Consider the following 144,179-nt stretch of genomic DNA (forward strand, 5'->3'; position numbering starts at 1 on the left):
TATACCCACCGAGGCTATTTGAAAATAGCCAATAGACAAGCTCACCTATTTTCAAACATTCTGTACTTTTACTTTTGGTACTTCAAGTACATTTTGATACCAATACCTTTGTACTTTTACTTAACATGTGAGTACCTTTTCCCCACCACTGTCCAATACCACCACCCAAACCCCCGTCTTTACGCGCCCTGCGCCCCTGACAAATGGGCGCATGCATCCACTCACTGGCCGCTCGATCTTCTTGCGTCTCTGCCTTGCGCTCAAGGACGCCGTGCAGAGAACAGGTACAGGTACAGGCACTCGTTTAGTTCCTACTGTATAAGCGGCTTTACGCAGCTAATTTGGATGGAGTGGACCCGATAAGCCTTCTCTCTCCTCGCTGGAAATAAATGCACTGTTGAGACGCACGGAACACCGCTGCGCTGTGCCAAACTATCTCGTTGAACGAACCACGGAGTCTCATATGCGTGGGAACTGGGAACGTGGATGCTGGATGGACTGCTTGGTTGTTGTTTTCTGGTAATGCATAGTACATCACCAAGAGCTCTTTCTGACATTTCCTAGGAAATTAGGAATGAAACTTGGGAATGTCAAAGGAAATCTAGAGGTTACGAACGTAACCCCGGTTATTCGATAATATGAGCGAGAATACTCGCTGCAGAAATGCCAGCCAACCTCACCGTCTCAGACAACAACGCCGAGGAACTCCTGGAAACTCATGGACACAACTTCCCCGCCCTCATATTCGGAGTGTTGCTGATCGTGGCCATCATCTGTGGAAATTTGCTCGTGTGCGTTAGCGTATACACAGAAAAGGCTCTGAAAACCACAACGAATTACTTCATTGTCAGTTTGGCCGTAGCCGACTTGATGCTGTCTGTTTTGGTCTTGCCCCTGTTTGTTTATACCGAGGTGAGTAGATGGTGATGGCAATTTGTCTGTTATCTCGATTACAAAACTTTACACTAGTTTCTTGTTGTAGCCTAGTAGTCACCAGTTTATAGGGAACCTACTGTAATAGATACTGTACACACACACACACACACACACACACACACACACACACACACACACACACACACACACACACACACACACACACACACACACACACACACATATATATAGGCTATATGATTTGAGTTTTTAATAAAAAAGGTATATCCTATCAATACATATAAGTAGACATATAGGTTGATTTCTCACCAGTAGGTGGATATGAATCTATTGACTATCATTGCTGTGTTATTTGGGACAGGACAGGTATTCCTGTACATTCTTATCTCATGACAATATGCTGAAAAGCACAACTGTGTGTGCTGTGTGGTCCCAGTCTGAACACAGACAAAATTACACACACCCAAGAGTGCAATATGAATAAATTACAGTAGTAACTAACATAAAACCAATGTGCACAAGCAACACACTACAGTCAAATCTGTTATTAAAAGACAGAAAGACAGATATCCCAGAGATACATATTCACATCCTGTCACATGAATGTTTTCCTCATCTCCACCTTTCCAATCTGAATCACAGTGCATTGTAAAATTTGAATGTTTGCAATCATCTAGCAATTGTAGATGATTACACACATTGTAAGAATAACAACAACAACTCAATGAGCATAATGTAATTGGTCGTGTAAACGTCTGAGCTAAGTATTGAGCATGAGACTCATCAGAAATTCAGAATTCCCTTCTGCATTTGTTAGAAGAGGCTTTTAATATAGCTCATGCTTATTTATATGACTAGAAGCTGGGCCGCCCTTTGGGCGGCCCAGCGTCTAGTCGGCGACCTGGCCAACTCGGGAACGATGTAAATAGAGAATGAATGCCCCGCCCTTTAATGCAAACCCCATTATACCTGTTGTCATAGGACCCGTTTTGACCATCTGTTTGCCTGTGTCCATTTATGCCCATATATGGAGATATCTGTATCTGTCTGTCTGTCGGCGTCCATTTTATGTCCATATATGGAGATCACTGCAGATATAGTTCTGGGTCCATTTTATGCCCATATGCCCATATATGGAGATATCTGTCTATTTGCGTCCATTTTATGCCTGCCCCACCCTTTAATGCAAACCCCAATATACCTGTTGTCATAGGACCCGTTTTGACCATCTGTTAGCCTTTGTCCCCACCCTTTAATGCAAACCCCAATATACCTGTTGTCATAGGACCCGTTTTGACCATCTGTTTGCCTTCTGTTAGCCTTTGTCCCCACCCTTTAATGCAAACCCCAATATACCTGTTGTCATGTTGTCATAGGACCCGTTTTGACCATCTGTTTGCCTTCTGTTAGCCTTTGTCCCCACCCTTTAATGCAAACCCCAATATATGGAGATCTCTGCACACACAGTACCGGTTGCGGAAAACTCTGATGTCAGACATCAGCTCCGCATTCGGGGATTCATTTTATGCCCATATCTGGAGAACGCGCGTGCCGGTGGGAAGAACGGTTCTCGAGATTCACATACATACATACACATTCACAGAGATTTTTTGTTGACTCCTGGCGTACGTGATGTCAGAGCCTTTTATGAAGTGATGTCACAATGAGTCAGCGATTGTGCCGATTTCCTCAGGAACAGCCTGATGTTAACAATCAGCTCCGCATAAGGAGATTCCGAACGTTTCGCGCCGCTTCGGGAAAACCGCATGCCGAGTCGGGCCGAGGCCCGGCACTGCACTCCGCGCGGCAGCGGGGAACGCGCGTGCCGAATCTGAAGCCGGTGGGACGAACGGTTCTCGAGATACGCGGATTACAAACAAACAAACAGACAGAGATTTCTCGCATTTATAGATAGATGATTCTATTGGTATGTGCAATACATTTGAGCCAAAAGGCTAGGCGTGCACGCACAAACAAGTGCACACGCATGCACGCACGCACACACACACACACACACACACACACACACACACACACACACACACACACACACACACACACACACACACGTAAGGAGAGGAGACATCAATACATCCAATGTATGTCCAGTGTAACCAGTGGAGTTGCCCAGTGTAATCAGTTGTTCTGGTGACCGCTGTAGTATGTCAAATTTAACCTTGAGTGTCTTGCTCAAAGGCACTTTGGCCTTATATACAGAGTTAAACAAGGGTAGGTTTGTGGATTGTGTCTTACTTACTGAAGCAGGAGGCATCTGTCGTCCAGACATTTTGGAGGTACAGAGGTACTACAGGGAATTGATCAAGGGCACTTGAATGGTAATTATTTGGAAGAGGGAGTTTCTTATTCACTTCCCCACTCAAACTTTCACAGCCCAACATAAGATTTAAGGGGGGTTCCAGATGGTACACGGTCACCGCCTCCTAGTAATTCATTTTCAATGGGAGGTGGACGGCTATTTCGGCCGCACGGAGAAGTTTAGAGGTGGCGAGGCGAGTGGGCGCAGTCCCGGGAAATCCCCACGAGTGGGCTCGTTCGTGCATGCGCACGCGGGCGGCGAGAGATGGATTGTGCTCATCTTTGTGAAATACCACGCAGCGTTTACTCACTGTCACTGAGCGAGTGTGTTTGTGTCTCATCTGAAGGGCCCCAAAACAGCTGATCCTCCAATTACTCGCCTGTCTTGGTCTGCTTCATGCGCTTGCTGCTCATAATTACGGCCCAGAATTGTTGCATTATATCATGTGTCATGTAATGTCTAATGTCTTGAGGTCACATTGGTTGCACACACCGTACAAGACCTCCCATTAAATGTTAGAAAACGCTATCAACCATCTCAGTTGTGATACTGTACTCAGTATGACCTGTCAGAGGATGGGTTAGGCTCGATAGGTTTTAGGGTTAGGTGTAGGCATAGTTTTACTGAGGTTAGGGTTTGGGTTAGGTTTAGGCATAGTGGTTAACATTCACCAGCGTCGGCAGGTTAGCATTTCACCAGGTTAGCATTCACCAGCGTCGAACTAATGGGACGTCGAACAAATGCTAAGTCGCAATATCAAATATAAATCATAGCTCCACCCTACTGGAGGACATGCATACCAGATCCAAACGTCTATGTCCATACTTGTCTCTTGCTCTTCATCTTGCAGTACAGTAATCCTGAGGTCCTTCCAGAGACCCCTCCACTATCCAGCCATCGGCTATGACACACATGCACGGATACACACACACACACGCGCGCGCACACAGAAAATATTACAATGGCAAAAACTCAGGGACCTCACATTCCATTCCCATGCTCTCCTCACTGTTTTCAGGGCTCAGGATAGAAGGCAATGAGAAAGCAGAAAGACTGAAGGAAGGTACAGTAACATGGTACAGTAACATCGTCATGCTGAACTGTATCATCATCATCGTGCTCCTCATAGACAGATTTAAGTTCCACATGAACCTACTCTACCTTCCCTGTTCATGGGCATGTCATTTGGTACATGTTGATGATTTGGTGGTGTAGCTCTGGGGACCGCAGTCAACAAAATATACAGGATTTGTATGCGTAATAAATTTTACTGCATTCAGAACCTTTCTTAACAGCCTTTGGTTCAGGGTGAAGAAGAGGGAGAAGGGAGTAATGTGAGGGAGGTTACCTGTCAACACATTGTTCTATCACAGAAGACCTTATTCCTGACGAGATATTCATATTCATTCATTCTTTAATATATACAAATCTTTCAAGTTAAATACAGGGAAATCCTGAGCGTTCGCTTGACTCTTACGGGTTCATTTGTACACTTTTGGGTTTAAATTGCATTCCGAATGTAAAGAGTGGGTTTGTGCTGTCCATTCATGTTATATTTGTCTTTATTGATACAGATTGTATGAAAGCTAAGACGGATACAATGAAGGGGGGGCGCCGGAGGAAAACTATTGTGGCAATTTGTGTTCACTGTTCACTTTCTATTTTTATGCCCAAACTGCACATATAGATTACACCTTCTGAATTACTTAGCCTACTTAAACCCTATAGTGTATTTCATTGTATGTAAAATTATAATAGCAGATCTACAAGCTCACAACATATCACAACACAAAATGCCCCATATTATGACATGCCCAGAATAGGGATGCGAGGGCACGTGTGGTTCTCAATGACTCTTTTAATCACTCTGCAATCCCATCAATGAGCAGACAAATAACACCACGTGCAAATCAGCTGCCAACGTTACAAGCCTGTGTTGCAAATTAGATGCTGGCTCGGTGCATTTCAGGAAAATATATTCATATAAACCAGCCTGTCATGCAAATATGGGTGAGAGTGGTCAGACAGGAAATATTTGGAAAAAGCCAATTAAAACGGTGCCCGATGACTCGAGCACACCAACCCGTGTGATACATTTGAGTCATTGTGCAGCAGCACTGCAATTTTCCTATTAGCCAGAGACAGCACATTAGTCCACTTATTATACACGACTTTGGACAAGTTTTTCTGTAAAGTGGCTTGTCCAAAACAATTTGGCTTGTTTTCATAGATCTGATTGCTTGTTTCTCTCGCAGAATCTGGCAACACCATTTGCAATCTGCCAGAGAGAACACACTAGACTAGAGAGAGCCAGAAGGGGGGGGGGGGGGGGGGGGTAAGAGCGACAATAGTATAAAAGTAACAAAGAATTCACAATCAGTTGGGACAGACTTCCAAGAGTAGGGAGGGAGTTCACCGCCAACCACTGCAGATGTGCTGGTTGTACCATAGATGGTGTGGCCGACTATATGCCACCATAGAAAGACAAGAGACAATGTGGACAAGAGTCAAGACATAGGCAGAGGAATGAAGGATAGCTGTGCCTGTGCATGCGTGCGTGTGTGTTTGTGAGTGCATGTGTGCGTGTGTGTGTATCAAACCACCCTGGCCACAATAGCCGATGTAAATGGCATGAATCTGCAGACACCGGAAGTGCTGCGGTTAACGGAAGTTACGTCAGGCGTTGCAGTCTTCCGGTGAAATTCTCCCGGCGGAAGTAGCACCGTTTCATGCCGTTTCAGCCTATGGTCGTAACCAGGCTTTTCTCTTCGCAGATGAGTAAGCCTGGCTTTGCGAGGCTAGTATCAAACAGAGATTAGGTTTCTTCTCATTGATCTGTAGTCTTTGAAGACCCATGTCTTCAAAGAGCTTGCGCATCCTCTACAAAACCCAGGTGTGCTGTGCCGGTCAGGATAAGCTGGTCAATAGGTAAAAAAGAAATACAGTCCTCACACTGGAATATGACTTTCCCCCCAGTCAGTTTATTAGCTGTAGGAGCAAGTCACATTCCATTGTGCAGATTCTTCTTTATTGCTTTGAAAGGTACTCACCGTGATCTATGCTATTCATTCCCCAGTTCCAGGATGGTACTTGGTCACTGGACATGACTGTCTGTGATGGCCTGATGACCATGGATGTGATGTTGTGCACAGCCTCCATCTTCAACCTCTGTGCCATCAGCGTTGACAGGTTGGTTCATGTTCGACTGTTACCTATAGCTCTGCTGATGGACTGTGAAACACTGAAGCCCGATTTATGCTACGACAAAGTGTTGTGCTACGTGTAAAAAAGAAAACATGACACAATTCAGTCTAAAATGTGTTATTTTTCTCTCGATACTCGCCAAAGCATAAATTAGGCTTAAATCAGACGTGAGTCCAAACGGTAGACAAAAACAATAATTCAGCTCAATAACGAGTCGCTTACTCCTATCTGCAATGCCCAAAGACAGGTAGTATATGCCAGTGGTTCTCAACCTTGTAGTATATGCCAGTGGTTCTCAACCTTTTCAGGCCGTGACCCCCGAAACAATCATATTTGAAATGGGGACCCCGGCACCCTGATGAGCACTAAGAGTAGAGGAATTTTGTATAACACGGTTTTATTGTGAAAATAGCCGATCTACATGATCACAACGCCTCGCGTTGCGAGGCATTGTGAGCATGTAGATCTGCTATTTTCACAATTTCTGCCTCTAATATTTGACAATTTGGCCAATGTTTAATTTGTCATTTCAGAGGTATTAACAAAATCAATAACCAAAGACATTTTTCCAGGACCTTCCAGGACCCTTGAACAAATCCAAAACTTTTCCAGTACTGGAAAAATATTTTTCTAATTTCAAAATATTTCCAGGAATTTCATGACCGTGGGAACCCTGTTTGAGGGAACTCATACAGAATGTATATAAGTTCAGAATGTCACATTATAAAGCTATGGGAAACCCCAAAAGCTCATATTTATGGTGAAAGGTCTCTCCAACCCACTGAAGGCTAAGGACACAATAACTACTGATACAAATAGGGATGGGATGATAAGTGATATTGTTGTTTATCGTGATTAAAAAAACACTCACGATAATCGTATTGTGAAGATTTCATTTATCTTGATTTGTGATATCGTCCTCCATCATGCACTGGGATCAATTCACCGTTTATTTGCTGAGCTGCATATCCGGTACCACTTAAACCCTCTATAATTGGTAAAAGGTACTTATAATATACGTTATGTACTTGATACAGTCTTTCTTTCACTCTATCAAATGTCTTTGCCAAAAAATAGCCGATCTACAAGCTCACAACGCGTTGCAACGCGACACGTTGTGAGCTTGTAGATCTGCTATTTTTTGTCAAATTTTCCGCACCAGGATAATGGATGTTGATTATCGCGGCGCCGGTAATATCGTAAATCACGATTTATTTTGTCACAATGATCGTGATATGAAATGTTCATATGGTCCCATCCCTAGATACAATGTCACTTCTTATCTGCTCTGAGGAAGGCTAATGGCCAAAACGTGTTAACCACAATTAAAAGATTTTGTATCTGAGCCCTCGGGTCTTCTTTTATTTTTGGAATGCTGCCGTTTTCCACGTGGTTGGTTATTTTTGAACAATGGCACAAAGTAAGTAAATTCAGGTCAGGTCAGAGTCACTGGAAAAAGAAAACAATCACCCATTATCAGGGGCGTCACACCAAATTCTGGGCCCTGGGTACAAGGATTGACTGTGGGCCCCCCCCATGAATGTTAACTATTGAAAAATAGCAGATATACAAGCTCACAGCGCGGCACCGAGTGCCGCGCTGCAAGCTTGTAGATCTGCTATTTTTGGAGAAAAAAAATGTGAAAATGTGTGCAAGAAACCTATGTTTCCATGTCAGTGATGCTCAAACTCTTTCATGTCAAGGACCCCCAAAATGATATGAATTTGCATGGCCACGGACCCCCATCTCAAAATATTTAGCTCCAGGGACCATCCCCCATAAGCAAAATTTTAGTTACAAAAAAGATTTGCACACATTTTCATGACTTTTCAAAAAATAGCAGATCTACAAGCTCGCAGCGCGGCACTCGGTGCCGCGCTGTGAGCTTGTAGATCTGCTATTTTTCAATAGCTAAAGTTACTAGGGCCCCTCCACCTTGGGCCCCGGTAACTCAGCCCCACTTTCCTACCCCTTGTGACGCCCCTGACCATTATATTGCAATTTAACCCGTCAGCCTGTAAGGTTCAGCCCCACGGACATGAATACAAATGTATCCAGCTGTTCTCCTACCATACGTTAAAGGAGCTATAGTCAACTTTTTCTTGAAAAACGGACACTAAAATAAAAATAATGTTTTGAAAATATTTTATAAAAAAAAAGATTAAGCTTCATATATGTGTTTCTATTCAAAAATGACCACAAAAAAAGCTTAAAATAATGATAAAACAATCATTTTGGCCATTGTCAGACCGACTTTGTTTACACCCCTTATCAATCCATATAAAAGAATAGAAGAGGGATGTAGACAAAGTCAGTCTGACAACGGCCAAAATTATTATTTTATCATTATTTTATGCTTTTTGTGGTCATTTTTTAATAGAAACACATATGAAGCTTAATCTTTGTTATAAAATAGTTTCGAAACATTATTTTTATTTTAGTGTCCGTTTTTCAAGAAAAAGTTGACTATAGTTCCTTTAAGTCAACATACAGGTGCCATTCACATCACAGTTAAAAAGCCCTTGCTTTGTGTGCCCACATAATGACTTCTTGATTGGGAAGAATTATGATAAGCAGGAAGATAACCTTTAATATTTTCCCTCTAAAAGCACCAAGTTCTACAGAGGAAACATGGGAGCAGACAGAAGAATCCTAGAAGACGGCGTACGTTGGCGTATCCACTGTGATTAACATTTGCTTTGTGGTCTTTAGTTCCATACAATGCAATTATGTTCCCCTTTTTCTTGATGTTGGCGGACAACACTGTGACCTGACATTTTAGAGCTCACTCTGAAATTTGTATAGAAAATGGCATAGTCAGGGACAAGTGAACAAATGGATGTTTTAGAGGTGTCTGACTCTAATACTTATGAACGCTTAATGTTATACAATGTAAGCCAGTAAATAAATGACTGTATATCTATAAAAAACATTATGTTCCTCAGTGGATGTTGAGAATCTTGGGATGAGTTTGAGAGTCTCAAAATGACTCATAATCAGCTTGTACCAAAAGGCTTCAGGGGGCCTGGCCCGCCTAAATGAATGCTATGACCAACCCAAAAATAATTGTCTAATAAAGTGGAAAACGTGAACAGCAATTTTATATACGTTTTTATTTTTACATTTTACTATCAAATGCAATACATTGATGCAGTGTTTGGAAAGATGGGTTTCAGGTGCATATCATGTGGTTGTTTTTGTGTGTGGTCATTTATGGTGCCAGGACTGCACATCATTTTATAGTAACCCATAGTGTGCTTTATTTTGAACACTGAACTAATTTGACCTCAGAACCTACACAACAAAATTGATTTAACTGTGAGAGAGTAAAGAATCGCCTACCGTGCATTATGGACCTTTTACTGTATGTTCGAAATGGATGGTATGTCCTTTTTCAAACTCTGATAGTCAGGCACTTTCAACCTGGGGTCCCTATTTTGGACACGCCATTATAGGAAAAATCTTTCAGGGGGAAAAAATTAAGAAAAGAAAATAGTAACAAGCTTTTGACATGTTGTGAGCTTGTATAATTAGTTGGTGGTTAAATTAACACTCGTCTGTGCAACTCCTCTCAGGCATGTCTACTCTGTGTACCGCTGCAGGTTCATTGCCGTGTCCATCCCTCTCAACTACAACCGCAAGCACGTGGATCAGCGGCAGATCATCCTGCTCTCAGCCACCTGGATCCTGGCCTTAGCGGTGGCCTCCCCCATCATGTTCGGCATCAACAACATTCCAAACCGTGACCCCAGCCAGTGCAAGCTGGAGAACGACGACTACGTCCTCTACTCCTCCGTCTGCTCCTTCTTCATCCCCTGCCCCATCATGGTTCTCCTCTACTGCGGGATGTTCCGGGGTCTCCGGAACTGGGAGGAGGCGCGCAAGGCCAAGCTGAGGAACAGTATCCAGGCCTGTCGCAAGCTCCAGGAGGCCGGCGCCTCGTTGCCCCCGCTGGCGTCTCTACCTCCCCCGTTACCGCCCGTCATCGAGCGGGAGCTCACTGACAATACCATAGAGGAGCTGGAGCCCTATCCATCTCAGGACTGCCCCTTCCCCTCAGTGTACAAGGATGGTCCTGTGCGAACGCTGTCCTATAATGACATCAAGTTCACCCCGAACGCTCACAAGAAGAAGAGGCCCAAGATCAACGGCCGAGAGAGGAAAGCAATGAAGGTGCTTCCTATTGTAGTGGGTGAGTTGGTTGCTTGTTACATTTCAATTTTCGGCATTAAACTGATGCTCTTTTACAGATTCTGTCATAGACTGTAGAGAAACTTGGACTAAGGGAACGGTGACCGTAAATGAAGCCTGTTTGGCAAGCGTGTGCATGCCGCCATCTTTGTACATCCTGTCCTGAAAATAATAATGGTACCATAATTCTATTGGTTGGGGCAGAGCGGAGGGGTGGGTCAATACACGCTATTGGTTGGGAGCTTGTCAATCAAGGTAGCCACGCCCCTCCTACGGCATACACTATTTTATCATCAATTTTAAAATACATGGGACCATAATTTAACAAAAGGCATATATATCATGGTGATTGAAACAAGACTTTAAACTTGCGACTGGAACCATAAAGTATTTATGACAATGTTTATTAGGGTAATGAAATCAAGTGCAAAGTTCGGCAAAAATCCACTCTCTTGAATGGAGCACATAATGTTTTTGGTACCAGCAGCAGGGGGGAAAACAGCGAAACTAGCGGGCGTAGCAGCCATTCGTAAGAACTTGTTCTTCTGGGTTTGTTTCATCTTAATTCTGCGGAACTATCCCCCTGGTATAACCGTAGTCCTGTGTCCCATACCCATTTCCTTCTTCCGGTTCATTTCCCCATAGCTCTGTTCAATTGGCTCAGCGGCAGATTTGAACTGAAAACGCCTATGAAGGTGTGCTATGGTTTTCTGGGACAGTCAGTCTGTGGATGCTTTGCTCAACTAGACACTGAGCACAGCTTTCAGTGCTAAAACGAGGGCGGTCAAGCTCTCCGAGGGTCTTCGTCATGAAGATCCTTCCTGCGTCCTCATGGGAGGACGCAGCGTCCGACGGGTCCTCACTGTGAGGGCGTGTCTTCAAGACGAGGACGCTCAGAGAGCTCGCCCTTGCTGGCTAAAACTGGGTGCTTGGGTGGCAAAAATACAATGTATTTTAGGACAGCCATTTATATCATTGGGGTGGTGACATGATAAGCTAAAACAGTTTCTGCATAAATGCTCTCATTTAGCCAAGCTTACTTATTTCTGCAGAATCTGTAAAGATTAAGTGATTTTAGTTTTGTGTTAAAATTTGTGTTAAATATTATTAAATCTATATTCTCATAGCAATAATTGCTATATAGAGTGTTTGTTTAGCTCTTTAGTAAATAGAGAATACATTGTCAGGTTTTGATAATGCATGTAATCCAATCAGGAGAGAGAACTCATACAGGATACACACAGGTGAATTTGGAAATGATGAAACAAACTAAAAAGCAGACACACAATAAACACTATCAAATCTAAGCTGATAAATGGGTTCTCTCTCCTGATTGGATGAAATTGGTGACACACCGGAAAATGTATTTTCTGTTTATTAAAATGCTGGAGAGACTCCTACAGTGAGACACCTGTTACTTAAGAAACACCAAATAGCAATGAATATAGAGCTGCAACATCTTAGCAAAAAATACATAAAATAAAAACTGTTTGAGGACTCATTCAACACAACTCATGATGGTTAAAGTGTCACTTCCTTCAACATGGTTACTTTAACAGTGAACGTAAGACAAGAGTTTTTTTTTGTAATAGAAATTGATACTTACCGGTAGGTGTCATTAAATTCATTTGAATATAATAGACATTGCTGGAATCATGTTTGATAAAACAGCAAAGCCTCTTAAGTCACTACTTAATAGTCCTAATAATACTAAATTAACAAAGAAGGATCAGATGCTCAAGAGGATAGATAGTACACCAGTCTGTAGTAGGAGAAACGCCTTAAACTTTACTTTCCTACTGCTTCATTAAACAGTACACACCAAATGCCAGTATCATCTGCTGGCAAATCTGCCATTGACAGAAAGAATAAGATCGTGGATACAAGCGGGGGGCTGAAAATGTATATTATGTAGTATATATGTATAAAAAGAGTACATTTTGAATTCCGGACTTTCACTTGTAATAGAGTATTTCTACATTGCAGTATTGATACTTTTACTTGAGTAAAACCACCACTGGCCATATCTGATCCTAAGCTATATATGAACTGATGCAAAATTAAGTTATGCTAAACCTATTTGGTGGAGAAACAGGAAGCTGTCATACTGTGTGTGTGATGGACTAGTCTGCACAATCCCCAGACTTACCAGCATCCCAGAGTCGTCTTTTCACTGCTGCAGATGACATTGTTATTTGGTGTGTACTATAAATAATGAAGCAGCCATCTAATTCTCAAACTACACACTTATTTTCTGCTTGTTTTCCTGTCATGGTTAGATCCACTTAGGACAACTTTGTATGACATCTTCAGTTTCTTAGCAACGTGATGTGTTTGTTGATAAAGGTGTTTTTCTTTTTTCACAGCAGCATAATTGACACAGCTTGGCTGGTGTTTCTTGATAAAGGTGTTTTTTTCCCCCCCGACTGCATGAAAGCTTTCTGGCCTCAGGCTCAGCTGTGATTTTTGACATTTTTTACCTTTTCTTCCCCAATTTAGTCAATGTTGTTAATTCTCCCCAGGAGAATTAGACCCTGTCACTGTCACTTTCACTGCCAACCACTATTAGGGGGTAGACAACCCATATCTCCTCTCATATACAGTACATGGCGCTTCTTTTTGCCTGAAGTGAGGAGTTTCACCAGGAGGATGACGTGTAATGCTTGCAGGGGAACCCACTATCCCTCCCTGTCCTGTTCAATGGTGGAAAAATAGCTCAAATGTTTTACTTAAGTAAAAATATCAATACTGCAAATTTGCAGAAGTACTCTGTTAGGGTGCCCTCACACCAAAATACATATGAGAGTGGAATCCGCGTTCCGCCAATGCATTTCAATGAGAAGGGAGCGTTTTTTGCAGAAATCCTCTGCTGGCATGAAACCGCTTCACTCTCATTGAAATGCATTGGCGGAACGTGGATTCCACTCTCATAGGTACTTTGGTGTGAGGGCACCCTTACAAGTAAAAGTCCGGAATTCTAAATGTACTTGAGTAAAAGTATGACGTGTTATAAAGTGTTAGAGTCAAAATGTACTTAAAGTACTAAAAGTGAAAGTACAAAATGTTTGAAAATAGCCGATCTACAAACTTGTAGGTCGGCTATTTTCAAATAGCCGAGGTATAAAATAGGGCTAAAGTGCTTAATGTATGTTTTGTGATATTATAATTTTTATCTGCAAAGTAACTAGTATCTAAAGTCGTCAAATAAATGTAGTAGAGTAAAAATACAATATTTGGATCCGAGATGTAGTGGAGTATAAGTAAAAGTATTGGAATTTGTGAATACTCGAGTAAAATACAAATACCTCAAAATTGTACTTAACAGGCACTCTGACCAACCTGTAGGAGTCATCAATGCAGTAGCCTCTGGAACCCAGGCTTTAGTTTTATTGATCGCCCGTCCCTGCCGGCTTCTCAACCCACGAATATGCCCAATTGTGTCCTTTGATGCGCCAAGCCATAGCCATCTTTGCTTTCTTGTTAAAAGAAACTGGGCCTGTAATTGGGACCATTGTTAGTCCCAATAAGCAGACATGCTTCCCTTTAGCCCACATTGGCTTATCATCCAGCTCCTTAATCCTAAATCCAATTATGTAAGCCTTTCCCTGATGGCTGTAAGACCTTGGGGAGATTTGTGACGAGTGGCCACTGACCACTGGACTGCACCTTTCCTTGGTTGCATGAACCCTACAGCTACCTACCCTTTTAGATCCTCTTTAGATCATTATCTAAAACGATGGCCACTTTGACATCTTAGAAAATAAAGAAGAAAATACATTCTGAAATGACTGATATGGCTGTTCTCTTTGTTGCATACTGAGCCTTAGAAATGAGATTAGAGATTTTAGAGATTAGTGTGCACGCATTCAAGCTTTCACAGAAATGTGTCTACATCCACTACATGTCTGTGGAGAAAAAAAGAAAATACCCTGGGCCTTAATCCTCACAATACACTGTTATCGCATTTGTGCATGCTTGCACCCACAGTGCTAGAAGTGAAATGGGGAAGAATACTGAACAAAACCAGTATAGCAAGCTGGGTTTGTACAAGGAGAAGTGTGGCTCAGAGCAAGCAAATGTACAGTACTTGATCTGATATATAGTAGCTTATATTAGCTTCCTTCAATCACAATGAATAGTTTAAGTCAAGTGATTAAAAAGCTCTTCCAAAGGTAGAATCTGTGACCTACTCCAAGGGAAGGCAGCTCATGGTGAGCCAAGATGCTGGGGCAAAAGTGGCTTAAAGTTCAGAGAACCAGGTAGTGCCTGGAAACTCACCAGATCAGATCCATGGGCAGCAGGGAACTGTGGAGCATGAGGTGCACTGAGGTGGCCTTGTAAGGCACTTAACTACCCTTTGCCTTCGTCCAGTGGCTAATTGGCAAACAGCAGAAGACATGGTCTAAATACATGGTAAATGGTCCATTTATTTATATACAGTGTATCACAAAGGGGGCACGGTGGCGCAGTGGTTAGTGCTTTGCCTCACAGCCAGAAGGTCCTGGGTTCGACATTTCAGCTTGGCACCTGGCAGAATCTTAAAATATACCCTTTAAGGATTAAGAAAAAAAAGGTGGTGAAAAAAGATCCACCCTATGCGCGTGGACCCCCCTTTCCTACTAGACAAGAACCTTTTGGCTCAAGACCCAAAAGAGAAATCGGACGTTTTCCCGGGACCCAAACTAGTGAAAATTGAAGATCTACAAGCTTGCAGCGCGGCTCGATTTTCATTACTTCTTAAACATTTGTTTTCTAATTTAGGGAATTTTCTTTTTCTTTTCTTTTTTATGTTTGAATTTGATTTTGAAAAACTAAAAATAAATAGATATTCACTCGCGACTCACAAAAATGGATCTGTGATCCACAAATGGGTTGGGAAACCATGCTATATACTGTTGCGCCTGTACTGGACGGCTTCCAGGTGTGAATAACTGTGTTGTGAACCCCCTTTAGGGAACTGCAGGCCAGGGTCAGAAAGAGGATGTGTCCAGCAAAACCCATCCAGGGATAAATAAAGGTTTGACTTCTTAAGAGTATACTTGTCCGATGATCGGAGCATGTTGAGTGTTAAGGAGGGCATGCTGAACCTAATACCCAGTCCAAGCAAGTCCAAACCTGTGTAAACAAGCTAAGGAGATTAGTTACCCTTTGTCATCAAAGGATCAATCCAATACAAACGTCACCATCCTCCATCCCACAGCCAGAAGACATGATGTAGGTAGGGGATGGGGTTGGGCCTAGGTGTGATTATTAAGGAGTGGTATAGTTTCAGGAAAGAAGCTGCAAAGGTGGCATGTAAACAGGGTAGCACTGGACCTTTGAAATTGTGGTTTGTTGAAGAGGTGTCTGCTAGGGTGGGTGAGGTCAGGCCATGCCATGGCTGCTCTTTGCCATGGAGGTATACAGGTCATTGACTGCCAGTAGCTGACAACACATGATCCTTCCAGAAAAGTCCAGAATCTAAGTTTGCGTGACCATGATTTCTTGATCTGCCGTAGGAAAAACAATCTGTTTGGATTTCAAGGTGATGGAGATTAAGTGTTAGCTGACTTTTGATGGTGATCCCCAGAATTTTGAATGACTCCACCATAGACATGGCCTGTTCACTGATATCCAAAGGCAGGAGAATGTTTGCAGAAGTTGAGAAGCATTCCAACCATCTTGATGGTGTTGAGCCCAAGGTAATCTGAGTTCTCAGAAGTTCTTTTTTTTGCCACTAGGGGGGCGAGAAGAACTTCTGGGCAAAAAAACATTATATCTCTGGGTCGGAAATCAGCCCAGGTCAGAATCTGAGTTGCAGGAAGTTGCACAAGTATGGGTAACCAGAGGCAAAGATGGAGGAGGTTAACCATGTCTCAAAAAGCCCACATATTGAGGCAAATCCTCCAAGACTAAGCCCAAGGTTGTTATAAAACATCAATAGAAAGTCTCGTCGCTGTTAGAGATGAAACCAACTATAGCCATGTCATCCACAAACCTTTTTGCTGAATGTGTCATTATTATCTAGAGTGAGTACAAGGGGGTGCTTTTGCTGATGGAAATGGGTCTGACATCGGTAAGAGGCCCAGCATCCCAGCAATTTGGTGATCCAAAGACAGTGAGCCTGGTGACCTTGCTGTAGTGTAGAGCAAGTCAGGAACAATGGTGTTTAAGGCCACAACCAAGTCCCTGACATATGTTTGAGAAGTCTTGTGGATCCTTGAATGCAATTGATGTCAGCACGAATGACCGATCATTAAGATCAGTGATGTTGTCCTTCTTGGAACTGGGACGACCGATGATGGCTTAATTAATCTTTCTACTATAATAGACAGGCCAGCTCCTGGTGTTGTTTAAGCATGTCATTGATAGACTCTCACACCACTGCTTCTACAGATTCCTCCTTTCACACATACATCGCTGCATTTCCCCCCTACATTCCTAGCTGCTTTCCCTGAACGTATTGTACTTGCACGATGTACAATTAAACAAAACAATAATTTAATGCTATGACGTGAATTACATCATAGTACGTCCATTATAAACCTTCCGGCCGAAACACAGACTTACAAATAGTTCCACGCTGCAGTGTACTTACGAGTGTAGTAGGCCTACTGTGTCCCCTGGTGGCAGGAACAGTGTAGTGCAGACATTACGACACACACACACACACACACACACACACACACACACACAAAATACATGAAGAAACAGTGCTCTTTGGTGGGCAACATGGCTTGGAGCAGTTGTGCGTGTGTGCATGTGAGCACGCGAAGCGTGCGATTTCTAGATATGAGCGGCCGCGTCAGCGGCCGCGATTTTCTAGTATGATGAATACAGGAGTTTGCCAGTCATCACAGTGTCTCCGTACGTGTGTGTGTGCGTGTGTGTGTATTGACATTCTCTACGACATTCTCTACTACATCTACTACATTTATTCATTAAAATAGGTCTTCGACTGTACTTTTAACGTAGTAAACAAACCTCGACTTACAAAATTAAGTTGAAGTTGAATGAAGTGAATAAGCAAATTCGTTTACTTTTAAATGATAAAAGCCTCTCCATTACTGCTCTGCCACCTCCAGAAGAGAAGTGTGGTTTATTGAGAATTAATCTCAAATAGATTTACTCTAGACACGTATATACTGTATATGCATCTATGTACGTTCGTACCTACATTATGTATATATAATGTATGTATCCATACATACATATGAATGTAAGTATTTGTGTATTGATAACATGCATGTATATATACATACATACACATACATATATATACATAACAAATGTGGGGCGGCTGTGGCTCAGGAGGTAGAGCCGGTCATCCACGTCCAATGTTCCGTGGGTCGGTGGTTTGAATCCCTGCTCCTCCTGTCCACATTTCGAAGTGTCCTTGGGCAAGACACTGAACCTCACATTGCCTCCAATGGAGGATGTGGGAAGTGAGGACGCTGGCGTCGACTGTTCGCCGCTTGTTCTCCCAATGTATGAATGAATGGACGGACGGACGGACGTAAAGCAATTTGAGTTCGCAACTTGCTTAGAAAAGCGCTATAAAAATACAATCCATTATTATTAAACATATAAATAAATGTGAACTTCCTTCCTGAAGGAGTACAGCAAAGGGTGCTGAATATTACACACATGATAAAGTGGAATATTATTATTCTATGCCTTTGTGATGGAGCCATGGCCACTTTGGATGAAACCCCACCCTTACATTGGAGGAGCAGCAGTATTTCTTTTTTAGCAGAAGCACGAGCTTGGAGACACTGTAAATGGATTGCCTTTCAGCTTCAAGAGCGGAGGCACAGATACTGTAACTGGATTAGCAACCGCAGCTTCTAGTTGGAACCTCAACTTCATCACTGCATTGCTCTAGTACAGTGTTATGACATATGAAGAAGATACTATAGTCATAAAAACTAATGACTGCCTATATAAAGAATTACATAATCTAAATAACAATAAAAGATTGATGCTGTCAGGATATATAATATCGTTGTCGGGTAGACGTTTTTTTGTAAGGTAAAGCCCTGCTTCATCATACAAGACTGTTGCACAACACTAGTGAAAATAGCAGATCTACAAGCACACAACGCCTCGCGATGGGAGGCATTGTGTGCTTGTAGATCAGCTATTTTCACTATTTCAAATCATTTTTAAAATTATAAATACAAAATGCACGGTTTTGGACATACAAGGTTTCCACCCGACAAAAACAATATATATACTGTAGATATATATATATTATTATTTTTTAAATCCAGAATTATTTTCATAATAATAAATAACATTGGGAAATGTTTTGCATTGTAGAAACCCTCTAAATGCCCTGTCCTTTATTAGCCAATCATATTTCTGCTGAAATGGGCTTGCACCTTGCATTTGAAGCCTTGCAGAGGAGGCTGTCAGCATAGCTGGTGGTGCATAGGCCAGGTGGTTTGCTCCTCCTGATTTCCATACATCTGTACATCTGACACGGTTCTGTCAGCTGCTTAACTGATGACTACATCCAGTGGTGTGTTCTAGACCTTTTTTGAGGGCATACTATAATCTATGATCCGCGGCTATTCGTGTGGCCAGGGCATATGCCAGTGCATAATGCCTATCAAATACGCTACTTTGAAAGGTTCACGAGGGCAGACGCTATTCGTATTTGTATTTCCGACAGCAGACGCTGTATACGTGCATTACAGGTAGAACACAGCACTGACTACATCCAAGAGGTCACTGATCAATTTCCACTAACATATAAAGCAGAGGCATGGATGTGTTCACCCCATGACAACATCTGATAAACATTATTTATCATTTTTACCAGGAGAAGTGAAAATCCTTGGTGCCAGTGTTGCCATGTCGGCTTATTATAAGCGACTTTAGGCCTGTTTTTTGTAAAGTCGGTTGTCAATATTGGCATTTGTGGGTTGTGGTTAAGTTTGTTCACTTTGTTATAGCTTGTTTCCTAATGTTGTTTAAACCAGTGGTTCTCAAACATTTTCATGTCAAGGACCCCCTCAAAGTAATATGTATTTGTCCCCATACAAGATTTGTGTGGATTTGAAAATATTCCACACTTTTCACGTTCTTTTTTGTGAGCTTGTAGGTCAGCTATTTTCAAATAGCCAATGTAGGTTTAAAGTGCTCATGTGGCCTACAGTCGCTTCTTTTGGGCTTGTTTTCATAGACCTGGTTGCTTATTTCTCTTGCAAAATCTGACAACACTGCTTTGTGCACATGTTGTTCATGTACTACAGGCACAGCTTAGCATTCAACACCACTGTCCCCTCCACCTCCACCCTTGACACCAACCTCAGGTGCCTCTCAAAGCCAGCCTGTGCAGCTGGATACTTTATGTTGGATGGATGCCAGCAGGTGGTGAGGATGGGATCTAGCACATATGCTCCTCAACATGAGAGCAGTAGCCTAAGCTCTGGGAAACAGACATCACACTTTTGGCCCTACTCTTATCTCCAGCATCCTGCCAAACTTTGCACACACACTCCTTGCCTGGCAAACCACAAGCTTCGTCTTCTCACATGCCCCTATTCTAGCACCACCATGTGTATACATGCGACCTGGCGGTCGCTTATCTCCCGATTAGGGAGTCTTACTGGTATGCCTACTACAACAAACAGAGCTACACACATACACAGAGATGGGCAGAAATACATTATTTCTTTTGTAAATTGACTAGGACGGAAAACAATTGATGTAATTTGTATCATGATACTTTCAGATCTTGAAATGCCTGTATTTTAAATGCATAAATAATGTATGTTATGTCCTTTTATTCTCCAATTGACACATTTTACACAGGTTTATACTGTGGAATACATACATAAATATAAATAAATACATAAATATACCTCACCTCTGATTGGCTTACCCATCCTCAGAACAAATGAGAGGCAGAGTAGGACAGACTTCATAAGACCATGCAGAGAATGAAGCCTGGTGGAAATTTCTCTATGCATTGAAAACAGTTTACTTTTGTGATATTACATTACTGCAGAATCCATAAATGGTCACCTAATATTTGATTTTTTTGTGATGCTATGTGTCAGTATCTTGGTCAATATCTTGGTGTCAGTACAGTATCCTAGTATCAGTATCCTGGTGTCAGATATTATCCTGATGTCAGTATCCTGGTGTCAATATCCTTGTCAGTATCCTGGCCTGCATGGTGTCAGTATCCTGGTGTCTGTGAAGTACAGGCATAGAGGCAGCTCTGTATATGATTGTGCATTCAGTCTCATGCCATAGTTCTTGTCTAGCTTTCGCTGATAATAAGGTCACTCTGGCCTGCACTCACACAATGGGTACACATTAGCGAACCTGTCAGACTCTTTTGGCTAAGATTGACATCTAAAGAGGGCTCTCTCCCTATGACATAAAATGGGAACAAGGCTTCCGCATCAAGTTATACATAACAAACAGGTTCACTTTATCTAAATCTGGATAGGATTTTCAACATGGAAATGTATAGGCTTAAAAAGTAACTACAGAGTCATAGAGTGAAGCAAGGGTTCTTTAACTACATCATTCTCGGAATCCAACTGGTCTACTGAATTATTCTTCATACCGTGTAGTTATTTAAGCTCGCCCTCAAAATGTCTGGGACTATGCCAAGGACAATGGCACAGATGAGATGTGAATAACTTAGGAGTAATAAACATTGCACACAGCATATTAAGAGCTAGAACTAACAGTAAAATCTTTTCTCTCTGATCCTTGATTACCCCTTTTTTCTTATTTTCCCTGTTGTTATGTTTACTAATATTATTACTATTATGCTGCAGATACAATGTCTAAGGCACCAGAACAATTAGCCCTAGAATGTCTGTGATCATTACATATAGACTTTGTCAATATTCCATAAACACAGCCATAGATCGGTCCTACTGCACAGCGTTTGGCAGCTAATCTGCACGGCACTAAAGTGGTGCGCGTTACTTGTGTTCTCACCCAATAATACATTCCTCAAATTTGGAGACAGATATTGTCCTCTAGTTTTATATGCCTTTGAAAGTTCTGGCTGAAAACATGTATTTAGTCAAATATCTGCACTTTTCCACGAGCTTTCTACACGGATGACCTTCCGACCGGGCGAGGGGCTCGGAATGACTGCTGGACTGAATATATCAAAACTTCCTTTGGGAAGCACAAACGTACAGGGCAGAGGGCACACAATTGACAGGGGCGTTGTGATTGACGTGGGGTGATTAATCACACCACCTGTGTGACTGTGTGCCCTGTACGTTTGTGTTTCCCAAAGGAAGTTTTGATATATTCAGTCCAGCAGTCATTCCGAGCCCCTCACCCGGTCGGAAAAGTCGTCCGTGTAGAAAGCTTGTGGAAAAGTGGAGATATTTGACTAAATACACGTTTTCAACCAGAACATTCAAAGGGATATAAAACTTCCCCTGCTTCCTTTTACAGTAGATATGGATGATGTTTATCTGCCCGACATAATTTGACATTTTTACAATCTCTCAGATTTTTGACATTATTACAATCTCTCTGATACATCCATGGAATTTAAAGTGACCACCGGCATGTTTTCAGGAATCCCAAGTGTTTAATCACGTTACTTATTTTATATTAAGTCCTGTTTTCTGTCTATTTTCTTCTTAGGTGCCTTCCTGTTTTGCTGGACACCCTTTTTTGTGGTTCACACCTTGAGGGCTCGCTGTCAGTCCTGCGACATCCCTCCCAGTCTGATGAGTGTGGTGACGTGGCTGGGCTACGTCAACAGCGCCGTCAACCCAATCATCTACACCGTGTTCAACACAGAGTTCAGGAACTTCTTCAAAAAATTCCTCCACAGTTGCTGCACCTAGATTCCACCAGTGAGCATCTGTCCACTAAAGGCCGGGCATCTCGGAATGGACATGGGAAATAAAGATCACACCAGTGTGAAGGGAGCGGTGCCTTTGGTGGCCACTTGTTATAGTTATAGTGCTCAGTGTGAATGGCCCTTTAGGCTGCTCAACAGCGCCACTTGAAGGTAGGTCACCGCTGAGGCACCGCTCAAACATAAGAGACAAAGCTCAAACATAAGAGACAAAGCACAACGAAAGAGACACTACAAATATCAACAGTGAACAATCAATAGACTCTAGGACTATTATGTCTGACCACTGTAAAGATGTGTTGTCCTTTTGACTTATCCTTGTGAATCATTTTATTGTGACAGCAATGTTTGTTTTCAGCAGCCGAGGCAAATGTCATTTCCATGTTGTATGTGGAAAGGCTTTGCTGTTAGGAGTTGTGTTTCCCTCTTCCCCACGTGTCTCCCGTTTTCATCTCTGTCTGCCTCCGTTTGTATGATGTATGGTGATGCTTAGCATGTTTCCTTGTGCCTCCAGAATCACTACTGTCTGGTCTCCCTGCTTGCCTGCTCACCTCACCTGCCAACTCCCTGAGCTTATTCCATCCATGTAGCCAACACTCAGCTCAGCTCTGGCAGCTAGCATCCAGCTCAGCTTAGCTCAGCCATCACCTCTCCATCCTCAACCCTGCCTGTTACCCTCACACAGTGTTGATTTCCTAGACTAAAACTAAAAGTCCGACGCTACGATGACTAAAACTGAGACTAAATTTATTGACAAATTTTTGCCAAAGAATAAAAACTAGATTAACATGTTAGGGAGGGACTAGTGGAGAGATCCAATAGAGCTAAAAGACAAAGTCGTTTTATGTTTGGTTGCGCTCGGGTGTTGCGCTCTGGAAATAGCAGATCGGCTATTTTCAGCATGCAACAAAGTGTAAAATCAGGCATTATGACGCTATCAAGTCAAATAAAAAAAATCTTTTTTGATGACAGAATCAACTGCAGATTTAGTCGACTAAAATCGTATATTTAGTCGACTAAAACTAGACAACTAAAACTTTTCAGATGACTAAAATATTACTAAGAATAAAGTCAATTGTATTCAAATGACTAAAACTACATAGAAATGTCCTGTCAAAATGCTCAACACTGCTCCCTCTTACAATAAACCCCTTGTATTTGACTGCTTTCCACTTTCCATGTCTGCATTTGGATCACTGATCAGTAAATACCGGTGATGCATACCAGATGTTTGTTTGATGTTTGTGTGATTTATTTAATACATTGTGGCGCTGAGGTTAATATATTTCAGAATAAACTATTTTTTCATTAAATGTTAGCAGGCATGTTATTGGATTTCTTTTGTTCAATAAGTCATAGAGTTACAGCAAATCCATATACCTGTGTTGTAGTTATAGCTTACTGACCAAACACGCATGAGAAGTCTTAGATGGTGCATGGCTTCATCACTGAGAATACAGCTCATTACACTGGAAGGAGCAACAAGACTCCTCTGTGAACCAGATGCCGTGGATGTACAGTAACATAGAAAACAAACCCCATACGCTAGGCATGCCACGATTCATGAAAAAATCCGGTTCAATCCCGGTTCAGTCCCCGGCTCCGCCTGGGTTTGTGTCAAAGTGTCCTTGAGCAAGACACTGCCCCTAACTGCTCCCAATGAGCAGGTTGATGTCTTGCATGGTTTCCACCGCCATCAGTGTTTGAATGTAATGCCTAGGCCTATATAAATGTACAATATCGTCGTTGTCGGGTGGAAACCTTGTATGTCCAAAAGCGTTCGTTTTGTATTTATAATTTAAAAAATGAACTAAACTAGTGAAAACAGCCGATCTACATGCACACAACGCCTCGAGGCATTGTGTGCTTGTAGATCTGCTGTTTCCACTAGTTTTGTGCGACGGCCTTGTATGATGAAGCAGGGCTTTACTAACGAAAAAACGAGGTACGAGGTTTCTGCCCGACAGTAACAATATAGTACCAATGACCACTTTGCCCTCCAGGAGAAACCAGAATAAAAAACGTAATGTATACTTCATCACACAATGGTGTCACTTTCCAAAAATAAACCGAGTTTCGGATTAACCTCTACTCTCCTCTGAGAGAGACTGTAATTTGGACCCTCTTAAAGTTATTTCAAGTTTCGGCTCTCAGGTGCACTATGGCTACTGCATTACAGCTACTACAGTATGGTCCTGAAAATAACCTATGGCTTTGATGTCTTTTTCAAGAATGGTAGCCTGATGTAAAGTCAAATTATGACAGAGATGGGTGGAAAACACGAGTGGAGGCTCTGTTAACCACTTTCATCCTATTTTGGGCATGTTATTATAGACGGAAGTTAAAATAATTTGGTTTGGAACATCTCCAAAAATAGCCAGCATCTACACAAGAGGTTGCACCACAGAGCTTTGTGAGCTTGTAGATCGGCTATCCTTGCCACACTGCACCTTATAAGGTAGGGATTATTAAGTGTTTAAAGAAGACCTTTGCGTGTCATGCCTCATTAGAATCAAAGAGCCTGAAAGCTTGGACTGCCTGCCAAAAGACGCCCAGTTAAAGCTCCTTCAAGTCCCTCACCATAGTCCACAGACTACCAGAGCGAGTGCCAACAGTGTATATGTCAGAGCACCAATAAATGCAAGCGACAGCACCCAAGTGCACACGCACAAAATGAGATAGACAAGGCAGGTGAGATGAGGCAGAAATGGATTCAAGCAGACAGACATACAGTATTAAATAGCAACACGCACACGCACGCACGCACGCACGCACGCATGCACACACACTTAAAATAGTCTCGAGCAAAACCAAGCATGGATAATTGGAGGTTCTGAATCTTAAATGACAAGACCAAAGCAAATCAAATATTCCAGCGATAGATCTTTTGGGACAAACACGTGACCTGCGGTTGGCTGCTCAAGCTGCCAGTTCACTGAGGTAGCAAATGTGTAATTGCAGTCTCAAACACTGCCCATGTAAATGTAAATACTGCAATAAAATGCCCTCAGCTCCCTTAAATGATCCTTCACTAATGTGTCGGCCGGCATTATCAGAAAACACCTGCTTCACCCTGTTCATGCACCAATGAAGTCATTAATACTGTAATTGGCTTATGGTTGAAAGACCTTTTGTGGTGCTACAGTATACTTAGTTGTGTGCCGGTGTCTCATGCCAAAAACAGCAGATCTACAAGCTCACAATGCGAGATACAGTGCACGGCCAAATGACCATCCACGAGAATCAACAGAGCACCAGGAGAAATACGAATAATAAAAGGCTCAGAAAACATAATGAATCACCTGAAATCAACCTAGACAGCTGTACTACAAATCTTTTACTTTGGCAGCGCGAAAAAAAAAAAAAAGCTTTTCAATTTGGGCATTATCATTTTAGGTTCACAAATTACATAATGATATTCATGCCTATGAACAGGGGCGTCACAAGGGGTAGGAAAGTGGGACTGAGTTACTAGGGCCCAAGGTGGTGGAGGGGCCTTAATTATATACTTTATATATACTTTAGCTATTGAAAAATAGCAGATATACAAGCTCACAGCGCGGCACCGAGTGCCGCGCTGCAAGCTTGTAGATCTGCTATTTTTGAAAAGTCGTGAAAATGTGTACATATTTTTGAATATTTATGTATTTTTTAAGCGAACATTTGTAACTCAAGTTTTGCTTCTGGGGGGTCCCTGGAACTATATATTTTGAGATGGGGGTCCGTGGCCAAATACATCATTTTGGGGGTCCTGCACATGAAAAGGTTTGAGCTCCACTGACATCGAAACATAGGTTTTTCAAAAATATTTGAAATATTCAAAGATTTTCATGATTTTTCCAAAAATAGCAGATCTACAAGCTCGCAGCGCGGCACTTGGTGCCGCGCTGTGAGCTTGTATATCTGCTATTTTTCAATAGTTAAAGCACAGGGGCCCCCACAGTGAATCCTTGTACCCGGGGCCCAGAATTTGGTGCGACACCCCTGCCTATGAAACACGTGATAGTCCTACCTACTGGACACCTCTGACCTTTGGTCCATTCGCTGTCCTTACGTAGAATACATACAACGGGTAGAAAAGTGTGAGGACCATGTATATACCCCAAGACACCTTCCTAACTGGGGTCACTCTCCAGAGCATAATTATAGCCTACTCTAAGTTAACTAAAATTAAACTATGTTTACTAAGTTGATCAGCAGCTGGACAGAGCACCAAGGCATCACACATTGAAATTGTTTGGCTGGTTACATTTCAGTCTAAAGTCAAAGGGATTCTAATTGCCAGGTCCAAGCAGATAGTGGCTGGATGCAAATAGTAAGTAAAGTCTGAATATTTTGAGGTTTTAGATGTTAATCATTAGTGACCTACATTCTGTACTGTGAAGTCAAACTTCACTGTAGTACTCGGATCTCTCCTCTTTTTCAAGTTTTGGTTCCCTTTAATCCTAGAAGCACCAATGTAAGTTTTTAACTAAGGCTATCTCCATTGAGCACCTGGTTGATCTCTCTCAAGTCAATCTTATGTTGGCATTTCTTATCTAGTGCTGTCATAAAAATGATGTAATTCCATAATTGTAATTTGGATCTAAGAGTTTACCTAGAGCTGATGGAATCAGGTGTTCAGTGCGATACACTGCTTATTTCATCCTTGAGGCTCAGTTTCTGGAGTTCATGCTGCTTTAAAAAAAGGTAAAATAAAGAAATGGGTTCAAATTGCTTGCTCTACTTCTAATTACATAGATTATTTCTCAACCTATCTTTTTCCCCTTAAATTTCCAATCACTGATGAGCCTATTACTTAGTTTAATCTTTACACATGTTGCAATTAATCACCCATGCTGTGAGTTTTTTCTTATCACAAAGAAATCAATAAAAGTCCACCCTTTGTTCATAAGTAGGTGTTTTTGTTACTGGCGATTGCCTTTTCCTGGTTGCTCAGAGGAATCATGTTATAATCTGTCGTCTTAAAGGCATACAAAAGAGACTTAATTGCATCTACTACACCTCTGGTGAACACTTGTGCCTCAGGTTAGTGAAAGAATGAAACGCACGCACGTACGCACACACACACACACACACACACACACACACACACACACACACACACACACACACACACACACACACACACACACACACACACACACACACACACACACACACACACACACACACACACACACACACACACACACACACACTTTCTCCCGGTGTGTGCAGCTTGCAATTTGAGCTTTTCTATTTCTGCAGCCAGCAGGGGAGTGTAGAGTGTACTCAGAGAAAAGTGGTGGGGGTTGCTTTCATTCTGAGCCACGTCAAAGCACACAAACCCCAGCAAAATCCTGGGTCTCCGTCAGAATGACTGCTAGATCCCAAATGGCTCCAAAAGGCCCACTCCTTTCAGATGAGTTAACAAGGCATTTTCTTCTGCTGGGACACCTGTGTCTAGTTGGAATGGGTTGGCTGTCAGGGGCACCATTACAGAGCATCTGTGAGAGAAAATCCATAGATTATACAAAACAGTGCAATTATGCTATGTATGTGTGTGTGTGTGTGTGTGTGTGTGTATGAGTTCATTGCGACCACGGGTCGCATTTAGTATGAAAACCTGATCATGTCTGTCCATCCGCGCGTGACGACTCATGTCACACTCCATATATGCCCAAGATCCCTAATGTCATCAATATTAACTCTTATTGTGCCTATCCCGAACTGACCTTATTAACGTTCGGGGTGCCAATCCCGAACTAGTTCGGCTTTTTATAAAAAATTAAAAAAAACATCCAGAGGCCTTACCGAAGCCAGGGCTCCAGGGTACGACCTATTAGGTTGCATACGACCTAATTTCAAAAAGTGCGAGTTAAAATTTAACCAGGTCGCGCTGGTGCGACCTGAAAAAAAAAAGAAAGAAAAAAGAAAATCCTCAATCGAGGATCGCCTGACGCCTCTTCTCTCTCTCTCGCTCCGTCTCTCTCTCTCCCTGTCCCTGACTGCCTGCCTGCTCCGCCCCTCCCCTTCTCTCTCTTTCACTCACATACACACACACTCACACAGTACACACACTCTAGTGTTGGTCGGTCCAGTGGTCGAGCCACACACACAGACAGATTCTCTCTCTCTCTCGCTCACCTTGGATAGATATCACACATACTGTATACTAACCTTTCTTTGTATAACCATGCTTTTTCTGTTGTCATCTCGAACTGGATAATAACCACAGGGCTGTGGGTTGTTTGTTTGCTATTAGATTAGCTATTGATTAGCAATCGCTCGTGGATGTTTCCACCGTTGGTTACATTAACCTACTGTTACGTGCGAAAACAGCTGTGGCTCGTTTAAGTTCCTCATTGCCCAAAATGCGCTTTTCACTTCATAGACAATTAGCTCAAATTAATGGCACCTGTAAACTTTTCTGTCTGTTGGTGTAGCGTGTGTTCTGTGTGTGTGTGTGTGTGTGTGTGTGTGTGTGTCTCCAACTTAAGTGAACGTTTTCTGTTGATCAAGCAGCTCACTTCCCAGTATCTCACTCCAAAACCATAAGGACAATTTTATTTTTCCATCCTGCATGAAAGCAGGCCTATTGCATTTAGTCTACGTTGTGCAATTTGAAAGTCATAGTTCTATATTGCCTTTGTTAGCCTAGATATTCGTAAATTTCTTGAATTAATGTCTTTAGTTTGCAAATATTAACTTGAAGCAAAAATACATAAAAACTAGGCTACAGCTTTTTTTTTACTTATCATGAGACATATTGTTATCAGGGTATTCAACAACATTATATTGAATATCAAAGGCTTTCCTAATATCACACAGCCTTGGTGCTGACCCATTTTGTCAACTACTGCTGCTCATGCAGAGAAACCTAAAGTTCAGATTAAAATATTTAGCAAATATCAAGTTTGGGTCATTGTCAATCATTACAAGGCAACCTTATGGTATGGAAATGAACACAACTGTCATCAGCATAATAAAGCTATGTATTAATACCACGCTAATACGCTATACAAAGAAAAAGATGGTGCTACCTAATTTCTGGTGGTGCTACCTAATGAAAATGTAGGTGGCACCAGTGCTACCTGTGATAAAGTTAGTCTGGAGCCCTGACCGAAGCACCGGGCTAAATTTTCGAGCCGGGCCGCCGGCCGTCATCTGTTTACACGGCCCGCGAGAGCGTCGCGCCGCCGATATTTGTCATCCACTCCAATGCAATCCAGGATCTTTAGAGCTCATTTTCTCTGTTCCATGCATATCCATGAGGTGTGCAAGGTTTAATCACGGCTAAATCGCCGAAAATAGGGCTTCTAAAATGCTTGGTAGCCAATAGCTAACTTCAAGCTAACTTCATCCTGTTCCTGTTCATGCACAAAGGAAAGTGTTCAGGCGCGTCATGGCTGCGCACGCTTGTGCATATACAGCGTATGTCTATGGTGGATTCTATGGCCATTGGGCGCCCTCTAGTGGTGATTCTGGGCACTGAAAGGGTTAAGCCCATATCTGGGAATGCCCATACATGGTCTATGCTCATGTAGGCCTACGCTCAATATATGGCCAAGAATAAGATCCATGATGTCATCAATATTAAGCCTATATCTGGGAATGGACATATTGTGTCAGTCTCATGATAAGCAGTGCGGTTGTCGTGATGCGAGTCGTCACACTTACAAAGTCCTTGTCCCTTTCATGCCGATGTATGGAGATCCCTGATGTCATCAATATTAAACCCATATTTGGTAATGCCCATTTATGGACATATTGTGTCAGTCTCTGTTGTTTCAGCACGACCTCGCCCGAGGTTGCTTCTCGCCCTTATGGTGTCTTACTGGTACAGTACGGTAGCCTATACTGTATATCTAGTATATCTATATATCCATATCGATACAGCATATAATGTGTGAGGTTGTGCGTGCCAAACACACACACACAACTGTGCGTGTCCATGTCCTACAGTAAATGACTTCAGTCGAAGCATACAGTATATCTAGCTTGCTGCTTAGCAGAAAAGGACATTCAAAAATGTATTTAAAAATATATTTTCTTGAGCGGAAACGCACCACATCTGTAACCGCTTTCAGGGGCCGTAGTTACAGACTCGATGTAGCATTCAAAGATTGTGGAATAGTTGTCTGCCTTGAGAGAATAAGGCAAGGCACACAGGATACACAGTAAGTACTGCACCAAGAAGTTCTATCCAACAAGGACAATGAGGTGAAGATGAATACCCTCTTGGGGGTCATTGGAACAGTATTGATCAAACTAATCTACAGAATGAATCTTCTTCCGACAGCTCTTTTATTGCGAACTATAAATTTACTGACTGGGAACTATAAATGTACAACGGTGACTTTGTAAAAGAATCGACAGAAAGCTGTCAATACTTCATCTGGCTTTTTAGATTATATATTTTACAAAATCACTTCCTCAGTTAACAACTCTTGACATGTGGCTCAGTTGATGAACTGCTTAAATTACCCCCAACTCATTTTCTGACATCTGCACTATTACTTAAGTTGTGGTCGGGGACGTGCTGGGCCCCTGATTCAGCCCGGGAAAAAGGAGGCCTTCATTGCGCGCTATAGAGAGAAATCTCTCTCTATAGCGCTGCTGCTGCTACTCAAAGATTTTCCATTTCAGATCATGACAAGTGACAAGCCAGTGGGCCAATTACTGTACATGAGTTATACTTCGTCATTGTCGGGTGGAAACCTTGTATGTCCAAAACCGTTTGTTTTGTATTTATCATTTAAAAAATGATTTAAACTAGTGAAAACAGCCGATCTACAAGCACACAACGCCTCGCACCGCGAGGCGTTGTGTGCTTGTAGATCTGCTGTTTTCACTACTTTTGTGCAACAGCCTTGTATGATGAAGCAGGGCTTTGCTTTGCGAAAAAAAATATTTTTAATGTTTTTCCTAATGGCCGGCCTGGACCGGCTGGGAATGAAGCGGCCGTTCAGGAGTTGTCCCGCTTTTCCCAATGGCCAGCACGTCCCTGGTTGTGGTGGAGGTCAGAATCCCTTGACAAGAAACGGAGAGGAAATTACTCATAACAGAGCAGCTTCCTATCACCACGGGCACATGGCCCTCTAATCACGGCTGAGAAAAGCCTACATAATCTCTCTAATGCAGGGGTTTTCAAAGTGGGTGACGGGGCACCCTGGGGTGCCGTGACGGCAGTCCAGGGGTGCCGCGAGATAATTTGATAATATTTGGAATTTATTTGGACACTTGAAAAAAATATTTAGTATCATTTTAAACTTGAAGTACAAAGTTATTTTCAGTCAGTTCTAACCAAAATGGCTATTATCTCAAGTTTTCCTCGCAACATAATCACTAAAATATCGTCACTGTCGGGCAGAAACCTTGTATCTCCAAGTTTCAAATGTGTACGTCTTTTGGCAAAGCAAAGCCCTGCTTCATCATACAAGACTGTCGCACAAAACTAGTGAACACAGCCGATCTACAAGCACACAACGCCTCGCGATGTGTGCTTGTAGATCTGCTGTTTTCACAAGTTTAGTACATTTTATAGATGATAAATACAAAACGAACGGTTTTGGACACAAGGTTTCCACCCGACAACGACGATATGCTATAAATATAAGGTGCTGGAAGTGAAAATTATAATGTAGGGGTGCCTCGGATTAAAAAAAATATTTATAGGGTGCCCTGAGACAAAAAGGTTTGGGAACCCCTGCTCTAATGTACACTCCATTAAATAACAACATGGCCTTAAATGACCATATGAAACAAACATAACATAGGAAGACACTGGATTGGCCAGTGGAGCCGCAAGTCAACACCACCCCCATATTATGTGAGAAAGCTTGCCATAACTCCACTGCAAGAACTGTCTGGGTTTATAGAAGTACCTATAACTAAAATGTCTTATAATATAACCATTACTGTTACTATGCAAGATTACATATTGTTATGAAAACCCAAATGATTTATTTAACCACATATCCTATATCATGACATAACTACATGTCTGACATTTCTAACAAACCAAACTAATTGGTTGAGAATTCAGTGAGTCACTGGAGCAGCTCAGACAGTTCTAACCTTTTATTCAGGTGACAGTATAGAAAAAGTTGACTAACGCTTCGATTCTAATGCATCATGACTCTGATGAAGATGCATTAGCATTGAAACATTAGTCAACTTTTTCAGTACTGGCACCTGAATAAAAGGTTAGACCTGTCTGAGCTGCTCCAGTGTCTCTCTCTTCTGCATACATCTGTCCCTGCTCCTGTGATGCACCAGACTAGCCGTGTAGGCTGAGGCGCGTTGTAGAACCCCTTTGTTCTCTTATGATTATCTTAATACTGGAGAGACCTCCTGCTTCAATAGACATACATGGGGCATACATGCTTAGGAGGTATGGCTCTCCCAGGGGGCCAGTTGTCCGGATTTAAAATGAAGAAAAAACTCAACTGAACTAAAAGTTCCTAGGATTGGCCGCTAGTTGCGCTGTTCTGGTAGCAAAAGCAACAGGTTCTCCATAAGATTCCATTAATTTCCCCGGAACTTTTACATTTGATGTTCTTACCTTAATAAACATTGTCATAAATACTTTATGGTTCCTGTCGCTAGTTTAAAGCCTTGTTTCAATCACCATGACATGCGTTTTGTGAAAATATGGTCCAATTTATGTTATAAGTGATCTTAAAGCAGGGTATGCTATAGGAGGGGCTTGTGATCATAGGCTTGTGATGGTTCTTCTTCGCATGCTTTATTTTCGGCAAGCTCAAGACAATGTCCCATGTATCCCTGCGATTGCACGTGACCGTTGGCAGCCAATAGCATTCCTGGTACCCACATTAAAACAATGATGGCGACACCCATACAAGGGCAAAAAGCTTAATTTTCGCCGCATAGAAACCAATGGGTTCCCACCGTCCATTTTTTACAGTATATGGGCTCTACCCATAAAATATGGTGGCAGCGATGATGCAATGTCACTCCAATGAACCGCAGTGGACAATGAGGTAGCTACAAAACTGATCGTGAACAGGAAATGGGTATGCCACCCTCTGGAAAGGGGAAGTAAAGTTATGCACAGTCTATTGCTGATGATTAGGAGTTCCATTTATTTGTAAATAGTTTACTGCATTTTCAATGGGAAGGAAGATGAACTCTGCATGAGTGATACAGTACTATTTACAAACACTTAATTTAGTCTAAAACTAGGATGAAATATTCAATTCTAGTCCCTTTAATGATTTAATTTAATGACTAGCCCTGGATTAAGGATTAGTGGACAAATGTGTAAATAAAAATATAATGATAGGTCATTTCTTTCTGAAAGCTAATGTCTCGGTCATATCATTGAACTATTGAATATATTAAATGAATATTATTTCTCTGGGTCATAGCTGCTTCTCCAGTTTTTATTACTGGCATCTAACCAATGATGTTAATCCATAGTTCTACTGCACTGCTTTAGCACATATTCTACTATTCTACTAAGTATTTAAATTAAACTATTCCGTTTTGCCTGCAGCCCAGCTAAAATGTTAAGTCTTGACAGCTAAGGGACTCTTCCCGAAGTTCACAATCAGCCAGGTAAAACATTGTTTCATAAACAATCCAAACTTTGCCCCTCATTTAACTAAAAGTGCCAAAAGATTTAATTAGTTTCCCATATGAACCAGGGGGAAAAGGAAAAACATCATCAAATAATGCTGTTATGCCTTTGGTCTAACTAATATGTACACATTTTCCGTCTCAAACAATTGAAAACTCTGTTGACACATTGACTGGGTAAAGTATTTTCTTTTCTAGGTAGGAGTTAACACAGTGATACTGTTGTTATCATGGGGCACACGCTCCAGGGCAATGACAAACCAGCCAACTTCAGCCCTCCTGTGTGCACAGAGCCGACTCCAGGTTCCATCCCTTCCCGGATAGTCTGTTTCATACCTTTCCCCCATAATTAAGAACAGTGTTAAAGTGTTGAACAGCAGGCTGTGCCCTACACCTCAACCCAGTGAGTGTTCTTCCCCATGTAAAGAGTGGCGTTGGTGTGTTAAACCATGCATGTCCAATAGACTTTGACTTCAAGTCTGTGTTTTCCTGTTTTCCAGACAGTGTTTGTTGTTGCAGTTATAAAGACCAGTGTTGCTCTGGGGAATTATGTCTGTGTGCCAACTAGACCTTGACTTTTTCTATGTCTATGGTTGATAAGGGCACTTCTTCCTGGAGCGTCATACTTCCTCCAGTCTGGCAACAGTGCTGGTGCTCCTTCCAGTCCTGCAGGGACAACAAACCACTGGAATGAGCTGGGGTCTGGGGAAATACAATATTGTACTGCAAAACAATGGTGATCAGCTGAGTGAGACAACCACCCACATAAGGTACAGAATCAAGCAGTGCGTCAGTAAAGTAAATCTTTATGTTTCATTGTATTTCACTCACGTGTGCATGCGTATACTGAAAAGGGAATTGTGTAGAAGCAATTTAAAAAAGCAAATACGATTTATGGACAATAGCATAGCCCTAGCATGGACAATAGCATAGCATGTTTATGTGGACATGTGCGTGTGTATGTGATGATTTGCTTGAAAAAGAAAATGAAGATAATCAATCAATCAATAAAAATTGCTGCCAAACCAAACCCTAAGGCAATAATGAGGTGTCTTCTGAAGGATAATGATGTCTTACCTTCCTCTGGCAGAAGGTAGAGCAGTAGTTGACCTTGTGACAGCCTGTGCATTCACTCATGGCCACCCGCCCGCAGTTTACGCACATTTGCTGTGAAGTGAATGTAGGAGTGTATGAATATTTTAACTTAATATATCATCCAACCCTCCGGGAAGAAGATAATCCACACACAGAGCTCCTGAAACAACCTCCGGGATCACCATAGATATATTATAAAACAACACATACTCGGCTAATGATGCCAAATGACAAACACAAGGTCACACGTGTGCCACCCATAATGTCTAATTTATAGTTTATTGCACTGCCATGTCGCTGTGTTGCATTGCAAGCTTAAAAATCTGTCATTTATGGTGAGCGACACCACCCAATGACAGAATAATACATTATGCTTCAAGCATTTCCTTTGATAAGATCACACATAAATCATGCTACAGTAGATAGTTCCTACTGCAGTGACACTATAGCTGTCACTGCTCTAGCCTCTGATACATCAAGACAAAAGACAGGCTCCAGGGACAACTAAGGGACAGGACGTGTCAATGTGTCCGCTATATCCATGCTCCTCTGCTCCAACCGCTTCCCACACACACACACACACACTAGTTATCCGATGTTAAACGTCAACCAGCTTCAAGGTTGTTTGTTCCCATGTATCCTTCCATATTGTTTATGTGTTGGAGGCAGAGATATTTTAAGTCACGCTGACAGATTTACCCTTTGAGAGGAAAAGAACCAATTCAAAATTGGGACCTACTTTACATAATAGCGGCCCACACAGAGCAAACGGGGTGTGAATAGAATGCAGCCTCGCTGTAGGGATGGGATGATATTAAAATGTCATATCACGATTATTGTGACAAAAGAAATCGAGATTTACGATATTATCGCGATTAAATCCATTAAACTGGGGCGGCTGTGGAACATTTGCCAAAAAATAGCAGATTTACAAGCTCACAACGCGTGGCAACGCGACGTGTTGTGAGCTTGTAGACCGGTTATTTTTTGGCAAAGATAATCGATAGTGTGAAAAAAGACGGCATAAGACTGTATCAAGTACGTCTATTACCAATTAAGTAACGTTTACAAATTATAGAGGGTTTAAGTGATACCGGATATACAGCTCAGCAAATAAAAGGTGAATTGAACCCAGTACATGACGGAGGACGATATCACGATACATTAAATCTCCACGATACGTTTATCGTGTTTATCATCACGATAAACGATAATATCGCTTATCGTCCCATCCCTAGTCATCTGGTAGAGTCCTGCCAGCTGTGGGCTGTACAGGAAAGCCTTTGTAATTGTTTATTTGTGCAGTCCTTTGTTCTGTTCTCCCTGAGAATTTAAGCTTACTTAAAGTAATAGTACACACAGTTTTATATATATTTGGCTTAAGTTTATTACATGAGGCAAATAAGGATGATGTTACTATTGCTATCATTTATCTATCTATCTATCGACAGTATTCATTCACGAAACCTGTGTCTGTCTGTACCAGGAATAACTCTGGTGGCATGTGAGTATCATGACTACATCAGGTAAAGGGATTATGCAGACAGGTGGGCATGTAATCCCAATTTGCATCATTACCGATTTGTGTGCTACCCGAGTAGGCTGGCTAACGGCCTGCCAGTCTACTTATTATTAATAATAGAACTATGGCAAGTTAAAAGGTGGCAACAACGTGTATAAATAATAAGGCCAGCAATTACCTGCAAATTTGCAAATTTGTTACATAAAATACCTCAAAATACTTATACAAAGGGGTGAGCAAAGACGATTTCCCAGCTGATCTTGACAGGCTTGTACACAAAATGATTGCCCTCCTGTGCTGGGATTATTATTTATTTGTATTTTTTTTTACAGAATAGCAGCTCATTGAGTGCAATATATTTATTCTGTCAGACAGTTACACAAGGCCTGAACAATGGCCTGCCACACTGGTCTGGAACACTTTCCTTTAAGATAGACTACTTTTCTTTATGTTGCACTACTTTCCTACGTGGATTTACCATGTGGATTTTACCTTAATGCAGAATACCTTCCTATGTAGACCTACTGATAGTATATATTTTTGGAGCGGTGAAACCGGCTCCCTATAAACAGCTATGTCCATGGCCGGCTACGTGTGTGGGTGTCCGGCAGACTATGTCTGTAGCCTGTCAATACCTCTGCTGACCACACACACACACACACACACGTTAAAGGAGGGGCGCTGCTGAGCAGAGCAGGCACACAACATCTTTTCTTTGTCTTTTTTTTATTTTTATTTGTACCGACACACAGGAACAGATTGAGAAGAGGCTGTTGTGCAGACCACACACATATTTATCTTACCTTTATTATTCATATTCAATTATAGAAAAAAATATTTACTCATGCACTCAATGTTTATGAATATGTACGGAGCCCCGCAGTGGCCACTGGAGGGAAAAAATATATATAATGCTAATTCGTGGCCACGAAATAGTAATTGGTGGCCACGAAATACTAATTCGTACCCACGAAATAGTAATTAGTGGCCACGAAATAGTAATTGGTGGCCACGAAATACTAATTCATGCCCACAAAATAGTAATTGGTGGCCACGAAATAGTAATTGGTGGCCACGAAATACTAATTGGTGGCCACGAAATACTAATTGGTGGCCACGAAATAGTATAGTAATTGGTGGCCATGAAGTAGTAATTGGTGGCCACGAAATAGTAATTGGTGGCCACGAAATAGTAATTGGTGGCCACGAAATAGTAATTGGTGGCCACGAAATACTAATTCATGCCCACGAAATAGTAATTGGTGGCCACGAAATACTAATTCATGCCCACGAAATACTAATTCGTGGCCACGAAATACTAATTCATGCCCACGAAATACTAATTCGTGGCCACGAATTAGCGTTATATATTTTTTTCCCCTCCAGTGGCCACTAGGGGGCTCCGTAAATATGACACTGTGTGATGGCTGTAAAATGGAAGGGGGAGATTCAAACTGAATCTTATCCCTTAAGTCCATGTCCAAGTATTTTCAAATGTACGGTGGCAGGACTGCATCCCTGGGAGGATTTCTGTTCTTTCCAAATAAATATTTAATTTTCCCTAGGATGACGGGACGGTGTTACTCAATATCAAGAACGCAAAGACAGGAGTTACGACCTCGGGAAGAAATCAAGAATGTACGGTACTTGTCAAGTTAACTCACAGAGAGAATGCTCTCTCAAGGTCACAGGACCAGAGAACACATCTGTCATTTGAGACGGATTTGTACTTGAAGCTGCGTGATCGCCAGGTGGAAATTAGCGTGGCCAAGGAATCCAGGGTGTGAAAAAAATGATTACGGTTGAAGAGTTATACTGTAGGTCAAAAATGAAGCGGCTTTTATAGCGTCACCTTGAGGCCAGTGTGTGTGTGTGTGTGTGTGTGTGTGTGTGTGTGTGTGTCCCATCTGGCTATACCTACATTGATGATGATCTCTTGTCCTTGAAAGTTAACCTTGACCTCAGCGATTTCTGAGCCCCTCTTGGGCTCTGGGTCGTCTGGCTGCTGAAATGAGATCTGGCTCTGGAAGGAAAGGCCAGGTGGACACTGGAGGAGACAAGAGACATTACATATACAAACAGTTGGCATGAAATCTGCGAACCCAAAGCTGGGCTACAACTATTTATATATATTTTTTTTAATTAAGTTATCAAAACTGATTTTATACACATAAAACACCGGCCATTGCTCTCTTCAGCGCTGTATTTTTTTACCTTCTTAAACGCTCTCAAACTTATTTCTTGTGGCACAGAATTTACTTAAGATATTTTAGGATAGTCTGCGGGATGTTCGTATATCCAAATAATATATAGACGTAGTTTGAACTTTATGTAGCTATAATAGCCTGTACGTGGTTGTCATTTATTATACTTTGTTATGCTAAAGAAAACGACAAGTGCAACCTGATTATATAATGACTTTTCTAGTTTTTACTGTGCACACAGTTTTCACTAGTATAGCTGAGCCAGAGTGCAGCCTCTGCAACCATAGCAGCCGGTCCACTCACCTCCTTCCTGGTCACATGACCTTTGTCCTGCCCTGATTGGGCAGCTTGCTGCTTGGCCTGCTCGATGAGGGCCTTGAGCTGTTGAACGTTGCTCAGTAGTGTGTTGGCCATCTCGTCCAGGTAAAGCCAAGTGTTCTTTTGACTGTCGCCCATGGCTCCCACCTGGGACACCTCTAGCCCATTGACCAGGCTGGGGGGCGGGGAGGTCACTTTGGCCTGTACTGCCTGGGGGGGCATGGCCAGGGCTGGCAGTGCCGTCAACACTGGGAGTGGGGAGAGAGGGAGGATTAACCACTTTCAACCTGATGTCCTTATTTTGGCCATGTCATTATAGTTGGAACATTTTAAAAAGATTTCAATTTCACTTAAAAAAACAACAACAAGCAGAACTTGTAGATCGGCTATTTTTGCAAAAATAGTTGCCTCACTGTTGGAGAATGAGGGATTTTCACACAATGATAGACAGATATGCTACCGATCATGTGAGCTGCCAGATTTTGTATGGGCCATAGAAAAAAGATAGATATTTGTTGTTTGCTGGATGAATCAAGGAGACAACTGTTATTCAAGCGGACACAAAGTAGCAGAAAAACAAACAGGTACTGTACAGAATAACATCAACATTGATTGGCTGTCAAGATGTGAAAACAAACATCACCTCAGTTGGAATTTAACTGGAACAAAGACTCAGAAGCAACAGAATGCTTTATTTACATCACCCAGTGAATACACAATATACACCCCCCCCCCCCCCCCTCCCCCCATTGCAAAAATAATATTTTATTTTAGCCCCACTAACAAGAGTAAGTTCTAAAGATGGCAATGCTTGTCTGTGGTTCAACCAACTCGTAGAGAATAAAGCACATCCTTGGCAGGAATGTCATCATTCAGTAAATCAAAAAGAATGAGCCCAAAAAGAACACCGTCTGTCAAAGTTGTCCTTGCATCGACTGTTCATGTCAATTTCTGTGAAACTGGGTTGGAAGAAAGGGCGAGCAAAGGAAAAATAGGCCAAATAGTTGCTCCTATACAGCGCGCGCGCAAGCGCACACGCACACACACACACACACACACACACACACACACACACACACACACACACACACACACACACACACACACACACACACACACACACACACACACACACATCTCTGCAGGAAACAACTGGCAGTAACCTAGATTTGCCTTGCCAACTAATCACATACACTGTACTATATACCAAAGCACATGCGTTAGGGCATTATCCAACAACTCAATGTGTCTACGTCATTAAGTTAAGTCAACAAATCGCAGTTTTTTTATTCTTGTGTACAGAATGCAAACTGTATGTATGATTGGTTAATCGTAGGGCACAAGCGATTCTTCCTTTGTTCAACTAGGAAAGGTGTTACGCTGAGTTAATTTCAATGTGACTGTTGGCAGTTCTCAGATTGAATGTAAAACATTTATTAACAAGCACTTCAATATGTGAGGAGGTGCGCTCTGTGGCAGCTGACCTGCACTTTGTCATCCTGTTTGATTTATAATCCAACGTCCGCGCTCTGCTGCCGCAAGAAATTACATTTTCATTGTCAGGCCTAGAAAAATACAGACCACATGCTGTTATTACTGTATTTGTTTGTTGACAGTAATCAATCTTTAGTCAGGCCTGAATCATTCTGCACTTAACTGTACAATAACAGTTATTTAATACATTGCACAGCAGTGTTTTGATGATGTCATCAAACAACTCTTCCACAACACGACTTCGACTTCGACTTGCAAACATCAGAAGCCGTAAATGCCTTTTGTCGCCTCTATGAATGAATGTGTGCACAATGTGTACGTAACGTGCATATGCATCTGTCTGGTTTCTCTCTCCCGTCCTCTCTCTCTCACTGGGGTGATGGCTGCAGCAGCAGGTGGCTGAACATGAGGCGTGTGTGGCCTATTTCTGCTTCAGTGGAAAGTAAAGGCACTGGGTGAGCTAGGGGGGCCCGTGGGGAATACGCTGGCCTCTGGCACGCATCCACCACAGGAGCCTCGTGGCTCCTAATAAATATAAGGGTAGACTTGACAGTTAAAACACGTACCGAGCAACCAGACCTTACACAAAACGAGTAGTCTACACTAGAGTGTGCAATTGCGTATGCACATCAATGCGTGGGTATGTCATTATTCCAACAATTACGTGTACACTTTAGACACCTGCCCCAATGACCCGGAGCTTGCATCCACTGCAGGAGCCTCTCCACCCGGGGACATGTCAACTTGACATTTGGTTTAAGGCTCAAACTCATTTACAGTCATACCGTGGGACCAGAAAAAAGGAGCAGCCTAATGCACGGTGCCTAATGTATGTGTGCTCCCATTGACTGTCCAAAGAAAAAAGTAGAGTTGCAAGCCCCCCCTTTTCTGCTCCCATTGACTGGACAGAGATTAGCAGCTACATTTTTGTCCATGCCTTACCCCTAAACTTCTTTGTCTTTTTGTACTATTTTGAGAAACATTTTAAATAACTCAAAATAGAAAATCTATATCGACACATTGTGAGCTTGTAGAACAACTATTTAAAAATGATTTTAAAAATAGTAAAAATGGCAAAAGAGTTTAGGGATAAGGGGTAAGGCTGGACAAAATGGGGCCCTAAGAGTTTTGCCTGCCATAACTAGAAGACGAAAGGTCCAGAAGTTAAATATTAGTAGAATTTACGCTTAAGGGATTTTGCCATTTACTCAGCCCTCAAGACAAGGAAGCTTATTTAAGAACTTATGGCTACAGTTACAGTTAAATGATAAATGATGTGGTAAAGTCTTTTTGGGGACAAACCCACTCAGCATCACTAACAAGACTAGGAACAGCCTGTGCATGTGTGTGTGTGTGTGTGTGTGTGTGTGTGTGTGTGTGTGTGTGTGTGTGTGTGTGTGTGTGTGTGTGTGTGTGTGTGTGTGTGTGTGTGTGTGTGTGTGTGTGTGTGTGTGTGTGTGTAAAACAGACAGGCCCAAATCTGTCTGCAAGGGATTTTCCCATCACTGGATAACACAGCCTGATGTACACTGTCCTAAATTCACACTGCCACACAAGGCACTCAAAACAGATTTGGTGCAAGTGTGTGAGTATGTGTAATAATGCCCATTCACTCAGTGACATTCAGTAGGCTCTGCTCTACTGCTGTATGTCTACAACAACTGTAACCCTACAGTATACTATACTGTATGTACACTATGCCAGGGGTATGTGCCTTTAAGTATGCCTTGAAGTAGTTGGCGGGCTGCAGAGGGGTATTATGGGATATGCTTGGTGCGGTGTTTACTTTTTGTTCAGTGAGAGAAGAGGGAGGCCACACATTTGTACAAGCCGTGATTTCTTTTTAGTTGTTTACGAGTGATACAACCCTGGCTGATTTGGAATATATCTTTGTTATTAAATCATCAGTTCTCCTTTTTGTTTTAGCATAGAACAAGTTAAGGATTACTCTGCAACGAAGAGGAGGAAGGTGGTTATACAACACAATAACTCGTTGTGATAAAGTGATCTTAAGCGTGCCGCCTCCACCTGTCAATCAAGGTGCTTCTAGCGATCTATCTGACAAATCAGAGAGCTCACTGGGGGGACTTTTTAAGCAGCCAATCAAGGCGGCTCTCGACTGTTGTGCACCGCTGTGTGTGCACCGCTGTGTGTGCACCGCTGTGTGTGCACCGCTGTGTGTGAACGGCGAGCGGTGGAGAAGCGATGCGATCACAAATTGCTTGCTGAATTATTCATGCCACATGCACAATTCACAAGACTTAAACGACAAGTCATTGGGGATGGAAATCATCAAAACAAATCAATGGGAGATAGCGGGGCCATGAGATAATAACCCAATCACACCCAACCAACAGGAGGTATACCATAGGTGCTGAGGGTCAGGGCAAATGGGAGGATGGTTAGACGAAGAGAGTGAAACGTAGAGAGATGAACTACAATGTGACGGCAGAAAGGCAAAGGGCAGTTAGGCATATACAGTATAATTAATTAAAATGATGTGTGCTGAGAGAAAGTGAAATGTGAGCAAATATAGATGGAGAGAAAGTGCAGTTTCAGGCATTTAGCAGAGCTACTACGGGGGTCCTCTAAATCTTTTTCTCCTTTTTATATTAACCACCTGAACCCTAGGTCCATATCTGAGAACTTTAGCCAAAAATAGCAGATCTACAAGCTCACTAGATCGGCTATTTTCGGCAGAGGTTTGGTGTAGACGGGAAAAAGGGTCAAGTTTATTAAGTATTAACGGTTCAAGTGGTTAAATATCTGAAAACACAAATTGACATGAATCCAAAATACACTGATGATTGTGCTGTCAAACGATGAAACTATATGGAATCTATGAGCAGGTTGTGGGTGTCCCTGCTTCATCTCTCTCTCAACTAAGGGGTCCTTGGCCTGAACACGTTGAAGACCCCTACTCTAGGATCATAGGTACGGTATCTTGAAGAGAACAAAAGAGTGAGTGTGTGTGTGTGTGTGTGTGTGTGTGTGTGTGTGTGTGTGTGTGTGTGTGTGTGTGTGTGTGTGTGTGAGTGAGTGAGTGAGTGAGTGAGTGAGTGAGTGAGTGAGTGAGTGAGTGATGTGTGTGTGTGTGTGTGTGTGTGTGTGTGTGTGTGTGTGTGTGTGTGTGTGTGTGTGTGTGTGTGTGTGTGTGTGTGAGTGCAACCAAGTATAGCAGGCATTTCCATTACAGTTCCATTGTTATTGTTGCTGAGCCAATGCAGCCAGAGCCACACTAGAATGTTGTGTGCAGTACTTATCAGCAAGAGTGCACATGTTACCAACAAGAGTCTGTATGAGGAAATACCAAGGGTGAGCGAGAGGGTTAGGAATGAATGAGACTAGCAGGATACTGCCAAAGACACCAGGAGCTGCCTGCCAGCAAATTGGTGCTGTGAGAACCAACGCATGGGCAGTGGTCACAAGGGCCTCCCACACTAACATACGTGGTACTCAGGAGCGCAAAGCACAAACGAGCTGGAAAGTTGTATGGAGAACTGGGACGACTGGAAGCAACGATGGAAGGCTCGTCTGAGGGCGACCTAGAGAGAGAGTTTAGGTACATCCATCTGGGTCCTACAGTATATTCAGCAAAGACCATTTGGAACTATAATAGGCTGATGAAATCCATGTGCTTTTATCACATCGTTCTGTCCTGATGAAAAATACTGTATCTATAGACAGTCTCTAATATGTTTAAAAAAGAGAGTTCACTGAAAAGGTTGAAAACATTTCAACCGTTCAACTAAATCTCCAAGTGAACTTTCAATAACACATTGATTACTCTTGATTCATGTAATTCATTGATGAAAATCATTGTAAAAAATGTCTCCGAATATAACGGTAATTTTTGCCTCAAAGGTACCAGGATCTAGAAAAAAAAAAAACAGCACCAGCGCAGAAATGTTCCTTTAGAGGTACAGACAAGAAGGTACAAGAATGCACCATTGTTCAAAGGTACGGTAGTGCTCGGTACTGGAGCAACAAAGCATTTTGCACCCTTTTAGGTCCATTCCTGTACTGTGTGTGAATGTAATGCACAGTGTAAAACGCTTTGGATGAATGGTTACATTTGTACATCAACACTGGAGACTTACAGACTTTACAGTGTATATACTGTAGCGCAGACAGCCCAGACTTTAATCATGGTCGGAAAAAGGCTGATAAAAGTCACGGTTGCCTGAGGTGAACAGTCTGGGGCTTCAGACGGGCTCCTCTCCGCTTCTAGACGTCTCCTAAAATAACCAGGCATCCATCTTGAGCCCCGGGTCTAATTGTGTGAAGATTTTGCAGGCAGGTCAGCGGGAGCAACAAGAACAGCGTGGCACAGGTACAGTGGATATGTGAGCGTGGTGTGGATTGTGTTGACAAGCGTGTGTGTGTACTGTCTAGCGCTAGGTGAATGTCCAGCGCTGTGAGTGTGTGGCCCCTGACAAGTACATGCAAGGGTGTATGTGTGTGTGATCTTCAGAAATGGGGGAGTGAGCGGATGAGAGAGACAGACAGACAGAGTGCTAACGATATAGAAAGAGAGCAAGAGGGAAAAGAATAAGAAGGAGAGACAGAAAAAAGGGCGTAGGAAATCAAGGGAATGGCAGCATGACACCACGTCAGAGGGGGGGCTCTCTAAATGAGAACAGGGAGGGTGGGAGATGGCTCTCGCTGATCCCCGTCATCCCCAGATACTTGCTGGGTGTCTGAGACGTACAGTACAGTACAGGGCAGGCTGGAGGCTGGAGCAAGAGCAATGGGACCTGGTTCACGAAACCACTTAAAAGGTTCTACAACATGCATTTAAAAATAATCAATATCATATCTGCAGTCGTTTTTTTTCAAAAGGTTTGAGGCTAAATTACCACTCCTGAATACAGAGCCCCTGTCATTTCTGCCTGGCTTTCAGAGCTCACTATTGATCATACAACAAAGTACATAGGCCTGAAGTTGTTAACATCACACCGATCTGCCTCGGCTCCTAGGCACTACTCAAGGGCACCAAATCCGTACCATGGAATACAAGCTAGACCCCTCTGTCCACACAGGCTAAGTGTACGTGAGCAAGACACTTAACCCCTAGCTACACCCTGAGCACTGTATTAATAGTGCCCAGTGCCCACTGTTCCTCATAATATCTAGGAGGGGTAAATACAGAGGACACTTTGCACACACCATGTGCAAATTGTGCAGTGACAAAAAATACCCCAAAGGAGGGGGGAATATATTATTGAAAGTAGAGAGTAGCCGAGCTTCTCTCAAAGAAACCCCCCTCCCTGTTCCTCCGGTGACTCCGGTGACGTTCAGAACTAGACCAGATCACAGCCCATATGGGGATGATCTTGACGTCATTACCAGGACGTCATATGGATTTTTTTTATTATTATTATTGTTTGTAATGTTAGTTGAAATATGAGCATGTAAGGTTATATTCTATACATATACAGGTACATATACATATCTGACTAGTTATGGTATTTATCTGGTCTCGATCGGACCCTCTCTGATTAATCCAGGACGTCTGTTTTTGTGGGCAGGATTTATGTTGGTTGAAATCGGGTGATAATCTAGGCCAGATCTGACTAGTCATGGTTTGACTTCATCTGGCCCAATCAAGACGTCACTGATTGGTCCAGGTCCTGACCGTGCTTGCTGGGACGGCTCACTGAACCAGCGGAGAGTTTGGGTGACCAACCACCCACCTCAGCTAACAAAGCCCTGGGTACTTCATCAACCTTGAAGTGTGGAAGCAGGGCCATATGACAGAAAGACAATCTGGCTTTTATGCGTGATAACATTTAGCTTTTGAAAAGCTTTCTGCTGCTTTTTGGCGAAAACAACAATTCAACCACCCATTTCCCAGACTCTAGAAGACCCCTGTGCGTCTTTTGAGAACAACTGTTGGCGGATCATTGCGAAGCACAATATTCTATGATTTTTCAAAGGTGCTATAGACGATGTTTTAACTCTGGCATTTAAAGAGTAAAGACAATTTTAATATAGGATAGGACGTTGTGTGCACGTGACTCAATGAAATAACGTCTGACTGTGTCTGTATATAAAGGACACCCAAGAAGACACACAGTTTTCACACCAGGTTCAGGAGAGCCTTTGGCGCCACATCCACATCACAATCAGCACTGTTCTCGTGAAAGCAGACGGACAAGGTAAAGTAAAGAGTCGGACATGAAACAAGAGAGAGAGAGGCCCAGTAAGAGCTTATACTGTACGTTGGGGTTCCCCGGAAGAAACACGAGGCCGCCGTCTCTGGGGACCTTGTTAAATTGGACAGGAAGAGGGGACAGTATGTGTGTCAGCCAATAGGCATGCAGAAATGGGGACGCGGGCATCCCTGGCGCATGATAGGATGATGAATAGGCTCTGGGAGACACTCATGGAGACTGCTGGGATGTCTGGTGCAGGAACTGAGAGCCATTTTCTGGGGCGGGCGGGGGGGGTACCTCCACCGACATAGTTTAGGAACGTGACGCATGTAGTGGTGGGACACACAAGGTCAAAATGCCACTGTTGCTGGGAGCAGTACCTTTAAATATCCTGTGTGACCCACGGGAGGGAAGTGGGAACAGGTAATGTCACAGAGGGTTAGAGAACCCCCCTTACACAGGCTGTGGTTGAGCAAGAGGATGTGTCAGAAGCACTTTGACTCAGTTTCAACACAGTGATCGTACTAATGAGCAATTTCCACTGTATATGCAATATGTGTGCCCATGTCAAGCATTTTTTGCATGTCCTAACAGAAGGTCATGACTGATTATTTAATGTAAAAAAGGATTTATTGTTGTCCCCATGTGACTGCAGTAATATCTATCTTATTTTGTCAGGGTCAGTAATGCATTGTATTACAACTTTCTTGGCTTGTCATATACGCAAACATTCGGAAAACAACAAGCTCACGATGGGTTGTGAGCCTGAAGTTCGGCAATCTTTGGCAAAGACATTTGGTGTAGAGGGGGAAAAAAGTGGGGACACCGAAAATAGACCCCTAGGGGACCCAGGTCAACTAAGTATCAGGTGGTCTAAGTGGTTAAAACAGTTACACACACATTCACAACTGTTGAATCTCTGAATGTCTTTGAGGGGAAACGGAACGCATAACACTCTCCCTTACCCTCCTTAGATAATTCAACTTGCACTTGAGCTAGACCAGCGGTTCTCAAACTATGGGTCCCAACCCAAAGTGGGATCGCGGGGAGGTGCCGTTGGTTAATATATTTTAATCAAGAAACGTTTAAAAAAGTGAAGTAAGGTTGTTGCGACAAGCGTGAAGAGGATGGACACTCCTCTCCCTATAACACACACACAACACACACACACACACACACACACACACACACACACACACACACACACACACACACACACACACACACACACACACACACACACACACACAGCTCCTCCCCAACAAGTAGCAGAAGAGAGCACAAGCCATGAAGCCATTGAAGCCAACACTCGCATTCACAAGCCCTTGTAAGCAGAGGCTTAGAGACACAAACTGATTTTATTATAGAAGAGCGGGACATGGGGTCACGAAGGCCTATTCCCAGCAGACCAGTAATCCTACCGGTTCCCCGCTTGGCATATGTGGTGTTCAATACTCTGGCAAGCAACTAAGCTACTTTCGCCACCATGAATATGCTTACATATCGTACAGTTAATACAAAACTAAATTATTCTGGCACATTTTAGACAGCTTTTTTGGCTGCTAGAACCCCCGCCCTACTGGTTGATAAATATATGTGTTCCAGATGTGCTATTCTTCATTACATGAGGAGTAATTACCATCTTTAGCATAAAATGTCCCCCCGGTTACAAACCTGTAACCGGGGGGACATTCGTCCCATTCATGTGTAATGCATTTGGTCAAAGATTCAGGAAATAATGAATTAAGCTGGACAGGTATATTTTTCTGACAGCTGAAGATGCCCTCTTTTCCTGTGAAAGAATACTTTCTAGTTTTTCTAGGCTGAAATGGCACCGAATACTAGGAATGACCCATATATGAACATGTGGTTATACTGGGAAGCTCCCATCAGTCAAACCCTGCATTTGTGTCTGCATCTTTAGCACACTAGCTTTCTTTTTACTTAATCTTTATTTGCAGTTCGTTTCTAGCTTTCAAATCATACCTTGATCAATAGGTTAAAAAAAGAGAAAAACTAAACAAAATAAAATAAAAGCAGCAGTACCGCCTGATATTATCCTAGACCAGTAAGACTCCCTAATCGGGAGATAAGCGACCGTAGGTGGCTTATCTCCACAAATAGGGCAAACATTTGTTTTTCCAAAATCTTCCTGATCCATGTTGATGACATGAGTGTAGACATGCTGTGTAGTGATATTCGTGATTTTAGGGCAAAAACTGTAGGAGCAGTGTCCAAAAATGTGTTTTAAAAATCGGCCTGAAGGTGGCGCTAGAATAGGGCCATGTGAGAAATGAGGGGTGGGGTCTCCGCGTTGCCTTGGCGGACGAATAGGTACCGGCCCCGGCTCTCCCGGACGCTCCTAGCCCGAGTTACGGCATTTTATGTGCGCTGCAGTGGCAGGGGGTCCTCCACTGGGGGCGCCACCACTTTTGCATCCGTTCTGGAGCACCAGGAGTCGGTGGTCCCCGGGAAATCCCCGTGAGCAGCCCCGTTGGGGTGGTCATTTGGTCATTTTTGCACATTTGTTCATTTTTTACATCTGGGGGTCCCCCAGGGACCTGGGGGTCCCTGGGGCTCCGGGGTCCTTGGAGGTTGTAGTTTGGCAGGCAAGGAGTGTGTGTGTAAAATCTGGCATGGATCGGGTCAACGGGTGCTGAGATATAAGCAGGGAAAAAGTGTGACGTGTGACGTGTGAGCACATTTGGTCATATTTTACAGGTCCCTGGGGCTCCGGGGGTCCTTGGAGGTTGTAGTTTGGCAGTCAAGGAGTGTGTGTGCAAAATTTGGCATGGATGGGGGCAACGGTTGTGGAGATATGAGCAGGGCAAAAGTGTGACGGACTCACTCACTGACTCACTGACAGACAGACAGCCGGTGGAGGTTTGTCTGTCTTTCAATGTTATATGAAATACTTAACTCAATAGCTGCCGGGCGCCGCTAGGTGCCGCTAGAGTGCCAGCCATTCTCCCGTAGGCATTCACTATCACATCCGGGTCGCCAGCCTGAACTGGCTTGGCTTTTCACTCGAATGAGTGCTATGCTAGCGAGCCGGAGGAAGTTAGCTATCAGTTAGCAATCGACTATATAATTTTTTAGAAGAGCGATCTAAAGTTATTCAGCCGCCAAAATAACTTGTCTGCTGGCCTCGGAACACAATCCGGAGAAAATCCGCTGTAAAGATGTGTTTTTCTATAGGAGTGGGCGGCGTGGCGCGGCCTTTTCTTCCCATTACGTGCCGTGTAAACAGAATCGCGGCCTTGTGCTAGGATGCTAAATTAGACCGGGGCGATCGTTAATGCCTCCGATTATTTAATTCATTTTACTAAAGGAACCGAAAAATGTCGGTTCTTGTAATCCTTAATACGTCTTGCTGAAACAGCGTTTTTTTGGGGGGGCTCTAAACTTTTTTCTAAACCATTTTCAATGGAATAAATCATCGGGACAAGTAGAATGGCTCGCTGGGAAGCGGTGGAGGAGCCAGGACCACCCACGTCGCTACTAGCAGCTCAGGGTAAGCGAAATAGATTAAAAAATTAGTATTGGAATGGAAAAAAGAACCGATATTATTCGGTTTTCGCACAGAAAGAGTTAAAGTGTGGTTCTTGTGGAAATAAGCCTCGGCTTTCTAGGATCTCCTTTTAATAGACCTTGTACCAGTGATTTGTACTGTCATGAAACTGTACTTTTTTCTATTGCAAACTTCTAATAAATTCTTCAATCAATCAATCAATGAAGGTCTACTGTGGGCTTACCTGCAGTGCTGGTGAACACCTCGCTCTGGGACGTGCCCTCTGAGATGATGGCGGTGGCAGGTGTCCGGTCAAAGGTCAGCGTGCCTGATGTGGTGATCTGGCCCGACGGGGACACGGTAACTGCCAGAGAGAGGAAGGAGGTGGAGTGGACATGTTAAACATGTGTCGTTTTAATTAAGCGAACCTTAAAACTAAAAATGTAACTGAATCCACAGAAGGAAAGAAGAGAGTGAGCAGCCAGCTGAATGGCCCTAGTGGAAGTTGGATTTCTAGCAAGGGGCTGATTTGATTTAAAGAAAAGTGTATGTAATTTTGCACACAGTTATGGGATTTGCACACCACTGCACAAATGTTAAAACTAAAATGAAAATAAGATTTAGGGCGCATTCTCACATATAATTTGGTATACTCGGTGCGATTGGGAGGAGTGAAATTGCAACATTCTTGCCTATATTTAATTAATGCGTTTGCGCTCACACTGCACATTGTCAACCGCATGCAGCAAGGGACCGCATTAGATCAGGTCTCTCCACGGGACATCTCTCCTCTGTGTATAATGCCCTCTCCCCCTGTGTGTTTACAAATTCTTCAAACCCACATCCCTGCATCGGGAGCGGGACCCCGCGGTACCACCAGGGCCCAACGCAAAACTTGAGCACAGGTGGTATTTAAATATCTGCATTCGGGCACAGGCAGCCAAACCAATTTAAACAGCGGCGGGACTCACAAAATCCCACAATACAGGTATAGAGCTTCTATATTTATGCAGAGGAGAACATCTCTCTCTCTCTCTCTCTTATAGAGCTTATCCTCTTGAACCACAGGGGCAATAGGTGTTGACCTCTGAACAGCTGTCAATAAATGTCAATAAATCAATAGAGACCAAATCAAGCTACAAACTCATTGTTTATTATTGCTACAGTGGGCCTACAGCATATATAATCAGCTGCCATTGTATTTTCATCCATACATTACTCATATTACATTATTATTACACCTTACAATTTCTAAATTCACTTTACTGCATATGTTTTCAATGAGGTCTTGAGGCTCATTCACTATTCAGAATGCAAATTTTCGATAGGCAGAGTTCTTTTTCAATCATCTTTTCCTAGGTAAGTGATCAAAGCAGGACAATTTGGTAAGAGAAATGCGATCTTTTACACTGCATTTGTGAATTTTCAGGGGTTAGCTGACATTTGGTGGGTCAAGAGTAGCCACAATCATTGTAGTTTTGTGTCCACAACTGTTCCAATTTGGGTATACATTTTAGGTGGATTTTCCCCTGCCTGGACCACCTAGGGGTTCAAGAGGTTATATATATTTATGCAGAGGAGCGTCTCTCTCTTATAGAGCGTATGTAAGCAATTTACCCCGAGTGAGAGGACATTATGCTCTGATAATGTCCTGTGTGAGGGGGTGATCGGACGAGGCGAAGCCGAGTCCGATAACACCCTCACACAGGACATTATCAGAGCATAATGTCCGACCCCGAGTGGTAAATAGCTTTTCTACCACTTTTTTCCGTATACATGAAAGAAAACACATAGTTGTAACTTGCAAGGATATTAAGTTACAATCATTATTGCCTATAAAACTTCCGCGACGACAGCAAATAGTTCCACAAACAACATCTTCTACTCACCACCAGATGACGCCAACTCCATGCAGAGAAAGATGTCTAGCATACAGCTAAGCTAACGTCAGTTAGAAGGACCGTTCCGGCCGTAAATAGAGGCTGTTCGCTTCCAGAAAGGCATAGGTTCAGAGAAAAGGGGCTTTAAAGTTGGCGGATTGCATTGGATCCAAATAAATCGGCGACGTCGTACGCACGTTAGTAAACATAGGACCGCTACGACCGTCATATGTTGGTTGGGGGAAAGGTGTTCCGACTACCTCCTGAAGTCCCCGGATGTACACTGAGGCGCATTGATCTCGTCCTCACACAACTGCGGCGGTTGTTCTGCCATAACCTCCGGAATTTAGCCAATCAGAATCCAGTATTTGAACATGTGACTAGAAAAAGTGGTAGAAATATATTTATGCGGAGAACGTCTCTCTCTCTCTCTCTCCCTGCCTCTCTCTCTCCAAGCCCTGCACGTAAAGTACCATGCATAGTAGTACTTAAGGACCACAGGAATACACAAGAAACGGATGTAGAAGTGATTTAATCCGGTTCCTCCGGCCGTCCGGACGTAATTGATTGTCTCCGTAACCTTACGGACAACACTCAACCCGACGGATAAAAACCGATAAGAACGTACGTACACATGAACTACCCGTGGCGAACTTGTGTCAACCATGGGGGCAGTAGAGGGAGAAATGTTTCGTCTTTTTTTCTTGTATCCATTTCGTAGGAGGAAGTAAAAAAACAAACAAAAAAATCACAAGTACACGCTGAACAGTGAACAGGCCAGGACGCAGACCCGCATGTCAGCCTAATCAGCGCTCTCTACCAGCTGAGCTCTCTCGAATGCGTCTCTCTCCACTCCCGTGCACGCGATTTTTGCAGTTTTGGGTCGGTTTGGGTGGCTACCGTGGCTCATTAACTGTCGGCGGCGCCCCCCCTTGAGATTGCGCTCTAGGCGGTCGCAACAGCATGTGTCCACGCTCATCCATTCACGCTCATCCATTCTCCAGTCCTTTTTATATTATACCCAGACAGCACAGTGACTAGCGCCGATGGTTAGTGTCGTTCAATCCGAGTGTATCCTCCAAGGGTGTCTATAAACCTCTCTGTCAACAATGTAGGCGCTATGTATGTAGCATGTAGCATTTGCTCATTGGGAAGATGCATTTGGGTGCCATCTAGTGGATATAGTATGTACATATAGGCTTTATAACACAGAGACCGTACGGTAGTATGAATGTCAACGCAATTACCGTACGTACTGTCTCGCCCCCAAACGTACACAAAATCAACCATACGTAACTATAAATGGCCCTTAACGCGTCTCCATTTGGCACAGAGAAAGAGAGAGAGAGAGAGAGAGAGAAAGAGAGAGAGAGACTCACAAATAGGCCTATATTATATTATAGCCTATATGTTATATAGGATATAGAATAGTGACTCCTGTGGCACTTTCCCTTTATCTGTGACTGTGAGCAACTCCTCCTCACAAATAAACTATGCGGGAGGGATCGGCGGTCAGAAATGAAATCATTGAGGGGACAGGTGGTAATTGTCAGAAATCAAATTGAGCGGACGGTCGGGAGTGTGATTTAACCTGCGCAGGGCTCTACCACAATGTTTCATGGCCACACATTTTGCTTCATTTCCAGCATTTTACGTAGATCGCCTTCACACCAACAGTAAGCTGTTGCGCATCGAAATTAGAAACCACAGGTTTTTTTCTTTTTTTTTTGTTATTGCATTTGTTTGTTTGATCCGCAACAGAATACACAAGAGTCTTCACACCAGCCCAAACAATGCGCATTTTCCAACAATGCGCTTCAGGATTCATTTTAACCGCAATAAAACATGCCTGTGTGAATTCACCCTTAGTTGCTCGCTTCCCTTTGTGTTTATTTTTATTTAATTTTTTTATTGAATCCACAGAAGGAAAGCAGAGAGTGAGCAGACAGCTGAATGGCCCTAGTGGAAGTTGGATTTCTAGGCCAGCAAGGGGCTAATTTGATTAAAAAAAGGGTATGTAATATTGCACAACACTGCACAAATGTTATTGTCCTTTATTTATTGTGGCATGTTGACTGAACACAATTCCTGTGAACCCACACACAGTGATTCTGAGTTAATGAATGGATTTGTGGGATGAGAGCAGACAAAATTGCAGTCTGGGTTACCTACTGTAAATGTTTTTGTTTTGCTTGTGTGGCTTTTTGACTGGGGTAACCGCCCAGTCCCACATTTAGTAAGCAAAAAAGGGTGTTTCTTCAAAATGTTGGCGTTTCGCAGGAGTTTTCTGATGATTGGTTCGCCGTCGCTTTTTTCACTGAACAGGATAATAACGCGAGGAGGGAATCGATCACAGGTTTGGGTAAAACGTTCACGCCCCCAGGCTCACAATGCAGATACACTTAAACAACACTGAACTAGAGTAGCCTACAGATTATTATGAACTACACCTAGCAGCCCTTGTCTAATGTAATCTTGCAAATAATTATACATTAACACACACCTAAGAAGTCTACACAATTAGCGTGTGATTTTCAATACACATTAATTACAATTACTTTGGCTTTGGCAGAATAACGTAATTATTTACAGAATACAATACAGTTTTATTTACCAAAGAAATGTTTCAGTTTTTATTTACACGCGACCCGCTGTGTGCTGTCTGCAGAGTCAGGCTTGATGGAAGATTTCTCCCTTCGCCGCCTGTTGGTGAAGTAGTGACTGGGGGCGTGAATGTTTTACCCAAACCTGTGATAGATTCCCTCCTCGCGATAATAACAGCAACGATCGTCTGCAGGCCTTCAAAAACGTTGTATATCTTGTATAGCTTTAGCATATAGATCAGCAAGTGATGTAATGTAATGCTAGTGTGCTACCATCTAATCTGGCCCACAGTGGCTGGCCACAGCGATCCTCAGAGAGCACCCGACACTTTTAGTGGCTGAGAGAAATGGAAATCATTTTTGAAGCTTAGCAAGGACATCTTGCATACTACTAGGCAGAACAGCGACATATTTCTTGTGCATGCTGACAGTAGGACAAGGATCTCAATTACCAAATAATTTTTCAAATGGGTCAACGACAAAAATGTCATTTGTGTGAATTAATAAGTCACAAACCAGAACCAGAACAAGTTCAAAAGGATGCAAATATTAACAAACGAGCAACCTTTATCATTATGATCTGTCTGTCTGCCAGAGTGTAAAACATAAATCAACACGGCAATCATAGCAAAAGAAAGAGAAGGTTAACGTTTCAATCCATAAGATTGATATCCTACTTAGGATTCAAACACGGGTCTACCACATGAGGGCCGACATTTCTACACCTGAGGGCTAAGACGGCTTACCTGCTTGGGTAGGGGTGACATTGTAAAATGTCAAAGTTATGTGGGGATCGATTAAGGTCTAATTTATTAATTTGTGAAAATGCTAACAAAATCACTACTTCACCATCATCAAAAAACAACATCACTGCACTGTACATTGTGTGAAAGGTTCTGCTTATGCTAAAAGCATATCCGCCACAGACAGAGATCAGAGTTTGGCCAAGTTGTCCACAATGGACAAACGCAATGTAATTACTGGAGAAAAATCTGTGGATTGATGCAATTACTCCAGAGAGTGACAGCGATCTCTGTTCCCTTGGATCAATCAATTTCATGTTGGATAGGATGCGACTTACATGTGGCCCCTGGAGTCAGGGTGATGTTTTTGGGAGATGAAAGGTCCTTCTTATCTGGGGTGGTTGGCTGCTCGCTGTCCTTCTTCCTTCTCTTGTACGGTACGAACAGTCTCACCGGACCAGTCTTAACAATGACAAGTGAGGTAAAGATACTGTGATCGCTGTAGCACGTGGTGACATCCAAATGAAATGAAGAAACTGTGATTTTCTGTAATTTTCCAAATAAGGTCTTAAAAATACATCCTTTTTTCAATATAGAAGAATAATGTGCTCCTCTTAGCACAGGTCTCCGCCTGGCCAGGTTGCCTACCCAGGCCCTGAAAACTTTGGAAGGCAGTCTTAGCCAATTAGCCAGTAGCTATGCCCCTCCCCTAAAAGCTTTTGTCCAATGTTAGCTTAGCAACCGGCAGCTTGCCAAGGCTGTTGCCAAGGCAAACCTTGGCAAGCAGGAAGTTATTCTAAGCTTGCATTGGACAAACGCTTTTTGATAGGGGCATAGCTACTGGCTAATTGGAATGGGATTTGAAATATTGAACTCATACGTCTTGATCACATGACCCCAGAGAGGTCAAAGTTTCACGCAGATTGGTGCAACAGTGGCGGAGATTCACTACTCACAGACAGATGAACACACAGGCGGACAGGGGCGAAAACATAGTCTCAGGCATGCCTTTGGCCTGACGGAGACAGTTAAATTGCCCTTATCTATCCCTTAGCTAAAAGAAACAGCTGTCCCTGGCCTAAGACAAATACTGTATCATTCTGATTGTTATAAAAGCAAAAAATGAAAGGAGCTACCGTTTCTGAAGGATCTAGTTGATGAAGAGGTTTTTTTTTGCTTGTGAAGTACATGTCGGAGGACATTTTTTCAGCACTGAATTATTTCAATTGGCCTGGGTGCATAGCAATAATGGGAACTTTGAACTTGAAAAGCAACTTTTCAGCATCATCATTCTCGACAATAAATGAATTAGCGTGTCTTGCCGCTATCTTTCTGAAGTGATTCTTCTTATTAAGTCAGTAAATCAGATGAGGCTAAATGAAAACCTTGGCAAGAGGACTGGAAATGCAAGTGATAAATTCAAATTACCATGCCCATGTTCTCCCCTCCGAAAGAGTCATCCTCCTTGGAACACTAGGAAAAGAGTGTCACACAGAGAGAGAGAGAGAGAGAGAGAGAGAGAGAGAGAGAGAGAGAGAGAGAATAAGAAAGAAAGAAAGAAAGAAAGAAAGAAAGAAAGAAGCACAGACAGACAGACAGATAGATACAGTCACTGACAATCATTGCATAGGAAGTGGTCCCCAAATGAGCTGACCTACGGTAATCATGTCAATCCAGACTACAAACATATACTACACAACATACAACACACAAAACACACACACACACACACACACACACACACACACACACACACACACACACACACACACACACACACACACACACACACACACACACACACACACACACACACACACACACACACACAGATCCAGGTGATGATAGTCAGCAGTCTTGATTTGCATATGAATTCTTTCCTGGCCATATATGGAGCGTCCATATATGGGCATTGGGCATTGCCAAATATGGGCATTCCCAGATAAGTGTTTAATATTGATGACATTGGGACAGGGATCTCCATATATGGGCATAAAAGCGGACAAGGACGGAATTAGTTTGCAAGTGTGACTCGTGTCGCGTCAACCACACTGGTTAGACTGACACAATATGTATATATATGGGCATTCCCAAATATGGGCTTAATATTGATGAGCATAAAAGGGATTTTATTGTATGGGCATTTCCAAATATGGGCATAATATTGATGGGCATAAAAGGGATTCTATTAGTGTGGTTGGCCTAACAGGACATCATCTGGGAATCAGAGGTCAGCTACATATATGGAGATCTAAGTGATGATCCAGTTGTCTCCATTAGGGTGGATCTTAAATGACCTTTTTTAGATTTTCTTGAGTCTCACCCCCCAATTGTGTTCCAATGTACAAAAAACTGCTTTGGTTAAAATTTGGTTGAATTTCAAGCATATTTAGAGGTAGCTCAATCAAGTCAAAGATTGTAAATTTTATTGGTCAAAATCGAATTGCACTGCAGGCACATTTAAGTTATACATTACACATTATTCTTATACTAAGCACAGAAATTATATTTTTTAAGCTTACAAATCTAAACACAAATCTAATTACATGTTTGGCATATGTCAAACCAGAATTAATGTATTGTAGGAAATAGCAAAGCAAAGAATGACAAATTGCTATTTTTCATTTAACGTGCACACACTCTTCAATCATACTCACAACACACAACAAGCAAACAGCCCCACTTCCTTGTTTACTCCCAAAAAACCCAAAATACTGCAGTATAGTAATTCAGTAGTTACTGATCAATTAAAGTTTGTTTACGGCTATCGGGATACTTGTGCCGATGGTTCTGCACAATTTGCAGCAAGTATTGGAGTTGGGACTCATCTTTAGTAATGCGACCACAATATTCTTGTATTAGGTCTCATTACTAAATCGTGGTCTCATTACTAAAGATGAGTCCCAACTCCAATACTTGCTGCAAATTAGTAGTATCCCGATAGCCGTAAACAAACTTTAATTGATCAGTAACTACTGAATTACTATACTGCAGTGACTTTCAGGGGTTTTGGGGATAAACAAGGAAGTGGACCTGTGTGCTTGTTGTGTGTTGTGAGTATGATTGAAGAGTGTGCAATAAAGACATGTCATTGTGCACGTTAAATGAAAAATAGCAATTTGTCATTCTTTGCTTTGCTATTTCCTACAATACATTAATTCTGGTTTGACATATGCCAAACATGTAATCAGATTTGTGTTTAGATTTGTAAGCTTAAAAAATATAATTTATGTGCTTAGTATAAGAATAATGTGTAATGTATAACTTAAATGTGCCTGCAGTGCAATTCGATTTTGACCAATAAAATGTACAATCTTTGACTTGATTGAGCTACCTCTAAATATGCTTGAAATTCAACCAAATTTTAACCAAAGCAGTTTTTTGTACATTGGAACATAATTGGGGGGTGAGACTCAAGAAAATCTAAAAAAGGTATTACTGATCAATTAAAGTTTGTTTACGGCTATCGGGATACTTGTGCCGATGGTTCTGCACAATTTGCAGCAAGTATTGGAGTTGGGACTCATCTTTAGTAATGCGACCACAATATTCTTGTATTAGGGCAACCCCACGCTCTGCATGATCATTGACAACATTCATCGCCTTCACTACAGCCTGAGCCAGAGCTTCTTGGTAGTCCACCCTGGGCTCCCACTCATCGGGATCAACGTCAAGGAAGTCATCTGGGAGATCCATCATTTTGAAAAGCACCTTGGATTTGGGAAACACAAAATCTTCAATGTTCTTCCTTGCAATTGTTCCAAGGTCAACAGTAATTCTATTCATACACCCCTGTTCATCATTTTCATTTCCATCTTTCATGGCTCTCACCATCAGCCTCTTCGTTTGCGCGCTCACTTGACTGTCAAACAATGCAAGTCCGACGATCTCTGGAGCCAAATACCATAAGTGATTGGAACATTTTTGAGAAGCAGCTTTAGACACCTTAGCATTTATTGATGAATATTCCAGCAATGATTTTAACAGCTGCCAAGTCTTTTAGTGGAGCACTGACAGCAACAGGTGCCATCATCCATGCCTTCACATAAATGCAAATTGCAAAAATGCACAAAACCATGCATGCTTTTTTCTTCCCTGAGGGTCAGTTTGAATTGGCCATGAAACATCCAGATCTTCAAACAATAAATAACCTTTGCCATCCAACGGGCATGATGGGTAGCTCCTGGAGCTCTGAACCGGATAGGTATCCGGTTCATCAATAAATGCTGAGGTGTCTAAAGCTGCTTCTCAAAAGTTTTCCAATTATTTATGGTGAACAGGGGCATATGAAGAGAATTACTGTTGACCTTGGAACAATTGCAAGGAAGAACATTGAAGACTTTGTCTCCCATATCCAAGGTGCTTTTCAAAATGATGGATCTCCCAGATGACTTCCTTGACGTTGATCCCGATGAGTGGGAGCCCAGGGACTACCAAGAAGCTCTGGCTGTAGTGAAGGCGATGAATGTTGTCAATGATCATGCAGAGCGTGGGGTTGCCTTAATACAAGAATATCGTGGTCTCATTACTAAAGATGAGTCCCAACTCCAATACTTGCTGCAAATTAGTAGTATCCCGATAGCCGTAAACAAACTTTAATTGATCAGTAACTACTGAATTACTATACTGCAGTGACTTTCAGGGGTTTTGGGGATAAACAAGGAAGTGGACCTGTGTGCTTGTTGTGTGTTGTGAGTATGATTGAAGAGTGTGCAATAAAGACATGTCATTGTGCACGTTAAATGAAAAATAGCAATTTGTCATTCTTTGCTTTGCTATTTCCTACAATACATTAATTCTGGTTTGACATATGCCAAACATGTAATCAGATTTGTGTTTAGATTTGTAAGCTTAAAAAATATAATTTATGTGCTTAGTATCTATCTATAAATGCGAGAAGTCTCTGCGTGTGTGTTTGTAATCCGTGTATCTCGAGAACCGTTCGTCCCACCGGCTTCAGATTCGGCACGCGCGCTCCCCGCCGCGGCACGGAGTGCAGTGCCGGGCCTCGACCCGACCCGACGCGCGGTTTTCCCTAACCGGCGCGAAACGTTCGGAATCTCCTTATGCGGGGCTGATTGTTGACATCAGGCTGTTCCGGAGGAAATCGGCGCAAAATCGGTCATTGTGACATCACTGCAGTGCCGGGCGCAAGCGCTGACTCATTGTGACATCACTGCAGTGCCGGGCCTTGCCTCGACCCGACAGATATCTCCGTATATGGGCATAAGACTGAGAACTCCATATATGGGCATATGGGCAGATACAGAGATCTCCATACAGTATATGGGCATACATAGACAGATATCTCCGTATATAGGCATAAAAGGGACACAGACCCTAGACCCGACAGATATCTCCGTATACTGAGAACTCCATATATGGGCATCTTGCCTCGACCCGACAGATATCTCCGTATATGGGCATAAGACTGAGAACTGAAATCGGTGCAAGCGCTGACTCATTGTGAGATTTGTGACATCACCTCATAAAAGGCTCTGACATCACGTACGCCACATGAGTCAACAAAAAATCTCTGTGAGTGTGTATGTATGTATGTAATCCGCGTATCTCGAGAACCGTTCGTCCCACCGGCACGCGCGTTCTCCATATATGGGAATAAAATGAATGCCCGTATGCGGAGCTGATGTCTGACATCAGAGTTTTCCACAACCGGTACTGTGTGTCCAGAGATCTTCATATATGGGCATAAGTGGACAAAGACAAACAGATGGTCAAAACGGGTCCTATGACAACAGGTATATTGGGGTTTGCATTAAAGGGTGGGGCATTCATATATGGGCATAAAGTGGACGCAGACAGACAGATACAGATATCTCCATATATGGCATAAATGGACACAGGCAAACAGATGGTCAAAACGGGTCCTATGACAACAGGTATAATGGGGTTTGCATTAAGTTTGTCTCCTCCTCCATCTGTTTGTCTGTGTCCCTTTATTCCCATTATGGAGATCTCTGTATCTGTCTGTGCCTCCGACTGTGTTGCAGACACAGTGCCGGTTCCCCCTTTAATGCAAACCCCATTATACCTATTGTCATAGGACCCGTTTTGACCATCTGTTTGAAAAAGCGACAGAGATCTCATATATGGGCATAAAATGGACGCAGATAAACAGATATCTCCATATATGGCATATATGGGCATACAATGGACGCAGAATCACAAAGTTCTCCATATACAGGCATAAAAGGGACACAGACAGACAGATACAGAGATCTCCATATATGGGCATAAAATGGACGCAGATAGACAGATATCTCCATATATGGGCATATAATGGACCCAGAACTGTAACTGCAGTGATCTCTATATGGACATAAAATGGACGCCGACAGACAGACGGATACAGATATCTCCATATATGGGCATAAATGGACACAGGCAGACAGATGGTCAAAACAGGTCCTATGAAAACAGGTATAATGGGGTTTGCATTAAAGGGCGGGGCATTCATTCCCTATTTACATTGTTCCGAGTTGGCCAGGTCGCCGACTAGACGCTGGGCCGCCCGAAGGGCGGCCCAGCTTCTAGTAAGAATAATGTGTAATGTATAACTTAAATGTGCCTGCAGTGCAATTCGATTTTGACCAATAAAATGTACAATCTTTGACTTGATTGAGCTACCTCTAAATATGCTTGAAATTCAACCAAATTTTAACCAAAGCAGTTTTTTGTACATTGGAACATAATTGGGGGGTGAGACTCAAGAAAATCTAAAAAAGGTATTTTAAGATCCACCCTAGTCTCCATGTATGGATATGCAGGGTTTGATGAAACCCTCAATATATGGGCAATGCCAAATATGGGCTTAATATTGATGACATCAGGGATCTCCATAATATGATTGCCAGAACAGGCTGTCTTGGTCATTGAGTCAACAATGTGATGTCACAAAAGGTCAGCTATAGACATTGAGGCGTTACCCACCGACTCACTGACGTACAGACTGCGACTGCAATATAACACTTTTGTATTCATCATTGGTTTGTATCTTGACTCTTATGTAAGATCTCCTGTGTTTTACTCTTACTGCTGTTGCAGCTGTGAGACCTGAATTCCCCTCCGGGGAACAATAAAGGTTCATCTTATCCTAATAATAGATTGTCCACTAAGGTTGACGCCACTTGGGAGCCTTAAGCTATAAATAGACAAATTAAATCCATACAACCACACACACACACACACACACACACACACACACACACACACACACACACACACACACACACACACACACACACACACACACACACACACACACACACACACACACACACACACACAATACATACACACTTATTTATAAATAGACAGTACTTAGGATGCTTATCTGTTAATAATGGCAGTTATTGCATTGCCACCTACATATGTAACAGATGTACTAGCTACACAATCCAGGTTAGCTGGCTAGCTACACTAACAGCTGTTTACCTAATCTAAAGAGATTTAAAAAAAAGATAAATATGATAATTAACCTAGCGATTTAATGTTTATAGAAGGTTAAATAATACATTACTGATCAGGAGGCAAATACCAAGATTTCACTGATTATTACGTTGTCATAAATCCAGTTTTATGCCAGTGGGCCTAAACCCCACCCAGAAGCTCAGTATGGTGCCAACTCACCAGCTCCAGGTCATCGCAGCACGCCGCACACGTACATGAAGCAGCATGGGGATTCAGTATGTTTTCCTAGAGGAGAATCAAAACCATTCATCACATTAACCAGGTGAACCCTAGCATCCCTATTCTGGGCATGTCATAATAGGTGAACATTGGGCAAAAATAGTACTGTAAATCTACACGCTCACGGCCATTGCTGAATAGTTAGGGCCTGGGGAACCAGAGCCCCTGGTTGACCCAGGTTAGATTCCAGGCCAGGCCAGCAATGTCAATGTGTGTCCCTGAGTCTTAACCCCTAATTGCTCACACGCTCCTTGTGGGCAGTGAATCAGCTGGGCTGGGCTGAAAATACTGAATTTCCCTCGCGGGAGGTGTAGGTAACTATTATTATTATTATCAAGTTATGCGATGCATTGGGAGTTTGTAGTCAAGCTGTGTTCAGCAAAGAGATTTGGTATACTATAGACTAGAGGGAAAAAGGAGGGGGCCAAGTATAGGGCCCTCAGCCCAGGGGGGTCTTTGTGGTTAACAGTGTGACTCTGAACACAAAACACGGAGGGCAATCCAAAAAGGCCCGTCACTGACCAATGAGTCACTCAATTACCTGGATCAGACACTGCAGAGGCCGACCAGCATAGCGAATGCTCCGTTTCCAGTCCTTGCTGCTGGCGCGGCCGGCCGCTGCCTCGAATTCGGTAGGTGTGTACCACTTGTTGTTGTGCCTGATGCAGCGCCCCTTCCCGCCTGTGGGTCGAATGAAATCATACAAACATCCATTCGTTTAACAAGCTTCAAGGGTTCAGGGAATGAACAAGTATAACTTCAATTCATGTAAGAAATCAAATATATTAACATTGGCCTAACAGTTGTTTTTGTTTTATTTTACATGACAGTTGCATTGTGATTCCTGTATGGCTCTTCCACCTACAATGTTTTGAGTAAGTAAGACTTGAGTAAATGCCAAATTAGAATAAATGAAGATCTCAAAGGGACAGAAACCATGGAAAAACTACAAACCACACTGGTTTTCATTCTCTGCAACAAGCCATTAACGTGATTTAAAAAGTGAAACGACTAAATGCAGGTGCTATATAACGTTGGTAAATTGACTGCATTCATACAGTTCTTTTTTCTACTCTTTCCAACCACTTAAATGTACTTCATATTTCCGCAATGGTGGAACACATTACTGTATGTGATGGTTACACAAAATTGTAATTATATTGCAGTACACATTCACAAACCGCATCAATACAGCTACTCCTGTGCTTTAATTACCCATCAAACAAAAGACAATGTTTCATTTTAGGCTATCATGTCTGCTTAATAAGCTAGAGCCATGCAATTGATGATTTCACAAACAGAGACGCCCCCTTGTGGAAAGGCCCTGCCAAAACAACATTGATGTTCTTTTCTTATGGTACTTTACTTTCATATGCCATGTAAACACTTTGAAAACTGTGTAGACAAATGCTATGCAAAATAATGTTACACAGAGCCCGAATGGAAACAAGCTATTGTGCTTTCTTTGGTTAAATCCTTTTTAGCGTACACTTGTATAGAACTGTATTTTCTGTGCTTTTTTTTTGCAAACTGTTAAATAATGTCAATCAATCACTGAATGTTTATTTTCTGCCACAGCAAGCTGATGCAAAATGTACTGTTGGTGGAAGCAATATACTGTATATTTCAATGCCAATATCTCAACATGTATCCCACATTTCATACAAAAAAACACAATGTGTTTCAAAGGGAAAAAAAAAATACTAGGAAAAGTAGTAAATCGTAGAAAATAACAATCTTAATTATTACAAGAATTTATTTTTTCCTCCACTCCTAGTTTGTGGAGCATGTGTCTCAGAAAGTTAATGTATTCTGAAGGCAAGCTTTAACAACAAGTGATGTCCAAACTCCATCTTGTTTGTACAACAGAGCTCTTCTGTATCTGCGAGTCATGTGTCTCAGAAAGTGACACAAAGACACACAAAGGCACATGCACTGGGAAATGTTGACCCATGACTTATATTTGTGCCAGATTTGGAGGCAATTGTACTATAGGTCTGCCATGGAACGCGAACGCACAAACACGAGGCGCTTTGATCATTCTAAGAGTAGGATGTACAGTATATACCCACCCACTCACCCCGAGTGTGAAATAAGAGCAAAATGGCAGCATTGTAAATACAGTCAAGGATGATGTTTACGCAATGGGCCCTATTTTTGTTCATGCCTTACCCCTTATCCCTTTACTATTTTGATAAACATTTTAAAATATTTGAAATAGCTGTTCTACAAGCTCACAACGTTTCGATGTAGATCAGCTATTTGAAGTATTACAAAAATAAATAAAAAAGTTAAAAAAAAGGCAAAGAAGTTTAGGGATAAGACATGGACGAAAATGTGTCTGTATATGTATAGAAGAAAACACACTGGAACAACTGGGACAATTAAAGCCTCTTTTATCAAAGGTTCTAGTACAACGTTTCGATACTACTGCATCTTCCTCTGAGTCCTGGCTCTGAGGAAGTGTGTTGTCTTCTACAATTGCTTTGTTTGGCTGAGGTGCGGCAGTAGACTTCCTTTCCTTTGTGTCACTTTCTACTCTTCCCATCAAGGCACCAACCTGAGCCAAGTCTGTTCTTATGGAGTATGCCACTGGTGTTCCTACAGCGTACGGGGAGCTCGTTGTTATACACAGACGGGTCCCAGTTGTACTTGGTGCAGTTGTCCTTCTCTGGACCAGGACTTAGTGGGGTGGAAGGGGTCTGAGGGCCTAGAAGAGGAACACAGAACAAAACAAATGAGATGTCAGGTTCAATTTTGATGACAGACAATGAGTGTAGACAGGTGGTGGTGTGATTGATCTCACCATTTAGGCCCTGTCCACACGTACACAAACACTGCCTTTACTATGTGCTTGGGGGGATTTGTTGAAGGTGTTATTATTATGTTATCCCCTGAAAACCTTTGGGAAAACTCTGGCCACAGAGATTTTTTTAAACACAAAATGTATCATTGCTGTGTGCATAAAGATGAATGGTTTCTCACATTTTAAGTATGATGCAGTAGGAGTAATCATTTATTTTAATTAGGGCTGGGACTTTAACTGATTAATTGCGATTAATTAATTACAGAATATTAACGTGATTAAAAAAATTAACGCATTTTAATCGCACTTAGTTTTTGCACCACAGAACCTTCAGTTTCGGGCATACTGATCATAGCGATGCACCAACCAAGAAGAGACAACAAACGCGAAGGGAGAAGTAGCCGATCAGAGCGCTTTGCTTGGCCCAGTGGATGCGAAATTTAGATTAAAAAAACTCACTCGTTGATTCACTTATACAACAAAATGTGTTTTACTTGAAGATAAATGCTTCTCAGGTCAAATATCAATGTGCGATTAAAATGCGATTAATTGCGATTAATTAATCAAAGAGCCTGTAATTAATTCGATTAAAATTTGTAATCGCATCCCAGCCCTAATTTTAATATAATCCCCATAGTATTTTGCTGAATTCTGAATTTTAAAAATATCTGTGTAAACTTGCAACACATTTCAGAAAAACTATGTGATCCATAATAACAGGGTCAGAAATCTAGAATCTCTATCCTGTCTTTAAACATTTTTGCCAGACCCAGGGGGTCGGCCTACAAAAGGCTTTGTCGGTCTGTCGGTCGGTCGGTCGGTCCCTCTTTTAGTCCGGGAGGCAGGCCCAGCCCTCATAATGTCCTCTGCTAACTTTTTTTCACTATTATTTCCTGTTAGCATATACCTTGGGCCATCACAAGTTCATACTGAACACCCCCAACTCGGGGCCGTTTGGTCGCAGGGGCCCAAAAACCCATTTTTTGGTACCTGTCTCTGGCGAAATTATGTAAATGTATAAAATAATTCACTAAAATTACATACATTGTCACACACGTATGAAATTTGGTATGGAGTATCCTGACACATAGGGGTAAGTGGCAAAATAGGATTATAGTGCTTACTACCAATGTATTTTAAGATATCACCCTCAACATCCTCAGAAACACAATAAAATTGCTGTCCGCTTGACACATTATCATCAAATATGATCATTTTCAAGCAGGTTATGGTGAATATAATGACCTCTACTGTATATAGAAAACTTCCCACATTCATAAGCTTCAATTTGAGCCCAAGATGATCTTCTCATCTTGAGAATTACTGTTTCTGTAGCCAAAATACTGCACTATACCTCAAATCGGAGAAAATATAATATTCAGTCAGTAGCTTTACAGAAGCCTAGAATCCAACAATGGGTTCACAAGTACTGCTGTTTGAAGTTATAAACATGAAAAATGAGTACTAGCAGGGAAGTAAATGTTGTTAATTGTTATTAAAAAATATGTTTCATATGCACAAAATAGCTCTTTGCAATACAAAAATCGGTTCGACGTGGAGCGGTGAATCTGAGCAGCTATATCCTGTGTGTGTGTGTGTGTGTGTGTGTGTGTGTGTGTGTGTGTGGGGACAGGTTATTTAGACAAACTGTACTGTACTGTACCTTACTGTACCTTACTGTACTGTACCTTACTGTATTGTACCTTACTGTACTGTACCATACTGTACCTAAATGTACTGTACCTTACTGTACTCTATCTTACTGTACTGTACCTTACTGTACCTTACTGTACTGTACTGTACCTTACTGTACTGTACTGTACTGTACTGTACTCTACGGTAAGGTAGAGTAACTGTACCTTACTGTACTGTACTGTATCTTACTGTACTGTACTGTACTGTACTGTACTGTACTGTACTGTACCTTACTGTACTGTACTGTACTCTACCGTACTGTACCTTACTGTACTGTAAGCTCTCATAGCATAGAGTGGAGCATGTAAGCACTATAAGCCTATACTACTATAAACACTTTTGACCACAACAAATAGTGTAAAAGCGATAGCTTGTTTTGGTCAAAAGTGTTTTTATTTTTCATGAATCCGGTACTAGTTGTCGTTACAAACACAGACAAGCCATCAATCACACTCTGCTAAACAGATGTTATGCTTTTATGTATTTTGCCAAGTCCCGGAAAAGATGCCCTGTGATTGGCCATTACAGTCACTTTGACTGGCACTTGTGCCGAATACTCACCCCAAAACATTATTTATGAGATTGTGGTGGCTTGTGTGGGACACCCAAGCCATGGATGTGTTTGTAATGACAACTAGTAACACACTCATGAAAAAGAAAATCACTTTTGAACAGTAGTGTAAAAGTGATCTCTATGCTATGAGAGCTGCCGGGTTCTGCTGTGGAAACTGGACAACACCATTTCTACCTAATAGACCCCATGGTCTTTTGGGATCAATATAAGTAGGAAAATTAGCATAGAAGTGATTTATTTAGGGCAGAGTTGTCCTTTAAGTTATACAAGTAGATGAGTGGAACTATGAACTCATCACCATACCCCTTTCCCCCCATCAACCATAGTAGATGAGGGATGCAGTATGTTGGTGGTTGGTAGGTAGTTAGATGAGGGATGCAGTATATGGTGGTAGGTAGTTAGATGAGAGATACAATATGGTGGTAGATAGGTTGGTAGATGAGAGATTCAGTATGGTGGTAGGTAGGATGTTAGATGATGGATGCAGTTTTGTGGTAGGTAGGTAGGTAGGTAGGTAGGTAGGTAGGTAGGTAGGTAGGTAGATGAGAGATGCAGTATGGTGGTAGGTAGGCACAGTAGATGATGGATGAAGCATGGTGGTAAGTAGGTAGGTAGGTAGTTAGATGAGGGATGCCGCATGGTGGTTGGTAGGTAGTTAGATGAGGGATGCAGTATGGAGGTAGGTTGGTAGGTATTTAGATGAAGGGATGCTGTATGGTGGCAGGTAGGTAGTTAGATGAGGAATGCAGTTTGGTGGTAGATACTGTAGGTAGTTAAATAAAGTATGCAGTATGGTGGTAGGTACAGTAGGTAGTGCATCTGTAGACCACTTTAGTGCAACTGTAGAATGCTTTAGTGAATCTGTAGATCAAGTGCATCTGTAGTCCACTGTAGTGCATCTGTATACCACTGTATGCATCTATAGACCACTGTTCTCATATGTAGACCTCTGTACTATGGATGCGGTATCGGCACTCGAGGTATCGGTACTCGCCCCGATACCAGCCTATTTTGCTGTACTCGTACTCGTCCGATATTGCTCACAGCAGTGCCAGTCCATATACCATTTTGTCCTAAGACACAGTTTTGTGTATGTTAGTTCAACTAATGAACAGTGTTTTAACCTTCTCTCACTCTAGGCATGACAACATAATTATTTAAAGCATTTTATTTTGGAGCGCCACACACAAGCACTTGTACAGAAACGTAACTTACAGTATCGGTATTCGGTATCGGCAAGTACTAAATTAAGTACTCATACTTGTACTTGGTCAGCAAAAAAGTGGTATCAGGACATCCCTACACTGTACTACAGTACATAGACATTATTCCTGGCCCATTGCAGGAGGGATGCCCCGCTCCCAACTACCCAGTCAGTCTACAGGGTACTTCCGGGTTCTGTCAGGCATGCATGCATATGTTAAGTCAAATTATTTCCCTCAACTTTTATCTCGTTTTTTTAGCTGTACTGTACTGTACTATCACAACTGCCCCCCACTGGGGGCCCCAAGGCTGAGGAATATCTTGCCCCTACACGTCAGAGCTGTACAGTCAATTGGTATTTTTCATCTTTATCAATCAAATATAGTATGCCTTTCCTTTACTGGTGCTGATGTTTTCTTTTTGTTCCTTGTATTCTTCTTTGTATTTTATGCTGTTATCTTTTTATTATATTCTATTTGTTTTAACCTGTGCAGCACTTTGCGCGACCTGATCATGTTAAATGTGCTTTATAAATACATTTTGAGTGCTGAGTTGAGATGCAGTATACTCTAGTGATCTATACAGTAGATACGGTACAGTGGTCAATGTATGTGGTCTATAGATACAGTACAATGGTCCATATATGAGGTACAGTGGTCTATAGATGCACTACAGTGGCCTAGAATAGATGCAGATCTCATGCGGCTATTTCTTTTTTCATACCTCTCTCCCACAGGGGAACTTTTGCTATACTGTATTATTATTGTATTGCAAAGAGCTATTTTGTGCATATCAAACATATTTTTAATACCATTTAAAAACATTTGCTTCCCTGCTAGTATTCATTTTTCATGTTTATAACTTCAAACAGCAGTACTTGTGAACCCATTGTTAGATTCTAGGCTTCTGTAAAGCTACTGACTGAATATTATATTTTCTCCGATTTGAGGTATAGTGCAGTATTTTGGCTACATAAACAGTAATTCTCAAGATGAGAAGATCATCTTGGGCTCAAATTGAAGCTTATGAATGTGGGAAGTTTTCTATATACAGGAGAGGTCATTATATTCACAATAACCTGCTTGAAAATGATCATATTTGACGATAATGTGTCAAGCGGACAGTAATTTTATTGTGTTTCTGGGGATGTTGAGGGTGATATCTTAAAATACATTGGTAGTAAGCACTATAATCCTATTTTGCCACTTACCCCTATGTGTCAGGATACTCCATACCAAATTTCATATGTGTGTGACAATGTATGTAATTTTAGTGAATTATTTTATACATTTACATAATTTCGCCAGAGACAGGTACCAAAAAATTGGTTTTTGGGCCCCTGCGACCAAACGGCCCCGAGTTGGGGGTGTTCAGTATGAACTTGTGATGGCCCAAGGTATATGCTAACAGGAAATAATAGTGAAAAAAAGTTAGCAGAGGACATTATGAGGGCTGGGCCTGCCTCCCGGACTATTTTCCTCAGTGTGCCTGTGTTTGCCTCTGACTGCTCATCTGCCCCTCCCTTCCCTTGCTCGGCTGATTGCCTTGAGTGCCGTCACCTGTACAGGACCAGCTGAGTTGAGTTGGCTGACGAGCTGCTGACACTATAAATTCCTCAGCCCATCTACAAGCTCAGAAACATTTCCAGCTGCTCAGCCTATACAATCCTGTGTGTTCAGCCCTCTGCCTGTCTGACTACCACGTTCCTGTCATAGCCCTCTGCCTGTCTGACAACCACGTTCCTGTCATAGCCCTCTGCCTGTCTGACTACCACGTTCCTGTCATAGCCCTCTGCCTGTCTGACTACCACTTTCCTGTTTTAGTCCTCTGTCTGTCTGACTGTCACTGTCCTGTCTTAGCCGTCTGTCTGTCTGCCTGTCACTGTCCTGTCTTAGTCCTCTGCCTGTCTTACTGTCACTGTCCTGTCTTAGTCCTCTGCCTGTCTGACTGTCACTGTCCTGTTTTAGTCCTCTGTCTGTCTGTCTGACTGTCACTGTCCTGTCTCTGTCCTCTGTCTGTCTATCACCCCCCCCCCCCCCCCCCCCCTTCCCCATGGATCAACACCTTATCGTGGTGGGGAGGTTTGCGTGCCTTAAGGATCCCACGAGCTATACCAGCTGGAGTCTTGCACTCCTGCCAGCGTCACGCTTGCCGGACAGGTCAAAGGAGAGAGGCCAGACTAAGATTGATCCCCCCCCCCCCTTCCTTGCATTCTGATTTTCATTGCGGGTCTGGCAGAACCAGGTGACCTGGTCTAGTTTAAACAAACCTATGGGAATATACTTCAGCTGGATGGTGAATTTGAGTACATACAGCATTGTAGTTGGTAGTATGAAAAGGCTGCTTTTCCTAGCCTGTGGATAAAGCTACAGTAGGTTAAGCTGCAATTGTGAGTGGCAGTTCAATAGGGCAGGGGTCTTCAACAGGGGGTCCCCAGAGTTACAACAGGGGGTCCTCCAAATATTTGAATGATAGAAACTTTTTTCTCCTTTTTTATATTAACCACTTGAACCATAGCGTCCATATTCTGAGAATTTTATAGCAGATCTACAAGCTCAAGCTTATAGCAGATCTACAAGCTCACAACGCCTCGGCTATTTTCGGCAAAGAGCTTTAGTGTAGACGGGAAAAAGAGCAGACTAAGGGGGGGTCCCCACTTTATCTCTCTCTCTCTCTGAAAACGTTGAAGACCCCTGTAATAGGGCATTGAGCAAATCCAGGCCATAGTTTACCAGATGCGATGGCAGCGGCAGCGCTCTTCAGACCAGTTGCCTCTACTATGCTCCCGTCTGTGTGGACCACTATGAGGGTAGCCTTCTGGGTGTTGAGGCCTTCTCCGATCTGCAGCGTGGTCCTACCAGTCTAAACAGGGGAAGATCAAATATACTGTACAGGGTTCCCACACATCTTTACAAATTCATTTCCAAAACTTTTCCAGAATATTTAACCCGATTTCCAGGACTATATAACAATAATTCAGCTCAATAACGAGTCGCTTACTCCTATGTGCAATGCCCAAAGACAGGCAGTGTATGCCAGTGGTTCTCAACCTTTTCAGGCCGTAACCCCCGAAATAATCATATGTGAACTGGGGACCCCGGCACCCTGACGAGCACTAAGAGTAGAGGAATTTTGTATAACACGATTTTATTGTGAAAATAGCCATAGCTATTTTCACAATTTCTGCCTCTAATATTTGACAATTTGGCCAATGTTTAATTTGTCATTTCAGAGGTATTAACAAAATCAATAACCAAAGACAATGCCTAGCTATTTTTTCCAGGACCTTCCAGAACCCTTGATAAATTCCAAAACTTTTCCAGTACTGGAAAAATATTGTTCTAATTTCAAAACATTTCCAGGAATGTCATGATCGTGGGAACCCTGACTGTATCTAGGACAGTCACAACGCACTAGACCATTCTACCTGTCTGAAAGCATTTTCATCATCATTATCCAGCACATAATTTATGCTTTGTCGTATGACCTGCAAAAATAACCAATTTCAACAGTGGTGGCCAGTAACAAGGTACAGTATGTACACTTCCCAACTTAAGTATTCTATATTTTACTTGAGTTAAGAAATATATAAATTGAAACGTATGATATTACTCCACACATTTGAGATGGACAGTACAGTAGAAGTCATCCCCAAATGTTTACATTGGCTACAGAAGTACGCTCATCTTTAAAATCTGACTTGACATTTCTTCAAAATGAAGTATTTATATTGTGGTTCCTTGTCTGAAAGCTTTGCTTGTTTGTGAATGACTAAAATATTTAAGCAGTGCTGTTACTAGAACTAGAATTGGGAGTTTTTATGGTAGGTTGACTGTTTCATGAGACATCTGTATATACAGCTATTCCACTGCCTGATTAATGAATGAAGTGGATAAAAGCGTCAGCTAAATGCCTAAATTGTAACTCAAGTAAAAAATAAAATGACTGAACAACTTTCACTTTTAGTGGAGTAATTTGACCAGGAGAGTCTAGACTCCAGTAGAAAGGGATTGTGTACAAGGCCACCATTGACCACTAGCTCCTTTCGGAACCTCGCCCTCCGCTATGCAGCTCCGAGATGGGGTTCCTCACAGTGAGTCGTCAACCAGAATCTTCCAACTGGGTGGAAGATCTGCCGTTAGCGAACACTTCTTACCCTTTGTGAACATTCTATCCAAAAAGTGAACATCTAAACATTGTGGGCATCTAAACATTGTGGGCAGACTGGGCAATCAAAGTTAAATTGGCCATTTAAAAAAAACAATTATAATAAATAAATATTTGGTCTGAAGTATAATGTAAAGTATACAGGATTTGAACATGCTTGAACATTTGCCATTTAAGGTCTAAGATTTCAACAATTGCTGCAAATGGCTATAAACCTGTGTTTGTAGCATGTGAACACCAGAGGGAGCGCACACAATCATCTGATAACACAAACCCATAAGACAAATATGGGTAAATAAATTCTCCTTCTACAACACTGCCACCCAGGTGTGGAATTCCTTGACTACCTCCCTTAAAACATGTAGCTCGCTGGCATCCTTCAAAACTGCCCTGAAAACTCACCTTTCAGGAGGTCAGAGAAGGAGGTAGTTATCACTTCTCCCATACAGGCGAGAAGTGAGCACCCCCCCCCCCCCCCTTTACCATAGCCCCTTGTTTCCCCGATCCTGTACATATAGTGTTTTTACAACTGCGATATTATTGAACTATTCTTTGCTTGCTATTTATTATGTCCATGAATAAAATACTGAGGGCTATCAACATAAAAAAGACCGTAAAAGGTCTTATTTGAGATGTTCCTTTTAGGCAGGGTGTTTAACTGTACTTGTACTGTACTGTGCTACATTTCAATTGTATTGACTATACTTGTACTGTTCTCCATTTTTGTCTAATAAAATAATCAATCAATCAATCAAATGAATGCCAGTTATGGGCATAAAGTAAACACAAAGTCGAAGGGTACATTTAGGTCTGATAATGATGTACTATGCATGTTCAAATCATGTATAGACTACTTTACATTACTCCAGACCATTTTCCTATTTGTTATTCTTTCCTTTTTGGAATGCCAACAATGTTTAGTTAACCACTCTCTCTGTATATACCTAATGAGTGGGAACTTACAAACACATGCTCAGGGATGGTTCCTGAAGTAGAAACAGTTGTAGTGAACACATTGTCCTCTGCAGAATGCACATCACCCACAGTCACGGTTGTGACATCTGTAACAGACAGTTTAATATTATATTTCACTCATAACTGTGTGCATGCACAATGTATATAATTGGATAGCTATAATATATGAATGTATACTCTATGTTTGCATTTTGAGAAAAAATAATGCTGTTATTTGTTCCAAAAGCTTTATACCCTGTATATATATATAAAATGTCACAATGCGACATAGCTCTGTTTACACAATGCTGTACCCCCTACCAATGTATATATGTTCCCCATTTTCAACTGTTTTTATTTTATTTGTGACACTTGCTTTGGCAATGTAAACATATGTTTTCTCATGCCAATAAAGCTCCCTTGAATTGAATTGAATTGTATGTTATTGTTATCTCTACCTTTATGCAATACAACTGTGTGTTAAAGGCAAGCTCAGTCTCAGGTGGTGGAAAGTAACTAAGTACATTTACTCAAGGACTGTGTACTTAAGTACAATGTTGAGGTATTTGTACTTTACTTGAGTATTTCCAATTTCCAGTTCTTTTACTTCTACTCCACTACATCTCAGAGGCAAATATTGTACTTTTACTCCACTACAATTGTTCGCCATTATTTACTAATACTTTAGATATTTAAAAAAAAGAACATACATAAACCACTTCACCCTCTGCACTTTCGGCCATTTGAAAATAGCTGATCTACACAAGCTCATAATGTATAATAAGCACGCATTGTGAGCTTGTCAATCAGCTATTTTCAAAATATATTTTTTATACATTTGAAAAGTTGAAATGGGACATTCTGCATATTGAGTACTTTTACTTTTGGTACTTTGAGTACATTCTGATGCCAATACTTTTGTACTTTTACTCAAAAGCATTTTGAATTCCGTACTTGTAACAGAGTATTTTTTATATTGCAGTATTGATAGGCTACTTTTAATAATTAAGAAAATAATTTCCACCATCGGTGAGTCTCACGCTTGTCTAGCAAATGGCTCAGACGCTGGCTAATATGTAGCTATCAATGCAAACAAGTCTATGTCTGTATATATCAATGTGTGTACCGCAATTTTGAATACATCATTTGGCTTTTGTTGGGAATGTATGTGTATGCACATAATCCTAGTCAGCCTTGCCTGCAAACGCTGCCTCCTCGGCATCGTCAGAGTTCGGCAGGGACTCGATGCTCCCCGGCTCTCCCATGACCGTCATCGTGGTGGCTTCGGCCTCCGACTCGGTATCTGAACCCACCCCCTCCACCGCCGAGCCCACAGCAGCGTCTGTTTCGTCCATTCTTCCTACCGCTAACGATTTAAGCCGAATCTAACCGAGGTGTAATCGGTCCGGCAAGGTACCCTGCCGATTGCACGGTATAATAAATGGTTGCAAGAAAGGCTTATCTTTGCAACGCCTTTACATCTGTAACTCATGTAGACATGAGGATTAGCTTTTCAGGTTATTATAAATACACTTGCAAGCGCAACCGCGGTGAAATGGCGTCCAACGTTTGTTTTCATGAACAGGAAAGAGTGAGAGATGTGCCGGAAATTACCGAACGAACACGACACAGTACGAAGCGACACAACGGTCAAAAATGTTTTGAAAGCCTTTTGCCAAATAAGCCACTACAGGAGCTATATAAATATATATAACAAAATGTAGGGATTAAATAAGATCACAGGATATTTTTTTTAAACTCATTTTAATACATATTTAATACAAAACTTAAACCTCATTTAATGTGCTCAATCTATTGACCATGTTCTGCAGCCACCATCAGATAATGTGGAAGTATGCCAGACTTGAGTATGCTACATAATATGACATGTGCCAAGTAAATTGTTGTCAACTGAAAGAGATAGGCCTACCGGACGTATTGTAAAGGTGAATGAATGGGAGATGAATAACAGCAACAATAACCTTTTTAAACCGTTTTAATGAAGTAAAATATTGAATGTAAAACATTTAATCTAAAAATGAAATACATGTATGCACTGTAATCAATTAGGACGGTTACCACACATATCGTCACTGTCAGGAATCAGGATATTGTGTTAGTTACAGTTGGAATTTTGTCTGCTCATTTCTTTGCATCATCACTTCCAATATCACATGTTTATCCTGTATCCTGGGTGAGTTCTCTCTCCTGATTGGATAAAAGTGGTATCCCAACCTGCAAATGTGTGTTTACCAAAAAACTGGAGAGACAGGGAGGATCCTGTTACTAAACAAACACTCCATACAGGGAATAGCAGTGGGTGTGGTTTTTCTGGTGCCAATAAAAAAATCTGCCATTCATTTTACCTAATTTTACTGATTCTAGGCTTAAAATAATAGATATTTTATTTCTGGGGGAAATTAAGCTCCTATAGGCTATAGCAATGAGTACTATCAGAATATATAGAGCTATTTATCACTTACCCTACATTTAATACTTTTTCATTATGACATTGTCAGCCAAAAATAAATTGTTTAATTATTTTTGAACATTTTTGGAAGGTTTCACATATGACGACATGCCCAAAACAGAGACACCAGGTTGAAAGTGGTCAAGTCTGTCAGTGGGTTTTATATATTTAACAAATGAAATGTTAGCTTGTGACTATTAACTACACTGGATCCATTGGGGTTCTTTTTCCTATTTCCTGAAAAGTAACGCTCTTTTGTACATAAAAAGTGTCTGCCCGAAAGTGACAATGTGCAATTTAGGCCCTTCACAGGTAGTCAGAGTTTAGAACACAGTTAACTTGGTCCTGGCTGCACTAGCCAGAGGCAGTGTCTAACATATTGTTTGTTATTTTATCCCCTAAATAATGGATTGTCTGATTAACCCCCTTCTGAGTCAATATCCTAAATACAAATCTTACATTATCTAGCAAAATCTGACAACATATCATTACCACACCTTGAGAACTCAGTCACAATCAGTGGCACTTGTCAAATAACTCTAAACTAAAATTTAAATATTTGTATCTGTAGAATTTTCTACTACAGAATTCCTCAACGTTTTCCCTTTTCCTTAGTTAGGTCCTTTATTGTATTGATAACTTTAATACACATATAATATATATTTATATATACTGCTCTCATAGAACTGAGATGTAAGTTGCATGTACAAAAATTAACCATTGTCCCACTGGGTGAGCTACATCACAGAGGAATGCAACAGATATGTTATAACAGCAGTTCTCAACCTGTTCTTGATCAAGAATCACTTGAAACTCTCTCGAAACCCTTTGCGGGCCAAACCGCCTGACCACTTAACACAGCAGCCTTTTGGAGTGCATTTTGCCGCTATCACAATGACATTTATTTTTTAAAGGGAAATGCTATGACCTAAACCTAACCCTTTTGTATATATTTCTTATATTAATATTATATTATCAATAAAATCCTAATGGGGCCCACAGGTTGAGAATCGCTGTGTTATAATATTATCCCATCACAAGTAAACCTGAACTATTAATAGTAAACTTCCATGCCAGATGACTAATTAGAAAAGTGCCATTTTGGTAAAGCCATAATTGGCCACTGGCTAAATGAGAATTAGGTTCAGGTTATTTGTCGTCATCCTGATCAGCTCTGGAGTCTAGAAACCATATAGTAGAGCAGAAAAAAGGTCACTACAAGCCCAACTGAAACGTAGCACAGTATCTTGCGGTTGTCCCGGCTGGAGCGCACCATGCCGGTGAATCTCTTAACACTGCCAGTCAAAAGTCCAGTTGCACTTAGGAAATTGGAGTCCTTAAACACAGAAATAAGAGGGATAGGCATGCATCACAATTTTATACAATAACATTTCGTCTCCATAGTCAATCCACCTTACAGAAACACAAAAAACAACTCTCTGTGTGTGTGTGCGCGTGTGTGTGTGTGTGTGTGTGTGTGTGTGTGTGTGTGTGTGTGTGTGTGTGTGTGTGTGTGTGTGTGTGTGTGTGTGTGTGAGAGAGAGAGAGAGAGAGGTCCTCCCCACTAGACTCAATCTTTCCATCTTGTTACCCGGCACTCAGGCTCCTCATTGCTTGCATCACACCACAGAACAGATCACTGAAACACTGTCACACATCTTGAATGGCTGTTTTGCATACAAAGGGATGTACATAGCACGCCATGATAGAATAGTGGAACTCATAGCAAAGGACATATCGAAATATCATGCACCTACAGTGAGAATGTATACAAACATTCCTGTGTGACTTCATCCATGTTCCATCTCTGTGATAACTATTTGTCTTCATATTTGGCAGCCTAGGACATACCCACAGGCTGGTTGTTAGAGGTCTTCAACAACTTGGTATGCCCAAAAAGGAGGCAAAAGGGCTGGCAAAGTATTGTGCTGTGTCTGCCATAATTGGCAGCCGCCACATATGGCGGAGACGCTGTTACTTGTACTCATAGATTACTGAGTGACATGCCCATTGTATCACGAAAATATATTCCATGATTTTGTGAATGTACTCTTGCTGCACCAATAGTATTTGTGTCCCTGTATGTTTCTCTCTTATGTGGATATAAATAAATGGTTAAAATGTGTGTGTGTGTGTGTGCGTGCGTGCGTGCGTGCGAGCGTGCATGTGTGATTAGGCAGAGGCAGCACAGCAGTTAAAGAACAGCAGTTTGACTCTACAGTACGTTTAGGAACAAACACTGCAGATGGTGCATCCCAGGGTAACAATGAAATCTCATTATGAAGTAAGTTAGGGGTTTGTTTGTTTTTAGTTTTCGTTCATTTTTATGATGTGCTTTGGGGATTTTAAGATGATGATGTTTAGTTCTTGAATATTAGACAATATCTAGTACAGCCTATCTATAGAGTAAACTGACACACAGAATGATCAAACAGTCACTAATAAAGAATAGACATGTGTAGTGGATGTACTGTACTGTAGTGTAGGCCATATACTCTTACCATATTATCCAGATATATGTTCTGGTCCTCTGCTTCCTTATCGATGTCATAGGCAAGCTAAGATTAAGAAATACAAATATCAATAATAATAATAGACATCAATTTCATCTACAGCATACACAAACTCATGAACTTAAAATGTATTGACATATCACAGTTTTCCTGGTCTAATGTGAAACTTTCCATAGCATATGGAATCAGATGTTTACCAGTTAACATTATTAAAACAACATCACAGCAATAAGCCCAATCATAAAATAATAATGCTCTCTGTAATCGTGTATTTCTTTGATATTAACATCATTTAATTCAAAACAGTAAGCCAGGCGTATGAATATGATAACACATACCGATTTCAATCTGGAGACTTTGTTTGCCAAATTTTCAGCCATAAGCTTATTTTCGCCATCCAACATATCGTCCACAGCGCCATGACCTGCAAAAAGCCAGAGTAGAAAGTAGGCTATGTCACATAATATTACTGTACATACCTGACCCACCCCCATCATGGAAAACATATGATACATTAATAACTGAAAAGGCTGTTAGGAATACAAGGTGACATGGATTCTACTGTTGACTAGAGTTAGTTGTCTCTAAACCCAGAAACTTATTTTCGATAACGTTATGTACAAATTGCTATTTTTACACCCAGATCTCGTAAGCATAAGCTTGTTGGTTATTTCGCCAACTTGAGCAAATTACAAAATTTGACTTGGTTGAATGAAAGAGGATAATATTTTAGAATATTTAAAACTAAATACGTGTCAGAAGAACTACCTCGGTAGTCCGCCATATTGGTTGTTGACGTTCCAACAACTTCCTTTCTTGTCTTCTTCTCTCAGTTTATTAGCGGATAGCAAACAACGTAAAGGTGCATGCTGCCACCTACTGTACAAGCAATGCTTGTACAAATGCTTGTCAAGCATTTGTAATATGCCATTAAACAAACCTCAACAATAACCTTGTGTCTGTAACAGTGCCAGTGGTAACTAATTACATTTACTTAACCTGTTAACGGTCCTGACATCTTCTATTCCAGTAAGCTCAACTCAAACTTGCAAATATCAGTTGCACACAGAGTGATTAGTTTCCTTCAAAATTTGACCATATGCCCATGCATTAGGCCTACTCCAAATGGTTCAAAAGAAATAGTCTACTTTCGTTTACTTTGGGTATGCTGTGTATAGGCGTTTTTTGCAAATTATACAGGATTGTTTAGTAGGCTGTACTTAGGACGATTTCACAAATTTTCAACCCATCTTCATATAATTGGTCCTCAATAATGTTCATGATAAAATAGCATATTTTTTTCCTACTTGGACTGTGTCTCGGAGGAGGTCTGTGGGCAGGTCAGAAACCTATCATCGATGGGGAATCAATGCAGGCTTTCTATAGGGACTGTCGGTTATGACATCACCGCAAGATTCGGGGCTTAACTCCGCCCACTTTGGCGGCCATTGCCATTGCTAGGTCTTGGATGCATCAAGATCAGTCTGTACTAGTTCTACAACGATACTTTTACTTCAATTGCTCTAGGCTTTGATTGCATTTCAATAAAACCAAATTTGATCAACATAACGATCACACACATTTTACTGTTTATAGGGAATGTTATATTATTATAAACCGATCTTTATTTCCAAAGCAACGGATGAATGTGATGGCTGTTCTGATCTGCTTGTGCTCTTTCTGCGCTCATGCATGGACAGCCGAAGTCGCGATTTTAGCGTGATATCTTTTTATTGGGAGACAATAATGAGCACCAGCAAATGAAAGCAGACATTCCAGTGAATATGGACACGTTTAAATTTTAATTTTTTAATGAAAATTGACCAAGTAATGGCCGGGTCAAATTGCAAGTGGTCTTGGCAGTGGCCCAATAACTGGCTGTAGGCACGCTATGTGGTGTAAAGTAATTAAGTATATTTACTTAAGTACTGTACTTAAGTAGGCCTACACTTTTGAGTTATATGTAGGCCTACTTTGCCAATATTTTTACTTCTTCTCCACTACATCTCTGATCCAAATATTGTAGGCCTGCTTTTACTCCACTGCATTTATTTCAAAACTTTAGTTAGTAATGCTAGGCCTACTATACTTTTGATTATTATTACAAAACATCATTAACCACTTCAGCATATATACATATATTTTGACCATTTGAAAATAGACGATCTACAAGCTTACAATGTTAGATCCATGCTATTTTCAAAAGATGTTTTGATAACTTGAAAGGGACATTCTGCACAATGAGTAGGCCTACTTTTACTGTTGGTACTTTAAGTACATTTTGATACCATTACCAATACTTTTATACTTTTACTCATGTAAATTTTGAATAGGCCTACTGGACTTCGACTTCGACTTGTAATAGAGTACACTTGCATTGACCAATCCATCTTATCTACAACCAGCGAACTGTCAATGCTGTTCTCAGGTCATCGCTTCCTTTTATCCAAGAGTCTCACAAGAAAGATAGCAACGAACATGGCGGGCGGAAGTGGCCGATTTTTGCAAGGCCACGCCCAGTCCTCAACCCCTATTCCTGAACAGTTGCAATGTTAAAGTGGAAGCCATTGTTCCTGCAATAATAAAAATCTAAATATCTTTTCAAAAATATTGTTTTAAAAAAATAATCTGTCAAACGATGATGTTGGACCGAGTAGAAAAGAATTGTGCTATTTTATTTATGAACATTAGTGAAGGCCTATTATACTATATGAAGATAGGTTGAAAAGTGGCAAAGTCGTCCTTTAAGTATACACTTTTGAGGTAGGCTACCGGTATTTGTAGCCTACTTCACTTGAGTAGCCTAAGCCTTGTTCCACTTCCGATTTCTAATACTTTTACTTCTACTCCTTTTGGATCCAAATAGCTACCCTTTACTCCACTACAATTATTTGAACACTTTAGTTACTACTTTGCAGGTATAAATTGTAATATTATAAAACATACATAAACCACTTTAGCCCTATTTTATACACCATGGCTGTTTTGAAAATAGTTGATCTACAAGCTCGTAGATCTGCCATTACTTTTGTACTTTTGATGAATGAATAGGTCCTACACAGGACCACAATGGGTGTTATCCTTTTAGCATCATTGTATAATCTAGCTACTGATAATCTATTTGCAAACTGTTAATACCGTTTTCATTGATTTGGTGCAATGAGATTACTTTTATTTAGAATTCCATTCTTATTTTGACTCTAAAAATAAAATATAGTAGCCAGCCAATTATCATCATATTCATCTGCTTCTTCCTATTCCTACTGTATGGCGAAAGTTATCCAACAAGTTAACAGTCAGTGCCATCTTGTGGGAGAGATATCCATTCCATACCACACAAGACATTATAGCATAGCCTACTGTAGGCCTACTGCCCTACTACAGACAAGCACAAAATCATGTTAATGCATATGAATTTTGTAAATGAATAAATTATCAAAGGTGGATTCTATTACACATTTCATCAATGATTCAGAACTTCTGCCAACTTGTTGTGCATCAGTGTGAATACTATAGGCTGAGACAAGACTTTAATTGTTTACTGTCACCTCTGCAGTTGTAACTGCCGAGGTGATATTTGTATTTTTGTTTATGAAACAATAGCGTACTGTGAGGCTGGATACTGTTGAGTATTATTTATTTAGCTTACCATTAATAAACTATTATGAAGCAATGCGAATTACAGTAACATCTTTATCAGGATGGTACTAGGCTACTACACACACACACACACATGCACACACGCACACGCACACACACATACACACGCACGCGCATGCACACGCACACGCATGCACAAACACACATGCACACACACGCACGCACACACACACGCGCGCACACACACACACGCGCGCGCGCACACACGCACACACACACGCACACACACACTCACACAAATAGATTATAAAATAAGTTTGTCTACTGTAATTATCATTTAACTATTCACATTTCTAGGTACCATAAGAAAGAAGAATATGACCAGTAAGACTCCCTAAATCGGGCAATGGTAGCCAATCAGGAGGGAATATGGGAAATGGGACAGATCCATGTTGATGACATGACTTTAGAGATACTGTGTACCGCGTCAAACAGTAACAGTTTCCATAACTATTTCCCATACCCTTTAAATGACAAATAACGAGGAAACACTTACAGTCAGTTCTCATAGCAGAAATGACAGATAGCCTCAAGGAAGTTGATTGAACTGGGTACACACAATTATAAGTTATCTTCTGAAAATAAAGGGTATGGGCAATGCTGAAACAGGTGTGGTATTCAAACAACGACTGCCATGGATTATTAAACTCTACTAATTAACTCTATTTTGTCTTCTAACAGCTAGAGCGTGTAAAAGTAGAAAGGTGATACTGTTCCCCTGTCACCTGATGGGAGTTTGGCATTTCACTGAAGGGCTCTCCAGTATAAAATGTTAATGAGGTAAATTGCACAATGGTTCATACAGAACATGACTTCTGTTTTTGGATCTTTGTTTCTCTAGTAAACGTTTGTAGGAGTCAAGGCTATGTTATCCTCATATCGATTACAGTGGTAATGCTGAATAATTTTGAAAAATATGTATGCAACCCAAATATAAAGTACTACATCTCCAAGTGTCCCATTATGGCCATTGTCTAATATTGTATAAACTTGTTGACCATGCAGTTGTCAGGCCCTGTTCCTTTTTTTATTTTTTTAAGTTTACTACTTTATGCATTTAGTTTTTCATTATGTGGATTTCTTACGTTTTGGGTTTTGTATTAATTATAGTTTCACTTTTTTAATGAATGTATTATAATTATATTTAACATTTTGCACATCAAATAGAATAGAAGATGCACACATGATAACATTTATGTAAGAAAAACTAAATAAAAGTCCTTGTCTTTGCTAGAAGTAATTTCCACTTAAAAATGCATTCATAGGGAGATCCTGTCTGCTCACGTTTGCAATTTCCCCACTTTAAAATACATGTTAAGCATGCACATGAACCTTAGTGTCCCTGGGCATGTATTAATAAGTGAGCATTCTGCAAAAATAGGTGAATATTCTGTGAAAATAGCAGATCTACAAGCTCATAACCCCTGTGTGACACATTGTGAGCTTTATAGTTATTTTGGGCGAAGAGATTTGGTGTAGAAGGAAAAAAGGAGGGGACAAGTACAGACTGATGGGGGACTCCTGTCAACAAAATATATAGGATTTAAGTGGTCAATAAGGATGGTATGTGACAGCTGATCTCTAAGCATCACTCCAGGAGACCTCTGAATCAAGGATGTCAGTGTTTTGCTAAGTTGTGGCTTTACATGATTCCATTCAAACTACCGGTATTCAGTCTACCAATCCCATGGTGCTCATCTGTGCCCATTGTGCCCATTGTCCTTAAAAGTATTTAGCATCATCACTGAGAAAATGTGTGCGTGGTGTTGTGCATACAAAAAAAACGTACTGCCCCAAAACTCAGTTAAATTCCATTCAGTCCTGGGTTCAGATGAAATATTTTCTGCTTTTACTGAAATAGGGCACTGAAAGTGACCTGTAGCCTGCAGGAGAATGGTAATCCAGGAAAGCGATCATACAATTCTCAGCACGCCTCAGTGATTCACCATTGGCGCTGTTTGTAATGCCACAAGCATAATGTCATGTTATCTCATCTTTTGTTTTGGGTCAGTGGTAGACTATCATACCAATGGGAAAAGGATGATGTCATCATCGGCATACCTTTATCCAGGCACGTGCACACATAGACATCAAAGGGGGCTTGAGCCCCGGCTTTTATCCGCCTGTAAAAAGTGCCCTCTCCAGACCATGAATGCAGTTTTTTACTATGGTGAAAGAACCCGAAGGCAGCGTTAAAGGGAATTGTCCAGACTCTCCTGAGCTTGAATGCAGCATCTCATATTGAAAGCATTGTCCTCCTTGTTGATTATGCTTAGTTCAGTTTGGTATCACGCAACGAAAATAGCCGACCTCCAAGCTCACAACGCGCCGCGTTGTGAGCTTGGAAGTCGTCTATTTTCGATGTCTGGGGTCTTGAAAACCCTATGGGTTTCACTGACACACAGTCCATTGTATATCCTGAGCCGGAGCTGTAATGGACTGTGTGTCAGTGAAGCCCATATGGGTTTTCAAGACCCCAGACTCCGCTAACATGGACTGTTTCAGCTGCTACTGTCTGGCAAGTGGAACAGCAGCAACACTGCAGGACCAGCAGGCTCCAGCTCAGCTTTTTCCACCACGCAACCAGGATATACAAACACACACTCACACACACTCTCACACACACACACACACACACACACACACACACACACACACACACACACACACACACACACACACACACACACACACACACACAAACAAACGTGCTTGTGTGCGTGCGTGTTGCCCACTGCTTTGAAAACAAATCATATCAGCAAAATATATGAGGGACCATAAAAGCTTTCCATTAGTTCAGCAATGCAGTTATTTTTTATTAGTCCATACATTGAATTTAAATGTCACCAGACGTATCAGTAGGCAGAGATCTCTGATCGTCTGGTTACGCGAGTGTGTGTAAATATTTTTGTGTGCATGTGTGCTTAATCCTGCTGTCTCTATGTGCTATAATCTGCCTGTTTGCTTTCCGTATTTCTGTGTGTGTGTGTGTGTGTGTGTGTGTGTGTGTGTGTGTGTGTGTGTGTGTGTGTGTGAGAGAGAGAGAGAGAGAGAGAGAGAGAGAGAGAGAGAGAGTTTAATCCTCTTCCAACTTCGGCCATTCATGCACGTGACAGCGCGCATACGGTACGTGTGTGGACTGACCATGTTAGAGTGTCTATATGTGTGGCACGTGTGCATGCGCACAACTTCACCTCATCTTGCGCCACGCTCACAGCCATGCTGAGATGACGGCCAGGAGCAGAGGCCTCACCCAGTAGGGGTCTGTGCTCTACTGCGATGTCCACTCTGTCCATGTGAGAGGGAATGGTCTCAGTCCACGGGAGGGTCTGGGGGAAAGGCAGCTCTGTGTGGGATGGCAGAAGTGGGGTGGTGGCAGTGGGGAGCTCACAGCACTAGCCATGAGTATTTATTAAACCTCTTTGGCCTAAACCTAACTCTGTAAGGCCCTATTGGCAGTGGCCAACCCAACAGCAGGAGGGGGGAGGGGTGGTGGCAGAGAGGAGGGGGTCAAGTTCCGTGTTGTACTCCACTAGCACCCTACTGCCCAGAGAGACCCATAGTACACTCACTCAGGCAAAGGCTTGAGCTCGTGCCGCTACCGGCTGCAGCTCCCAGAGGATATGCACAACTATTTATAGCTAATCCTGTTTCGATGAGGTCGTGCTCTCTACCATCCCTGAGATGGAGCAGTCGGAGTTAAGTGGCGCGCTCGCGTGACATTAGTTGGTCAAGAAATGGATGAAGTTGAACAGCAAACCCTGCATCCATCATTCTTGTGAGAGAGCTTGTTTAGTGTCTATAAGGGGTGATGGGGTGTTGATGGAGGAGACAGGCGACCTTTGCTGGGAGGCGTGCAAAGATTTGGTGGACCTTCCTCACATCTGCATGCCTGCAAGTTGAGTCCTACTGCTGTTCACCTGTAAGTGACTCTGCCTTTTAATGCATTCATGTGTCAGTAATTTACTTTTTCTTTTTTTTATGTATTTATTTACTATGCATGGCATGGAAAGACAACCAACTAAGTCTGGACAACCTTCCCTTTTTTTGTCAACAAAACATATACTTTTGGGGCTTTTCTGCCTTTATTGATAGATAGTACAGTGGAGATTTGACATGAAACGAAGAAAGGTTCGAGGTGTGACATGCAGCAAAGGTCCGGAGGGGCTATAGGGAATCAAAGCCGTTACTCACTGTCAGGCTGCATCAGAGCCTATATGGTACGGACTTTACCACAAGGCCATCGGTGCCCCTGGACAGCCTTATCTTAATAAACATCTCTCTGTAGCTGTCCCCTGCACAATGCATTTTCAGTCTATTCAGCCATAGCCACACATGCACACGCTCGCACATGTGCGTCCACGCACGCACGCACGCACGCACGCACGCATGCACACACGCCATAGATAAGTTACCCTGGCAACTCAGATACTGTAGGTTATTAACACATTCCCTGTCTGGGGATGCATTTATAGGTTTATAGGTTAGCAGCACCACCATATTGAGATTAAGCATTTATGAAACTGCCACATACATGGCTTAAAGGGCAGCCATATGGCAGATCTGCACACCAGCCTGTATGTAAGTATGTGCATGTCTCTCAGTTTGGGCATCGATTGGGTAGTTATTGGGTAACTTTAACACTAGAGTTTCCTATAGTGCTTTCACAGCAATTCTGTCAAAATGAATTGCTTGTGCAGTAAGCACAAAACAGGTGAATGTTGTTGGGGGAAATTACACTTAGAAGTGCAGTACTAGGACCACCCTGCTCACACACCCCAACCCCCAACATCTCATGCTTAAGAAGATTTTCCAGATTATTCCACTGGATGTTCTAGCCCTTGACCTCTTCAATAAATAGTCTCATGGATGAGTTTGTTCAAAAAATGTTGCAATTGAGCATTTGTTTTTATGGAGAAACTGTTTGTAAATTGTATTATTATTACCATGCCGTGAAGTGTTGATAGCCTACTGCTTCAACAATTGCACAGCTCTTTCGATGCAGACGTGATTATGCTTTTTTTTGTGCGAGCTGACAAAAAGGCAACAATAACTCAAATAATCTCCATGGTTACAACTGAGCATCACTGAAAGCACATCACATTGGTCCTTCAGGCAGATGGGCTAGAGCAGCAGAAGACCTGAGGTTATCCAATTCGCAAAGGCTCACCAAAGTTGGACACTAGAAGATCTTTCCTTGTGTATTGAATAAGGAGGTCTCAATCAATTAAATTTAGTGTTTATGAGAAGAAAACATTTATAAAATAGATATTCTTCTCCTTTGTTGTGATGCCAGTATTTTACAGAGAAATCTCTGGAATAGGTCTCAAATCAGGCATACTGTAATTACTTCATTTGAGTGTCTGATCATGTGTTACTGAATGCACACTGGTTACTAGTTAATTAGAAGTTTAGTCAACGTTGACCTTTCCTTTTTATGCCATCTCCCTGTATCTGCTAGCCAGACTCAACTAAAGCCTCTTTTCCACTACGAGGTGGAACCAGAACTTTCCAGAACCTGAACCTATTTTTTTTGTTCTGGTTTTGTTTCCAAAGCGCACAGTCAGTTTCAGACTGTTCTGGGAACTTTTTTTAGGTCCTGCTCTTGATGTAGGCCTAGTACTAGAGTTCTGGGAACCTATGGGCGGGGCCAGCAGTGCTGCTGCTCTCCTGGTTAGGTTAGGTCTGGTTATATGGAAACGTAAGCAGAACTTGGAAATTCACAGGTTCTTGAAAGTTCTTGGTTCTGTAAAGTTCTGGTTCTAGTTCTGGTTTGGCCCTGTAGTGGAAAAGGGAGAGCATCCTCCTGGGCTTTGAAGTCCACTCAAATATTGATTAATTCCCTTTTATGCAAAGTCCCATCTATTCCATTCCATGGGTCCTCCTCAACAGGGGGTCCCAGGCCCCTGCAGGTCCTCACAGTTAGTGGAGATGATGCTAAATGTTAGGAACATTTGTTTTATATAACACTGATAGTTCTGTCAAATTAATTTACTCAGCAGGCAGTGGCACTAGAAGAAGTCCCCTCTCCCCTGCCTGTTCTGTGTTCATCTCTCTCTCTGTCATATACAGTTTTTTCCCTCTGTCCAGCCCGCAGTAATGACCATGATCATGAAAACAGTCAAAACAGCAACAACAAAAATCTATAGATTTGGCTTATTCAGTCGTTTAACTCGTTACCATAGGAACAGCACATTCGGGTCTGAAGAAAATAGAGGTAGGCCTTTTCTTTGACAGATAGCAGATTCATTATAGGCCTATTATTAAAGGGTTGAGCTGACCTCCAAAAATCTTCACTGTGTTCAGAGGCGACACCGTTGTACTAGTGTTTAATAATCATCATCATCCAATGGGTCTGGTGTGGGCGGGGTATAGGGAGTTGAGAGAGGAGTCAGGGGACCGTCAGAGGCGACGCTGCGTCGCTGCCAGCCCGCTGCCACCTGCTGATCCAACGATGTCACCAAATCTAGACGGATTGAGCGCAGACAGACAGATGATGCTGCACGACATAGGGTAAAACAAAAAATAATCCCGGCTATTATTGTATTTCTAGTGTCAAGTGTTGGTTTATAGGAAGCGTTCGTCTGGTTGACTGGTTTGAGCATGTTTACGATGACTGACTGATACCACATCACGAGCGAATCTGGTTGAGAGCAGGCTGCAGCCCAGCTGTTGCACGTGCATTTTAAGTACTTGACCATACTACAGTGGGTGACAGTGCACTCGTTGTTGTTTTTTTATTGTTTATTTTTTTTAGTTTTTGGGCTTTTAGTTTGTGCCTTATTGACAGGACAGTTACTGACCAGTGGCGTCAGTTCAGAAAAAGCCAAGGTATGGCAACATGACTGGTGTCTTGCACGCGCGCCAAGACACCAGTCATGTTGCCATACCTTAGCAACAGGCATGATACATTTATTTTAAGAAGTAATTTTTTTTTACCTGTTTCTACGGTTTCTTTGGCTGGATATGGCAGCCTGCTGAGCCTGGAATGGTTGTTCAAGTGCAACTAAACTTGGCATGTTGGTAAACGTGCCACAATTAACAATAATGCATTGCACCTGTGCAGCTGATCTGCGGAACTTGGGAATATACCATTTTGTCAAGATGGGTGAATACAGTGGAGAATATAATTATGATACCTTGATAAAGTGACCATTTTGTTACATTTTGCATTTGTAGTTATTTTACTGTAATTTAACAACATAATAATCAGCACAGATAGAAAAAGAGACATTCATTATATTTAAACGTAACTTTTATTTTCACCCCTGGACCCAGGGTATGGCAGCTGCATACCCCTGCCATACGCAATTGACGCCCCTGTTACTGATAGGAAATGGGGAGAGAAATGGGGAGTTACACGCAAAAGGTAGTCGGGTTCGGGACTCGAACCAGCTACACGCTGTCAGGCACTGAGAGCCTATGTGGTATGCGCCTGGACCGGTAAACTTGGTATTTTGCAGGGGTGGAAAAAGTACTAAAATGTTCTTTAAGTAAGTAAATTTAAGTAAAAGTATCAATACTGCAATGTAGGAATACTTGTTACTTGTAATACTTGTTACAAGTAAGACAATTCAATTCAATTCAAAATTTACTTGAGTAAAAGTAGCCTATTGGTATCAAAATGTAGGCCTACTTTAAGTACAAAAAGCAGAACACCACTGAAAGTAGTGAGGCGAGTAGCTTACTTAAGATGTTGGAGCTGCATGAAAATAAAATAAAATAATATGTTGGCAATGAGAAGTCATTTTAAGACCAGGGCCCAGGGTAGCCTATTCCGGGGTTAGCGCCTCTCACAGTGTGTTTCCAAAAGAACCATTGAACGTGCATTGTAAATGTCCGTGCTGTGATATGCGCGAAACCCCGGACATTTGAAGGAATTTATAAAACCCCCCCGGACCGGCCGGACAGCCCCCTAAAAGAGGACATGTCCGGGCAAAAGAGGACGTATGGTCACCCTAGCCTAACTTATTTCTCTCATACTATCTTTCTTTCTTACTTTTATAAACGACACTTTTACATCAGTTTACATTTTCAAACATCACAAATGGCAGTTGCAATGTGTGTCTGAATATCAATGTTTTGTTAAACCCTTAAGTGCTGTTCGGGTCCTAGTGTATACATTAACCCTTGGATGCATGACCTACCAATACCTACACTCTTCCATGAGTGGGGTCAAAAATGACCCCAATTAAAATCAATGTGTTTTTGCAATAAACGACTTGCTCTCACACTTAACTCTGCCATACTTTTGCCTAGCAACGTGATTTCAACTTTAAAACACTCACACGACTTGGGCCTTTTTTCTGCCAATAGGGACAAGCTGTAATTGTTGAAGCCCCGCCCCCTCTGTCTACTAAACGCATGCAGCAGCTGTCACACTTTGCTGTCACACTTTTCTCTCACACGTAACTCTGGCATACTTTTGGGTAGCAACGTGATTTCAACTTTAAAACGCTCACACGGCTTGGCACTTGTTCCGGCCAATAGGGACGAGCTGTAATTGTTGAAGCCCCGCCCCCCTGTCTTCCTATTGGCTGGGCTTTAAACAGCCATAAATCCAGTTCGCAGCATGGTACCGTCTTGAAACTTGGTGTCTGGACTTAGACCACCATAGGGATGAGCTGCAATTGTTGAAGCCCCGCCCCCTCTTTCCTCCTATTGGCTGGGCTTTAAACATCCATAACTCCATTTTGCAGCATCGTACCGTCTCGAAACTTGGTGTCTGGACTTAGACAGCCAATATGGACGAGCTGTAATTGTTGAAGCCCCGCCCCCTCTTACAAGTCTGTTGTTTCCACCCGCCCTGACGGTCGCTTCTCGCCCTTAGGGCGTCTTACTGGTAATAGTAGTAATAGTAGTAATAATAGTAGTAATAGTAGTAGTAATAGTAGTAATAGTAGTAGTAATAGTTGTAGTAATAGTAGTGGTATTAGTAGTAATAGTAGTAATATTAGTAATAATAGTTGTGACCGTAGGTCGCAAGTTTAGTATGTGAACGGTCACAGCTTGTAGGTATGTATGTATGTATCTCTGTCATGCCTGACACTGTGGTTCTATGGGTTTGTCGCTCTGACATCATGCTCTGATGTCACTGTGATGTCAGGGGAACCACTCTAACAGAATGTGTTTGCCGCTCTGGCTTCACTGTGATGTCACACTAATCGTTTTTATGCCCATACATGGAGATCCCTGTCTGTAGAACCAGCCACACATATATGGGATGTCTTGGCCTTCTGTCTGGCCATAATGGATTTTGTTAGTGTGGTATGTTGCCGATGTGGTCTCCATATATGGGTATTCCCATATGAAGTCCTGTTAGATATGGGCTTAATATTAATGACATCAGGGAACTGTATGGGCATAAAAGGGATTATGTTAGTTGTGACATCATAGTGAAGCCAGAGCGTGAAGCCAGAGCGGCAAACCCGTTCTGTTGGAGTGGTTCCCCTGACATCACAGAGTGACAAACCCATAGACCCACAGTGTCAGGCAGGCGTGACAGAGATACATACATACATATGGACAAGCTGTGACCGTTCACATACTAAACTTGTGATCTACGGTTGCAACTATTATTACTACTATTACTACTACTATTACACTATTACTACCACTATTACTACTTTTATTACTACTATTACTACTATTACCAGTAAGACGCCCTAAGGGAGAGAAGCGACCGTCAGGGCGGGTGGAAACAACAGTAAGAGGGGGGCGTGGCTTCAACAATTGCAACTCATCCCTATGGTGGTCTAAGTCCAGACACCAAATTTCGAGACGGTACCATGCTGTTAAGTGTATATTCATATGTGACGTTCATGTGTGTTCACATGTGTGTTCAGCTCTATGTGAGAATGATGTCCTGTTCTTGAACCACAAGTATTCAATTAATGGGCATGTTGGAAAAAAGAAAAAAAAAATCATAAAAATATTGTCTGATTTTAATTTTTTCCCATAAGCATGAGCAATATTGCCCAGTATTAAATAAAGTAGTTTTTTTTACATGAATTTCAGCTAAATCAGTAAAAACGCCTAGCTCTATCTGTGTTTTATGTGATATAGCAAAGCAGAAATGCAAACATTGACCATATATATCATATGAATTGTTTGGTATTGAGTCAAAGTCAATGTATCATGATGATTTGTTAAGTTAAAATGTATATTAGTGTTGTTTTTTTTAAACCAAATATCCCCCGGGTCAAAATGACCCGAACAGAACGAAGGTGTAGTGAATCTGAACAGAACTTAAGGGTTAATTAGACTGAAGGACGGCAGAATGGATGGACCACGAGACGTATGCATTTAGAAAAGATAGTAGGCTATAAGATGTGAAATGGAGATTTGTCAGGTGGTGACATGCATGATATGCCTATACTGTATGATTGCATATGACCCTACTATATCAATACTGGATTTTAAGTGTTACTTGCTTCCGATCGGGTTCTGATTCCATCAGAGCTTAATTAACATACCTAGTCAAGTTTGACATCTAGTTAAGAGTTGCAGAGGTAGAAATGCCCTTTTCAGGCAAAGAAAAGAAAAACACTTCATTGTGACATCTAGGTTATATAGCAGGTAATTATCAAATGACCACCAAAGGAGACAAATGTCTCACTGTTGGTGAAAATGTGACACAAACCAAAACAAACAAAATACAAAATGTCCATATAGCTATGACTTTAGAAATTAATCCCTATTATAGACGCAAAATATTTTTCAATAAGAGCTAAATTGCTGATCTACAAGGTCACAACACATCACGTCTAGTGTATGTAGGCCTATAACATATGTCCTAGTAGTTACACTCGAGTGGCCGCTAGCAGTAGCTCTGGAGCGTACAGTACTGATGCCACAGATTGTCTAATTAGATTAAGCGAGAGCTTTCCAGAGATAATCATTTAGCCAGCCCCTTTTCCCCTCCTGTGAATCCTTGCGGCGGTCGAGCAAGTGTGTGTGTGTGTGTGTGTGTGTGTGTGTGTGTGTGTGTGTAATGTGTATATGTGTCTGTGTGTGCGTGTATGCGTGCTGAAGGTCAAATCATATTTCCAAGGAAGAAATAGCTATTTAGCCATAACCCTGGTCATAGAGTATCTATCCACATGGCCTCCTGAGGTGCTTTAAAGAGCTCAGCTCCATATCATGGGGGTCTATCTGGAGTTCTGTGAAAGATGCAGGCTTGTGTAAGCGGACTAGGCTCCCAGTAATACCTCCTGTTGCTATGAGGAGGGGAGTGGGGGGAGTTTTTTGTAAGTAGAACCTTTTATTTTTAGTAGCAGGCACGATGTCAAAAGACGTCATTTGATTGTTGAAATGAATGCAGCCTCAATGTTCTTGGAGAATGCACTGTGCATGTTGCACAGAAAATGGTTATTCCTCACAGAGTTTGCAATTCTCAACTCGAGTCTGGAATCGAATGGGTGTAATGGGATTTTTCTTGATTGCAGTTGGTTGAATTTGTTGTGGTTGGTTGAACTTTATACAGCATTAGAGTAAAAGCCTTTTAACCTCATCTACCCTCCATCACAGTCTGAGCAGGCCATTAGGGTACATTTAGGTACATTTATTGTAAAGATGTCCAGTGCAAAGCACACTTGTCATATACTATTTCCACCCAGCTGGACATAGTACACACTTATGAAACAACGTGATCTAGTACTTAAATTGTAAACATTTCAGAATTCCATTTTGGGGTTTCAAGTCAAGTAAACACATTAGCTGCTGCAAGCTTTTAATTTACTGTCAGGTTTGTTTAACTGTGCTAGCTTGTCATATGTTAAATGTACTTGGCATTTTATTTGCTCCTAAGGCGTCGTCAGTTCATGTGTTGGTCATTGAGTTGGAGAAGCATGACAGGGTTGCCAGCCACAAACATGATTCTCTCTTCAGTCACTTTCAGAGATGATTAATTGATTGATTGATTGATTGATTGATTGATTGATTGATTTATCGATTGATTGGTTGATTGATTGACAAATTATGCAATTCAAAGCACATGCTCATAAACGTATGAAAGAAAACATGTTGATTTGTTTCCATTTTTGCAAATACTGTTATAGAATAGGAAAACTTCATGAATGTTTCAAGAGAAATGGTAAATAACATTTCAGTAGCAACGGACAGTGCCTCTCAGTTTCATTCCCGGTCTCAAAGTTCAAAGTGTAGAACTCCCAGATTTTCATTTGAAAATATGTAATGATTTGAAAGCTTAAAAAAGTATTAAAAAAGTATTAAGAGAGAGAGAGAGAGAGAGAGAGATGGAGGTGAATGGAGGGTGGAGGAGGGATGCGTAAAGCATAGATCAGGGGTCTTCAACATTTTCAGGCCAAGGACCCCTTATTTGAGAGAGAGATGAAGCAGGGGCCCCCTGAACCTTCTCATAGATTCCATATAGTTTCATCGTTTGACAGCACGATCATCAGTGTATTTTCGATTCATGTCAATTTGTGTTTTAAAATATTTAACCACTTGAACCATCAACACTTAATAAACTTGACCTTTCACTCTGTACTTAGTCTGCTCTTTTTCCCCTCTACACCAAACCTCTTTGCCAAAAATAGCAGATCTACTGCTAAAGTTCTCAGAATATGGACGCTAGGGTTCAAGTGGTTAAAAAAAAGGAGAAAAAAAGTTTCTTTCACTCAAAGAATTGGAGGACCCCCTGTAGTAACTCTGGGGACCCCCCTAGGGGTCCCGGACCCCCTGTTGAAGACCCCTGGCATAGAGGCTTCTGAGTGGTTTGGGCAGGGTATAAGAAATGCCCATGATTTGTGTGTAGGGCGGAGCAAAGGTGTGGTTCTCCGCCTCCTGAACATCTGTTGTCCGAATTCCATTTACAGTATTAATAAAGATGCAACATTTTGGATGCCAAGCCTGTAGAAAGTTCACTAATTGTATCTTCCATTTGTTTCATTCCAGATGTACCCTTTTAACTTCAACTGACCAATGGCACCCACAGCAGTCAAGATGAGCAAGTGGGCATACAGGAATCAGATGAAAGGAGATTTCTACATGTGCATCTCACGCTGCCGGGACACAAGCAAGCTACATTCCTGAGGAATAGTTTTTTATGGGAAATACGGGAACAGTTTGTCACTGAGTAGCTTATTGAGGAAGACATGGCCAACAACTCTTTACGCAACTCTTTACGTGGGTCCAAACGCCGTGCGGCGGCGGAGGCCAATCACGATGGAGAATTCAGCTGCTCGCTTAAGGAACTCCGTGAGCTCATGGAGCTCAGAGGAGTTGAAGGAGTAGCAAGAATCCAGGAAAGTTACAAAGATGTCAACGGACTGTGTTCTAGGCTGAGAACATCACCTGTTGATGGTAAATATATCTTATTATGCCGTATTTCAATATAAAGTGCAAGAGAAGTGCAAGAGAAGTGCAAGCATTTTACACTTATCTGCTTCCCTATTATCAAGAAAAGGTCACCTCTGTGGCACCTCTAATGGGAGATGCTGTGGTTCAGTGGTTAGCACTGTTGCCTCACAGCAAAAAGATCCTGGGGTTGAAACCAACTGGGGCATTTCTGATTTCTGTGTGAGATATGCAGTACATGCAGTGGACCCATTTTGGGTACAATATACTCAAAATGTAGGAAAATGTATGAAACAAATAAACATAAAGGATTTGGGTCAGCTCCTCAGGGAGACAAAAAGTAAAGAAATACATTTCACACATTTTCTTCGTAATCTCACACAATCAGAAAACAAGTAGTGACATGATAACTACTGATGCAGAAATGGGACAAGTAAGTGTAGGACATTGGGACAGTGTTTTTTGTAGGTCTTTCAGTCCGAGTGTATCAAAAAGGCAACTGGGTTAAGGCAGCAGAAGCTTGTGATTGTCTGCGCGGAGAAGCCGAAAGTCGGGGGGACGGAGATACACCTAAACCTAACCCTAGCCCTAACCCTAACCCCAGTAAAACTAACGCTGGTGAAATGCTAACCTGCCGATGCTGGTCAATGCTAACCTGGTGAAATGCTAACCTGCCGACACTGGTGAATGCTAAACTGGTGAATGTTAAACTGGTCAGACCAACGGTGCTTAACCCAGTTGCTTTCTTGATACACTCGGACTGCAAAAAACACTCTCCCGTAGGACATTGTAGGGCAGACACCACTCTGCCTATGGATTTTATTGCCAAATTTATATGCACAGGCCTACTACTCAATTGTTATAAATTGTTAATTATGGTATTATGGGGTAATGGATTCAGGTTTTTTCGCATTGTGATACTACTGTCACTGTGCATGTAATTTCCTCACAGTTTTCATATAATATGGCTGCCTGTGTCAAAGGACCAAGAAATGCTAGATGCTGCCTGGAGGGCTTGGTTTCAAAAAGTAGGGAATATGATGAGGTATGGTGACTTCATCAAAGTAAATTAATGGTAAAAATAGATGATGTCATGTACAGTTAGGAGCATACATCTGAATAATCAGATAATTTGGTAGAACTGAGTGTCATTTGTCCTAAAGGCATGGATGTCGTTGTGTACAGTTGCATACAGTACTTTATGGCTGCCTGAGGACACAGATGTCCCTGTGATTGACAGTAGGTTATGTTCATGTACAGTACATTAATAGGCAGAACAGTTCATCAGTTATTTTCACTAAATATAGTTTCCTTATATCCGATTCAGGACAGAGCAAATAGAACATTTAAATCTGATTTGTAACTGTAATAATTTGTTGCTCTGATGGACATATAATTGTATTGTATTGCTTTCAGGTCAGATCATAGTCAGACAGGACTGCATTACATACATACAAACACACACACACACACACACACGCACGCACGCACGCACGCACGCACGCACGCACGCACGAATGTGCGTGGCTATTTGCAAAGATAAGGCATGTGTTGTTCATGATGTGCGGAATTTCAATCCAGCAAACTTTAGAAGGCAATCCTGCCTATCAGGAGGGAATATAGGAAATGGTACAGATGCATGTTGCTGAGATCATAGACGTAGAAAGGTAGACGCCTCCTTCAGCTCTGGGGCATGTGCATGAGGGACCAAGGGAATCGCTTCCACGTGCGTCACACATACGGAAGTTGCTAGGCCAATCAGAGGTAGGTGGGAGAGGGTCTTTACATATGCAGCCTGTAAGAACAGCTGAGCCGCGCAACGGAACTGGCTCTGTTGAATTGAATTGTTGTCCTTGGTTAAGTCCTGGAAAAGACGCGCTGTGATTGGCCAGTTGTCACTTGACTGGCAGCAGTCCCTTCGTTTTTCCAGGAAGTCCGGACTACAACTGTTGCACATCGCTCCAATGAACTGCGGAGGAGAACAAGGCATCTAGCTTTTTATATCTGTGGTGTGTACCACTTTGCATGTTGTCAGCAAAAAGCAGCCTCATGGTGGCGCTAGAACAGGGGCATGTGAGAAATGAGGGGCGGAGGTTGTGGTTTGCCAGCCAAGGAGTGTGTGTGCAAAGTTTGGCATGGATGGGGCAACGGTGCTGGAGGCCAAAAGTGTGGCGTGACGGACAGACGGACAGCCGAGGAGGTTTTGATAGTAGGTCCTGAAGGTCGCAATCATAGTGCTTGAGCAGAATGGCAGAGCTTTCTTTTCAGTTTATTTTCATTCTGTCAAATCGTTCTTGTGCCTGATTGTACAAGGGAAAAGGCTTTTTAGCAGACTACTGCCAGTGGCCCTGAGACGGAATAGTCATTTTCCAGGCAGCATTGTCAAAATACTATGGTTGAAATCTGTAAATGGAAGAGAAGAGTAGTGAGAAGTACTTCCTTAAAAAAAAGAAAAAGAAAAAAGAAAAACATCCCACGATTCTGTAACCCATTTTTCACCCAGTGCCAATTGCTAAGGGTAAATTCTGGGCGCTACACTCCCTCTGCCAACGTGGGGAGAGCAACGGACTGACCTCATGCTTCCTTCCAATGCATGAGGAGTCCAAGCTGCTTCTTTTCACCTGATAGGGAGTGAGAAGTACTTCCAACCACTGCAGATATACTTTATATTTAATTAATTATATGAATTAATAATTAATAATAATAATTTAACTCTACCAGATTGGCTAGAATAATGTTTAATCCGTTACAATGAGGATTATAGCTTTAATGTGTTAGCAGTCTAAATAGAGCTAGATAAACTTCCAATCACTAGTTTACTAAAGTTACAAACTCACTAAATAGACAAAAAAGTGTTCAAATGTTCTGCCATCTGTTGCAGTGTGGTAAAGGCCACCTGGAAATGAAACCAAATGCTATTTGACCAAGGTTTGGTTATCAGACAATGAGGGCAGACATTCATTAATGGAAAAACCTTTGAATTTTTTATGCATTTCAATTGAGTGCTTAAGTGAGTCATTGAGCTAGGTCGTTTTAGTATAATTGATGTTATTAATTATTCATTCCTCACAGCAAACTGTAGGGTCTTGACTCTGAACTTACTATCTGTACTTTTATTGATGCACTGAATTTGATCACCACCAAAGAACAGCACTACATGATGGTTCATACTGTAAGGCAAGCCATGTGTGTTATTGCTAGGTTGGGCCAGTGGTTAGTAAGTTACTAAAATGGAGGATAATTATGTTGATCCATTTCCTTAGATTCTTTTTAAAGTCCTTTCAAAAACACTAACACGCTAACATAATTGTTATATCACAACAGAAAATATGGGGTACTGGCAGTGGCAGCTTGGATGTGCTTGTAGCTGGAATTTGAAAACAAATCCTTTTGAACCTCATAGTAGAACATTATACTACAGATGAATGTGAAGTGGAACAATACTCTCTTTATGCATGTCCATTTGATGTAATGCTTTATAAAAAAAAACATCTTTAAAACGTATAATCTGGTGCTGTAAATTGTTAGATGTAAACAAAATTTGATTTCTAAACACATAATCTCAATTAATCAATGTATCTCCCTTTGTTCTATAGTAAGTCTCCAAAACCTCCCGGCCTACAGTAGGATAGTGAGCCATAGCCTACAGTGTTGTCTGAGCCAAAGGTTTCCACTCAGAATCACAGCAGTGTGTCCCTTGACATTTGCCTATAGCGATTACTTATTCATCCACCGTGGCCTCACGTGCGTTCAATAAACACTGTTAGTATTTCCCCTCTCTCTCGTCCTTTTCTTCCCCACCCACTGAAAAGAGCATCAAAATGTCACCAGTAGCGTGGCTAGTGGCTGCATACAGCGGGAAAATCCATTAGACTGACAACCACAGACGTACCACAAAACACTACATCACACCTCAATTGTGAGTGACAGCTGGCGGCAGATTGATTCACCTTAATCCCACTCATTTTAAACCGCCAAGCGTTTTGTAGTTGATTGATCGGTTTTGGACTAAATCTGTCACACGTGTGTTACATTTTTCACCACTCTTTCATTTTGTAAGTGTAACCTTTATGGCTGACAGCCCATCGGCGGAATGAATGAGGAGAAGTCGTCATTGTACAGCAGTAGGATTGAGGCAGAACGCAGCAGGTCCTCTCAACACTGAGATGGAAATGGAAGCTTTAGGGTGTCAGAAGGAGATGCGTTGCTTAGAGGGATTTAGACTATATAAGCAGCATGCTGACCCAACTCAGAGGGTCAGTTGAAGCACAGGACTTGGTAGTATAGCCTACATTTGGCCTGTAAAATCCTCACTTTTCATTTGTGCCTGAGCTGCAGTTGCACACAGTTCATTAACAGTTCATCCAGCATATCCAGTATGTGTTGCACACTTTACATTGGTGATGTCGATTTAAGAAGCAACTCGAATCATAGCACATGTCAAATGTTTAGAAACATGCTTATGTATATTCAATGCTACTAGGAGTGTAGTAGTCATGCCTTGATGGTCAGTTCTCATTAACTCTGGATGACATTTTGGTAATAATATATGAAATGTCAATCTTATGAATCACAGATTTGTTGTTTAAAATATGACAGTATGTGCAAAGCAACATTCGGCACACAATGAGCTATAGCAAGAAAGAAATGAGTCACAATTGTATTTATTAAATATAGTATATAATATAATTAAATATTCAAATATTTTTGACCCTAAATACAATCAAGCCATTAATGTGCCTGAGTTTTGCATAAAATGGTACAACATGTTCCAATCCGTTTAATGGTGCTGGCATTTTATAATCATTATTACGTGCTCTTACAAAACACTATATTTTTGGGTTTTTTTCTGCCTTTATTGATAGGTGTACAAAAAGGAAACAGGGAGAGAGATGGGGAGGGGGGTGACACGCAGCAAAGGTCGTCAGGATCGGAAACACGAACCTGCAACACTGCAAGGGCAGGATTACCAGCCTAGCCTGGACCACTACCATGTGGCCCAGGCCGAAATCTGGATCTTTTAATTAATAAAATGTTAATTTAATCTGTATTGTACAGTATGTTAATGCTATATAACTAACACATCTACAGTGTGGAGGTGTTCTCCCTGCTTTTCCATTGAGAAATGTACAATTGAGGCATTTAGCAGATGCTCTTAATCCATAGGGATTTACAGAAAGCAAGGTAAACACATACATTCAAATTCAGACACAGTGTAGTGGCTCAGTAATCTAGGATCATAGGTAAACCAAGAGCCATAAATCTACAGAGGTTGACACTAACGGTTGCTCGACTGCCCATGGCAAGTTAATAAAACTTTCGGAAGTAAATAAAACTTTCGGGCAGGACTCAGGAGTGGAGTTTGCTTTCAGGTTGCCCGACGGGCAAGTGCGTTCCCGTCTTAATTCTATATTATTGGGTATTCATAAACATTGCTACCTTTTTACTCATTCTGTTTTTCTACAAGTGCAACTTTTACCTATAAATTTATAATGGATGATTTACTTTTCGGGCAAGTGGTTATGACCTGTGCTTTCCCGACAGGCAAGTGCCTCTGAGACCTTAGTGTCAAACCCTGATCTAAACAGTATAATATCACAAAATAAAAGTGGGCTAAAGTGGAGTCTGAAGAGGTCAGTTTTGAGATTACGGCGGAATATTGGGAGTGAGTCTGCACTCTGCAGTTCTAACTTGGGGAGTTTGTTCCACAGTTTGGGAGCCAGAAGGAGTCTGGGACTTGTGGAGCGTTGTTGTTGTTAGGGAAGGTTCTGACTCTTGACAGCTTCCCTGTGTTAGTTGATCTGAGTGGGCGGGAGGGGTTGTAGGGTTGGATCAGGCCTTGAAGCTATGAGGGTGCTATATATTGGTTGCTTTGTAGGCCAACATCAGTGTTTTGTACTCTGTACGGGCAGTAACTGGGAGCCAATGGTGGGAGTGGAGAAGGGGGAGACAAAACATTGTTTAAAGTACAACTTTAGTTTTTTACAACAAGGGTTCATATTTTAGATTGTAATTAGAGAAAAGAAAAAGTGAGTGTGAAAATGTTTTCATTTGCTTTGTTCTATTGTTTTATCGTGTTTACCTTGCTAAAATGTGGGGCATGCGTACGCATGGGGGCATGCGTACGCATGGGGGCATGCGTACAAGTGGGGGCATGCGTACAAGTGGCTAAATATGTCTTTTTAGACACAATAAGCCAGCAGTTTCTTTATTGCTATTTACAGTAACACTTCTAGCCCCCATAAGTCACATCCAACCATGAAAGGTTGCGTTGTATCTTGGGAATGGGCTTATTCTGCGTAAAATGACATATTTAGCCACTTGTACGCATGCCCCCAACCACTGAAATAAGAATCTCTAAAACAATAGAAAGAAGTAAATGAAATCAATTCAACACTCATCTTTTATATTCTTTAATTACAATCTAAAATATGAACCCTTGTTGTAAAAAATCGAACCTCTGTTCGAAGTGGAGCTGTGTGTGTGTGTGTGTGTGTGTGTGTGTGTGTGTGTGTATTGCAGTTGATGCTCAGGGCAGGCTAGACTCAACAGCACCTCTCTGGTCACCCAGGGTTACTACATACAGGCTACATACAGACCCACAGACCCACCCACATACCCACATACCTACACACACGGCCACGTATAGGGTAGCTTGTGTTCCACACAGCTCCAAAAACTAAAGTTGTCCTTTAAAGACCCTGTTGTCGGTTATAGAGCAGACACCTTCTGGTTGACAAGTAGTACTGTCTGAAGCTCATAAAAGAAACATCTCCCCTGGATTAAGGGGGATTGCCTCTTGAATGAGTGGTAGAAATTGTCTCGTTAGTGTGAGACCTGTGTTCTAATCCCAGACATAAAACGGGATGCAGCTTTAATATAAATAGTGTACTAGTAATCTAAAGAAGGCTGGAAAGGAATTGGAGCTGAAACTTCCTGGTGCTGGAAAAACTGTATACTGTATACATGACAGTACTTTAAATGTGCTTTACCTGCATTCACCCATAATTACATTAAACATGGAGACAGCATGTAATATTTGATAACACAAATGTCACACACACGTGTTGATTGTTATTCCTTTGATTCTCTCGTTTAGGCTTGGAAGGCACTCCTGAGGACATCAACAGGAGGACAGAAGAATTTGGAAAGAACGTTATACCTCCCAAAAAGCCAAAAACATTTCTTCAGTTAGTGTGGGAAGCATTGCAAGATGTGACACTAATCATCCTTGAGGTGGCAGCCATAATATCACTAGGCCTTTCTTTTTATAGACCTCCAGATGCCGACAGAGAAAGTAAGTTGACAATCTTATTTTTTTACATAGAATAATGAATTCAAATGTTGTTTCAGATAATAGACCTGCTGTATTTCGATATTTATTTATTTCAGATATTTTAAAAGACCATATTTCAATACATGTAATTGTCTATTCACAGCTTCAGCCATACATTAATACTAACCATAGAGCATTATTCCATTAAATGCATTAAAACACATACTGCAATGACATTTTGTGTGTTGGATTACATATCACATTAACATACAGTATGTACAAACATTCAACAGTGTTCAGTGTCAACTTCAGCAGTGAGTATTTGGATAATATATAATGTACTTCTATCAACAACAGCAAATATTTATGAATATAACGAGTATACTGTCTAATCCAGTGGTTCCCAAATGTTTTAGCTGGAGAACCAAAAGAGAAATTAGACGTTTACCCAGACTAATGAAAATAGCAGATCAACAAACTCATGACGAGTCGCTTTGCACCATGTTGTGAGCTTGTACATTAGATCTGCTATTTTCACTACTTCTTAAACATTTTTAGATTTATTTATGGACATTCTTTTATTTTAATTTTTTATTTATGAAATACTTGAATTGTTAATTGATTTGTTTAAACTTTTTATTTATACAAAAATGGTCCGCGGCCCAAAAATGGGTCCCGACCCACTGTTTGGGAAGTCTATCAGCGATGTTCACACCTAAACAACACTTTAGTGTCACAACAGGGTGTGTTAACAAAGAAACAAGCCTGTATGCATATCAATAGACCTGTATAGAAGGTGTTAAGAGACGTGAGCGTGACGTCGTGAAAACCGTGTACCCCCAAATATTGAATCAGTAATGCAACGCTGGTTATCCTCAACAGGCATCTGTCAGAGTTCTGTAGTGTACATCCCAGTTGTCCATGTGCAATTGCACCAGAGTGGAGCAGTCAGTAATCCCAGAGAACAGAACAGACAGTGCAGGTCACTATAATAATTATTAAATGAGCTGGCTGTCAGTTTTAGTTTTAACTGATGCAGAGATGTCAAGTGCCCCCCCCCCACACCTCATTAACCTTGCAGCTGCAAACAACTGTATGTGGTGAGGCCAGAAAGTTCTATGTAGCTACATTTCTGGTGTGAAATGGCACAAGGGACCCCCACAAAAAGTCCACCCCAAAGAGCGGCGCGAGCACTATGCTCACGCGGAAGTGCCCTTTTGTGAGGTTTGAGCACCTGCCCACTCAGTGCTCTCTGCACGGCCCTGTGCTTTGTGGTGTGCCAGGAGGGAATGTGAGGCTGAATGTGCTCCTTATCCGTCTAGCTAGCTCATCATAGAGGGGATCACCCGGATGGCGTCCAGCTTCCCCCTCATCCTCCCCTCCGCAACCACCTCCAGGTTGTCCAGTTAGGAGTTAGCCTTCCTCAGCAACTAGTTCAGTTTGTTGTGTTGGTGTTGCCTTCCAACAAACTCACAGCAACGAAGAGGAAACGGGCTACTACTAGACTGGTAGAACATCTGCAGCAGCTTGTTGCCCACATTGAAGGACCTGAGCCTCCTCAGAAAGAACAGCTTGTGCTGCTGTCCATAACTGTAGATGGCCTCAGTCCGGTTAAATGTCCATTTGTGCTCCAAATAACTTGTACAGTAGGTGTCTACCACCTCCACCTCATCCCCCAGATGGTGATGGGAGTTGGGGGACTATTATTGCTTTGCTGATTTCCAATATTGATTTGAGGGGGGAATGTTTTCAGTTCACACCACCTTACAAAGCTCTCCAACAAGGCTCTGTATTCCTTATCGTTGTCATCTGTGATGCAGTTGAGAGTGGAGGAATCAATCATCTGAGTACTTCTTTAGGCGGGACATCCGAGTTGAAGCCTAAGTCATTGATTGATTGATTATTTTATCAGACAAAAATGGAGAACAGTACAAGTATAGTCAATACAATTGAAATGTAGTACAGTACAAGTACAGTTAAACACCCTGCCTAAAAGGAACATCCCAAATGAGACCTTTTACAGTCTTTTTTTACGTTGGAAGCCCTCTGTATTTAATTCATGGACGTAATAAATAGCAAGCAAAGAAAACATTAAATAATATCGCACTTATGAAAACACTATATGTACAGGATAGGGGAAACAAGGGGGTGGGGCTAAGGTAAGGGGGGTGCTCACAAGTGATAACTAACTCCACCTCTGGCTTCCTGAAAGGTCAGGGCAGTTTTGAAGGATGCCAGCGAGCTACATGTTTTAAGGGTGGCAGTGATTGTACGCTTCCTTTGGGAACGTCAGTGTTGCTCACCAGCACATTTGACAATCTGCCGTGCAGTTTGACATGTGTGACTGTGAGGTGTGAATGGATGCACTCACTGGTGCTGGTGAGAGGGGTTAGGGATTAGCCGTTCACAGACGGACAGACAAACAGATACACCGGACAAACATATTGTCTGGCCTTCACCGTCCTGCCTTCTGCCTTGCATGTGTAGATAATAACAATGTAGATTAGAAATACAAATGACAGAAGCGTTCAGCCTGGCTGAGGCACTGATGGCACATACTCAGTTGTGACTATTTGTTGTAATCATCACTCTCCATTTGATTTCCTGTCACTGTTTGGCTGTCCTCTGTATGCAGTCAAAGAAACAGAACTGCCAGAAATAATACCCAATCCCATATAGCCACTATTTGTAAAGAACTGACAGTGTTGTCATGAAACGGAAAATAACATTGGCTGCTATTACAGTTGTGGTTCAATGTACTGTAATTGTTGTCTTGCTCTTTTGTGGATGCTAGTACAGTCAGTGCCCGGCCGTTTTGAGCAGGCCAGTTGTATACACCAATGTGCATACATGACCTGTCAAAAGGATTAAAACACTAACAAGCTCGAGTTTATTTCCATTGTGGTCCTTTGAGTGCAAGAGTGCTGAGACATAAAGTGAAATATTATCCATAATAACTACATTCATACAATTTGAACATACAAGTAAAATAGCAAGGAGCTGTAGCAATAGTTCTGGAGAACTGCTCATCCAATCAATCAACACTGGACAGTCTCTTGGACCCAGTTGGATACAAATAAATAAATAAACGGTTCTCAACAAAAACGGCATTCATCCGTAAACATTAAAAAATCATGCTTGTCTTGCTCACACTGTTATTTGCACTGATCAAAATAGATAGATACATACATGTACTTTATGTATGATGTATACCTTAGTTCACTGCACATTCTATTATGACCTTGCAGACTCTATAATTATGCACATTCCCCATTGCTGCTAAGAGGTTTATAGAGTGTGTCTTGCTTGCACTTTTTAACCCAATTTCTTACGTATCTTATTTTTAGTTTTTTATTTTCTTATTTTTATTCTATTTATTTTTTCATTACAATCCAGTATTATCTTGTTGTATATTGTATTGTCGTTGTTACCACAGTCTTGGGGAGCATGATGTCACACCAACATTTCACTGCTTGTATGAGTGAATGACAAATAAACCCTGCTTGATATGCAAAGGACATACAGACATACATAATATATGTACAGAGATCTCTGGAACTTACAGCTAGGTTGTTCCTTTTGGAATGAAACCTTTCAATTAACCCATTCAGGCCGGGTACACATTTTAGTGTATGGGAGGGGCTTACAGTACATGTACAGTATGTAGCAAAATATTTGTTTTTATAGGCTAATTTCTGATTTAGTCCTAACTATAGGTTAGGCCTAAATGGGTTTTAAACGTCACTTTCTCTTCCAGACTGTGGTAAGATGGCGGCCGGGGTAGAAGACGAGAGTGAGGCAGAGACCGGCTGGATCGAGGGCGCCGCTATCTTACTGTCGGTGGTCTGCGTGGTGCTGGTGACTGCCTTCAATGACTGGAGCAAAGAGAAGCAGTTCCGTGGCCTCCAGAGTCGCATCGAACAGGAGCAGAAGTTCACTGTGGTTCGCGGTGGTCAAGTCATCCAGATCCTCACATCAGACATCGTAGTTGGCGACGTTGCACAAGTCAAATATGGTGAATGACGTTTGCTTCATATCTGTAAATTGAGTCAGAAGTTAACATACACACATGACATTGCAATCAAAATCAACATTCAAACATGTATGGTATAGCACAGTAAAAAATGGACAGGGGCAGTTTCTCAATTCCAACCATTTATTTTGGGTAAAGAAAGCATGCGTTAGATAGATAGATAGATGCCGTTATAAAAGTCAGTCTCCCGGAGCATTCGTCAGAGCAACGTTCATAGTACATGTGTGTATGCATGACCTGCACACATAATATAATGGTCAATTCAATCAAGTTAAATCAATAGTGAAAAATAATAATAATAATAATAATAATCATATGTGTGCTGTATAAGTAAATCATTCTCACGTGGACTACAGGAAATGTATCAGTTACTCTGAACAGAGGCATTACATTAGTCATTTTAAAGTTTTTGTTACAGCTTTAAGTGCATCAGTGATGCTTGATGAGACAAAAAAGGCAAACGAACAACAATGCATACAAATCAGTGTCCATGAGGAAAATAATGGTAACAGAAAAGAAGAAACATGAGAAAAATAATGGTAACAGAATATAAGAAAAAAGAAAGAGAAAACTCAATAGACAAAAAACAATGTACTGAGCATGCGTCTCTGCCATGGTAACAGCCGTGTGCTGAAACAATGCCCAAATTTGAAGACACTCAATCCCTCATATACTGTGCACACCCTCCGGGCACAGGACTAGTTTTCATTAAACAGAGCTTCCTGGGTGTGAAAATGGCACCTCTTCTTCTAATTCTAATTGTAAAATAAACATCTCTGCTGTGTGAGAAGGTCATATTGTCTACCATTCATCTTACACTGTGCACATATTCAAATGTAAATTAGCATTGAATGAGACAGGATTGTGGAAAATGTGTTTCTTGAGTGTCTAATTGAAATGTGTGCGTGCGTGCGTGCGTGCGTGCGTGAGTGCGTGCGTGAGTGCGTACATGTGGTTGTGTGCGTATTATGTACATCATTTGTGTTTCTTCGTGTATGTGGTTTCAGGTGACCTTCTCCCTGCTGATGGAGTGCTGATTCAAGGGAATGATTTGAAAATTGATGAAAGCTCACTTACGGGAGAATCAGACCATGTCAAGAAGACCTTGGACAAAGACCCAATGTTGCTGTCAGGTAATTCACTCATCCCCCAGTGTGTTGGGGAAAATTGTTGCTACTCTCAGTGTTGCTGATGTCTCCCAGGGCAGCTTTGCTTTTATGTGCGAGCTATTCGGTAATGTATGATTCCATCTCACTGTGCTCTGGCTGACACTGGTCATAGAAGTTACAAGCCAAAAGTCATGATAAAAGCACACAATTGTTTTAGTCGGGGGGCCGCAACTGATATTCAGACATATGCGGCTATCTCGGGGTAGAAGTTGCCAACCTATTCAGAACTAATCTTTAACCCCTTGTGATGTGATCTAGCCTGGTTGGCATCTCTGAAAATGATTTTTAGGTCATTTTATCACTGTATACTTAAAAGTGGTAAAATCGGATTTTGCTCCTATAATGTTGAGCAGATTTGCAAATGTAATTGTACTGCTAATGGTGTAATGTATAAAATACAGGCAGAAGTTGCCAACCTATTCAGAACTAATCTTTAACCCCTTGTGATGTGATCTAGCCTGGTTGGCATCTCTGAAAATAATCTTAGGTTATTTTATCACTGTATACTTAAAAGTGGTAAAATCGGATTTTGCTCCTATAATGTTGAGCAGATTTGCAAATGTAATTGTATGGTGTAATGTATAAAATACAGGTAGAAGTTGCCAACCTATTCAGAACTAATCTTTAACCCCTTGTGATGTGATCTAGCCTGGTTGGCATCTCTGAAAAAGATTTTTAGGTCATTTTATCACTGTATACTTAAAAGTGGTAAAATCGGATTTTGCTCCTATAATGTTGAGCAGATTTGCAAATGTAATGGTACTGCTAATGGTGTAATGTATAAAATACAGGCAGAAGTTGCCAACCTATTCAGAACTAATCTTTAACCCCTTGTGATGTGATCTAGCCTGGTTGGCATCTCTGAAAATAATTTTTAGGTCATTTTATCACTGTATACTTAAAAGTGGTAAAATCAGATTTTGCTATAATGTTGAGCAGATTTGCAAATGTAATTGTACTGCTAATGGTGTAATGTATAAAATACAGGTAGAAGTTGCCAACCTATTCAGAACTAATCTTTAACCCCTTGTGATGTGATCTAGCCTGGTTGGCATCTCTGAAAAAGATTTTTAGGTCATTTTATCACTGTATACTTAAAAGTGGTAAAATCATATTGACTTGACCTACCGGTAAGATAACACCTCTGGGTAAAAGCAGACAACCTATCCAGTGTTAATGTTTAAACCCTTGCCATGTATTCTAGCCTGTTTGTAATCTCACAAATCAGTACTGACAAGTTATTTTAAATTTGCTGCAATAATGTTGAGCAAAGTTGCATATGTAAATGTACTACTAATGTGGTAATGTAATGAAAATGCAGGTAGCAAAGCTAATAGCCTATTAGTTGATGCTGGCAAGAGTAATGATGAATATTATTATTTCAAGAACATGATGCCCTGGTTTGCGGCTTATGATCACAGACATGAGACAGCTATAAACCGTTGGTCCATCACCTACAATGAATCTTTAACCTTGGCAGAGGATACCAGATAATTTTTTGGACTGACACATGATGAAGAATCAAAAGAGATCATACTGATGCCATGCAACTTTGTTGAACAGTTCCATAGATATCACATCTCCCAATAGGAGAATGTTTATGATCTAGAGGGCTCTATTTTGATTGTCTTAAGTACCAGTTCTTATGCCTTAACTTAAAGGTCTGTCCTTATTGTCTTTGACCACCGAACTTCTCGTCTGAAAGGTCTGGTTCAACTACAAAATGACGTCACTCGCATCTTCTGAAAAGCATTACCTCGAATTAGAGTTCGGAAAGCTGCACGTTGGAAAGTCGGAACTCTCAGATGACATTTTTGGTGGTCGGCGACAGTATGGACAGGCCTTTAGGTTAAGGCATAAGAGCTGGTACTTAAGACAATCAAATACAGCCCAGTGTCTCTGAAAATGATCACTGCATTTGTTGGGAACCAACAGGTCACAAAGAATAAAGCCTCTCTAAGAGAATACAGCCTCTCTAAGAGAAAACCAAAAACTTCCTCAAGGCTCTACAGTGCAGATGCCAAGCTTGAAAAAATCTGAACCAAGTGTGTGAAGCCAGACAGGGATATTTAGCTTAATTGAAATGGATGAAAACAAATCCAATCTGACCCATTGCCTCAAATGAGAAGATACTGTAGTTCCAATTATGGTCAGGAAATTGGTATTAGTGGAGGGTTTGAGGATCCTGAAAAGGTGTCATTTGTTACAGATGACACCTTTTCAGGATCCTCAATCTCTCCACTAATACCGCTGTGATTGATGTTCCTCAACTGCAGGCTTCATATTAAGTATAAAGAAGCTGTTACTCGCATACTGTACTTCTACATTCAGCTGATGCAACAACCAAGGCTATCAGAGGCGCATCATTCTCTGCAGAGACACAGATGTGCTGGTGTTAATTCTTATGTTTGCATACCAACTGAGACAAGAAATGTGGATACATGAAAAAGTTAAAGATATCAAAATGTCAAGTGAGATACTAAATGGTCTGTTAGCATTTAATGATCTCACTGTCAGTTCAGTATAGGAAAAAAGAGAGCCTGGAAATAGTTCCAGCCCTCAACTTCTCCACAACTTTGGTGAGGATGAAGTACCAAGTACAGCTACTATCTCATTGGCAGTTTGTATGCACACTAAATGTGTGCATACAAACGTGCATACAAACGTAAATGTTCTTATTCTTAGTCTTGCTGTTATTCTGTGACCTGCTATGTTATCCATTTTGGTCTGATGTGTGTTTTGAATGGAGTAATTTCTTGTATACTCAAAATGGACAAAAACACCATCAAAGAAGTTGCCTTTTACCATAATATTTACAAATCTATTGCAATAACATTCAAAATAACTTTCCATATTGTTCTTTTATCTATTTCCTTTAATATAACATAGAAATAAATATATTTAAAAGTGAATAATTAATCAAATGCATATGATGTTTAATTGGATTATTTGACTATAGCATGAAATGGGCATTCAACTATTGAAGGGCTTATAAAAGTCACCAGAAAATAAATTCAAAATGCCAACCACCTTAAAACTTCTTCTATGGGTACCTTCTAACACAAAAAAAAGGTTGTCGGCTTCTACCCAAACATAGCCGCAAAAGTCATTTCTGAAGCACTTTTCAGTTTTGGCCCCTTGACTATTTTGTGATATTGCCATTGTCGGGTGGAAACCTTGTATGTCCAAAACCGTTCCTTTTGTATTTATCGTTTCAAAAATGATCTAAACTAGTGAAAACAGACGATCTACAAGCACACAACACCTCGCACCGTACATACGACGGTCATGTCCATAGTTTTGTGTTGTGTTTTGTGCGGCGTTTGGGAATCTACTAGTTGTTGCCCTGGGATTAGAAGTACCCTCCGTTCTTTGCGTTGTCCCATTGGCGTACTGCTTGCGTAGCCAGCTTTATCCTCTCTGCAAACTTTAAGCTTGATCTTCCCATAAACCCCCTCAAGCCTTGAATGATGAAGCAGGGCTTTACTTGGTGAAAAAACGTACAAACTTGAAACTTGGAGATACAAGGTTTCTGCCCGACAGTGACGATATGTTGGCAGGTGACAGTCTTCTGGTTCTCTTATCAGTTTTTGACTTCCCAGTTGATCTCGTTTGTGAATTGTAACAGTGTTTCTGATTATTTTCAGTCTGGCTTCCGTACTTACCATAGCACAACTTTATTAAAGGTCACCAGTGATTAATGACTTGCTGCTGATTCTGGGGACTGCTCAATTTTAATCCTCCTAGCTCAGCATTTGATATTGTTGATCATTCTATTTTAATCAAATGCCTGGAAAAATGGGTTGGCATCAGTGACTGTCCTGCAGGTGGTGTGTGTACATGCTTCCCCTGGGTCATATTATTCACAACCACAACATCCATTTTCATTGTTAAGCCGATAACACACAGTTAATACGTCCCACAAAAACCCAGTGATGCAGATAATATGTCCTGGATCCTCACATGTCTTTCTGACGTTAAGTGCTGGATGTCCCAGAACTTCCTCCAGCTAAAGAGGATCTGTGATCCTTGTATGTGGCCCCCCAAATTCCACCCTTTAAGTTACACATCGGAAGCTTGTAAAACAATGTTAAGATTGCGTTCCAACTTGTTGTTCATCTCTGATGATTCAATAAAATATCTTAGAAAGAAAGGAAGATTGATGAGGAAGAATGATCGACTGACTGACTGACTGACTGACTGACTGACTGACTGACTGACTGACTGACTGACTGATTGATTGAATAGATGAATGAATACATGAATGAATGAATGTGGCTTTAATCTGGGTGTGATTTATTCTACTTTGACTTGTCCTTTGAATTTGCGATGTGTACATGTTTCTTCCTGCTGAGAGTCCTTATCAATTGCAGACTAATTCATGCTTTCATTTTGTCATTCTTAGACTACTACAACTCCCTGCATTCTGGGCCCAATAAAAAGGCTATCTGCCATCTTTAACTGGTGCAGAATTCTGCCGCTAGTTATTACAGTAGCTTCTCTTCACTGGTTGCCATGATTTACTGATGACTTTTAAAGCCTTGCAAGGCCATGCTCCGAGTGGTCCTGTATAAGCCTGTGTGCAGCCATAGATCAGATAAGCCTTTTTTGATGGTTCCAAAAACTCACCTCATCAGCTGGATCAGGCTTTTATGTCAAGGGCACCTAGGCTCTGGAGCGCCCTAATTGAGGCACTCCAGAGCTAAAGGCTAGCAAAGTCAGTGTCATTTTTAAAATCACTTCTGAAAACCTACTTTTATATCAAGGCCTTTTATCCGTGTTCATTTAAATTTGTGTTTGTTAATTGATGCTAAGATTGTACTTTATTATGTTGCTAGGTGCTATAGTAAAGCTATGAAGTTCATTAGCATTCTCATTTGCCCCCTCACTCATGCATTAACTAACTCTTTCTCTCCCCGCACTCATTCAGGGCCTCCCTCCCTCACTCACACTCACTCCTTCACACACTCACCCTCTCTCTCACTCACTCATTCATTCACTCTCACTCATTCACTCATTCACTGACTGAAGCTCGCTAGCTAGCTTGCTCACCTGCTCGCTTGAACACTTACTCACACACAGTACCCATTATCTCCCTCCTTCTCCCTTTTCTGTTTTAATGTATAAATCACACTCACATTCAGTCAGTCATTCATTCATCTCTCTCTCTCTCTCTCTCTGGGTCTCTCTCTCTCTCTCTCTCTCTCTCTCTCTCTCTCTCTCTCTCTCTCACACTCACTCACTCACTCACTCACTCACTCACTCACTCACTCACTCACACTCTCCACCTTTCTCTCACCAGGCACCCATGTCATGGAAGGCTCTGGTAAAATACTGGTGACGGCAGTGGGCGTCAACTCTCAAACAGGAATAATTTTCGCCCTTCTTGGTGCCAATGAGAGCGACGATGATGGTGATGAGTCTGAGAAGGAGAGGAAGAAAAAGGAGAAGGAAGAAAAGAAGAAGGAGAAGGAAAGGAAAAAGAAAGAAAAGAAAGACAAGAAAAGTAGGTGCCACAAGCTTAATAACAATAGGTCGGGAGTGGCTTATTGTCAGTATCAGCCGGTAACAGGCTGGAGTCTGTCCCTGTTACAATGCACTAGAGTGACTAGACCCTTTGCTAGACCCTTTTGCTAGACCCTTTGCTGTGGTCCCAGTACTTGCCGCACGACTTGCCGCACCCAAACCGTGCTATATTACGCTGAGTTGGGAGTGCCTGGGACTACCCATGACCTTGTGGTCTTAAGGCGAGAGCTCTACCGACTGAGCTACCCAGACCCCGGATGCTTAATTAAAATTGTAAAATTTGCTTGCTAACAAGAAATGATATTCAAGCTATTAACACGTAGATGTGATGCGTTATTAGTCTGTAGATCTGTTCTGTCCAGTAAGTGGAACTGTCATGCAATGGAGTATGAATCAAGCTCACGGCCTCAGTATAATTTCCTCGCTGTCGGGTCACAACGTCCAAAAGTGTTAAGTGCCTTACAGACAGGGCGCAGTTGACGCCGGCTTTCTCGCTTGGATCAGTGGGGATCGCGCTGTAAACGGCAGGCGATTATTACAAAGATGAACACCATTCAGCTCTTGCCGCCCGCGAGCGTGTGCATGAACGAGCACGCCCGTGAGAATTTCACGGGACCGGGACCTTAACTTCTTATTATTTAGTTAGAAGCTCATGTTAACACTTACATTTTAAAAACTTAAAGCTATACTGTGTAAGTTGCTCAACTAGTGGTCAGTAGCGTTATAGCAAACCGCGGTCACGTCTGCTTTTTTCGGCCGTTTTTCGCTGCGGACCGGGCCTTCAGACCACCGCGTCCGCCTCGCCTCGCCGAGACCTATCCATAGAGGTCTTTCGTGTCCGTCTACGAGCCTCGGTTGGGGAGCTACATGCTAAACTCCTAGCCCAGTGTAAACACTGCAGTGTAGTTCCTGAAGAGCTCGGCAGTGTATGATCTGCCGGGAAAAACAGCCCCGGTCATGGCCACCAGGGCTCAGTAGAACACATATAAAGAAAAGGCTTTGGGAGCTGAGATGAACAGAGTGGGTGTTCTAAAACTTTAGCGATTTAATAATTAGGACAATTTTAAGATTTGTTTTATTAAAAAAGTTACATAGTATAGCTTTAAAATTGGTTTAATATCCTATGTTAAAATTGGCTAAAGGGAGGACCGAACAGTCACTCTGACTCAGACATAGCCATAAACAAACCCCATGCATCAATGAAGGGACACAGACAGCCGGGTACAACGGGTACTCTGACCGGATCGGAGGTGCGACGTACGCCCGAACCTCTAGTTTATAAAACACTCAGACTTAACCACTTTCAAAAGCAAAAATAGCATACATGAGCCATGAGTCGTGAGCTTGTGTGTAGATTGGCTATTTCTCCTACTTTTGAACAACACTGTTGTACGACGAACTTCAAAGTAGGATATTTATTTATGGGGAAAAAACAAACAACATTGAACTATGGAGATTATACGGATTCTGCCTGACAGAGATGATTCATAACTGTGTGGCACTGTTGAGAGTCACTTTACAAGAAATATGGCTGGTACATGTTCCATTTTGTCCTCCATTAAAAGTCAATTGGCAGTGACAGGTGGTTTTGTAGCTGCAAATCTATCAAATCGGTTTTTAATGAATAATTAAATAATAAATGAAAGTAATAAATAACAAATACCACAACAAAAGTCTCTTGAATCTTGAAGTGACAGTTGTAGGTCATATATTGCATACGCCTAGTATTGTGGGTGAAAAGAAAACTTCCAGTTTTTAGCTTTGCCAGTTTTAACTGTGACTGTGAATATCGTTTTTATGGTATGTTTTGTTGAATTTTTATACTGTATATATATTGGAAGACCTTCTAAATGGCTTTTCCTCTTTTATCTACAGATAAAAAGGATGAGAAAGGCAAGAAAGGTAAGCATTTTTCTGTACATTAAGTTATAATGTAAGGTTATCTTTTAATTAATCTTGTATCTATTATAAAACAAATAGATATTAGAAAAATCATAAAGCAACTGGTTGTCAGCACATAGCATGTGTCTATGTTTTAGAGGAGGTTCACTCAGGTACCATCTTGGAAATCTTGCCATAATGATTAAAAAACAAGACTCTTTGAATGGGATTCATTTAAACCTAATGTTCTGATTGATTGATTGATTGATTGATTGATTGATTGATTGCTTTATAGTTTGCAAAAAGGCAAAGGTGTACTGTACAAACACTTGACAGGAAACCATATGTTTGGTGTCAGTCTGGAATATCTTGTGAATCATCTTGTGAAGTATCTTAACCAATTTAACCCTGGCGTAAACCTTAGAGATTAAGTTGTTTAACAACCAATGAAAGTTTGTTTCTATTTTTGGGACCTTAATAATAATAAATTATGAGCAGGCAGAGATATGTTTACTTATTTCAGGGCAACTTCTGAGTCTCAGCCCATTAACATTTCACTTGCACCAAAAAGGCAAGATCAAACAAATCAAATTGCCTGTATTTGTTTGCAGTTACGCTTGGTAGGAAGGTAGTGTGGACAGGCAGGCAGACAGGTACACCCTTGCATGTCTCCTCAGTGCCATATGGTCATGTGCCTGACTGTCCCTGTGGGCCTGGCAGCAGGTGCTCTTGACTCCGTTCATGGTGATTAGGACCAAGGAGATTATAGACCTTAAGCTTGGCAGCTGCTTTTTTTCCCCCTGCCTGCCGTTCTTCCCGCTAACAGCCTCGTTTACTGTGTTTAGAAACACTAACACGCTCGCACACACACACACACACACACACACACACACACACACACACACACACACACACACACACACACACACACACACACACACACACGTGCACACGCACATGCAAAACGTCACACTCACAAAGTCCAATTTTCCATTATCCTGTTAGGTCTCTCCCATTCGACCATTTTCAGTGAATTCTCTTGTGAGAGTAAGTCAGTGTGTGTGTGTGTGTGTGTGTGTGTGTGTGTGTGTGTGTGTGTGTGTGTGTGTGTGTGTGTGTGTGTGTGTGTGTGTGTGTGTGTGTGTGTGTGTGTGTGTGTGTGTGCATGCGTGCGTGCGTTTCCATGGGTATGTTTTGGTCTGATGTCTTGTAGAGAATGACAGCCAAGAAAGAGCTGTAATCCCCAGACTAGGATTATAGACCAATGAGCCAAACAGCAATCAGTGCCATTGCTGCTAAGGATCACACAGAATAGCGCCTCCTATCTGTGTCTGTATGTAAGTAAGTAAGGAAGTAACCCTGAGAAACAATGGTTCCCCAGCCATGTGGCCCATGGGTCTCTCTATCTCCTGTTTCCAATATTGATGCTGAGTGCTAAGCAGGGAGGTATTGGGTACCATTTTATTGTGGGCTCGCCAGTACCTGGCGAGCACACTTTAGATATTGTCATTATTTATTTATCTAGTAAGTAGACGGGATTTTCGGTTCCTTTCTACTCCTACATACTTAGTGAGAAAATGAAAATAAAAACATCAATGTGTTCAGTTTACAGTGGCGAAGTGTGCTATTATTTATTATAGCAATCGGCCAAATGGTGGCGCTGTAGGAAGCCTTCGAAAGTGCGATCTTTGAACAGGTATAGCTCATGCTGTGTTATACATACAGCCATGAAACCTGTATACACTTATGCGTCTCCTCATGCCGAACAACTCTTACCCTCTAACTTTTGACCTCTGACCTTTAGGTCTCCCACAATTCGGAATTATATGAAAAACAGTAAAAATCTATCTCCTCCTGGGATTTTCGCGTCAAGTGCACAAAACTTTTTTCACATGAACTTTGAACCTATATCTACACAGGCTATGTGGTGAGAAGTTTGTACGTTAAATAATGATTTTTTAATAATTCAATATATATTGCGGTTTTATGCAAATTATTATTCGGCCTCTAAATCATACATGCAAAGTTACACGTTCATGGCATTTGGCAAAGATGTGGAGGGTTAGTCAAAGTATCACTGAAACCAATTTTATTCCCATCGGCCAAAGGGGGGCGCTATACGAAGTGTCTGAAAATTCAAACTTCAAACGGGCATAAGTCATGACTCGTTTCGTTTGAAGACATGCAACTTGTTACACGCGTGCTTTGACTCAAGCGGAAGACATCTGTGTCGTTGTTAAGTAAGCTCCGCCCTTCAATTTTCCGCCATTTTGAGCAGTTTGTAAAACGCGTAAACCCGCTTTTATTCTGGAATTTTTGCGTCACGTGCACAAAACTTTTTTTACGTGAACTTTGGACCGATATCTAAAGATCTGTCAGATCGGATTTCTTTAACATTGAAACATGCTTTTTTAAATAATTCAAACAATATTGCATTTTTATGCAAATTATTCTTCTGCCTCTAAAACATACATGCAAAGTCACATTTTCATGACAAAATAGTGTAGAGGGTTAGTTCAAATATCACTGAAACCAATCTTACCCCAAATGGCCAAAGGGGGGCGCTATATAATTTTGAGCAGTTTGTAAAACGCTTAAACCCGTTTTTATTCTAGGATTTTTTTTGCAATTTGCATGAAACATTCTACACGCAATCTAAGGACCTTTATCTAACATGCCTATGAAGTGCACACAAAAAATATATAAAATAATAATAATAAATATAGCTGCAAGCAGCGATAAAGTGGCCAAAGCCAAAAACACCTCAAATCATGAACACAGCCTGGGATGTGCGTGAAATCTTGCAAGCACATTCCCAATAGGTCAAGGAACAGATACTAACCTTCTCACATTGGCCTGTTATAGCGCCACCAGCGGGTCAACTTTTGCACAACACATTTTTGGAACAAAATGGACCAATCTTTGACGTCAGTAACGTCAAAGAGAGCACTGCCTGCGATCTTGACATTTTGTGCTTTTATAGCCATTGTTTTCTGGCTTGAAGCGAGCCCACAATTGTTTCGAAGGAACAATATTTTTCTAGTTGTCTTTGTTATAACCCGGCCAGGGAACGCCAATCTCCCAATCTCAGAGCGGACACTCTAACCACAAGCCCACTGAGCTGTGTCAATCAACATATTTACATGACGCCACCATCCAACCGCCATGCTTTGATAGATGGACCATACAGACAGAGTATACAGTTTGTCCTCAATTCAAATTAGATTGTTCTGGTGGTATATACTGTACTTGGTTCGCTCCTTTTTTCCTTCTTTGTAGGAGCTAACTGCTCCTACATTTGTCCGTTTGTCCCGTTTGCCCAGGGTCACATTGGCCAAGCTTTGTGGGACGCTTGATGAAATGAACTCATAAATAGCACCGCTCACTTCACATTGGGTGAGATTTGTTTGATACCACTACTCCAACTTATCTGTCCAACACTAGAAAACGACGTACTACCTGAGAGGGAGTGGCACCACAACCTCTAGTGGCCACTAGTGGGGCTTTTACACTACTTCAAAAGTGACAGTAACAGCCTTGTACAAAGCTGAACTGAATTGAATTGAATAGAATAAAATGTCATGGATTGAATAGGATTTAGGAATAGAATGCTGTGTGCCAGCCAGCCAAGCAGACTCATCTCTCAGGTGTCTCTGCCACGGACTTAACTATTACGTCACATGGAATTATAGTGTGAACGAGGAAAGCGAGACAGACTATAATATCTGCTGTATGAAAAATGCACCTATTAATCTCTTCCCTTGCTTCAAAGAATCTAGCCTGAGAATGGTTGTAGCTCACAACCTGCCTAGAAGGCACATAGAAATGTGTCGATAGAAAGCTGAGATGTGTAGCCTACGTTATTAGCCAGACTACATCCACTATGTAAATGTTTTTATACATTTTTACTTTCTCACCTTCAGCCACATGCGAGAAATGTATCCCCATTCAAAGATTCTTGTATTGTATTAGTCAACATTTACTACATGATGGCGTTTGCAAGATGGCACCTGAGTGAACCTCCTGTCAAAGACAGAAACAAGATATGTGACTCGACTGGTGACAGACAATGTGATAAGACGGACAGCACACCTGTTCATAGCAAGGACAACCAGTTGCTTTATGATTTCTCTAACAGGGCATTGTTTTATATTAGATAAATCACACATAATACTTAAAAGCCCATGATAAGCTGGGTGTTCATAGTACATTTGTTGAAGATGGATTTAAACATAAAACTCCAGAAAAGCTGTTGGAGTCCATCCGTTCAAAACACCGTGGAGGCACAATGTTGTGATGTTCAATTCATGTAATCCAGTCAAACAGGTACCTAATCAGGAATGTCGGTATCAATGTGATGAGCTACAGTACATCCTTCTAAATGTTGTCCCTTTGTAGGAAAAAACAAGTATGGAGCCCCTGTAGAAATGCAGCCCCTCAATGAAGACGGGGAAGAAGAGAAGAAGAAAACCAACCTACCAAAGAAGGAGAAATCAGTCCTCCAAGGAAAGTTGACCAAATTAGCCGTGCAGATTGGCAAAGCAGGTATTTACTGTACACTGAACCCTATTGTAGGTATTTACTGTACACTGAACCCTATAGTAGGTATTTACTGTAGACTAAACCCTATAGTATAGATGCTTGGTTTTCCTAAACTTCGCTCAGCCTATAATAAAGGATACTGTGAACCTTTGACTCAAGCAAAAAAGCTAAAAAATAAAATAAAAATAAAATTGGTGATGAAGTCTACACTTAAGGTTGAAACAGGAGAAGTGTACTGAAGTGTGGGGCAATATTACTCTGGAGAGTATTATGTTACTTATTACATATTACTCCTTTAAAAAGTAATAATATTATACTACTTATTACTTTGGAATCAAGAGTAATATACTAGTAAGACGCCTCAGGGTGACATGGCCATCTGGCCAGTATATCAGACCAGTTACCCATATATGGAGGCCCCTGGTACCCATATATGGAGATCCATGGCATGTACTGTATATGGAGATATGCTGTGAGAGCCCAAACATGCTTACTCAGTTATTGAAAGTCCTATGACATCTGACATTATACCCTTGTATGCCCATACATGGAGATCCCTGTCTGTAGAACCAGCCACACAGATATGGGCTGTCTTGGCCATCTGTCTTGGCCATATATGGATTCTGTTAGTGTGGTATGTGGCCGATGTGGCCTCCATATATGGGCATTCCCGTATGAAGTCGGGCTTAATATTGATGACATCAGGGAACTCCATATATGGGCTTAAAATAGATTGTGTTAGTATGACATCAGAGTGAAGCCAGAGCGTGATGTCAGAGCGGCAAACCCATTCTGTTAAGAGTGGTTCCTCTGACATCACAGTGACATCAGAACATGATGTCAGAGCGACAAACCCATATAACTACAGTGACAGGCGGTATAGACAGAGATACATACGGATAAGCTGTGACCGTTCACATACTAATCTAACAATGAACTAGTTAGTGCCCAACACTGCTGAACACAGGAGAGGCTTAGTAGACCACCACTTCCTTTTGTTAGAATTAGTTTCTTTGTTACAATGTCAGTATTGTCTAACCATCGATCTTCAGTTCTTACTATTGTTTACTTGATTGAAGCTAATTGTGGTGAACTTGCTGCTTAAGCTCAAGCACAGTTACTCTCACAATGCTCAGGATGTCTCTCTCTCTCTCTCTCTCTCTCTCTTTCTCTCTCTCTTTCCTCCAGGTCTGTTCATGTCGGGGTTGACTGTCATTATCCTCATCTCTCTGTTCCTGTTGGACACGTTCTGGGTTCAGGGTCTGCCTTGGGCCCCGGAATGTGTGCCTGTCTACATCCAGTTCATGGTCAAGTTCTTCATCATAGGTGTAACAGTGCTGGTAGTGGCTGTACCCGAGGGCCTTCCCCTTGCTGTCACCATCTCACTGGCCTATTCAGTTAAGGTACAATTGAACAATGTGTTGTTGTTTTTGTAAACGTAAGGTTAGGGTCTGTTAATCCGACTGAAGGAATGCAGATTGTGCCAGCCTGAGAAGCAGAGCTGCTTGAGTTATATCAAGGCAAAAAGGTCCCATCTGCAGTCTTCTCGTCGATTCAGTGGAAGTCAGTAGATCTTGCTTTTATATAATATTTTTTACTTATATCTTCGACTGTATGAAGTTGACTGTATTTATGGAATAAGACAGGTCTCTTCAACGTTTTCAGGCCAAGAGATGAAGCAAGGATCCCCACTACATATTGTATAAATGTGTGATGCAGATTTTCATCGATTTCATAGATAGATTCATAGACTTGTTTGACGGCACTGTCATCAGTCTATGTTGGATTCATGTTAATGTGTATTTTCAGAATTTTAACCCTTTAAATCGTTGATATTTTTGAAAACTTGACCTTTCACTAGGTACTTGGTCTGCTCTTTTTTACCTCTACACCAAACCTATTTGCCGTAAATAGCCGATCTACAAGCTCTCAACGCCTGTAGATCTGCTATTTTTTGGCTAAAGTTCTCCTCGGAATAGGGATGTGAGGGTTCAAGTTGTTAATTTAAAAGAATTGTCCTATCACACAAGGATTTTGCGGCCCCCCTGTAGTAACTCTAAGGACCCCCTAGGGGTCCCGGACCCCCTGTTGAAGACCCCTAGAATAAAGTTGTGCTTTTGTGTATAAATTAAACAAGGAATCAGTGGAACACACATTTTGTTCTCCTGATCTCCCTCAGAAAATGATGAAAGACAACAACCTGGTGCGTCACCTAGACGCCTGTGAGACCATGGGCAACGCCACGGCCATCTGCTCCGACAAGACCGGCACGCTCACCATGAACCGCATGACAGTGGTGCAGGCCTACCTCGGAGACCGACACTACAGGAAGGTTCCGGAAGCTGACCTCATTCCGGACAAGATCCTTGATGTGCTCATCTTGGGTATTGGGGTCAATTGCGCCTACACCACTAAGATCATGGTGAGTTTTACAAGTGCTTTTCCATTGAGGAAGCATTAGTTACTTCATTGGCATGAGCTATTAGGACTAGCTTTAAATTCAGCGCGCGTGCGTGTGAGAGAGACGCTGTTTATAATCACTGGGCAACCAACGACATACTTTTATAAATTAATTATGTAATAATCTTTATGAGGTGTGATCTGCGATCACTCTGATCAATGAAAATAAAAGCCTGGCTCACCGAGCACAGCACGCAGGACTAAAATAAAAGGATTGCAAAGCACATTGTGGACAGTGGATCACGGTGGAAACAGTGGCTCGACTATCGTGTGTACACACACACACACACACACACACACACACACACACACACACACACACACACTGACTCCTCTGACGGTCTCCCTAGAGAGCACAGGCAGCGTACCGACCAAACGCTCAGTACAGTTATATAGCAGCTTGTTTGAACGTTCTTTTCAAACGTTATTTTATTTATCTTTTTAGCTTGGCTTTGGTGTGAACACAGCATTAGGAAGTAATAGATGATTCATATTTTACTTTTCAACTGAAAAATCTTGAATCTTGTAGTAACCCTGAGAACCCCCTAGAGGTCCTGGACCCCCTGTTGAAGACCCCTGGGTTAATGAATAATCCCTGGTTCCTGGTTTCAGCCTCCAGAGAAAGAGGGTGGTCTCCCACGTCAGGTGGGCAACAAGACAGAATGTGCCTTGCTGGGCTTCTCCCTGGACCTGCGCCGCGACTACCAGAAAATACGCAACGACATCCCTGAAGAGAAACTCTTCAAGGTTTATACGTTCAACTCTGTCCGCAAGTCAATGAGCACCGTTCTGAAGAACGCTGATGGCAGCTACCGTATGTTCAGCAAGGGAGCCTCCGAGATCCTGCTCAAGAAGTAGGTGTCCTAAGTATTGGTTTACTTCTTTACTTTCCTTTCTGTTGAGGGAGCTTCTGAGGGAGTTTTGCATGCCTTCCCCTCTAATTTCCTGGAAATGGTTGTGGCTCTCGGTTTAGCATCTTTGAAACAGTAGTTACAATTAAAGTTGATTCATTTTACGGAAACGATTTGTGAAAACATGACCTAAGATAAAAAAATATTTCTCTACCTGGTGGGTGGAGATACTGTATTAATGGTGTGGGCTTATTGGATTTGTACTTTGAGGTGCTTTAGTTTAAAATGTCTGTGAAATGTGAAATATCAGCAAAACTAACAAAAGTCTGTTTAATTGCCGTAATCTAAACTATGAAGTGATGTTTTTTTCTTTGCGACAGTAACTCCCCCCCTTGCCCGCACACATGTGGGGCATAGGGACATAAGGTGTGTTTTTTTTTTGTTTTTTTTGACTTGAGTATAATAATGAAAGTAAAGTCAGCTATTAGGCATTGGCAAGGGGCGCAGCTCATTTACAGTCCTCACTGCATCTGGAAGAAGCTGTTCAGAACCCTGCTCATTTTGGCCTTAATACTCCTTTTCCATATTCCCAGAGGGTAGTAGAACAAACAGGCGGTTGAGGTTCCCTTATGATGCTGGTGGCTCTTTGGGCACAGCGTTCCAACAGAGCTCTATCATCACCATTTGGCCAAAATTGCCACTTTCACATGAGATATATCATAGGCTGGTTCCAGGATGAACCTTGCTAGTACATCACCCATGACTTTTCCTGTAGCGCAACCTTTGTCCAATTTCCATTTGAGTGTAAGGAAGGAGCAGCACGGACACAAGCTTGCAGGGCCTTTAGACTCTTTGTCTTGTTGTATTACAACGTCATCGGCTGATGCAAAGCTTTCTTTTGTCCTTTTGTCCTCCCAGATGCTGTAGGATCCTCACAGCCAGTGGCGAAACCAAGGTTTTCAAGCCTCGTGACAAAGAAGAAGTGGTGACGAAGGTCATCGAGCCCATGGCCTCGGAGGGCCTGAGGACAATCTGCCTGGCCTATCGTGACTTCCCCCTGGCTGATGGAGAACCCGACTGGGACAACGAAACGGACATCCTCACGGCCCTCACCTGCATCTGTGTGGTGGGCATTGAGGACCCTGTCAGGCCTGAGGTATGACACACAAGGCTGAACACAACACATTGTTGTTTCACACTCTGCAATGTTTCACATTTTGAAGTGTGATATACTGCTACTTACATATATAATATACCGGTATATACGGGGGTGTCGCACCAAATTCTGGGCCCTGGGTACAAGAATTCACTGCGGGCCCCCCATGAATGTTCTTCATGGGGGGAGGGGGTTTAGCCCATTTAGACTGGGAACGCATTATTTCGCATTATTTTGTGCTTTAACTATTGAAAAATAGCAGATATACAAGCTCACAGCGCGGCACCAAGTGCCTTGCTGCGACCTTGTAGACCACTGTAGTCAGTGGTGGCTTTTTCATGTGAAGGACCACCAAAATGATATGTATTTGGCCACGGACCCCCATCTCAAAATATTAAGTTCCAGGGACCCCCCAGAAGCAAAATTTGAGTTACAAAGTTCGCTTAAAAAAACATATATTCAAAGATTTGCACACATTTTCATGACTTTTCAAAAATAGCAGATCTACAAGCTCACAGTGCGGCACCAAGTGACACGCCAAAGATATAGGCTTCCACATTGAGCTTGCGCCCCTCTCCCATACACATTCCTTATGGCTTGCTTATTTTTATTTTCATCATGGCAGATTCGTCTGGCTACGCGAGGCTAGTCAAACTCGTCCCATGGCGGTCGGGTCAATGAGTTAAAAAGGCTTATTTTATTTTATCATGACCAATTTTTCGTCTCTGCACATAATTCTTGGATTCTAATGTACAAAATATGCTATATAAATCAAATTTGATGACTGATTGATTGATTGATTAGTCTTTGGTTATTGTTTTTTTCCATCTTAGGTGCCAGATGCAATTCGAAAGTGCCAGCGTGCTGGCATCACGGTGCGCATGGTCACCGGAGATAACATAAACACAGCCCGTGCCATCGCTCTTAAATGTGGCATCCTGCAGCCTGGGGACGACTTCCTCTGTATGGAGGGCAAGGAGTTTAACAAAAGGATACATAATGAGCTTGGGGAGGTAGGATTTGTTCTGAATTGAGATGGAAACATTGTACTGTATGCGCTAACACAGCTGATTTATAAATATTTCTTTAACACTATTAAAGCACAAGAATGTATTGTTTTTTCACCCAGATTGAACAAGAGCGCATTGACAAGATTTGGCCAAAACTGCGTGTGCTTGCAAGATCCTCTCCTACAGATAAGCATACTCTAGTGAAAGGTATGGGTTTTTGGCTGTTCCATATCAATCTTCCTTTGGAATTCATTGGTAAATGTGATCAATCTAAATGCATCCGTGTTGACTGTGTCCACAGGTATTATTGATAGCACAGTGTTGGAACAGCGACAGGTGGTGGCCGTAACAGGAGACGGAACAAATGATGGCCCTGCCTTGAAGAAAGCAGATGTTGGTTTTGCCATGGTAGGTATTATAATGCAATGCATTGCTGCTTATAGCCTAAACCTAAAGCCTAAAGCCCACACTAGAGCCTGTTGCAACGTGACATGTTATGAGCTTGTCTGCGCGCCCACCAGAAAGACAGACACTGCCTGCCACAACATGGATTAAGCCACAACAAATAGTTCCTTATTATTACATTTTGACCATGAGTTTCCCCATAGGTCATTTAACCCTTTAAAACACAATAGCACATATACAAGCTCAGAGCGTGTCTCTTTGTGCTGTGCTGAGAGCTTGTACATCTGCTATTTTTGAAACATGTTGAAAGTGTGAGAACAAATGATTTAGAAGGCATTTGTAGGGGAGTGCTTCCGGGTCACGAATGGGACAGTAGTGCGTTTGAGGAGCTGCTGCTCCCACTTTCATTAAAAAGTTATTTTTCAAAGCCTCACTTGCTTTTAAACTCCACTAAAAGTGCAGTAATAGCATCCTCTACAACTTTTCATTGATTTGAACTGAAAAAGAAGTTGGTAGAATGTCTAACTCGCAGAAACCAGCGGTCTCTGCAAAGCCGCAGACACGCCAGGCCATGAAGGACGACCCGCCGGCGCCATTAACAACTGCGGACTTGGCCATTGTTCTTACACGGTTTGACGACTTAAATGCATCCATAACCTCCGAATTCAAGACAACTAATGCAACCATCGCTTCACTTGAGGCGAAAATAGACAACGTGCAAATCCAGCTCTCTGACCAGGGACATCGTCTGACGACACTGGAGGAGAACGCGTCGCGTTATTCCGACAAGCTCGCCGAGCTGGACGCTAGATGTGATACTTTGGAGGATAATTACGTTAGAATCAAGGCCAAGGCTGTCGCTATTGAGTCCCAGGGGCGTAGAAATAACGTCCGTATAATCGGATTACCCGAACTAATCGAAAAAGATCAGCCTAATACTTTTTTTTCTAACCTACTTGTCGAAATTATGGGCAAAGATCTGCTACCAGAAGCGCCCGAGCTTGACATAGTGCATCGGGCCTTGGCTCCCAGGCCTGGGCCTGGTGCCAGACCTCGGGCTGTAATAGCTCGTGTCCACCGTCACCGCATCAAGGACGCCATAATTCGAGACGCCAGGAAGAGAAGGGGAACCCTAAATTACAAGGGGACCCCTGTTCAGATCTTCGAGGACCTGCCACAAGAAATCATCGAACAGCGTTCGGCCTATCGAGACGTGATGTCCGCCCTGTACAAACGCGGCTTAAAACCGAAGCTCCTACATCCATCTCGACTCTTCATAACCACCGCGGAGGGGAGGAAACATCTTTCCTCTCCAAAAGAAGCCGCAGACTTTTTGAAGAAGAACCAGGGGCAGAACAAGGGGACATCGCCTTCATCTTCGACCGCATCGGTTTGAGAAGGGGGCAACAGTCCGCCATTCCGAAACACCGCTATTCCGAAGCAGGGTTAGGGTTAGGTTTAGGGTTAGGGTTAGGGGTAGGGGTAGGGTTAGGGGTAGGGTTAGGGTTAGTTAGGGTTAGGGTTAGGGTAAGGGTTAGGGTTAGGGGTAGGGTTAGGGTTAGAAGTCAACGTTCGGAATAGCGGTGTTTCGGAATGGCGGGGTGTAACCGGAGGAGGGATGTAGAAGTATATTGGTCTGGCTAGCCTGGCCAGCTAACACATGCTAACATGCTATATATGCTCCAGTAATTTTATTTTTCTACTTTTCTATTTTTGCCAGACCCAGGGGGTCGGCCTACATAAGGCTTTGTCGGTCTGTCGGTCGGTCTGTCGGTCTGTCGGTCCCACTTTTCCTCAGTGTGCCTGTCCCTCTTTTCCTCAGTGTGCCTGCTCATCTGCCCCTCCCTTCCCTTGCTGGGCTGATTGCCTTGAGTGCCGTCACCTGTACAGGACCAGCTGAGTTGAGTTGGCTGACGAGCTGCTGACACTATAAATTCCTCAGCCCATCTACAAGCTCACAAACATTTCCAGCTGCTCAGCCTATACAATCCTGTGTGTTCATGTGTTAGTTCAGTGCCATACTAGTGAAAACAGCCGATCTACAAGCTCACTACGCTTTGTTGCTGAGACTATAAAATCCTGTGTGTTCATGTGTTAGTTCAGTGCCATACTAGTTTTCATTGCGGGTCTGGCACGACCAGGTGACCTGGTCTAGTTTCTACACACATATGGTCGATCTCTCGTACTCCACAATTGATACTACAGTGTAAAGTAAATGTTTAGATGGGTTTGACTTGTGTTATTTGCTATGTCACTTTTTCTCATTTATTTATATTGTTTTACAGTAGCTTGTGGAATGTTCGATAGTGTGTGGGGTTGGCTAACTAGCTAGTACATGCTAACAGGTTTTTTTTTTCTCTTTAATTTTCCTATTTCCTTTTCTGACGTAAATACGCAACCCTTTTTTGACTGATATTATATGATCAAACGGCGTATGTAGACATGTCCGTTCCAACGGTTAATGCGAACCACTTGTTTACTCAATTAGGTATTTTGTTTACGGCGAATTCTATTGCGCCTGTGGTATGCTAATATGCGCTGTTTCTTTCTCTCCGTACATGACGATTACGTTACGGCGGTTTAGTTAAGTGTTAGAGAGCGATCGAATGCTTTGCACTTCATGATGACATGATTGTAGTCGAGACTTCTCGACATGTTTTCGTTGTTTTTATACTTCATCTTCTTACGATGTGGCTCTAATATGCTGATAGCCTGAGTTGGTTGTTTGTTTTTGGTCGGTGGCCGCCATTGTGTGCCTCTGACAGGATGGACCAAACTGTGAACTCTGAACTCTGAACCACGCTCGACAATTAATGGTTCTACGCTGCCTCTGCCGGCTGGGAGGTGGTATCACTACTATTTTTGTTACTTTTTCTTTTTGGTTTGTAACAGCAGCCTCTCTCGACTGGCAGGCCTTACTTTATTTTACAACTGACTCATGGACATTAGTTTTTTTTTTCTTTTTTTACCTTTTAGATAAATATGTCGCCACATAGCACCTTCCCTCTGGGATTATATAACCTATTATGTTTTTTTTTTTTTTTTCTTTTTTAATTTCTGATGTCTGGGGGCTGCCTTTTGGGACCCGGTGGCAGTCCAGTATTGGGGCGTCTGGGTGGGCAGGTTAAACTTCCTGTCCACCACCATGGAGCACTACCTTCATGGTGCATTCGGCTTGGCCGGGCGCTCCAACGAGCACAATTGGCTGTGTTCGTGGGAGGGAAGTCGATTGGGGAGGAGGAACAGAATTTGTCTCTGCATTAACGGTTCCCACAGTGGTCAGGGCGCCTGTTCAGAGAGGTGTGGAACCGGGGAGGATAGCGTGTACCTCCACATGCGTTACGCCCCCCTGGTGAAGCTCCTTAATGTCAGGTGAAAAGAAGATGGTGGCATGACGGATCGGGTATCGGAGGAGACCCGTTGTTGTCTTTACCCTCCCAATGACTACTGTGGGGATTAGCAGGGATAGGTCTAACGTAGAGTATGGGGATGGGGGAATTGGCTTGACACTAAATTGGGTATATGGGAAAAAATGTTTTCTTTTATTATCTCTTAAGGGCAGGGTTTCTCTTCCTTACAACTGAATGTGTACGTACCGTGATCGCCTCAGATCTTGTGTTATTTTGTACCAATGATTATTGTGATTGGAATGTGATTTGGGGTGCCATCACTATGTGTGTACCTGCCTCATTGTGACATTGTACCTTTAATAAAAAAGATTTGAAAAGAAGGCATTTGTAGAATCTTAATGGGTTAATTCATATTCTTTACAATAACAGGAATCGTTAACATGATTCATATTCATGTCTGTCTAGTTGGTATACAGGGTGGAAGGGTACGCCATCTAAATATATCTGACACTGATAATCAAAAATCCTACGGCGAGTGTCGAGGTGGTGCCTTGTCATTCGTGCACGGATACGCCATGGCAGGAGGACAAATATCATCTAACCTGACCTGACGCTGTCCACCCACAGGGCATTGCAGGCACGGATGTGGCCAAGGAGGCGTCTGACATCATCTTGACTGATGACAACTTCAGCAGCATCGTCAAGGCCGTGATGTGGGGACGCAACGTCTATGACAGCATCTCCAAGTTCCTCCAGTTTCAGCTGACCGTCAATGTGGTGGCTGTCATTGTAGCCTTCACTGGAGCCTGTATCACTCAGGTGAGACACAGATGGTTCATAACCTGGTCAGATGGTTTAGAACAGGGGTCTTCAACGTTTTCAGGCCAAGGACCCCTTTGTTGAGAAATAGATGAAGCAGAGACCCCTGCTTCACTACCTGTTCAGAGATCCCATAGTTTCATTGTTTGACAGCAAAATCATCAGTGTATTTTGGATTCATGTCAATTTGTGTTTTCAGATATTTAACCGCTTGAAACGTCAATAATAAACTTGACCTCTCACTCTGTACTTAGTCTGCTCTTTTCCTCCTCTACACCAAACCTTGTAGTCGAAAATTGCCGATCTACAAGCATTGTTGTGAGCTTGTAGATCAGCTATTTTTGGCTAAAGTTCTCCGAATATGGACACTAGGGTTCAAGTGGTTGGTATATCAAAGATTTGGAGGCCCCCCTGTAGTAACTCTGAGGACCCCCTAGGGGTCCCGGACCCCCTGTTGAGACCCTTGGTTTAGAAACCGGTGTCAAATTTCTTGTCGTAAACTGCAAATATCTGATAGAAAATGCCCTTTGTAGGACTCCCCACTGAAAGCCGTTCAGATGCTGTGGGTCAACCTCATTATGGACACCTTGGCCTCCCTGGCCCTGGCCACCGAGCCCCCCACTGAGTCCCTCCTCCTGAGGAAGCCTTACGGGCGTAAGAAGCCCCTCATCTCCCGTACCATGATGAAGAACATCCTGGGACACGCCGTCTACCAACTCACCGTCATCTTCACTCTGCTCTTTGCTGGTTTGTTGCTGCTGTTACCTTTCCAGACATTGTCTAGAAATACTTACAGTATGGCTCTTGAAAGTGCAAACTAGAGCCCTGTATTTGGGACTGGGATCCTGTGGGACCCAGAACAAATGTTGCGGGAGCAAGCATCTTTTAAATACCTGTATGTGTGGTCCTGCTTTCGTTTAGCTTGATATGAACAAATTCCCGACAGAACAAATAAATGCTTATTAACTTAAATCCTCTATTCTTAGTGAAACCTAAGCTGATTGCAACTGTACTAGATATGCCGGCTCACTCTTCACCAAGAATAGCCTTAATCTGAGTTCCCAGAAGTCCTTTTTTCCGCCACTAGGGGGTAGAACAAGCTCACATGTCACAATCTGCCATTTTTGGCAAATGTTTCAGCATGAAGTGAGATTCCCCATTCAGGTGAATAAGGCAGCCTAGAGGGGAATGCCAAAGTTTACACCTTCCATGTGTCACTGATCACATTAACCCAACAGTCGATTCTCCAGTTTCTATGTTCGCACAAGGGGGGGGGGCTTTTTCTTATTTCCATACAACATACAACAGCTCTAAGGTAGACATAGTTGAATGTTGCAGTGATGTTACTAGGTTTTCAATGTAATGGGTCCCGGGACCCACAGGTGGTCATTCAAAATGGGACCCAGAAAAGTTTTATGAGTCCTCAATACAATGTTTTCGAGCGCTGTGAGCTTGTAGATCGGCTATTTTCTAAATGTTTGCCTATTTATTTTACAATTTGGCTAATGTTTGAACTTAGAACTACTAAAACTACTAAAACATGTGCCCCTAATGAATTCGGGTGCGCAAAATGGCGTTGGACGTCGGTGGAATCAAAACATTGACGTTTCTATCGCCTGTTTAAGACTTTCTACGTGGATTTTATTTGTGTTAACGAAGGGTAAAGTAGGATGCTTTCACCCATGAACAATGGTGGTGTCTGTGGAATTTTAAAATGTTTTTCTTTTACCGCGACCCGGTAAATTATTTTAACATGGACTCCAATGGAGGCGCATCCCCGGGACCCCAGGACCATGACATGAATGAGTCCCTGGGCGACTTGAATGAGTTTTTGATGCGGGATGTGCACGTAAAATGAGTGGTATTCTCCTAACCGTCAGTGAAGCAGTGTGTCAGTTAAGCTGAGCACACTGTGCCGCTGTCCATGGTGCTGTAATAGCCATCTCTCATTCTGTTCTTTTTTTGTATTGTTTTTTGGGTCCCAATGGAAATGTTGTGGGAACTCTTCCCTGTTTCTTCCCAACATGAAGTGTAATTAATCTTTCGTCTCCTTCACAGGTGAGAGGATCTTTGACATTGACAGTGGCAGGAACGCGCCGCTCCACTCCCCGCCCTCCGAACACTATACCATAGTCTTCAACACCTTCGTCTTGATGCAGATCTTCAATGAGATCAATGCCCGCAAGATCCACGGCGAGAGGAACGTCTTTGACGGCATCTTCAACAACCCCATCTTCTGCTCCATCGTCTTTGGAACATTTATTATACAGGTGAAGTATTATTTAATTGCATGATACAACAATTGTTAATTAATAATAATGTATTTTTATTGTTATGTACTTTTATGGACAATAACAGAATGGAATAAACATTGTGCTAGACTAGGCTCATAATGTTTTGTATGAAATCCTATTCACAATCATTTCTCTCTTTTACTTGGTTTCTTGTGTTCTAGATTGTTATCGTGCAGTTTGGCGGTAAACCCTTCAGCTGTGTCCGTCTTTCCATTGAACAGTGGACTTGGTGTGTGTTCTTGGGGGTTGGTTCTCTTCTGTGGGGACAGGTGAGGCACTCACTTATATCTTTTTATAATCCTGTGTCAGATAGTATTGACAAAGGAAAGAAGCGCTGTGCGGATAAAGTTATCCCAAGGCACTCTTGTAAAAAGCCTTAATTGCAGAGAGAGGAGATAAAATAGATTTTTATGATCAGTCAGTCGATTGTCAATGAATTAATCTTATATTACCATTGAAATTGTAGTTTTCTGCCAATTATTTGGGGCCCCAGCTCCATTTGCAATATCCTCATGGCCCACAGGTTGAGAACTACTGTTCTACAGTATAAAAAATAAAATAAACCATTCTCAAAAATAAAATAAACCATTCTCTTTTATGAAAGATGTATTATTTATCACATGAACACATCTCTAAATCTCTCCGTGTTCCCAGCTGGTCTCCACCATCCCCACCAGCAGTCTGAAGTTCCTGAAGACAGCAGGCCATGGAACCCAACAGGAGGAGATCCCAGAGGAGGAGCTGGAGGAGATGGAGGACAAAGATGAGATCGACCACGGTGAGATGGAGATGAGAAGAGGACAGGTGCTGTGGTGCCGAGGCCTCAACAGGATCCAGACTCAGGTATGGAATCAGTCATCAAGGCAACTTGTTCTGGGGTACATCGTATGACCCTTCCACAAGCATTGTTCAACAAAAATGACATATAGTCAGGTTCATTATGTATTTTTGTAAAACTATACATTTTTGGAATCTTCAGATAATGGGGAATCCAAAAATCTTTGTTCCCATTTGCACAGACACCTGCAATGCCGCCATTTTGGATGTTCGAATCCGTTCTGATCCTGCTCCAGAACAATGTTAAATTAGATCATAATTGAAGCATAAAAGTTGTTGTAGCTGGGCTCTGAAAACAAAAAGGAGTTGTAGCAAATACCTGAGGTCTTCCACGGGGGGTCTGGGACCCCTGGGGGTTAGGGAGGTATATATGAAAAATGTAATTTCAAATTAAATTCAATATTGGGCCAGTTTAACCACTTTTAAACCTGGAAAAAAAGTGTGGGAACCCCTTGTCTCTCAATTCAACTCTTCCATTGAGGCGGTTTTGCACATATGTACAGTATATAGGTTGAGAAATGTATAAAGATTGTTATTTCCATTTGGTCAAAGGAGATAGATGGTCTCCATACCTCACTGTGTGCTGCGATTTCAAGTCAGTTTGTGGTACTACAGTATGCGCTTCAAAGCATACCTACCTATTTACACACTATCGACAGTGGATGTTGGACACTAGTTTCAGGCAAAGGATTTACTTAAGGGATCTTCAACAGGGGGTCCACAACCTCTAGGGGGCTCGCAGGGATACTGCAGGGGGTCCCCAAAATTGTTGGATGAAAAAAAAAATCAAACCTCGGTTCGAAGTGAAGCGGTGAACTTTTATTCTATGTGTTCTAGAGTTATGAGCTCTGTGATCTATACATCTATACAGTTATGGACTCTGTGATCTATTCATTCTTTATATATTCTGAATTCTACATTCTTTATATATTCTGAATTCTGGACGTACGGGACAGAAAAAACCTATTCATTCTGGACTGGAGTGACCATATATGGACATGAGGTGACATACATTTTGTTTTTGAAAAAACCTGTTCATTCTGGACTGAAATGACCATATATGGGCGTGGGACACACAAAGCCACTCATTGGAAGCGGTTTTCACCGCTTCAAAAAGCATTGAAGAACCTTGATTTACTCTATTGTAACGACTTGTCGCACTGTTTTTGCGCTGTCATCAAGATTGCTCCCTAGGCTGGTCACGGTGTACAGGAATTTACCGTGACCCACTAACTAACTATACAATAGTATATTATGTATATGCTTTTTGGATGTCCCAATAATTACTATTGTGATTTTTGTGTGTGCGTTCGCTCTTCTCCTCAGATCCGCGTGGTCAATGCCTTCCGAGAATCCATGGACGGCCTGGAAACCCCGGAGCAACGCAGCTCCATCCACAACTTCATGAACCACCCAGAGTTCCGCATCGAGGACTCCCAGCCGCACATCCCCCTCATTGACGAGGTGGAGGGCGAGGACGATGCCCCGACCAACCGGAACTCCTATATACCCCCGGTCTCTGCTCTCCCAGGGCTCCCATCATCGCCCAATCAGAACAATAATGCTGTGGATCGGATTATTCCTCTCCACAGGGATGGCACAAAGCCTGGTCTGATCGCTGCCAATGCTGCTAGTCTGAAAGCACCTGGCAGCCCGCTGCACAGCCTGGAGACCTCCCTTTGAACAGGGCATGTTCAAATCGAACATACCCCCCTCGCCACTGGGTACTAAAGTCTCAGCTCACAGCGACACTAACTCTATATCTAAGCCAGCATGAACTATACCAAGTTGGCCATCAAGAAAGCACTTGAAAGTTTGACTTGTTCTGGACTTGAGAACAGCAAACGTTTTGGACAACCCACTTGGGTTTTACTGGTCATACTGTTATCTGTGCAGCCACCCAACCACCCCCGTACCCCTACTACCTGGCTTTAATTTGTTTGTGTCATGAAATGCTGTTAATCTGAGGCAAATTGAAAGGATCTGACTTTTCTTAATGGTGCATATTAACAACATAAATTGATGCATTGGCTTTTTTAATTAGGAAGATAAGGAACAAGAGCTGTTTACAAATTTGTGACATTTGTTTAGACAAATAGTGAGACAAGATGTCTTGGATGATAAGCACACTGTATATTGTGAAAGAACAGCTTTTATTGCAACTGGGCTATTTCCATGCAGGTTCTATTTGGTACTCATTTCTAGCCTGTAGAATTCTCTACAGTACTGATAGTACTGAGAAATGGTTGCGCAGAGTATGCCTACAGGACTTTGTGCTCTGACAACAGCGTCACAGACTGAGACTGAAAATGTATCTATAAGCTTACAAAGAAACACATCTGTGAAGCTTTGTGAGCTTATAGATTTGCTGTGTACGCCACCATCATACAAAGTAGGATAAATCAGGCTTCAGAGCGAAAAGAAAAACATATATGGGTCCAAAAGATACACAGATGCTGGTATCTCAACACTGTAAATATTCCTGTCGTTGTTCTTCAAGCTAGATCCAAAGTTAATCTTCAGTGAAAGATGATATAGTTGAGAAGGGGGGGGGGGGATAATTGTATAATTTCACGTTATTTATTCATAGACAAAACTGTTAAAGTAATTGTTGGATATTAGGATTTTTGTAAAAATGGAAAAATAAAATAAAAATCACAGTTATAGTTTGTTGTAACAAAAACCTCTGACATTCAATGTCTTAAACGTCCAGGGTGATATTTCACAAATATATTTTTTAGGTCTGCTAGCCACACACATACAGTACAATGATAATAATATGAAAAGTTCCACATCAGCATAGAGGTTGAAACGACTATATGCCCACTGACTTCTTGTCTTGTCCATTCATTTAGCTGTGTGAATTGTTATTGAAACATTCCAGTTTGCTGGCTGAGAAACTGACATGTCTACTTTTTGAAAAAGAATTATGTGAATTATAGAACATACTTTTAAGAGTCTTAGACCTTCAGGACAAGGTTCTTTGTTGCAGTAAAGCTACTTTAGGATGATTTGACATACTGTAAAATATAGCTTTATACTATATTTTTAAAGACAATCATGTCAATCATATTCATCATCAACAGAGAATGAGCTGGGTTGTAGAACCATCAGGTGTAGATTTTCTCTCTTTTTTTTTTGGCAAGTCTGCTATGAAATTTGCCTTTTCTGGACCAATTGAACTCTATTGTGCTTGTACATTTGCTTTGGATGATGTAATTTACCTTTTAAAAATGCATCTTTAAATTGGTTTGGGAAAAAGAACAGAATTCAAATGGAAGGAATAACTTTTTATTTATTTGGCTGGTTGTTTGTTTTTTCAGAATTTCCGGAAGTTGAAATGAGGTTTGAACTGATTTGTCTCTTAACCATTAAACCCTATTATACTTTGTCCCCAAGGGGCCTATACTAGGCACCCCATGACAAATGTGACAAGTTGTGAGCGGGATGGCACTAGGGACTTCTGGGCTACTCAATGTAAAATTGGCTATTTGTTCAAAATATTTGAAAAATGGCCCCAAGTACATTAAAGTATACATGATTAGAACATGCTTAAACATTCGACAATTAAGATCTAATTCAATCGATCTTTCTACAATTGCTACAAAACTTGTCTCATTTTATCCAGTCATTGTGGGGCATAAACAGAAAGTTGAAGGATAAACTAAAGTCTGATAATGATGTACCGTGCATGTTCACATCATTTATACTTTACATTGGACAAAATGGCCAATTTTACATCAAGGTGCACAGATGTCCCGTGCCCCACCTATCCTGTATCCCTTGTACCCATTTGTTTTGAATGTATTCCTCAGAATCGGGACACTAGGGTTTAAGTGGTTAATGGATTATTCCCATTTTGTAACCATTCTAAGAAGACCATATCTATACTGCATCATAAGACAAGCTGGATGCATAGTTGGTTATAATGCAGTCACACTAATAATTATAATCAGAATTCATCTGTCTGATGATGCAGAATACTATACAGTCAGCTGATGACACAATCACTTTAAAAGGTTACTAGCACACTGCCTGTTAGGCAAAGAGGTGGCTGCATGAAACTCAAGATGTTGCTTCACATTTCAACATCTAACAGCAGCAAAACTTCTCTTGTAATGGAATATAGATATGTAATGGAATATAGATATGGTCTTCTTAAAATAGTCTATAGACAGTATGAAAATTGTTTTTTATTTCACAAGTACAAATCTGTTATCCTCAAAGTAAATGTGCTTACTGTGATTGATATTTGTTTTTGAAACATGTCATGTGTGTTTTTTGAAAATAAAGACCAATATTTAGTTTAACTTATATGGACTATTGGTTTAGTGACAATAGGACTAAAGTAGCTAGAATATATTTATATGGGTGCGTGGCTAGCAATTCAGGGGCAATCACCAGGCTAGGCCTCAAGTTCGATGGGTCTTAATAGCCAACTTTAGCCGAATGCCTTAGTGTAACATAATGTTTAGTAATACAGTTGGCTAGTAATACAGTTGGCAATTCTGCATCTACGCAGTATTAACAAATAGTCTTTCAGAGGGTTGCAAAAGGGGAGCTAGCCATCAGAAAGCCTTCAACCTGGTCATCTGTATTTTGGGCATGATAGGTGAACTTATGGCAGATCTACAAGCTCACAACACTGAGTGTGAGCTAAGCTTGTAGATGGGCTAATTTTAAGCAGTTTTAATATGGCTCAAGTCAACCTTCTGCACATGGAGACCACATCTAAAGTGATCGAGTCCCAACAGGACAATCAGGCTTGACTGAATCCAGTTCTGCCCATAACTTGAACTGAGTGGATTGGATGGTGAACACAATCCATGCACGCATTGTAAGCACAAATGTAAAATAAGACTTTCCTTTATTTAAACTTTAATGTAATATAAACATTTTCAAAAAGCAGCAAGGTGATCACAATTAAATTGTTCCATAAGAACGTGACAAACTTCATCTAGATTAAACAAACCGTGTTCACTTTAAGATCAGTGGACATGGACATGATTGTTGTAGCACTGGTGGGTCATATTTGATCAAAAAGAAAAGTTTATAAGTGGAGCCTCAGTCACAGCATTCTCCTTCTTGTCTTCTGGACTCCATTTGATCAGGGGAGATGTCAGATCAATCAACTGTTTAGAGAAGTAAAACAGTCACTTCAGTTAGTTTGTTAATAGTGAGCAATGATCTGCAGAGCCTACAATACTATATGTAGCTAGGTCAAGAAAGACACAGGACAATTAAGAAGAACACAGATTTTTAATCTGGGAACGTTGAAGCAACATGTAAATGTTCCAGACCATCTAATATATTCAAATCATTATTTTAAAAAGATCCAGTGTTGATCCAGTCAAGTTTTACCACATGCTTGAACAATGTTTGCAATAATCTTGGACTGGTTTACTTTTCACCAACACCCAGTCCACAGAAATGTGTTAGACAGTAAACACCATTACATTTTTTAGCTCCACCGAGATGGCATGGCTCCAATGATTGCAGTATTAGTCCATGTTTTACTGTATCTGATGTATTTAGTGGCTGTAATAGCACTTTGTTTAGTGGTAATGTTTACATTACCATAAAACAGATTTACCTGCATATTTATTTTATGCACATTATCATCTATGATGGAAATATCCTCCAATAGCATATTTTGCATATACAAGGCTAACCCTTTAATAGTGCATGTGAATATAACCCACATTTATGTTCAAACATCCCGGATAGCACTATAAAAACCAAATCAGACAAAGAAAATTCCTGTTTCCTCACCTGCATCTCACCAGTCTTGTGCGAGACTGTCCTGATGAGGTCTGGAGTATTGGACAAGTCGATGAGGGGTTTATCCTCAGGTTTAAACAAAGACACCGGGTGATCCAACAGCAAAATCTAGTCAAGAAGAGATGAAGCAAAAGAAATGTATTGCAGCAAAAGAATACTGACACTATCTCTTCAAAAGGAGCCATTTGTGTACATGTACAGCGTAAACATTATAACAAATAACAGCTGGGAAAAGCCATTCCTTCCCTACATTGCCACATCACGCCCTCTTGTGGCTTATTGCTTTAATAAACCTGGACAACTGATAAGCTGCCAGGGCCATTGGTAATTTGCTCTGCACATAGTATGCCAGTAATGCCAGTCCACTGATACGATTCCCTCAAGTTCACAATCACATTTAAACCAGAGTGTGTTGTACAGTATGGATAGTTGTTTTGTCTAGGTTTTCAATATGCGCCACGATCAACAAAACTGTCAAGATCGACCAGTTCAGGGGTCGGCAACCCAAAATATTGAACGAGCCATATTGGACAAAAAATAAAATAAAAGAATCTGTCTGGAGCCGCAAAAAATTAAAAGCATTATATAAGCCTTATAATGAAGGCAACACATGCTGTAAGTGTCTATATTAGCTACATTAAGCCTACTATCAAAATGACTAAGTAGGCTACAAATACATAATGAGCATTCATGATTAAATGTTTATTTTCCCTCCTGCAGCGCATCCTGGAGAGAATGTTGAAATTTAATATTTATTCTACAAATTTTTACAGCATTGGAAAACGTTAAGAATGTCTGTGTCATGTCTGTCCTCCTACAGAAACCATATTAAAACAAAAAATATATTTTTCCATTTTCATACACATTTTTGAAAAAGCTCCAGGGAGCCACTAGGGCAGCACTAAAGACCTGCGGGTTGCTGACCTCCGGACCAGTTGATCCTAAAGACATGGTTGCCCACTACTGTTCTACAACATGACTCAAACATGTAATGATGTGTCAAGCAGGGATGTCACACCAAATTCTAGGCCCTGGGTACAAGGATTCACTGGATTATTTTGTGCTTTAACTATTGAAAAATTGCAGATATAAAAGCTCACAGCCTGGCACCGAGTGCCATGCCGCGAGCTTGTAGATTTTACATTTTTGAAAAATCGTGAAGATTTGTGCAAGTCTTTGAATATTTCAAATCCTCCTAAAAATCCTTATTTCTTTTTGAAAAACCTACGTTTCTATATCAGTGGTGCTCAAACTTTTTCACGGCAACTTTTTTTGGCCACGGACCCCCCCCCAATCTAAAAATATTTAGTTCCATATGTTTGAGTTACATATGTTCGCTTAAAAAAAAATACATATAAGATTTGCACACATTTTCACGACTTTTCAAAAATAGCAGATCTACAAGTTCGTGAGCTTGTATATCTGCTATTTTTCAATAACTAAAGTATAAAATAATTAAGAACCCCCTCCTCCTCGGGCCCTAGTAACTCAGTCCCACTTTCTTCCCCCCCTTGTGACGCCCCTGGTGTCAAGAGTATCAGTTACCTCATCAACGTCCCGCATCTTGGCTCCAGGGTCTTCAGCGATCGCTTCATCAACAGAGTGAAGCTCAATCAGGTTTCCACTCGGCTCAAGCTCCATGTTCTCTTCGGGAAGCTCTACAACTTCCTTTAGAGGTTCCATGATCTCTTTGGGAAGCTCTACAACTTCATTTAGAGGTTCCATGATCTCTTTGGGAAGCTGTACAACTTCCTTCTGAGGTTCCATGATCTCTTTGGGAAGCTGTACAACTTCCTTCTGAGGTTCCATGTTTTCTTCAGGGTGATCTACCACGTCCTGCGCAACCTCCGGGCACTGTTGACAGAATTTGTAAGTCAAACTGATGCAACCAGTCAGAATGAAGAATGTTACATCACAATGATCATAAATCCAACACGGGCTACACGGCCCATTATAGTCAATAATAAAAAGCATCCTGCAAGTTGTTCAAAATTCAAACAGTCTTGTAGTAGGAAGTATAACGCATCCGAGTTCAAGAACACCCTTATTTTTCAGAAGCAGTTTAAAACCTGCCTTGACTTACCTGCACTTTGACACAAGTCAGAGCTTCATTCTGCGTTTCTGCCTGAGCTTCATTCTGCGTTTCTGTCTGAAGACCTGCTGGATCAGCATTTTCCAGAGAAAATGGTTGGATCTTTGGTGAGAAGCCCAGCTCCTCCTCTGATGTTGCCGATTCAACCGGAGTAGGGCTGAAGAGAGGGCAAGGTAAAGAGACTTTTAAGAGTCCAAAATCGTTTTATTGCAAGCATGCGTTTTCTGCTTTAAAAAACATTGGTAACTTTTGTAACATGCTCTACATGAAATACACCATTAATATTAATTATAAATACCGGTAATTCTCAACTGGTCATATACAGGTGTAATTTTTTGCCATGTGTTCCCAGATTGATACAATACTGATCGACAACACCCATGCACGAGGCCCAGATAATCATCTCACCTCTGGTTACTGCTCCTCCAGGCAGTAATTAAGGCGCCAGCAGGACTAGACCCAGGCAGCCTCTTAGGGGTCATAGCAGGGATACCAGCGATGCTCCGGTTGACAGGGGTTGGTAAGGCAGATGGACGCCTTATTTTAGACTTGGAAGGCGTACTGTGGAACAAGTGCGGATTTGGAACCACTGGTTCCTGTAGGAGACTTTAGGAAGAAATGTCTAGGTCAGTGGGGAACCGAGGGCATTTAAACATCTAAATGTAAATAGACAAGACAAACAAAGTGTTTTTAAATACAGTAGTACATACACATACCTGTCCAAACTGGCAGCACTCCTCAGTCTCTTTGGGTTCATGATCTTCAGTGACTCTGGGGATTGAACCACTGCAATGGAGAAAAGGCCCAATTGAATCCACCATAAGGATATTAGTTACAGTCTAAAAGTAATGCTTGTGCAAGGTAGAAGATACCCAAACAGCAAACATGCAGCCAGGGTGAAAAATAAGTCCTAACAAACGGTTTAGAATTAACATGGCTGTAGCTGGTAACCAAAATAAACTTTATATTTTAGAATTCTAAACAAATTAGGCTTGTGGTGCAACAATGAAAGTCATGGAGAATTTGATATCACCAAATAATGTGCATTGGCACAACCCTCACGATTCAATCACAATTTACCAGGTAATGATTACATTTTCAGTCAATACAAGCAGTACTCAACATGTTTTAGAATTATATTATAATTCAATATTATATTTAGGCTTCGATTAGGTCACATTGCTGCATTGAATTGCGATGCATTGCTGAAGCGATTGTTTTTACACTACCATTGCCATGCATTGCTGAAGCGATTGTTTTTTACAGCACTATTGCCAAAACATTTCAATATTAACAAAACACTTGTTCCTAGAGTGAAATTGACCAAAACTCACCATCAGGTCGCCTGAGTACTTTCGGACGAGTACTGGGAGTAGGGGCGATGAAGGCCATGGGTTTGGACCTCTGGCCCAGTTGCTGCGAGTTCACACTAGAGACAGAGGCACGCTTGGCTGGGCTCTGTTGGAATGTGGTCGGGGTACTTGGTACAGCCCTCTTCACAGGTGTGGATCTGGCAAGATTGGTCAGGTCAGTCTCAGAAGTCTTCCGGGACTGGACTGCGATTGACCGCCGTGCACCTCTGACAGTGATGGCTGCAGGGGCGGGTGGAGGATCAGCAGTTCTGCCCATGACTGTGGAACGGCGAGTTTTGGCAGCACTCGTGTTGGCAGCACTCGTGTTGGCAAGTCTGGCCATGTTAGGTGGTGCACGGCTGCTGAGACCAGTTACAGTTGTGTTCAGAGAAGCATTGACTTTTCCTATAATGGTCAAAGCCAAAGAAGAGGGATACTGTTGGTGAACACCAGATGGCACCAAAGACCACAGGATTTACATCCTCATTAAGAACTGACTGACCTTGGAAAGCTATGACTGGAGTTGAGACATTAATTTATGGCAACACTACTAAAATACCAAAGGTGTACAATTTATACCTCCATGAGTTTCAGTTTGACATGTATAACTCAACAATCTAAGAAAGCAATCTCAACATTCCTCTAAAAGTCTGCCTGATTTTACATGTTAAAACATGCCCATTTACAGATACATTAAATGTACATAAATGT

The 144,179-nt window shown here is 41.7% G+C and overlaps 4 protein-coding genes across 4 annotated transcripts; 2 read left to right on the forward strand and 2 right to left on the reverse strand.

The window, feature by feature from the left end:
• Nucleotides 1-726: 726 nt before the first annotated feature.
• On the forward strand, nt 727-22,434 carry LOC308293820 (D(4) dopamine receptor-like; the record flags this gene model as incomplete). Its single annotated transcript, XM_080736456.1, has 4 exons — nt 727-912; nt 6,291-6,403; nt 10,021-10,610; nt 22,229-22,434. Exons 1-4 carry the CDS (start codon nt 871-873, stop codon nt 22,432-22,434), a joined length of 951 nt encoding a protein of 316 aa, XP_080592582.1. The 5' UTR covers nt 727-870.
• Nucleotides 22,435-34,571: 12,137 nt separating this feature from the next.
• deaf1 (DEAF1 transcription factor) lies at nt 34,572-76,026 on the reverse strand (the record flags this gene model as incomplete). Its single annotated transcript, XM_080737173.1, has 12 exons — nt 34,572-34,700; nt 35,112-35,201; nt 38,573-38,698; nt 39,159-39,421; nt 50,581-50,700; nt 55,901-56,024; nt 63,213-63,278; nt 63,814-63,953; nt 65,833-65,982; nt 72,283-72,412; nt 74,681-74,778; nt 75,870-76,026. The coding sequence occupies 12 exons, from the start codon at nt 76,024-76,026 to the stop codon at nt 34,599-34,601; spliced, it is 1,566 nt and encodes a 521-aa protein (XP_080593299.1). The 3' UTR covers nt 34,572-34,598.
• Nucleotides 76,027-76,500: 474 nt separating this feature from the next.
• On the reverse strand, nt 76,501-80,450 carry bet1l (Bet1 golgi vesicular membrane trafficking protein-like). The gene is made up of 4 exons (XM_080736554.1): nt 80,423-80,450; nt 79,993-80,078; nt 79,643-79,699; nt 76,501-78,477 (listed from the first exon to the last, which is right to left on the reverse strand). Exons 1-4 carry the CDS (start codon nt 80,436-80,438, stop codon nt 78,310-78,312), a joined length of 327 nt encoding a protein of 108 aa, XP_080592680.1. The 5' UTR covers nt 80,439-80,450; the 3' UTR covers nt 76,501-78,309.
• A 15,982-nt stretch (nt 80,451-96,432) lies between these two features.
• LOC308294441 (plasma membrane calcium-transporting ATPase 1-like) lies at nt 96,433-136,004 on the forward strand (the record flags this gene model as incomplete). The annotated part of the gene is made up of 20 exons (XM_080737174.1): nt 96,433-96,640; nt 103,734-103,931; nt 107,668-107,925; nt 108,951-109,076; nt 114,415-114,618; nt 116,514-116,540; nt 120,918-121,064; nt 122,250-122,464; nt 123,241-123,483; nt 124,134-124,375; nt 125,291-125,528; nt 126,362-126,541; nt 126,658-126,745; nt 126,840-126,946; nt 130,921-131,112; nt 131,646-131,859; nt 133,171-133,382; nt 133,568-133,675; nt 134,061-134,249; nt 135,570-136,004. 20 exons carry the CDS (start codon nt 96,433-96,435, stop codon nt 135,924-135,926), a joined length of 3,753 nt encoding a protein of 1,250 aa, XP_080593300.1. The 3' UTR covers nt 135,927-136,004.
• Between the last annotated feature and the right edge of the window lie 8,175 nt (nt 136,005-144,179).

This window comes from Nannobrachium achirus (assembly GCF_963921795.1).
Source record: "Nannobrachium achirus genome assembly, chromosome: 11".
Classification (NCBI taxonomy): domain Eukaryota; kingdom Metazoa; phylum Chordata; class Actinopteri; order Myctophiformes; family Myctophidae; genus Nannobrachium; species Nannobrachium achirus.

Excerpts from the sequence above, each read along its gene's own strand:
- bet1l (XM_080736554.1), bottom strand. Across the intron at positions 79,700-79,992 it reads AAGTCTCCAGATTGAAATCG|CTTGCCTATGACATCGATAA; the intron begins GTATGTGTTATC and ends TCTTAATCTTAG. Across the intron at positions 78,478-79,642 it reads ACATATATCTGGATAATATG|GACTCCAATTTCCTAAGTGC; the intron begins GTAAGAGTATAT and ends TCTGTGTTTAAG.